The sequence below is a fragment of the Neopsephotus bourkii genome, unplaced genomic scaffold, assembly GCF_033783945.1.
Source record: "Neopsephotus bourkii isolate Nb327-2 ecotype Australia unplaced genomic scaffold, CSIRO-AGI_Nbou_v1 NB_745, whole genome shotgun sequence".
Taxonomy (NCBI): Eukaryota; Metazoa; Chordata; class Aves; order Psittaciformes; family Psittacidae; genus Neopsephotus; species Neopsephotus bourkii.
The window spans coordinates 2,562,835-2,684,730 of NW_026901243.1; the positions used below are offsets into that span (position 1 = coordinate 2,562,835).

Below are 121,896 nucleotides of genomic sequence, written 5' to 3' on the forward strand. Positions count from 1 at the left end.
GTCCTGCAGTACCTGCTGCTACACAGACATAAGAAAGGGAAACTCTGACTCCAACAAACTAGCAATTTTAAGACAGGCAAGAGCACAGCAATGCTCATGGATAGAGTAACAAGATACCTGCTGTGCCTTTTCCCCCGCCTTCACAACCTCCTCGCCCATCAACACACAGCAGCGAACACAAGGAACCACAGGCACAGCAAAGGACTCAAGCGCGCACCACAGCTCGGATAATTAGCATCAACAGCCTCTCTCTATCAGCCCCAGCCCTTGCTTGGATGTGAAAGCCACGCCAAAGAAGCCTTTAACATGCCCGGAGCTGCTGCAGACAATGGGGAGGCCAGATCCCCGGGAGGGCAGCAGGAGGAGAGGAGGAGTTGCTGCTCCTCGACTCGTCAGCCCTCCCGAGCATAAGGACGCCTTTGTTTGCTTCTCCTTCAGCCTTCCGTTACCCAGAGGGGGAGAGGCAGGAGATGGCAGAAACCTGGGATTTTCAAACGTTTTCTGAGTCAGAGGCAGTGGGAGAGGAGGAGGAAAGATTTCCTGCACCCAGCCAGGCTGAAATAAACAGGCTGGAGTGTGTGCAGGACTTGCCTTGGCCTAGAGCAGAAATCTCACCTGATAAACACGGGGTAAACTTGCCAGTGAAAACTTGAGGTTCCCCTTGGTGATCTCCCCCTGAATCCATCACAGGCAGGACCTTGCCTGGAGGCAGCATCAGCTAAAGCCTCATGTAAGCGAGAGTGTCACAACAGGAGCTGGAGGTTTTCCTGCTCACAGGCAGGGATGTGCAAGCCAAGTGGCTTCCCACTGGGCCCTGGAACAGCCTACCTTGAAGACACCCTGAGCTGGGGGTCCCCTCATCCTGCTGTCCTTTGTCCAGGTGCTGCTTGCATCAGGGCTGGATCAGATGGAAAAGTTGTCTGACCTCAGGATATGCTCTGAAATGGAGCCTCCCCATTTCAGAGGTTTGTCAATTTTGGGATTTATTTTTTTTTCTCCAGTCATTTTGGAAAGAAGTTTTATCAATTGCCTGCTCTGCCCCCTCCTTTTTCTCCTGTGCAACTGTTGTATGGGGCTGGAATTACCTGAATGTTGAGATTTCATCTGAACATCAGGAGGAAGAAGGCAAAAGTGCCATTAGTTGTCTCCAATTTCTTTTCTTATCAGGTATAAAAGAGCAACCGGAAGCTAAACACGTCAGAAAGTATGTTCAAAGGGGCTGCTATCATTTAATGGATGAAATGATACGGAGTTTCAGCATGACGTTGAACTGAGGATGATGCTGGCAGAGAGCTCCAGGACCCTTTTTCCAGGTCAGAAGGAAAATCTGAGGATAACTGTGCTGACTTTTGATCCTGTCAAATATTGCAGTGGCTGTTCCTCACTTGTAGTCAGCTAAAAGGCAGGAAAAGCAGCTCCAAACCTGAAGAAAAGTATCGCGTGCCTGAAATCTTGCCTGATTTTCCCCAACTGTTATCATGTAGTCTAATAAAAGACAATAACTCCTCCTCCCAACCTTGCCTTGCTCAGAGCCTGAAAACACCAGAGCTTCAACAATGCTACTATAACAAAGGGAATGAGTCATTCATCAAAGCAAGCGTTTCTGCTTGAGACCTTCAGAAAAAAAAATCTGCATATTCATGTATTCTTGTATTTAGCTGAAAAGATCTCTTACCAGCACTGAATGGGATTAAAAAACCAGAACCAAACCAAAACTGTGGCTTCTTGAAATTCAAAATCTGGGTGCAAAGGGCTGAAAGATCTTTCTGCACAACTAACGCAATTTTGCAGCCTTAAGCAGAGCAGTGGGAACAAAGGACTTGCTGAAGGATTATATGCAGAGCAAGCTTTGGGGAAACCACTTCAACAGATAGATGGATGTAAGGACACCCAAACATCAGGAAATGGCACCCCAAAACTGACAGAGCCCAGATTTCCTCAGCCCGCCGGGCAATGAGGAAGCTGCTGCAATTTCATACCACGGATACTGATTGTCTGCAGACAAAAGAAGAAAGCCACATAGCTTGAGGCATTTTCTCAAGTGACAGAGATGTGGTGACCACAAGGTGGGCATGTTGTCAGCTGCAGAAGTTTAACACCACTCCAAAACCCCTTTTTAAAATGGCCTCTGGTCTACAAGGCAAGCAGATGTTCTGGCTTAAAGGCATTTCCTTGGATCTTCATAAAGCTTTTCTTTTTAAAGTGGGATCCATGCATGCTATTTAGTATCACTAAACACTTGGGTATGTTCCCAGGGTCAGCATAGCCTGGAACTGCAGCTCTGCAGAAAGTCACTTCTCTGAGCAGATGCTGCCGCTGTCTGAACAAGGTGTCTTCATCCCAGCACCTCAACACGCAGTGGTTTTAGGTAGCTTCAGTGAATCTTAATTGCACCTGTCCAAAAGTAGTGACCTCAGCTCTGCTAACGATAAAACACTGCTCGCTTCTTGGGCTTAATGGTCTGTGGCCTGCCAAGGAATCTTTTTTTTTCTCCCTCTCAGAGACAATCTGTGGGAATTTATGGGCTTTTTAAAGCTGTCTGATCTTTCAGTGAAGGAAACTAATGGAATATCAATGACACCAGGTATTTGTCACAAGTATCGTTTGTGCAGGAAATATAGGTCCAGCTCAGGAAAGCTCTCCCGCACATGGTTAACTGATTCCACATGCAGGTCCAGGCGGCAGCTTGAATCAAACCCATGCTTCTCTGCATCTGCAGGCTTATCAGTCTCTACCAAACACAGAAAAGCAAAAAGCATTCCTAATTCAGTTAACTAATTCAATTTAAAACCCCGATGAGGACAAGGCAACTTGAATTTTCATGGGAGGTTGAATTTAGGACAACACCTTTGCAGCTGGAGAGAAGACTCTGGCTGATTTAAAGCACCTTTGCAAAATAGCAAGTAAAAAAAACCCAAACAAGCCCCAAAATAAATTAAAAAGATGAAAATATTTATTTTTTTATTGCATCTCCATATTTTTTTTTTCAGCTCTAAATTTTCACTTAACTACAGCCCATTTGGTGAAAGGTCTGCTCTTTCTTAATCCCTTTTTCTGACCAGTTAACAGTTATCTGAAATAAAATGCTACCTAAGTAGTGCCGTGATAGATGTGAGTTTTTAACAAAATACAGCTTTATATACACACTACGTGCTTATGGGGTCATCTACCCCATGTGGAGGGCTCGAGCCTACTTTTCTGAGGTCTCACTCCACAGGGCACCATCAGAGCTGTGATCAAGTCGCCAGCACTGAGATGTGCAAACATCCCACACTCAGACTCTGGGTTTTGGGACACAGATCTGCTTTCAGGTTTTCCCACAAGCATTAAATCCAGCCTGGGGTTTCAGGAGCCTGCTAAGGACCATGCCCAGCAGTGAGTCTTCCTGCAACATGGTGGAAAAAACTGCTCTTAAAAACACGAAATGTGCCAGAAAGAAATAAGCGACACAGCTCATTCCTCGGATTTTTTGGAGCAGTGTTTGGATAACAGGGGATGGAGGCAAAAAAAGGCCGCTTTTGTACTCAAAGACTGCAGAAATGTTCAAGTACCTGAAGCTTCGTGTTAAATTAGTGCAAAACATGGTGATCTGCTGCAGGGTTTTGAATTCAGCTACTGCAAACCTCGGGGGAGACGAGAAAGGGAAAGTGCAGGTTCTCATTTGGACCTATGCCTGAAAACAGGGAATAAATTAAGCCCAGGATCCTCTAACCCCAGGAGTGTGTCAGGAGAAGCCCCTATATGAAGGCAGCAGGAAATTCCTGCAGAGCTCTAACAGCACAATTAGCAGCAGGTCTTCATCAGGCAGGGAACAAGAGCAGGAGCAAAAGTAGCCAAGAGGGGATTATTTGTTGGCTCATGTGAGGCTGAGCTGCAAAAGCCTCTGGCACTCATATTCCCTTAGACCTCACTTAAACCATGACACACTGTCCCCTGAATTGAGCCCCCAGTTTGGTGCATTGATGCCGCTGCTTGCATTCATCCACCAGCCCACTGGGGAACTGCCCCTGTCTTGCTCAGTGAGCTCCTAGCACTTGCCTGCCTTCACAGGGAAAAAGGGCTGTGATGGGAGCAGGGCTGGCCCAACATCCCTTTATTCCTCCCTTCCTTCAAAGGTACAAAGACATAAGCCAAAGACCCAAATGATGGTGGAAAGAAGGTTCCAAATGTATTTTTTTTTCTTGTGTCAGATACTGTGACTGTGTGTTCTGTGGGTTTTATGGACTGATCCTTAAATCAGAGCACGGCAGTGCTGCAGGTTCACATCTGAGCTGTCTCTAGGTTTATCTACATTAACAGCTGGCAGTTCCTGAAACAGAGAGCAAGACAGAGAGGGAAGGCAAGAGCAAGCAGGAGGGAGACCTGCTACAGATACTTGCACCCTAGAACATCACATGAACATGTTTAGTATTTTTCCAGTATTATCAGGGGAAAATATCATCCAAGAGGCATAATTATATCTCAGGTTCCCTTTTTCTTATAGGGCTTTTTAAGCAGTTGGTTTGTTTCATTCTTCTCCTTTTTCTATTTTTGAATTACAGGGCTTGCAGAAAAAGGAGGAGGACGACAGTTAACACAAGAGAAAAGCCATGGTGCTCAAAAGGAGAGCGAAGGAAAGAGATGCTGCCATTCCTCACCATTTTGGCAGAAACCAGCATGGTTTCAGCCGTGCTGCTCAGGTTTACCTTTCACCAGGTGTCTTCACTGCTCTCCAGACCCTCCAGTCCAATTTAAAGGTCCAAGATTCAGTTACAGGCACCAGGTTGAGGCAACTGAGTTTCTCCTGTTGATGAAGGCTTAGACAGCTGGCTCACATTAAGACATTGACACAAAAGTAGCTAAATATAAGCCTTATTCTGCAAGCTGACTCCCACCCATGTTAACTTACAAAGGGATTCTTGCCTGATGATCTGTCAAAGGACAAGACCTTGGAAAGTGAGAAACTCTGTGGGTTCCCATTATCCCAGCGCGACTGGAGCTCCAGTTTCCCTGCGAACATCCACAAGAAGCTGGTTAAAGCAGCTTCGACAAGTCAGATATTTTGCAAACCTCCGTCCTCACCCACGATCACCATCGGCCCAGGGGACTGCTCTGCCTTTTCCCTATCACTGCTGTAATCATTTTGTGCTGCTTCACTGGTTCAGTGCCGCAGCTGGAAGGCAGCAACCTTTCCAGCTGATGCCAGGGGAGCTGGGAACACAGCACGTTTCCATGAATTAAAGTGCCCAAAGGCACCTAATATTGCACACTCTCTCCTTCTAGGCTGTCACCACAGTAGCAGGGGGCTGCCCAAAAATAATCAACAATACAATTAGGAGCTGCTCACTTGTCATCTTGTAATTAGCAACTACTCAACATTTTGGCTGGAAAATTATACCAGCAGGCATTGGTAATGGGTGTTGCAGAGGACAGTTTTACACGATACACCTTGTTCTTTGTCACCTGTGGGAATCTGTGGTGCATGGAGGACATATTCCTTCCCATTACCATGACTCTTTCTGTCCCAAAGCATGAGATACGATTACTGCAGAGAACCATGAAAGCTATTATAGGTCATAAAGTCACTGAGGTATGAAAAACTCTTATTTACTGTTTTGAGATCTCAGCTCTAGTCATTGCCTCCTGCGGCACAGACACCCTCCAACGAGGAATTTCTCACTGTTTATTCTCAGGACATGGAGCAAGTGATGTTTTCAGTGATGTTTTCATCCCTTGTTCCACTGACGGGCTCTGAGAGTGTTAACCTCTTCAGTGAGGATGTGCACTCACCTACCAATCTCAGAGGGACGTCACTGAAATTAGCTCTGTACTTTAGGATTTGTCAAATTGCAATTTTACTAAATGCTTCACTGCTTGCAAAGTGACAGTCCCGACAAAGCTAATGCCATGACCCCATTGGCTTCAAAGCAGCGTGAACAGACCCCTTAGTCCCTTTGTCTCCTCAGAATTCGCATCTACTGAGATACATGACACACAATTTTTGGTGCTGTTTTGTTAAAAGGATACTTTTTGTTTGTGTTTTCTGAGAATTTCAGAGCTGTGCCTGGATCATGTTTTCAAAATTTCTTCCATATTTACAAGGTTCAGAAGCCCTTTTTGATGTCTGCATGATTTACTTCACTAAGCATCAGAAGCAGCACTGAGTTTGGGGGTGGGGAACACATGGACCAGGTATTTCAGGACTCACAATAAAGCCAGGTGGGACAGCAGTGCAAATAAACTGCAGAGCTACAGTGAGGACACAGAGAAAGGACTTCTCATATCACTCTCTAGAAGGGAAAGAGCCCAATGAGTGCAGAGGTTTGAGGCCCAGACCTAGCTGGCCTGAGAGCTGAAAGGGTGAGATGCCAGCCAGTCCGGTAAAGATTTAGTAGTATCAGATGTTCTGGTCCTTCCTGTACAGACACCTTGTGCCATCACACAAGATGGTGCTCAGATCTTGGAGGAGCCAAGAGAAAATATCCAACTGATCTTAACTCATAAAGCTTTTATCCCAGTTCATAAATCCATGTGTCAGTGTTAGGCACTGTGAACTGCTAGAAAATACCAGCCCACATGCCCAGCAAAGAGGTGCTGTTTTCCTGTATGATGACAGCCATTCTCAAATTAGCACCACTGGGACATGGCACCACTGGAGCACACCTGGCTGATGAGCCTTCTTGATGAATTAAACACCCATTGTCCTCCTGTTTTCCCCACAAGGGTCCCCTTAGGATCTAAGCAACAGTCAGAGTTGAGAATGCAAAGACAATTATGCACTGGAATTTAAACAAACCATTAATTACAAAGATATTCTGGCAGATGATGGCTCCAACAATGCTTATTACAAGAGCCTTCATCAAGTTATCTGTTTTTTTCATGTAAGCAGAGATAACGATCTTAACTCAGATGAGAAAAATAATTAAAACCCATATAACAAGATGTTTTATTAATGACACTCACGTCTCCATAGCTCTAAGAAAACTGTGCAAGCTGCTCCTGCACCACAGCTCTCCATCAAGGGTTCATATTTACCATCACTTTAATAATGACTTGTTAAAAGTGCTATCTCATTCCCTTGGGTTGGCTTGAAGGAGGGAACAAAGGAAGTATTTGTTTATTAATGGAACCCACTGAGGAGCAGTTCTGTGGCACAAGGTGAGGTAGAAGAGGAAGACAAAAAAAGCAGTGCAGTGTGGATCCCCGCTTAGCTCATAGGTCTGTTATTACAGAATGGCCTCAGCAACACAAATTACTTGAAAAAACAGTTCTCCAGGAAAAATACTCCCTCCCCCCAAAAAACCCACCTTGGTTTCTCTTTACAAGTCTAGATCTGTTCTCAGCTGAGCAGTGCCAAAGGTCTCCAGTGGGAGCGGGAGCGGGAGCAGGAGCAGACAGTGAACCTGAGTTCAGCGATGGGACTGCAGAGCACAGCCCTGGGACATGAAACTTGCTTTCATTGCCCTTCAGAGAAAGCATGAGGTTGACGTGTCTGAAAATTAAGGTTCTCTCCTGATCTCTGACCAAACCCTTCACAAGACAAGCTTTTCTAGACTGCTCCGCCAGCTGGCCTCAGAGCTGCCTCCGAGGACTGTGCACGGGAGCATCTGCTCCTCCTGTGCTCCTCTCCTCAAATCCTCAGGCTGGTACTGACAGTGGAGCCACCAAGGAGATGACTCACCAAGGTGCTGAGCACCTTCACTGAACTCCAATTTACTTAATTACCACAGATTAAAGCATGTCTAACTAAGGATAAGTGTTAGATCTGATGGGGACCCAGTTCTTACTCTCTTCACACACTGTCTGGCTGGGCAAGTCCAATGTCCCTCACCTAGTTTCAGGCTTTCAAACTGAAATATTTTCTTCCTTTTTCCAACAGAAGTTCAAAGCATACATTTCACCTAAAAGATGAGGGTATAGGAAAACCCAGTTTTCAGACCCCCCAAAATATTTTAAAGGAAACTTTTTCTCTGTCCCAGGTATTTACATGAATGTGCTGTGTCCCAGCAGAGGTTCAATAGCTGTGCTTATGAGTCCACTGAAGAAGCAATAAAATACTGTTATGAGGAATACAGGAGGAAGCTCACTTGCCATGGGCTTACTGCCTGGCAGAACCATAGCTCTGCATGGAGACCAGGAGGGACCATGACCCTTCTCTGTAAGGACTGCTTTGCTCCACTAACCTCATCTCTACTGAATGCACAGCCTCAAGCAGTGTGCACCTAAAATCAGTCCCACATATTGCTGTGTAGCCTTGCCTGAGTCACTTAACCTCCCTCAGATGCACATTGTATGGCTAGCAAGGCAGGGATACTCCCTTTCTGCCATTGTTTGGCTGATGGGATTGTAAGGTGTCTAGTGGCATTCATCTGCTACTAGGAATGGACACATTTCTGACATTCAAATAAATAATAATAGCTTCTCTAAGGCACTTATCACGAGCAGATCTTGAAGTGCTTTCTAAAAGGTGTAAAGTTCCATTATTTTTGATTGGTAAATGGGGCCTTAACCCTGGCAGAAGTGTTTAGAGACTATTACAGTGCCTTTCATCCATACAGTAAGCAACTGAATTGCCTCATAGGATCATCCAGGCCTGAGGGCCACAAGTGGCTCATGACTCATTCATCAGAGCACTTTCACAGGCACGTCTCCCTGACCTCCAGGAGAGCCATGCTCCTGCTTAGTTTACAAACAAGCTTCAGAAGGCATCTGCTGGGCTGGCACGCTGGAGGAGCTCAAGTTTCGCTTCCTAAAGTGATGAAGCACTTGTTTAACGCTCATCTGGTTGGATGGTGCTGTGAAGTTGTTTAACCCCACCAAGGTTTTACTATCAGAAAAGACAAAATAGCTTATGGTACAATTTGGTTTGTTGGATTGTGGGTTTTGGTTTTTGGGGTGTTTTTTTTTTTTTTTTTTTTTTTGCATTTTTTGGTAATTCCAACAGCAGAAGCACTTGCTGAACGCTGAGATGAGATGGATCAGGGCATTTACAGCACTGCGCCGCACATTGAGCATCACGGGTTGAGTTGGTAGGATGCATAACAATCCACAGTGTTAGCTTTCTACTTAGAGGAAATAAGACTGCTGCAAGGTCAGGCTGGGAAAGCAGGGTGCTGAGAGCACCATCTGTGTTGCAAATGCAGCAACACCGAGGGAGCAAGAAGCAGTCTATCAGCCAGGAAGAATATGAGGCCAAGGCCAAAAGCGAGGATATCTGCCCAAGAAGCAAGAAATCTCTCCCTCAGCAGCCCCTGTGGGCTCAGAGCCTCTAACAGCTGGTGACTGGCACGATGCAGACATGCAGTGCCAGTAGTGCCCTGAGCCATAGTCAGGGAACCATGCAGAGGTGACCACCATGGGACATTCATACCTCCTCAAGGCCCACCAGCCTACACATGCTACAGTGAGACCCCAGCTCTGCGGGTGCCTCACTGGGATGCCAAGCAATGCCAAAACTGCATCTTTTCAAATCAGAGAGAGAAACAGCAGTAAGAGCACGTCTGTATGTGACCTGGGTGACACAAGCCTGCAGGCACAAATTACGTACTTTACAAGTGACATTTGCTGTCATGGGGGGAGATTTGAGTGAGGCTGTTTAAAATTCAACTAAACTCTGCCTGGAAAGAGGATGGCGTGTGGTCTTCTTTTTCAGTCCCCAGGGTAACACTGTGATGTTTCGAGCAAGGAAATCCCTCTCCTGATCCCAGATTTGGGTTTCACCCTAGGGGTGGGATTCACATGTTGCACATGAATCTCTGGCTGCTTTTGCAAGCTCCAGGCCAGAACTGCTGTCAGTAAGCACCATGGGAACTGATTTATGCCATTGGAGTTAGACAAGGTGGGTTACAAAGCTCAGGAGATATTCAGTAGATTTCCCCTCCCAGCTTCACTATGCAGATGGAGAAACCAAGGCAACAGTGATTCATGTGCCTTTCCAGTGCACGCAATAGTAACAAGAGGTCATGATACAGATCTGATTACCTGGTTCACATCGTCTGGAATGGTGTCCATATGCTACTTTACACTACCTGCAGTGAGAGTGACAAAAGAAATGGTAGCCATGCACAAAGGCTCCACCTGGGATCAGAGGCACTCAGAGACAGTGAGTAGTGGTGCCTTAGAGCTCTCTTCTGTGTTGTCATTAAAGTTTTTCTTTTGCTTGATGTGCAATAGCCAGCATCAAGGGACTTCTCTCTCTCTTAGCCTCTAATCCTACTGACTTCAGGTATCCTATATGCCTGTCCTCTTAGCATCTCTCCCAACGGATATGAGGCCAAGATCTTAACCAGTGAAGTTGATTATGGTGTCAGGACCCATTCTGAAGGAGATGAGACCATCTGCTAGCTGCACAATTACATTCAGCCTTCTCTCCTCTGAACTTTCCCCATTGCCTCTTCTAAGCTGTTGCAGTTTCAAAGGGGTAGACAGAAAAGATCCAACATCCTGTTCCAAAATCTGGGATAAAAGAAGGCATTCTGAAAAAACTAGTCAGAATGCTTCAAGAAAGGCATCTCTTCTGGGCTATGCTGAAGCAGTAGTCAAATTCGGAGTTGCTTCCACCAGGAGAAATTGTAGGATCAAGAGCTCCACAGTGAAATTGTGATCATTGAGAAAGTCCTTTTTTCCTCCAGAAATGGTGGAAAAGATCTGAAAGCTGTTTCTGAGTTCACAGCTTCATATCCATTTTCCAGGTAACTCAGGAAGTGAAAGTCAAATATATTATCACTCTCCTATTTTCTCAGCAAATGCTAACAGTGTTCCTGTGACTACATTCATTGAATATTCTCTCTATAGTTTTCTGGTCTTTCTGACTCTCTTTGGACATACATAGTGATATACAATTAAACTCTCCCTTCCATACATGGTTTGCACATAATTTTGATTTGTCATAGATGGCTGTATTGCAGTGACGTTACCAAGTCAGTTATCTCACAATACGGAATTACTTAATAATTTTCTCCATTTGACCTCATTGACAGAAACAATGTGTTCAACCATGTGTTATGTCAGCTCTTAAGAATTTTAAGCAATCTTGCAAGTCCTTGAGCAGCTCCATCTCTTTATTTTATGAATGGGATGATCAGAATATATGACTCACCACAGTGCTAAAGGATCCTTCAATCTACTGAAGAGAAGCAGGACATAAACTGAAGCCAGAAGTTCAAATCAGGCAAATTCAGATGAGACAATTACCAGTCACAGGGAAAATCTACCAAAGATATTGTGGGACTGCCTACGTCCTGAAGACAGAATTCTTCTCATTAAATAAATCATAAATAGAATCATAGAATAGTTAGGGTTGGAAAGGACCTTAAGATCATCAAGTTCCAACCCCCCTGCCATGGGCAGGGACACCTCGCTCTAAACCATATTACCCAAGGCCTTGTTCAACCTAGCCTTGAACACTGCCAGGGATGAAGCATTCACAACCTCCCTGGGCAACCTATTCCAGTGCCTCACTACCCTAACAGGAAAGAATTTCCTCCTTATATCCAATCTAAACTTCCCCTGTTTAAGTTTTAACCCTTGTCCTACCACTACAGTCCCTAATGAAGAGTCCATCCCCAGCATCCCTATAGGCCCCCTTCAGATACTGGAAGGCTGCTAGGAGGTCTTCACGCAGCCTTCTCTTCTCCAGGCTGAACAGTCCCAACTTTCTCAGCCGGTCTTCATATGGGAGGTGCTCCAGTCCCCTGATCATTCTCGTGACCCTCCTCTGGACTTGTTCCAACAGATCCATGTCCTTTTTATGTTGAGGACACCAGAACTGTGATGACAGACTTAATATATCTAATTTAATATATCTAATAATATATCAAGGGAAAAGCCAATGCTGACTCCTATCTTGCTATGCACATTTTAGTCCCTGTAAACATCTAGTCTATGTGGTCAGGAGAACATCAGGAGGACACGTCTAAAACTGGGCAGATGGATCATGCCCTTGGAGTGCACATTTCCTACTACCTATGGTAAAGGGAGCCACAAGCAGCCACATTAAATAGAACTAGCTATATTATGATTTTCTAGTTCAGAGAGAAAAACTCCAGTTTTTGTGCTCAGCTCCAAACAGACGTGTCTAGCGCTCTTTGGATATGTTTGGTATCTGCATGCATATCTGCTGGCAGATATGGTAAAAGACCTATGCAGACTTGCACTTCTCTGAAATTTCATGCCATCCAGACCTGGGTCTCCTTTAAGTCCTTTGTCTTAATTAAGTCCTAATGTCTGCCACTGCAGATGTCAGGTACCCTGGGTATCAGCTGTTTAGGAAATCTGGAGCATCTTGCATAGCAGTCAACAGAGTTCTTCATCTGACCAAATGAATCACTCTCTGGGGTTCACTGATGAATGAACAAGATAAGATCTCCGCTGATTGCAACTCAGACACTCAGTGCTCATGTGGGCACCATTCTGCAGATGCTTGCATCTAGCTGTCACCCTCTGTGAGCTGAACCCTACCTTTTGTATCATTCAGGGAGCTCCAGTCCTGACAACACTTAAATATCTCACACCTCTTGAGGGTCTTGGGGGTATCTTGCCCAACTTCTAGCAGCTGCTCCAAGAGGGGGGGAGTCTGTAGGCCTGCATCATTTCCTATCAGACCTGTGTGGATGCCCCAGATTCCCACAGCAGTTCAAAACAAAACCCCACACACCTCCATTTAAGCAACTGAACAGTGCCCCACATGTTTTCCAGGAACAGACATATTACTCACGAATGCATTTCTAGATACAACACAGAAGTACGTGGGTGAATATTTATGGCGTGTGTATACAAGTGTTCAGACTCAAAGATCAAATGGTGTTTCTGGCCATAAAGTTTCTGAATGATCCTTACCTATCTTACAGGATGTTTGCTTTGTTCAGTTCATTGGTGTATGGGAGACACTTTCACCGTGCTTTATCATGGCATCTCAAAGTGTAAATGATTTATATGAATACCGATGTTTATTCTATCAATGGGAACACTCAGTGAAGTTAAATAATAGTCAAACAAGATAGGAAACTACGAGCTGCATTTTATACATGTCCATAAACAAGCTCAGCTTATCAGAAAAACAGGTCCAAATGTGTAAGGGACAAAAGCAAGCTCTTGATTACACAGCTTTGAGTCCATAGCCAATGTGACTATTAGAGTATTTTCAGATAAGAAAGTTATAATCCCTGTTGGCATGTGTGAAATAAGGAATTGGTGACACTCATTAAGAAAGAAATGGAAAAACATGAAAAAGAAAGTAGCTTTATTAGTCCTGCAGTGTTGAATTATTGGCATTCAGGGCTGTGGCCAGGCTAGGGTGAGAAGGCATCTAATCTGGGTGCCCAACACTGAAAAATCCCACTAGGGAAAAATGTTAACCCTCTTTCCTTGGAAGCAAGGGGGAAGGGGAGTTAGAACTCAACTGCTGCAAGGAATTCCCTTTCTCCACCCTCCCTGAGAAAGCCATTCCCCTTTCAAGCTCCCCACCCCATGCTGGCCAGGTCGTAGCACTCTGCTCTCAACCCCACACGCTGTCTTCAGCCTTATCCATAAAGGCTGATCTTCTAAGATCTTCAACCCCTCCTTTTCCAGCAGGGAGGAATAATCCTGGCTGTTTGGAATCTGATGACAATATTCTCAGATACTCGGGGAAAGCAGAAGAGGGCTTCAGCATTTTCCCCATCTTCTTGTGTCCAAGCGCTTCAGGTGCAGACTGGGATCAAACTCTGGCTCCCCTTGCCAGCAGTAAAAATAGGAGTTTCCAGCAGAATGTATTTTCCCTAATTGTTCCTGGCAGGCATTTCACTGTCCATCTCTCTATAGGCAAACCGGCTACCAGTCCCTCCACTAAAATCACAGCAAATGAGGTCTGGAGAACAAAACTGGAGATGACAGGGAAAGCCTTAAATAAAAAGGAAGAAAATAAAACACAAAACCTGTGGCAAGCGCATAATCAAGTGATCCAAAATGCCTGTCTGCACTACCAACAGCAGGGTGACAAATCTGCCCAGCCATGGTGCGAGAGGCAGAGTAAGGGCCCAGCAAACGACCGGACATTCAGCACCCTATGATGAGTTGCTGGGGCCAGGACTCTCCTTTGGGGTGGCTGGATGTGTAAAGGACAACCTAGTGCTGCCTGCAACTCCTGCTTTCTTCCAGGAGATGCTGGTCTCCCGACTGATCCAGCACTAGAGGGTAACAGTGAGTCAGGCTGCTGGCGCTACATGACTGACACAAGTCTTGGTGATTGAGATGGAAGGGTTGGAAGTGAAGAGAGGTAAGAGAAAACGAAGGGGCAGGTTGCACCCCCTTGCTGCCCTTGCTATGGGGCACTTGTGGGCCTGGGCCACACCAAGATGAGAGAAGCAGGTGCGCTGGCAGGGTAGCCCTGTGTGCTGGTGGGAGAAGAAATGAGGCAGCACCAAGATCCGGTCACTGAGCTTCGTGGAAGCGCAGGGCCATGGGGTGGGAGCCCAGGGAAGGGGGTGAGGAGCCTGGTGGAAGGCGCTTTCTGCCCCACACTGGATAATTTTGTGCCAAGAGCCTACTTACTGCTCTGCTTCTGCACACAGAGCAGGAGGTGCTTTCACATGTTATTCTCAAAGCTTGGGTTGCTTGTATTTAGCAGCTAAATTACATGCTTTTGAACACCTAATGCAAGAGAAGCCCAGTGTAAGGTGTAAACCCACAGCTTGCTACTTCTTCAGTTCAGAAGCTCATCTTCTGAACGTGTAAAGCTCTGCCAGCCACCTGAGCTGCCCACAATGGCAGGAGCCAGACCTGCTGCCCATGTCAGTTGGCATTGAGCCTAAGACCTCATGCATATACAGAGCATGCAGCAGATCAGCTCTTCTGAAAGAGTGCTTGTATTCCCTGAGGGGCTGTGCCCGCTCATGCATCACTTGGTAAAGTTGTAGTGAATTATTTTTATCTTTAAAGCTCCAATTTTTTTTTTAATCTTTAATCAAAATTGTAAAGCCTAAGAGTAGTTTCTCTAGCAATTGATGTTAGGTATCTAGTGGTTAGAAAGAACCAGCACTCAGGACTCCTGGGTCCCATTTTCAAATCTCCCACTGACTCTTTGAGTGACCTTGAAGAAGTCAATTAATTTCTATGTCATTTTCCAGACAGGTAAAAATGAGGAGACAATTCTTCCCCAGCTCGCTGGGGGATTGTGAGACTTAATTGTTTGCAGGGCACTTTGCTGTCCTCACATGAGTGTAAAGGACTTTTACTACACCACAGCTGGAGGAAGGCTGAAGCTTAGCATGGAAAGCCATGAATCCTTCAGGTCTAGATCTGCAGTGCTCAAAGAGCGCGTCTGCTGCAAGGAGAGCCGCTCAACCCTGCATCCCATGCCCTGTACATATGGATAGCAACTTTCCAGCAGGGAAAACCAGCAGTGCTCTACACCAGGAGGTCCAGCTCTCTCTATCAGCTGCCCTAAGGCTTTCATCAGCTCTGGAGGCTGCTGTCTCATTGCAGTCGTGTTATGGGGTCAGAGGAGGAACCAGCTGCTTCCACCCAGAGCCATTCACACGCATCCATCTTGCATCCCCCGAGGCTCCCAGCTTTGGCACATTTGCCAATCCTCACCGGTAAAGTGCTGATACCTCACCAATGGGGATACATCAGCAGCTGGCAGCCTTTCAGCATCCAGCCACAGTTATCAGGTCCCATCTGGGCTATCAGCTGCTTTGTGAAGATTATCAAAAAATCCTTTAGGGCCTTCACTTTGCTGGAAAACTGAGTATTTTCACATACAGAATGAGGTGATCCTTTCGTTCTGCTGCAGCTCTGTCTGTTCCTCTGTTGAGGTCAGTGGAGCTGCGTCAAGCCAAGCCAGCCTGCCCTGGGGTGTAAATGACTCCTGAAAGAAACAATTTCTGAGTTTATATATGTGTATATATGTGTAAGTTTATTTTTGCCTTGAAGGAAAGCTTGTCACTGCCCTGTCTGCAGGGCTGATCACTGCACAGGTTTCCCTGGGCAGAAGAGAGGAAGAGGAGCTGCCACCAGGGAGCCCCATCCAAATTAACCTACTTACCAGGTGACTCTCCTGTCTGCACTAGGAGAGTGGCTGTTTGTTTGCTTTAGGCCATTTCTGTGTGAGGAGTAACTAGAGATGAGTAAAATTCATAGAATTTCTACTCCCAGGGGAAATTTCAGCCTTTGGTCGGTTTGCATCTCAAATCAGGCCACTTCAGCAAAATGAAATTCTGGTTGAACTCACTTGAAACAGTTGGACTACCCCTGGCAAAAATTGGAATCTTGGGAAGGAAGGGGTGGGAGGGGGGAGAAATGGGGGGAAATGTTCTTTTACTTACAGGAAACTTCCCTTTTAGAGAAATTGTATTTTTCAGTTGTTCCAACCCCAGACTCCTCCAGAACAAATGCCAGGAATTCTCTCATCTATTTATACTCAGTTTGCTGTCTGGGTCTTATTGTACCTGGCATTAGCTGTGCTACATGACCGTGTTGCAAGTAATACCAAGAACATTTACGTCGTGGAAGTATTGTGGAGGGAAGGTTTCCAAGAGCCCTTTGTTAATCTGTTGTCACCAACCTGCAGGGACTGTTCCACCCTGCCAGCAAGGCCCCAGAGCCCTGTGGCTTTTGAACACTGCATCTACAACAGCATGTGTATATTCTGGGGGGGCTAAATGCTCTTGCCAGTGGGAAAAAAAAAAAAAAAGAAGGCAGCAACACTGTGAATTTCTGTCAGTTTTGTCAAATGAATTCATTTAGAATTATAAAACATAAGTTGCTCGAGATAGATTGCACTATGAAATGTCTCTATGTTCAGAGCTTTCCTTTCACTTTGTTTTCCTTCTTAATGTGAGAAATGCTTAGAAGTGGACCCAAATGTTTTCTCTGGGATTGAGTGAAACTTCCTTAGTAGAACAGGAACAATATAGATGTGTATAATTATCTTTCACCATTGCCAGCAAACCATAACATCTCTTACTCACCTCGTAATTGAAAGCATCATGGGACACCCCGTTAAAATTGAAGCCGTTTGCAATTGGCTTGAATCCAAACAAATAACTCTTAACTGAAAGTCTTGTTTTTATACAAGGAGCCATGAAAACATTACCATAATGAATATCTATTGGAGCTTACTTTGGGGGACAACTGCCAAATGGTGATTCTGAATCTGATCTCATCAATCCTGCTGTAATCACAGGTAAAATCAGGTCCGTGGACTGCTGTTTTCTTGTCAGCTAATGTTAACATGAGACAGACTAGATCTGGGGTGAGATTCATCTGACTTCATGTAAATGTTTGCATTTGAGGTCCCTTTGCAGTCACAGAAATCTAGTTATGACAGTCTGTGGTGCCTACGGAACAACTCACCTCCTCCTGAAATAGGTGTCTAAAACAATTTGGCTAAACCACACCTTGAAAATACTTTCGTCTCTACGTAGACTGCAAAAACAGCCCCAGGTCACCAGCTCTGATGTAGACACTGAGGGTGTAAATGCGCAGAAGGGAATGCAGGCGCCTAAATACAGGTATCTCATGCCTTTTGAGGTGCCCTGGTGTATCTCACCTGGCTTCCAGTTGCCAGTTCAGAAGGGCACAGGTCTCACACAGGTTCCATCACCTATCTGCCAGCTTCATGCAGATGTCCTGATAACATGGGTCATCTAAAATGGCAGTTAATGGCTGATTCATTCTCCTGAAGTTGCAGGAGATGAAAATCATTCCCAGAGTCCTCAGGACGGCCAGACTTGGAAATGCACAATGTGGAAGCTCTCGTGATGGGACCATATTTCCAAAGATGGATCACGTAACAGCAGCCTGCAGCGTGACAGTCCTACCCAGATTTTTGGGAGGTTACCCAGCCGAGTAATTCAGTCTCTTGTTACCTTACATAAGACACATGGCGAGAGGAGGAATTGCTGTGGAGACTGTACGATGCTTTCTTGAAAGGTCTCTGAAGTAACTTCCAACCTTTTGCTGCCTTCTGTATAATCACTTCCATGATTTTCCTGCTGACAAGTCACACCTCTTGCTTTGGAGGGGCAGCGCCAGGCCAAACTGCCTTCCCACTCTGCAAGGGCAGAGCTTGCTTGCATCACACTAGGAAGCAGGAGATTTACACCAGTGGGATTGCACAGTTGCCCCAGATAAGATGAAAGTAACATGTCAGCAGTGTCTATGTCTTTATCTCTGTAGGTAGGACATACAAGAACATATAGATCTTTGTGGGGTTGATAGAAAAAATTTCCCCCCCCTGCAGTTTGCCTGGACATGAGTGGTGTACAGTGGATAGCACCATTTGACCCTGTGCTGCTTATCTGCTAATAGACCAGAGCTGGCACTGCTTTAAATTACGCATTTCCCTTTCACTGTCATTTATAGCTTCTTTTATCCTAAGGATCTCATGGTGGGTTATAAGGCATGATCCAGATGTGCTCTCCTGTTCTGCAAGTAGACTGCCTCATGAGGACATCATGATGGGCTTCATCCAGGAAAAGCCTGTCTGGGCATTCTGCCCTGGTGGCTTTTTTGCTCATGGATGCTCTGGTCAGTGGTTGTTTCACAAGCAGTAATGGAAAGAAGCACAACCATTACATTCAGATTCCCCTGTTACAAAATACTTCCTAGAGGATGGCTTGAGAGAGAGATAGGCCCCGGGGCAAGAAACTCATGAAAGCGTGATTTCTGCAAAGGGCCGTATGTGTAGGTGTTTTAGGGACCAAATTCAGATCACATCTTGGAAAGAGGACAAATCCATCTCCAGAGATGACTGACTGAAGTGAAAACAGACTGAACAGTGGTTTGAGTTTAAAACCCTGAGATCCAGTAAAAACTACACTGTAAATCTGCAGGTCACTAATAAAATCTGGAGACCTCAATTGTAGAAGTCTATCCCTGAACTCATTTGCTAGACTCCGCTAGAGTTCATGAAGAAAACCAGGGTCTTATAGGGCATAACCCAACATGGCACATCTTGAAAATGTCTGCTTTTGGATAAGGTAAATTCCTGAACTGAAAAGGGGTCCAGGATAACTAGTCAGAAGTAATTGTCCACACTGCAGATGTCTAAAGTGAAGAGATATGAATCTTACCAGTCTGTACCTTGTAGCAACACCTGTGAGCCCAAAACAAAGCAAGGAATCTAAACAGTAAACAAGAGTCCTTTGATCTTGACTATCACCTTTGTGTCCTATCAGAGCAATGAAGGAGATCTAGCAAACAGCACTGGGCTCTTTGTTGCTTTGCATCCATATGACAAGCCAGAGAAACAGGCCTTGCCAGACAATCCCTCTAACAGTAGTCAAAAGATTGCTTACTTACCCAGGCCAGAAAGTGGTATAGAAATCAGCAAGTGCAGAACCACTGATTCACACGTACCCAGAAATAACAATCTTGGTATTTAGACCACTGAAGTAAAAAGAGTGGGCTGGAGACAGGATGAGAAATAGTAATATTTAAAACATGACCTATTTTAATGTTTCTTATAATGACAATTGTGAAATTACAGGATGAGATGCAAGTTTTCTATTTAGCAAATTAAAGAGAGGTTTCTGGGCTTTCCAGGAGCTTCAGACAGCTTTAAAACCAGCACAGATCAAAACCAAACATCATCCAGACTAATCACAGTCCTGGTCAGAAGAACAGACCTAAGAATACTTTCTCCAAGCAATTGATTCACAATTGATGGGAGTCTTTCCACTGACTTCTCTGGGTTTCGGACCTATGTGGAGCTATTTCCCATTAAACGCAGATGATCCTAGCTTGGTGCCTACAGCTGCTAATAGAGGCAGTGTTTGCCTGTCTGCATTCCAGAGCTAATGCACATTCCAGCCCCTGCAGAGGACTTTGCTTCACCTCCGATGCACAAGGTCAACTCACCTTTGATCCTCTGCATTGGTGTAAGGCTATCCGAGGAGGGCTTCATAATGACTCAGCAGCTCGCCGCCTGCTATGTTTCTCTCTTTAACTGGATTTTTTGCTCCAGTGAGGCTGTTCTCAGGATGGCTGAAGCTCACATGCCCAGTCTTGAACCTAGCGAGAGCACAATTACTGAGCAGGTGTACAGCTGGCTAATGCCAGTACAACACAGCTCAGGCATGCGTCAGGCCGCATGATGTGTCGAATGATTGTTGTTGTTGCCACGGGAGTGACAACACAGGAGAACAGCATCACGTAACAGCAAGACAAACTGTCACATGTCAGCAGGGCATCAGCTTTCACCCCCTTCCCCTCAGCTGGACAAGGGGACCATGATTTGGAGACACCGTGCACATTTGGGAGAAGGTTTCATATCAACTCCATCAGGCCTGTTTGTCCTGCTGAACCCCAGCAGTGACTGATACTTCGGGGGTCATGCGACATATACCAGTCTTAAGACAGCCAAAAAATCACAAAACAAGTGACCAGTGGAAAGGCAAATTGAGGAGAGTGCCTAAGAAATAACACATAGACCAGGTATGCCAACTACTTTTTTAGTTCCCCACTGCCTCTTGTGGAAAGGAGTCTGGATATCTGTTTTATTCTCAGGATTGTCTTATGATGTCAGCCTAAGCAACCCTGTCACTTCCACTCTTCCCTCATTTGAAAGTCTAAATCACACAGCTGCCTCAACACCAGCCAAGCCTGAGAGGTCTCCACATAACCTAGACCAGAAGAGATGTACATGAGTCAACATGCAACCTAACAACTCTAGGTGAGCCCCACTGGAGACCCTAGTAAAAAACTTACCTAGAGTCTTGCAACAATCACTACTGCTAGTAAAGTCCCACTGAACACTGGCCAACATACCACTATGTCACATAGCTCTCTTCAAACACCTTTACAAGGACATAGCTCTAAAGACATCACAGGTACCCTCATCTCACTCGCTGCATTATTTCTCCCTCAATATGAACCATCGTTAAGTACACTAATTAGTGCTGTAGGGAACTCTTGAGAAAAGCATGGACAAATACTGAGCAAGTACTTAATGCCAATAAGCCTAAAATATCTTGGCTTTACTTAGTTTGTAGTGTATTGTAGTACCCAACTTCCAGCACAGGGCACAAAAATAGCTTCCTATGATATTATCACTTCATTATAATGGGCTAAATTCAGCCCTGGGGGGCTATAGAAATTAACGGACTTTAGACCAATATGTGGTTAATGAGAATGGTCTATTTCGAGCCCATAAGGTACCATACTTCTGCCACTACAGATTGTCTGGGAATAATTCACCTCTTTGGAGACACTGTATTCACTTCCAGCCCTGGCTATGTTTGCTCTAAACAGAGGCAGCAAAAATAGACATCAAAATGAAAAACATTTCTTTCAAACTCCAAATGCCTCTGGCTCTGATTTTGATCTCACGTGTGGTAGAAGCTCAAGTGAGTGGAGAGGTTTATTTCTTATTTGTGCCAGTAAAAATGAAATGGGTCCACTATGTTTAACATTGCTTTAGAATGCAGAACATTTAAGACAGCAGCTATGCACTTAGAAAATGTTAACCCTGGTTAAACATGGCTAACTTTTACTTCTTCTGATCTCTTCCTATGGATAATCTCTCTGCATCTTCTGATTTCTTAACCACCTAGTTTCTAACTTTCCTGCCCATAATGCTAAATCCACCTCCCTAGAAGTCCCTTCTCTAGAACTTCAGAATCAAATTCATCCAGCATCAGATTTCTACTCCTGCACAACCATGTCCTCATCTCTACAAAGCATGCAAGCTCATATTCACCTGTTTAAATGAATATGTGTTTACCTGTAAGAAGAGGTGCATAAGGATGCTTTCTTGGAAATCTTAGTCTTAGCCCCCGGTTTGAACTTAGCCTTTATGTCTTTGCTGCTGATGGTCATTTTGAAACAGGGCACAGCCACAGAGGCTCAAAATACACCCTCAACTCCTGTATCCAAATTCTCCATCATGCCCTCTATTTTCCACAAACATAGAAAACCTCCAAAAAAGCAGAATGCTCCAGAAAGTACTAAACTACAATTCAAGTGGTGTCAGAGCTTTCAAATAGTCTTGTCATTTTTCATATGGATGATATGCATAAAAGATCTCATATATTACCTCTTCCTCTTAAAACTTTTCTCATCTTATTCTTAGCTGAAGAGGTAACTGAGGAAGGATCTGCCCTGAATGTTTGAATGTAACCCAACGAGTTTTAGCTATGCATCTTCTAGTGGACTAAATTTTGCCAAGGAGAATTTTATGTTCCAGAGGCCAACTATCAAGTCTGTCTGTGCTCATACTATCAAAGTACTTCAGCCTCCAGAAAAGGGTGACCTCATCCAAGCTGCCTATGGGGAAAGCTCCCTCATCCATGTGAACTTCCAGACAGTGACTGCACACTGTTTGGGACAGAACTAAGTGGCCTGGGCCAGGGATCATTCTAACAACTAGAAAAAGTAGAATGCAAATTATAGGTGGTCAACACTTTATTTCACTATTGTAGATGCATTCTTTAAAACCTTCGATCATCACCAAAAAGCCCACTGGATCAACTATTTCTGGACTACTTGCTTTTAGCTTAGAGGTTCTCCTTTTCCTAGAAAGAAAGAAAAATGTTCACTGATGATAAAAGCTGTGCTAAGTGGAGCACTTCTACATCTTTCCTTTGGGATAAGCTTACAATTTCATTCCTACTACTTGTAACCTTAGCCTGTCAGACTTGTTGACTTTCAGCAAGATAGCCAAAGGCGGGACTTGGGACTGTAAGTGTGGACTCAGGTAGACTACACCTATGTATACTAGGACTTTCCAAGGAGGCTAAAGAACTAAGTGCCCAGCTTCCTTCAAACCCAAATACTCTACCTGGTCTTCACTGATACAAACAGTACCTCCCAGCAGACCACTCTATGTCCCAGCAGAGATGGAGGGGAGGACAGCTAAGGTATTATGTTTCATCTTTTACCACCTCCAAGCATACTTCATTAATTACTTGGATCACAATGAAATAAAGAGCTGATTTGAGATTCTCATCTACTTAGTCATTTGTTGACTTCTGATAAAACTGAGCTTTGTCTTCCTATCTCTCTTTGCCAAACAAAGAGGCCAAGGCCATCAAGTGAACCTCATCTTTCACACTACTCACCGGATTCAATCAGTCACGTATTGTAGTTGATCATTACATATTCTAGATAACTACTTGCCCTCTATTCTATGATACAAAAAATGTTTGGTGTGCTAACCAGCATTTAATGGGAAGGAGAAGAAAAGACAAAACTCCACTGATTATATATCTTTGTTATCAGTTTCATCAGTATAAAACTGGCAATAATTTCACAATGTGTTTTGACCATAATCAGCAGGAATAACTTGTCTCTCTAGATGAAAACACAACCTTTATCTTCAATATACAGACATTATACCCCACTCTGTATGGAACATTGTAACATAAGAATTGCCCAATGAACAGACTTCACCATCTTTTATCGTTATGATTTTTGAATCCTCAAAATATAAATCTAGTCTTCCTTCAGGAAGCTTTGAACCCACTTAGTCCATTATACAATTCGTGTTAAAGGCCTAGCCCTTCCTCATGGATACTCTATGTTTCTTGGGAACTACCTCTCAAATATAACCACTATCAGCTTCACTTTTCTGGCTAACATATCTGCTCATATCTGTCAGGCCTCTCTTTTGGAAGATATTGGACTTTCTTGGAAACAGGCTGACATCTTCAGCCTAGTTTTTAAAGTCACAATTCCTTATTAGTCACCAAATCTAAGGGAAAATGGAAACATTAAAGACTTTGAAAGTCTACTTTAGAAACCTCATCATCAGTTCTGAAAATCTTAGCTTTGGACTGAAGTCCTCATGATGGAAAGACACCTGTACACGTTCACTAGTAGTGACAAAATTTTGCTCTCATTTATAACAGCATAATTCTGGAAGCAGACTTAGTTAGTACCTACAACTATTTCCTTTGGCTAAGTGCAGATTTATACACATGTAACAGATTATGACCATTCTCCCACCCACTCCAAAGCTTTGGCACCACATGTATTTATAGTATTATGTATAGAAAGCCAATCTCATGAAGTTCAACAAAGGGAAGTATAAGGTCCTGCACCTGAGTTGGGGCAATCCCAAGCACAGATCAGGCTGGGCAAAGAGATTCAGAGCAGTCCTGCAAAGAAGAACTTCGGGGTGTTGCTTGATGAGAAAATGCACATGAGCCAGCTTCAGTGTGCACTTGAGGTTGACCAGAAAGCCAAACATATCCTGGGCTGTATCAAAAGGAGTGTGACCAGCAGGTCAAAGGAGGTGATCATAAGAAAGACATGGAGCTGTCAGAGCAAGTCCAGAGGAGGGCCACGAGGATGATCAGGGGACTGGAGCACCTCCCATATGAAGATCGGCTGAGAAAGTTGGGGCTGCTCAGCCTGGAGAAGAGAAGGCTGCGTGGAGACCTCATAGCAGCCTTCCAGTATCTGAAGGGGGCCTACAAGAATGCTGGGGAGGCACTCTTTGTCAGGGACTGTAGTGATAGGACAAGGGGTAATGGGTTTATACTTAAACAGGGGAATTCAAGTTGGATATAAGGAAGAAATTTTTCCCTGTGAGGGTGGTGAGGCACTGGCACAGGTTGCCCAGAGAAGCTGTGGCCCCATTCCTGGCAGTGTTCGAGGCTAGGCTGGGTGGGACTTCGGGCAACTTGGTCTAGCGGAAGGTGTTCCTGCCCGTGGCAGGGGGGTTGGAACTTGATGATCTTAAGGTCCTTTCCAACCCTAACTATTCTATGATTTTATGATACAGTAAGCAACCTTCCTGTAAAATAGGAAGGCAACTCCAGAGAATGAATTGTTGCCAATAGGAAAGAACTAGTTAGTTAAAAGGGTGGTTAATGGTCTGAACTGAGTGGTTAACAACATGTCAAGTGGCTTTTGAGAGAATGCTTGCATTTACTCAGTGGTCAATTGTTCACTCATAAATTCATTGATTTCATTTCCTTGTAGTCTGTTTCCTCTACTATATATTCATAATCATCTTCTTGTAAGTTCTCCTCCTACAGTTACTAATTATTCTCTATGTTCATCACATACCCTTTTGTGCCATATAGATGGTGAATATTAATTCCCATAGAGAAGAGGGTTTTTTTTAATTAAAACAATGTTATTTAGAAAAAAAATCATGCAATAGCCATCAGTTAAATTCAAATGACATCAATCATATTTCCACTGTTCCAAAAGGTTGATTTAATCAGTACAAAGTCCACACAGTTTCAGTACAGGAATCATTCACACACATTACTCTTTATTTCTCTGGAAGACGCACTTACAAGATCTGTATCTGGGGCAATCAAACAGTATCTCAGCTACTCTGGAAAAAGATGGGCAAAAAGGTATGCTCCACAGGATGTGCTTCTGAGTAATCAACAGGAAGACATCTCAGACTTTGCATGGTGTCTTCACTGCTCCACATGAACAGGATAAGGTACAATGAATGGAAGCATTTGAAAACATGTGAAAAATATGTGAAAATACACCACAAAAAATCGGGGCTTAGATTCTCTAGGGATTCAAATCTATTAAGCTCTACAGGAGACAAGCAGGTTTCACACCTTTTCAATGAGGATATTTTCCCTTCCTCCCCTCCCCACCCCCACCAAAAAAAAAAAAAGGTGCATGAACTTTTTAAGGTTTGCAAAGGGAGTTTTCCTGCACTTCTCTATTCTGTGTAGCTGAGAGGGAAAGACATGGTCACCGAGAAACTTGAACCGGATGAAGAAGAGTAGTCTGGTGAGTCTTACAGAATTCAGTATTTTAGATCTTGGCTTCAAGGGAACAGGTTAAGAAACTTGCAGCTCCAGAACTGGATATCATCAAATATTTTTTGCATACACCATTATGTTACACAAGACTGAGCAGCTACACGTGGTCATTCATACTGTAGCTGCACACTATTGTATGCTTTTTTGTTACGTGCATCTTGCTAATTGTGTTTTAAATACCTATTGGGCCCTGAGCAAGAAAGGAATAGTAAGTTCTGCGGTAGAGCAGTCTTTTGGTCCAGAAGTTGGATTGTCTCCTAGAGCTATCTCATAGATCTGCTTTTCAGAATTGCAGCCAGACACACACAACTCCCATTAAAGTAATTGATTGCTCTGTGAGCTTAATATTTCAATATCCCAGGATCTATAGATTACAATACAATATGCTATATCATAATATATAGCAAATAGCATTGAAGTCATTTGGCATCAGCTAAGCAAAGATCAAACAGAAGATGGATATCAGAGTCCAGAAAGAGGACACAAGGGATATGTTAGAAGCCAGTAGCCAGCTGTTCAGAGTTTAACCCATCTATATTTCTGTGAGGTCTGAAAGCAGAAAATCCCATCCCATTATCTCCAGAGAAGGAAGGAGGATCGTGAAGAGAGAAGAGTGAATTATTAAAGGATAGGCCAAGTATGACTGAGAGCTTATTAAAAAGGGAGGAGGATGGGTAAGTGGAGAAACAGCTTGCTAGTCTGGTTCTATTAAAACCAAAGGCCAGATCCTCTGTGTAAATTAGCATAGCTCCATTGACTCTGGTTGACTGGTTGACTTCTCTGGCTTTATGGCAGTTTACCGGCTGACATTTTAGCCCACTAACTTGAAGCACTGCATGTTTTCCTGTGAGCTTGGTGTTTGTTCTGTCCACATGCTTTTTTTTTCTGCCAGAACTGACAAAATTTTGCAGCTGAAACATCTGAGGAATGATATCTCATCAAAGATGGATGTTTCCATGGAAATATCTGTTTCAGATGAAGTTTTCTGAGTCTTTCACAGATAAAATATAAATAACTGGTTGGACAAGTTTTCAATAAATCAAAATAGAAACTTTCCTGGAGAAGCTGAAATGTTGTTTGGGTTGCATTTTTCCTCTCTTTTCTCTAACGAAGAACATGCAATGCCTGAAGAAATGACCAAAATGAAAAATTGCTGAAAACTTCCAAGAGGAGATAAAACCATGTATCAGGTTATTCCCCCACAGATGCCCAGATTTATAGCCCTGAGGGCAGAAAGACATGATGAGGAGCTGGTGGCAGTGAATGCAAGGCAGACAAGGGAGTGATAAGTGCTCCTAGCTTCTCTTTAAATGAAGGCCTATTCTTCTTTCTCCCTCTTTTCCCTGCTCCTCCCTTCCCACTCATTGCAGCTAGTGCCTCAGACTGTAATCTGCTGGAAAAAAAGCCCAGAGCAAGCTGCACCTCCCCTGCACCAGCCGTTGCTGATAGAGATCCTCTGACATGAATCTAGAGGGCTATTTCTTCCTCATTTTGAGCACTGATTTACCCATACAAATGGACCAACATTTAATCATATGGGAAACATACTCAAGGGGTGAAACTGCTGTGACTGTTTCCCAAAATATGATCCCAAGGAAGAAGAACTGGTTATGGAAAGTTATGTACCGAAAATGGTTTTATAAATGAATATGTTAAATAAAATGCAGAGTTCTGTTCAAACACATAGAAGTGTCTGACCACAATGGAAGTTGGCAACCATGTATCTGAGAGCCTCCACTGGGAGTCTCAGCCCAAGAATACTAGAGGGAAAAGGAATACATCCAGGACCCTGGACATAACCTACCATGCCCACATCTGTGAGTACTTCCATGCCCCAAAATAGTGCTGGGGAACCACTCTTTGGAGGTCTTACCCAATGCGTGTAATGACAGCCAAGGCTGTGCTTTACAATGCAAAGACAGTATTGAAGATAAAAGATTCAGTTGAGTATTTCCAGATCTTTACCTTACCACCACTACCCAGAAAGCTCTCTGTAAATTAAATGTTTCAACTTAATCCCTGCTTCTGGAAATGCAGTACCAGCTTCCTTGCCACAGTTTAGTATAGAGAAAAATTTAAGATGATTCCTACGACTGGGGAAGAGAGCTAGAGCTACCAGCTGCTTTGAACATTTGTAGAGGAATACTTGGGAACTGGGTTGCAAATACAGCAATATATTCCAGTTTCCGGGAGCCTGAAGTATGTTTGGCAATATACAGGAGAGAACTGCTGTTGGTGTGAAACCTCAGCTGGGAGGTTGGCTAGAACAGTGCGTAATCCTACACATGGATGAATATGGTCATGCTATTTTATTGCTGTGTGTAAGGTCCCATAAAGAATACATCACTTGACTTACTTTTCCCATATAAAAAATAAAAGGTATGTTTAAATCTTTGGCTAGCTTTAGGCAGTGCTTAGCTACTGACCAGTGTGGATATCCCATCTGATGGAGCTGAGGAAAAGACAGGCAGATTTGTCATCACTGACAAAGTGGTTTTGTACAGCAAGTGTTAAAATGCAAAAAGAACTACTTATATTAGTGGAGGCAAACTCCAGCTTTTCCTGTGAGCTAGTTAGGTGAGGTCAGCCAGATTAAAAAAAAATAGTTTGTTAAACCATAAATGCAATCAGAATCAAAGAGACTGCACCAGGGATAGGTGTTATTCAGTGAGTGTGAGGGGTTGCCAAAATCTGGCTCTGAATAGTTTTGATTAACGAACCTGAATCTGAATTGCTAGAGAACTGTTCATTTCGTTAAGCCATTATGCATGGCCTGTGACTGGTCATAAGTAATGTTCTGCATCCTGATGAGAGGATTGAAGCTTACATGGGAATGATGAATGCCTGACAGCAGATAATGAATAGTGTACTTCCCTCACAATTCACAAATGCTCTAGGGTTTCTGAATTGTAAACCACCAGGCCAACTCACTGAACGAGTACATTGAAATAACATTCCCAAAAGCAGCAGGATTTCAGCTCTTTCTCTATGGGGTAGAGTTTTATTTCCCTAATCATCAAAGCAGAATGGGTCAAGCAGGTGTCCTAGAGCTGCTTGTGGCTTTTGTCTGAGACCCAGGCAGTCTGCAAATACAACCCAATCCCTCAGCCACAAATTCCTCCCCTGTGAGGTCAAAACCCAATTCTCTCAATAAGTACTCACTCTATGACCTGGCCGTTGCCACTTGTAGTTGGAGATGCATTAAAACTTGCAAATAATAACCCACACTAGTACATAAATAGCAGCCAATGGAAGCCAAGTAATTCATTTATCAATATATCAGCCAACAGACTGTCTTAATTATTTAACTATTCTGGTAAAAGCTAATGCATAAAGAACTTAAATGGTGCATGGACCTCGAACAGGGCCTTCAGCCAAGGAGAAATTTCACACAAAACACCTGGTGGTTCAAAGTCTTCTCTGCATACAAATGGAACAGAGTATGCCTCTGCTACATGGACCTGCAGGAGGACTTGCCAGGGACAAACATTGCAAATGATGCTTGGACCAACACATTACAATACTGTTTTCCAGTTTTATCATAGTCTCTAAACACCAGTGTCATTGTTTAAACCCACCTGGTAACTCAGCACCACACAGCCACTTGTTCACATCACCCTTTATTCCCCCCACCCTGGATGGTGGGGAAAATCAAAAGAATGTAAAACCCATGGATTGAGATAAGAACAGTTTAATAACTAAAGTACAACATACTACTACTAAGGGAAATAACAAGCAGAGAGAATATAAAACCAAAGGGGAAAGAGAAACAAAAAAACCCTAAATAATAAAAAAGAGTGATGCAAAATACAATTGATCACCACCTGCTGACTGATACCCAGCCCAACCCGAGCAGCAATTAGTCTCCTCCAGGTAACTCCCCCCAGTTTATATACGGGACATGATGTGTTGTGGTATGGAATACCCCTTGGGCTGGTTTGGGTCAGGTGTTCTGTCTCTGCTTCCTCCTGGCTTCTTGTGTTACTCCTCACTGGCAGGGGATGAGAGACTGAAATGTCCTTGATCAGGGAAAGTGCTACTTAGCAACAACTAAAATATCAGTCTGTTATCAGCATTATTTTCAGACTAAAGCCAAAACACGGCACTGCACCAGCTGCTAGGAAGAAAATTAACTGTATCCCAGCCAAAATCAGGACAACCAGGATGACTTTTGCCCAGTCATATAGATCTCCCCAACTGAAGCTAATGCAAACATGTGAGGAAAATGTTTCATTCATTTATTTTATTAAGGGAAAGAGAAATGTAGAACTGCTATCAAGAGAAGCTTGGAGAAAAACACCTGAGAACATCAAGATACACGTGTTGCAGCTGAACATTTGATAGTCAATCACATGCAGAACACTTTATCCATGACAGACAAGGAAAAATTGTTTGGCTTGAAATATTTGTACTTCACAGGCTGATCTTTCAACCAAGCTGAAGTATCAATTAATTGAATTAACATGGCATATCAGTCTCCAGAGCACTCAACATTTTGCAACTATGTGAAGTCTGTTGCTGTGGCAGGCCTGCCTACACTTTTTCAGCTAATAGAGCTACAATCTATGTGCTTCCATTTACAGCTACGTCCTTGCTAACTGTAAATGACAGCAATGGCACTCATTAAATTGGTGGCTTGGGACAGGCTTCAAGCAGGGAATGGCTCACAGGAGAATCACGGTTCAGCAGTAGCTTGCTGGGATGGCAGCTCCAAAAGTAAACAAGCAGAGGCTTCCCACTGACCCAGCATCAGTGACAGCTTTACATTTTTCTAACGAACTACTGCAGTTTTATGAGGCAATAGTACACACTCTGCAAGTCCTTTGTGTCTGCTCATGGGGCTGAGTTCCTGCATCCCACTGGGCCAGTCCGTGCTTCTGTTTACAGCGGCTGGCTGAGACGACCCGGAATCATGGACTTTGCCTGTCTTACAGGAGTAGTACACAACTTATCACACTACATTCCTTCCTGTGTCTTTACTGGGTTGATTATCAAGATCTTAAAGGACAGCTTTAATCTCAGACTGGACAAGTAGCACACTGGGTAGTCCCAATGCTGCCACTGTAACTGCCTATGTAATCTCAGCTGAATTATTCTTATCCTAGATTGGTTTGGGTTGGAAGGGACCTTAAAGCTTGCCTAGCTCCAACCCCCCTGCTATGGACAGGGACACTTTCCACTAGACCAGGTTATTCAAAGCCTCACCCAATCTGGCATTTTCCTACTCTTTCAATCCTTTAGTTTTCCACATGAAATTATATTTCCTTTTACACTTCAACTGTAAATCTTTAGGCTGCGGGTCACTTCCTACTGATTTTTGCACAAAATCCAGCACAACGAGAGAAATTTTGAAAACAAAAATTATCTTTGTATCATCATCAAATTCTTTTATTAACCTTGATTTCATCCTGTTTGTACTATGTAAGTACATATATAAGTGCATCTTCCAGATGCTTGGACCATTCTGTTACTTGTAGATATTTATCAAACAACCTGTTATATGGCCCTTTTACTGGAATACAGAATCTACAGTGAAAAGTATAGGATATTACCCCTAACAATTTGTGGATGGCCAGTGTCTCCTGCTTTGGGAGTTGCTAGGAATCAAACAGCAGCACCTCCATTAGCTCTGCATATTCAGGAAAGCAAAGTTATATGGAGCTCTTGGTGTCCACTGGACTCCTTTTCATTACACAGATGAAAACAGACACAGGCGGCAGAAGGAACAGTTGGAGAAAAATACTATTCCCAAGCACAGTCATATAATTCGTTTAAATTATTTCTTCATTTACCTAACAAATGCCACCAAGTTTCTTTGTAGCTCTCCAGCAACCAGATGCTGAAGATCACCCCACATTTGAAATGCCCTGCTAGGAAGTTCTCCAAGGGAAAGCCACTAGGATTGCAAGGCTAAGAGGTTTTAGGAACTTTGCTTTAAGGATTTCTTATTCCCTGCCCTTTCTGTGGTTCATTTTCCTTCCCTCTGCCTTACCACTTCCTCCATCTACTCTTCCCCCTCATAGCTTGTGTATGGAATTCATACATGCCTAAGGCTCCCTTTCATTACATCTGCAGATACTCCCTCCTCACTTTTCCTCACTCACGCCTACCCACTTTGACTCTGATTTCTCTACTTCCAGCCACATGGACCACGCCACCACATGAGAAATGCTCTTTCACATTCTTGATGCTCTCATATTCCACTAACAGCCATGTGAAGAAAATTTCAGTCAAAGAAGTGGTCAGAGTGGCAAGTAGGCATAGCTCCGAAGACTTCAAAGAGAGTTTGTGGTTGTCATGCTAGCATTTTTTGTGGTAGTCATTCACTGCTAGTTAGGTCTAGTATCAGCCTCAACCAATCAAGGCACTTCACTTTCCAAAGCCAGCTCATAATTAAAAAGGAAGACCAGTAGACTTTCAATGATGATGCAATGATGTGTTTTCAGGTGCACTTCTAGGCATGAGGCCAAAAGCCAAGTTACCATTTATGCAATTTGAAATGAACAGCATAAAATTAGTCACTGACTAGAATTTCTCATTGCAATTCTTAATCATTTTGACTTTATTTTCCCAACAGTCAGCAGGTTTTTTTCTGAGAAGTCTTTTTTTTTTTTTTTTAAATAATTAGATGGCTACTTAGCATGACTATCAGTTGACTCAGATGTCAGGACATTGCACTTACAAGTGCAATTTCGTGTTCCTTACTCCTCCTTTTCTGTTTCTCAAGTAGGCTAAATTCTACTCCCTTTATTCATGCTATTTCTTTATTTCATAGCTCATCTTAATGATTTCGGTAGTTACTCCTTACCACTTCAGTGTGCCAAGATGACCTGAAGTCCTTGCTGAGGGCTGTTTCAGGCCTTTGTCATGCCTCTCTTATCCCATTTGATCATCCACAAAGCCAGGACTTTCTCACAGCTCATCAGCTGGCTCCCCCAGAATTGGTAAACAAATACCTTCTCATGGTTATTGTGCTTAATGGGAAAGCATAACTGCATCACTAACATGGCATGCATCTACTGTTGCTCTTACCAATTTTGCAATCTCATCTCGTATCTGTCAGTGAGAATGGTGTATTGTCTAAAAAAGACAAGTTTTGTATGTGACAACGGTTGTGTTGGTCAATGCCTCACTGAATCAGGTATTACGCTGGTATTTCCCACATCTGGGGGATAAACCACACACTTTTAAGAACGAGTACCAGCAATTGAAATGATACTTCAGAACAGTTAGAAGCATTAAAATGCATGAACCTATAAGAGTTATTGAAACATTATGTACCTATCCTATTACCCTCCCTCTAGTGGAAGCCCAGCCAATTAAGCAGAACACTTTTATAGCTATGAAGATACCCACATAGGCAGGTGCATGAGGTAAAGCTTAGTTATGGAACCTCTTGGAAATCTGTTGGGACATTTGCAGTATAAATCATGGGACAAAATCAATTGCTTACCAATTGTGTCTCAGAATACCAAGAGTGCAAAGTCAAAAGACAGTGAATTCCAGAGTTAAGATGATCATGACCTAGCCTGGAAAGGACAAGCTGCTACACTTGATGCTATGTAGCCTTAAGGGAATGTGCAGTAACTGGTTACCCCAGTGCCTTATAAAATCTACTCCCAGGCTTTCCACAGTTGCTATTAATAGGAGTTATAAACAGCCATGGAACCATAACACAAGATTAGCTGTTATTGTATCTATTTCACAGATAAACTATCTGACAACTAGTAAAACTTAAATGAAAACCAAGCCTCTACAGACATATTGGTAGGAATGCTACAGCAGGATACCGAAGAACAGAGTGCTCACAATGGGCAACTTGATAAGGGTAAGGCCAAGTTTTATCTTATTCTACTGTTATGCTCAAGTGAAACAGAAGTACAATCAAAAGTGAAGTCCTGCTACTGTTGTCATGTCTCCACTATGGTCCCTTGATGACACAGTATTCCCATCTCTCATTTCTGACCAACAGCAAGAAGTTCTAGCATTGGAAATGGTCTAAGGCTGCAGATAGCCTTGAAGTTGCTGTCGACTCCTAAATGGTTATTTCTGGCCCTGTGGCATTGCTTCCCTAGCTTGAAAGAATCAGAGTAAGGCATAAGCTGGTGTAGGCAAAATTATTGAGCCTAAAGAATTTAAACAGTTGCCTTCAGTCAGAGCTGGTTTTGACCAAGTAGGAGCTTTCTTGAAAACGTCTCTGCTAGCTCAATTCTGGTGCAGTTCACCGCCAGCTCTGAGATCTCGATGAGCACCTTAGGGCAGTAGATACTGTTTAAACTCAACTGCATGAAGCAGAAGACAAAACAAGCACACCCAGTGGGTGGGAGACTTGGACAGTCTTTGAGAAGGCTGCAACATAATTTGGTTGCTTGCAGGCTCTCTTGCAAAGGTGTATGATTTGCAGTTAGGGAGGACTTGTAGGTCACAAGCTGATGAGCTCTACAGAGCCTTCCACCTGTTGGTCACCAACTGAATGCAACTCAGCACCAAAATTACAGCCAGGTATTTTAATTATATGTTCACTTCAAACTGCGTTGAGCACTTTTCAGGCATTGTTTTTCATGTGGGTGTCTAGCATCCAGCACAATTCAAGCTCATCTTAGTTGGGTTCCTTAATTAAAGTTTCCAGATTAGGAGTCTATAGGAATTTGGGGTCAAACATAAACTGTTAATATGAGAAAAAAAATCCACACACCTTGTCTTTGACATTTATTTAACCCAAGCTAAGGACCCACATTTTCTGCCATCATATGCACAGTAAAAAGTCAAGAATTAAAAAACAACCAACCAGGAACAAACAACGAACCCAAGAACATAAAATTTGCAGAGTTACTTTTTCCCCCAAAATCCTTTTATTGGGGACCAAGAAGGGAGACAATTTATGTTACTGTTTTTGAACGAAGGGTTTCATGAATCTTTCTGGGCTTGACAGTAATACCAATTACTCGCAAACAACTCAGCCTGAAACAGACAACTCATAATGTTCAAGTTAGGTATAGTTACAGTTGACTGACAAAGGGGCTTAGAATGGAAATTTTTATGCAACTGTTACTTTATGAATTGCTGCCAGATCTGAAGATAATACTAAAAGCAGCCATTTTCTTCTGATTGATTTGGTACTCTTTTATCCTTCTGTGAAATAACAACAGTAACCTCTAAATAAGTTTTCTCATTTCTTTTTGCACAGACGAAAAGAAATAAATGCACCGTATTCAAAGGCATAACATCTTTCACAGCACTTGGTGAAACAGAAAGTTATCAAATAAGTACAAATAAATTTAATAAATTGTGATGTGCACATATACTGGAACTGCTATGTTTTACTTCGGTCAAACCAGAGTCCCAGCACACTTAATGCTCTGCAGTTTTCTCAGCAAAATCTCTTATGCCATATCAAATAGGTCACTGTGTTGGAATCACTGCTATATTTTAAGTAGACTGTGTTAACTTTATGAATGCATTGTAAATTGGGAACTCCATAACTTTGTATTGACACTGTTTTACTGTTGCAATTTACTATTGTAATGGCACCATTTAGGAAACAATGAATGAACTGCAATGAGATAATTAACAAATAATCTCCATTACTTCTAAGTATACAAAGCAATAAACAGCTGCCAAACCTGATTAACAGCTGAAGCAAAGACATTTAATCAATCTAATAAACCATTTATTGCAAGAATAAGTGGCTTATACTAACGATGAGACATCTTATTGATACAAACTGCAGTATTTTCCTTTAGGATGCAATATCATGAGACCTTGATGGTTTTTCCATTAAAGTCAAGGATAAAACTCACATCATGGGCCCAGGGTCAAGCCTTCACTGAGCTGATACCAATGAAAATAAATGTTTCTTTTTAATGTAGAACAGTTCTTCTAAAAAACATTCCCCCCCCCCATTACAAAACATCCTATGGCATTGAAAGGGGGACATGTAGGGCAAGGACAAATGTCACTAGTCATGATGAAAATCTGGGTCTTCTACTAGCTTGTACTGACATTTCCTGCAAAGTATTGTTTTGTCTGTGCCTCCACCTCCTATCTGTAACATCGAAATGAAACCATTCACTTGTTCCATGGGATTACTTAGGATTTAGTTTATGTATTATACAAAGAAACAGACAGAAGATACTACACACACTTCAGAGTGCCGCTGAAGTAAAAGCAGAAATGAAACAATATGGATTGCTCTCAATTCTGTTACAACTATGTCATAACTAGTGCAGGAATGTGAGTGAGGAAGGTGGAAGAGTCTGGACTGCACTCTCAGGAGGGAATTGTTCCCCATCTTACGGCGGTGCTGCCAGTACAAGTACAGCCAAGCTTCCTAAACTTCCGCTCCCTTTCCCACTGCCCTGCAGGAGCATGGACTTCTTATGTCTCCTAGTGCGCTATCAGTCTCTTGCTTTTCTTTTCTCCACTTTACACTGGAGGGGTGGGGAAGCCTGCATGGTAGTAGTAAAGGGAGAAGCACAGGGAGAGAGATTGTCTCCTGGCATGTCCTCTCACTCTACTTCCACTTTATGTACTGCCATAAATAGCAGCTCCCCCTCTAAACTGAAGTATTAAATTCATTAGCAACATGAATAAAAAGCTAGCTGTTGGACTGAAGTTTTACAACGCAAGTTGCAAACATATTACTAACATTTAAAACACACATAACACATTGGCTCAAGGTGAACACTGTATTTGTCAAGCCTTACAAAATGTGCTTTTCATGAAACATTTGTATCTCCTTAACCCTACATAGAAAAGTCACCAGAGCACATGTTCTCCTACCATGTTATAATTAATTGCCTTTTCCCTGCAAAGAAGTGGAAAACGCTTTTGGTGCTGGATGACTCCTGAACTTGCACTGAAGCAACCCTTTTGTCTTAATGCTAGTAGGAAGCTACTTTGGCTTTATCCAAATATAAATATTGATATAGAAACTCGTACCAAATAATAACAGAGGTATGAATTTATTGTTTCAGCAAGAGCTTCAATGCAAATCAACCCTCAGATAATTAAAAATGCCTGAAGTGCCTGGGCAGGTAAAAGATCAAACACTTGCTGGATTACAACATAACTAGCAGTGTGATAAAGCATCATAATATCTTAGAAGAAGAAGCTCACAACCTTTACAGGTAGCAGGACTAATTCCATCAGCCAACATGTACTAACTCCTATTCATCAGTGCCCGATCTAACCTGTAAGGGACTGTTTGCAACTGCAAGACTCCTGTCTTGAGAAGCAAAAACTAAACAGCAGGTTGAAACTTGCACAATTAGATGCAATGCAAGCAGTAGCATTGCACTCATTCCCCGTTCAAGTGTTTGTCATAAGTGCAGGACGGGCAAACCTAAAATACAAGTCCCAGAAACCTGCAATACTGGTATCTCTGCATGTACTGGTGCTTAAGGAGTGTTAGTTTTGGAGAGAAAACATAGATAGATTTAGAAAGGCTTTTTCTACATGGAACAAATGCAGTGATTTGGAGACTCACAGCAAAATGTTTAAGTGTGTTGACTGTAGGAATACACTGGGAATGAAAAAAGGCCCCAGAGCTTTAGTAACTTTCCCCAGAAACTAGATGTGGCACTAATGCAGGTGAGAAATTCCCTGAGGCTGGGCCCATAGGCTCATTTTATGGTGGAACAAGAAAAACAGCTGCTTGCTGCCGCTGGAATTAAACACAGTAGTCATTTCCACAACCTAGCCTGGCAGTTGAAATGCCATGGCTTTGCTACTGTTAAGTAAAACTGATCAGAACCACACACCTATATATATATATTTTAGAATCACACAGGCACTGGCTTTCTCTTTCAGGAAAAAAAAAAAAAAGAAGACATAATTGTAAAAAATTGAATTACTGCAATTCATGTCACACACCAGCTACAGGAGGATATTCCCATTAGTTAATGCAGTTTAAAATACTTGTCCTTTTGTAGCAAGGATGCAATAGAAACCTCCACATACATCAGATTCTCATTTTCCTAGGAGGGAAAGGAGGCTGTAATTCCTTATTCACATCAAACACATCACCATGCTTGCTTAAAGATTTCCTCTTGATTTTACACGCTGACAGCCCCATAGAAAAGCTGTTGTTCTGGGTTTGCTCCCCCACCTACCTTCCCCACCATCGTGCCCAACACCCAGGCTAGAGAGCAGCTACTTGAGGAGGGTGGGAGGAGCGGGGCATGCACACTGCAGCCTGTTTCCTCAGGCACCAGCGAACAGCAGCATCGGGAATTCCTGGAGAGTCAGACATGCTTTTTAAGATGCTCGAGGAAAAAAAAAAAACCAGAAAGCACAACAGTCTATTTGCTCCGAGAGAGGCTGCCAAGACTGCCCTCGGTACTGTCTAGCTACACACTTGCCACTTAAAAATACTTCATAGCCACCTGTAAAAACATCGTGCTCCTCAGCAGCCAGATCTCCTCCCCAGTTTATACCCGTTCCTGAGGTAAACCGCCTCACCCGACCCAGCACTGCTACGGGACAGCCCCCAACATAAGACATACCACCCCACCCCCTTCCCGCCTCCCGAGGCCCCACAGCCCCGAGGGCCCCTCAAGTGACCGATGGCCACGCCCCCTCCCCGTGGCCACGCCCCCTCTTCGCCCTGTGTACGCAATAACAATACTGCCCTCGTAACCCCGCCCTCCGCCGTGACCCCGCCCCCTTGTTTACCGCGCCGCGGGTCCCGGGCGCTGCCCGCTCCCCGCCTCCATGTTGGGGCGTCCCGCGGCGCGGGGGCGGGGAGGGGCGGGGCACGGGCCGCGCCGGGCGGGCTGACAGGCTCCGAGCGCGGCGGCGGCGAGGACGGCGGCGGCGGGTTGTGGCGCAGCGCGGGGAGCGCGGCCCGGCTCGGCCCCTTTCCCCTCCCTTCCTCCCCTCGCACCGCGCTTCCCTCCTCGCCGGCGCACGGCGGCGGCCCGTGACCCGGGAAAGGGAGGGGGGAGGAGGAAGAGGAGGAGGAGGAGAAGGAGGAGGAGGGGGGGGTAGCCCGGCGTCGCTCCGCCGAGCCCGCAGCGCTGCCCGCGGGAAGGGGGTGGGGGGGAGGTGGGAGGGGGGCCGGGGGACGCGGGGATGAGATAAGCGCGGAGGAGGGCGGTGGCGGAGGGGGGTATGTAGGGATCGGGGGCTGTACCAGGGGACGCGCTCGGGGGAGGCCCCGCGGGGCGACTCAGGTGGATGCGGGGGGCGGCCTGAGGTGGGGGCTCGCCGCGGGGGGAGGCGCGGCGCGGCGGGCCGGGGGCACTTCCCCGCCTCGCGTAGGCGGCGGCGGGGGCTTGGAGGGATTGCTGCCCGGAAGGGGGAATTGTATTAATCACTGTTCCCTTCTTAAGGGGGGGTTGATTTGCCGCCCCCCTCCTCCGTGAAGAATTGGCGCCTGGAGGAGCGGCGGGGGCTGCGCTACCGGAGGGGCCCCTGTGCGCGGTGCTCCCCCCCTTCAACCCTCCCCCTTCCCGCTTGGCTTCGCTCCTGGAGGAGTTGTTTTTTTTTGTTTTTCGTTTTTAAATACAAATCTGCGTGTTGATTTTTAAACAAACAAACAACCCCCCCTACACACACGATCCTGCCTCTGGGAGGGAAATAGCCAGGTGGAATCTCACTCTGTTTCCATGGACAACCCGTCCATTATCACCCAGGTGACTAACCCCAAAGAGGAGGAGATCCTGTCCTGCACTCAGGATAAAGGTGAGCCGCTTTCTCTCTTTCTCCATGTGTTTGCTGATTTCTGGTTTACTTATACTCTTGGTTGTTTTTTTTTTCTTTCCTTTTTTTTTTTTTTGTTTTGTTTTTTTGTTTTTTCTTTTTTGTTTTGTTTTCTGGAAATCGCAGCTTAAAAATCCACGTAGTAACAACTTGCATTCTTCAGTGACCATATAATCCTCTCTAGGCTGCTGGGAATAGAGGAGGGCTTGTTAGGTTTGGGTGGTGGTTTTTTTTTTTTCTTGTGGGATGAAGGTATTTGCATGGAGGTCTCTGAAGCTGTTTGCTTCGATACAGCTGGGAAGTTGTTACAGTGTTTAAACATGGAGTTTAATCAGCAGTTGTTATTTAAATGAAATGCTCCTGCTCCTTGAGGGTCAGCAAGGTAACTTTGTAAGGTGGTTGCTTTACAGCTAGTGCTCTGCTTCAGGGAAAGGATACCTGTGCTTGATGTGTTGGAAAGTCTTGAAATCTCAGCTGTAAAGATTTTGATTGCTCCTTGCTTCCCATTCTCTCTCTGCCTCCTCCCCTCCCCTCTTCCCCCCCCCCCCCCCCCGAATTTCTTGGAAAAAGGGTGTTTCCTGATTCCTGTCTCTGCTTTCCTGTATTTCTCCCTGCCTCACATTGAAGAATCTGTGTAGTTTTCAGGTTGGTTGTTGAAGGATATTTGTGAAAGGATCTTGGAAAGAAACAGCCTACTTCTAAAAGCTGGCTGTATTTATTCTGTAGATAAGTAGTCATTGCTTGCGTAAGGCATCACACTTGGGTTGTGTTTTACTCCAAAATAAGATGAATTGAGTCTGGCTAAAGGAGCTGCTTCTCCTCAGAGTCTAGAACTTGATTGCACTTACCCTTGTTTCCTCTTGGAAGCTTGGAGGGGTCCTTGGGCTGTGAGTGGTTGTGTCCTTGCAGTGGGCAATGAGGAAGGTACAGGTAAGCAGCAGGGTTCAAGTTCTGGGGAGTTGTGGGAGAGATTTTGGTAGTTATTTGGATGTCAGGTTTATGCTTCGTTACAGGCACTGCTGGTGAAGCAAGGAGAAAGGATGGAAATGAGAAGTAGTGTGGCATTGCAGGTCCCTAGTAGCTGTGGTAATAGACCTCGCAGTGGTCTTCTGAAAACGGTAGATTGCTATATCTCCCCACAAAACTGATACTTTAAGTATCCAGAAAGCTTCTGGTTTTGTATGGCTTGTCTTATAAACAGTGAGGGGGCCTCTAACATTGGAGAAGTTGCTCCCTGTGACTTTCGAATGAAAGGTTGTACGGGATGTTTCCATCATCTCATCTCACCAGTATTGACTGCAGAAGTAGTATGGAGGTAGATTTAAAAAATGACAGAAAACCTCATCAGGTTGGGATGTGTTTGAACCAAAAAAAAATAATTTTTTTTTCAGTATAGGAATGCTCTCATAACTCTTTAATTCATACCCCTTGTGAAGTGATAGTTCCATGGCGAGGCCTTGTTTGCCTCAAGATTTCTGATGTTTTCCTCTGTTTTAGCAGTATTGAGCACGGGGTGTCTACAGTAAATAGGGTGCTGTTGCTTTGCCTGCAGTGTCTCCTACGACCCAGTTTGGAGTAGACGTAGGTGACACTGTTCTTAGATGTTGTGGTCTTAATGGGCTATGTGGAATGGAAGAGCTTTATTAATACTGTTAGAAATTGGTTGAAATTTTACTGTAAAAAGGCCAGTTGAGACAAGTAGAGAAAAATCTCACAGCTCAAAATAAGAGTAAGCATCCACATCAAACAAGTGTCTTCAGAGTCCTCACCGTGGTGAGCTACGGTGCGTAGCGAAAATATGCATATAACTTGCATAACTATGCAGTAACTTGCATAATATGCATTATATTCTTGCTGTTGGTTTGTCTTTGGCAGAGAATCGTGATGATATTAATTGTGTAGCAGGGGCTGCCTGTTTGCAAGGGTGGACTGAGTCGAAGGAGGGTAACAAGTTTGAGATGAGAAAACTTCAGGACAATTGTAATACAGAAGGTGGATTAAATTTGTTTTCCTTTTTTTAAAAATGTGGTTAAAGTACATGCTTTGGATTGACTGTGTGCTCTGTGCTGAAACTCAAATCATGCCAGAGCAACTTTTGCAGAGAGAGGACTGCAGGTCTGTCTGTTCTGGGCGCTGGAAGGAGAGTGCTGTTTGCTCCTGCCTCTTCCACTACAGGTTTTCCCACTGCTCGAGGTATGGAGCTTGGGAAAACCCGTTGCGCTACCTGCCTTCCTTGCGTAGTTGCATATCGTGTCACCCAGTTTTCTGTTAGATTTCTTAACAATTTCAGCAAAGCCTTGAGGTCTGGTGAGCTCCGAGAGAGCCCAAAGCTGAGATGAGGAATACAGATAGGTTCCTAGTGGGAGAGTGATGTTTCAGGTGAGTCTTCACTGCTCATTCAGGTTGAACTGAATGTGTTGGTACAAATGGCTAACCAGTATGTTAAGGTATAATGAACTAACTCTTTATTTAACGAGTACAAGGATCACTTGAGCCTATCTTCAGAAATTTTGCAATACAGTGAATTGCAACAACACTGTACTGTGTAAGCAGACCGTCCAGTTTAATGAAAACCTCCTTTTTCCTCTGAGTTTAATGTTTGGCTGCCAGAATGTGTACCAGGGCACTAAGTGGCGTGTTGTAGCTTCAGGAGTCAGGGTTTTCTTAGGGGTTTTAGGACCTTCTTCTGTTGGTGTTTCTCATGGAAAAAAAAGTTTTCTTTTTTTTTCTTCTTAGCATGGAGAGAAGCAGTTTTACAGTAGCTAAACAGCTGCTAAATAATATGTGTGTATACCTTCAGGTGTTTGATTATCCCCCCCCCCCCCAAGATTTTTTGAAGCTTTTAATCAGCTGTGAGTCCAGCATTTAGCTTATTCCCCCCCCCCCCATGTATTTACTTTTAAAAGGAGCTCAGTGTGCAGTATATGCTTATGCCCAATTTCCCTTCTGTAAGGGAGGACTAATGGCAAAAAGCAGGGAAGTTCTCTGGTCATGGAGTGGTTGTAGGTTTGGGTTTGTTGTTGTTTTTTGGGTTTTTTTTTTTGTAAAGCAGATAAAAATGCCAAAATATCTTCTTGCTAATCCAAATGTATTAAAATTAGCTTTGAGGTAAGTGTAGCTGTGACAGCTTGTTGAAGAGGAGCTTATTGATGCTAAGATGGAATTGTTAACTTTTTTTAAACAGATGCTAAAAAATTTCGAAGGTGGAAAAAGCCAGACTTGGTACATGAACCATTCTCTAATACATTGCCACATGGTGGTGCACTGTATTTAGTTGTCAAAATGAAAGCTGAACATGGAAAGTTGCCTCAGTCATATTTTATTATTATTTTAACTTTTGTTCAGTAACGTTTGTTCTGAAATGCCTGTGGTGTTCATCTTCCTGAAGGATTTGGTCTCTGTGTCATTAAATTAGTTCTGGGAAATTGAAACCAATATTCTCCCAGTTGGAAGGGATACATGGGTGATTTCAGGTATTTTGAGCACTAAATAGAGAATGTAAGTCCATGTTATTTTTATAAGTAAGAAAAAGAGTAATTCTTTGCAGAAATATTTTATGTTGTGGTCATTTGGCACTTCTGGAAACTGGAAGCATTAACAAGACTTGTAACTTGAAATTAAAATGGAGACAAGTATGTCAAAAGGGGTTGGTTATATCTGCAATAAACATGAGCAGCGAAGAAGGAACATGAAAACTACAAATTAAAACTGAATGTCTGAGTCTCTGTATAATAAATTCTAGAAATAAAATCAACTGTTTATAAGGAACATATTACTACTTACTAGTTAATTGAACAGTGACCTCTAATGTAAAATTCATGCAGTTAAACCTATAGAAAACTGTGCAATGCTGGCAAGTCCTTGCACTGAGTGTAATGCAGAGGGTGTGACTGCGGATGGGCAATAGGCATTCAGTCCAAAAAAAGTGAGTTTCCCTTTTTTTACCTACATGATTTAATTTGATCCTAATCAAATAATGCAAATTCAGTCTGTTTCCATGAGCCAAGTTACGTAGTAGCGTAATAATAGTCCAGCCCTTCTTCACTTACTACCTTCAGGCTGTGGTGTTGTGTTTTTTATCTTCACATACATCTCTTCTGACTTCCATAACATTTGTGTGTCAGCTGAGCATCAATTTTCAATTATTTAGAGTAACTGAATGCTTTAGTGTCCCTACAGAAGTGTATTTTCTTCTGCAGTAAATTATTTGAAAAGGTTCACAGTGAAACATAAGCCGTTACAATTTTTTTTATGAGCAGTGTAATTCCCTGAGGATGCTTGCACAAACAAGCAAACCTTTTTGCCCTCCTTTCTTTCAAATAACTTTGGGGAAACAACAGCATAGAGACCACTATTCATTGTAATTTAAAATAACAATATCTTAAGTTTTCAAGTTAAAAGCCCAAATAAGTGTCTTTAATTGTGTCATAAATAAAAGGCATTTTGAAAATACATGGAAAAGTTTTTATTTTTTGCCATTACATTAGCAGGAGTCAGAATACTCAGACACTGTAACATACTTAAATGTTCCTGAGACATTGTTTCAACAGATTTTTGTAATATTTATGTCAGAATTTTAACTTTCAAGTAGCATTAAAAACACTCCAGCACTACTTTGGAATGAGAGTTGCTTGCAGAGGGTAAAATTTTAAATCATTAACTAATGACATAGTTGTTACATGAAACCAGAGTACCCATACAGTAGGTTTTATGTTCCAGGGAGACTGTAGTGGCCTGTAGTAACCCAAGATTTGATTCAGGTTAGCAGTTAAGAAGCTGAAGTATACTGGCAGTAATGTGAATGATAATTTACGTGAATATCTAATATTCAGTCCCTGTCTGTAAGCTGCAGCATTATCATTTCTTCATAGCACACATCATTTTAAATTCGTACTTGTTTCAGTGCAGTGATCTAACTAAAGTGTTCAGAAGTTTTAACATGCCTTTAAGTAACTGAAGTTGACCTACATTTTGTCAATTCAGTGTTCAGAAATGCAAATAGCATTTTTGACATAATCAGTAAAATGCAGTGTGATCGATGCTACGCTTCAGCTTTCAGAATTTAATCTGAACATTCCAAATAAACCTCCGGATAATGGCTCTATATTTGTTTCTTTAAAGTGATATGAAGTGAAATGCTGAGCAAGTGACAGCTAGGAGAAATGAAACTCACTGGTTTGGTCAGTGTTGGTAGAAGACATTGTTTGCCTAGTAGATTGGTATAACTGTGGGAAGCTTCATCATTTGAACATGAAAATAGTTGCAAATTAGTTATAGCCCAAAATTTTTATATATGTTGAATCTTAAATGGAGGCAAGAGTGCCTTTGTTTTCTGTTAAATTTTGAGCTGGGAGAGTTGTTTGCCACTGTGGTTGGTACTCAGTATTACATTTTCCATTAAAAATCCCGTTTCAGGCACTCCTGGACATAGAAATGTTAACTTGAGAAGTGAATTTGTCCATCACTCAACTCTACTGAATGGAGAATTTCATCTGCATTACTTAGATTTGAAGTGTTTCCCTCTGCAAGCTCTAACATTTGCCTTTTTTAAAAAATAGGAAAAGCAAAGATAGGCCTGACTCTCTACATTCTTACATTTCTTCCATGTGAGGCCCTGGCATGGGTTTCCCAAAGAAGCTGTGGCTGCCCCGTCCCTGTCAGCGTTCAAGGCCAGGCTGGATGGAGCTTGGAGCAACCTGGTCTAGTGGAAGGTTGTCCCTGCCTGTGACAGGGGACTTTGAACTAGGTGATTTTTAAGGTCCCTTCCAACCCAGACCGTTCTATGGTTCCTTAGGTTTTACCCACTGTATAGATCAGTTGGGTAAGATGTGAACAGTCCCTCCTTCTCCTCCCTGCTAGGGAGATTGACACTGATGGGAGAGAAGCAAGGCATATAGATGTGTGTAGGACCAGGAAGAAGAAGAATGCTGCCAAAGTGCTCCAGCCTATTTCCAGGACAGAGCTGGGGTAATGAAGTCCTGGCTTTCAAGAGCTGCTGAGCTCATCTGGGGGTTGATAGTGGGACAGGGAATAACTTCAGTGTTTACTGTGGGCTCCTGACCCTCTGACCCCATCCATCCTCATACCACTCCTGGGCACTGGGTTCTCTCATAGTGAAGTCCATGTGTCTATGCCCACCTGCTTGGTGGGTTATGTGTATTCCCTTATCCCAGTTCATAAGTATATCCAGAAAGGGGAGGAATCTCCCAGGTTGAAATTGAAGAATGACTGATAGAGCTAAGGATCAAGCCTGTTCATATGTTTAAAGACCACATCTGGATTGTGCCTAAGGGTTATGTACCATTTTGACTCCTTTTGACAGTGGAGACCAGCTGGAAAATCTCACAAAAGCACTCAGCAGCATCTCCTAATTTTTCATGTGTCTATTCTGTTGATACAAGCTGTATTATTAGTGCTCATCTTCCTAGACAGAAGGCTCAAATAGGATGATATGGTATTGGTTTAAATGCTGTACTGAACTTCCAGAGCTTCTTGTAGGGGCTATGGGCAGTCAGAGGGGAAGGATGGCTTTTGTGTTCTAATGTAGCCAGAGACTTCAAGAGCTTAATATTGGAAGTGTTCATCTTCTATAAATTCTACTTTTGCTGGAGTTTGACAGGAGCTCTCTTAATGTTTGCTTGGAGAGGTTAAGGCATAAAATGGACATAGATGCGACAAGTGTGAGAGGTGTAAGTAGCATCTAAATAGATCAGAGTAAAAATATATTCCATGTGGACTACTGTGATACAGTTTTGTCCTTTGTTGTACTTCTAGAATGTTTAAGACAAAAAAATTGAAGTGAGTCCTATACAGACCAGTCCTTTCCATGCCAGTTACTCCTGTATAAATTAGATGCTAGCTGCAAAATTCCAGCTTTAGACAAATGAGCAGGGAAAGTTCAGTGTGTGGTGTTGAGCTTACATGAAGCTTGTAGGCTTTATTCAGTATGTTATCAAAATGATCACTTGCACAACGGTGCCACATCTTGTTTTCTTTGTACACGATAATAAAGTATGAGTTGTAAAAAAAGAAAATCCCATTATTGGAAGTGATTTGCTGTACTAGATACTAGACTTCTGTTATCTAGAAAATTTATTGTGAGTTAGATCTGAAGAAATATATGATAGACTTGGATTCTAAGGATGTCAAGGGGTTTTAAATGAGATTTTTTTTCCTCATTTCTTTTTGCAAGGAAGAGCCATTACTCTCTTCTGAATACTTACCTTTAAAGTATGACAGACAAGAGCAAATAGGGTACTGGAGAATATATTTTGTACTGAAGTGCAACCCCAAATGAAGGATACCTGATCTGTCAAAATTTATATGTATGTAGCTTTTAAAACTATTTATGAAAATACAGGACAGTTTTGTAGGAAATATTTCATGAATGTCAGGCTGAAGTTAGAATTTGTATATTGATGGCTTTAATTAAAGTCAATCTCTGGTGAGTAACTGGGAAGCCAGTTCTGTCAGTTGTTTCCTGCCACTGTTGCAGGACCTCCTTATTTGGTTGGTAGAAAGCGATACATTGATTTTTACTCAGTGCTGTGCTCTTCTCCACCCCCTCAGAGCTCTTACTTCCTGAGTTGTCATCCAGGATTCCCAGCAGAATTAGCAGTGAAACTAATCTTGGCTGTTTCCTTTCCTGCTGTAATCAGCAGTAAAAGTTTAAACTTTCTGGTTTATTTGATGATTTGCAAGGCTTGGCCATCTCCTTGGTGTGTAGCACTCCTGTCCTTGCCTCTGTGAGTCAGAGGGAGAGGTGTGTCTTGAACACTTGGGGATGAACATGCCTAGCCTTGGAAAACATTTTGGGGTGGATGGATAAGTTTCCATCTTCATAGCTGTCAGAAGGAAATTTGCCTCAATGATGCTATTACAGTGGACACAGGTAGAAGAATTCAGACATGTTTCTTTGAAGTAATATGAGTAGGATAATATTTTAAAGGGTGTGATTTTGCGCAAAGTTGTTCTGAGCATACGTTTGGCAATTTGCATGCTGTGCTGCTTTGGTTTTGTCCATAGAAGCTGTTTTGTGTATACATGCCTGAATATTTACATACTTGCATTGGTTACCTGTGAAAGGACATACATGTTACTAGGGATCTAATGATCAGAAAGCTTTGGTGAAGTTCCAGATGGTAGGCATAGGTTCTGAAGTTGTTCTGCAGTCTAAGGTTTGCTTGAACTGTGGAGCTGGAAATTTTTCCTACTGATACTTCAGGTAGAAGTATTCTGCAAAGGTGTGGTTAATAGTAACACATTCATAAAAGATACTTAGTAATATATACTTGCTTCAGCTAAGCACATTGAAAGATGTAATGTTTGACATCTGGGGAAAGACAAACTTTTAAGATTATAAAGGATTTTGGTGAAACTTCACAAAAGCCTTACAAATTCAAAAATACAAGCTTGTAAACTAAAGTTGGTTAGAAATCTACATTAACAATTTGATGAAGCAAGGCATTTTGGGAAAGACAGTGTAAGCATGTATTTTACTGGAATTTTCGGACTAAAGCCTTGACTTCTTTATTCTCTCCCTTGCTATATTTTGCCTTTTTTCTGCCCACTATAAGTTTTTGGATTGCAACAGCTCCTTCTTTGTGCTGTGGTGATGCTGAAGTTTAAGGGGCTCAGAGGTGTTTGCCACCGGTGGCTGTGTCCTGGTATGCAAAACTATAGTAGATGTTTGGAGGGTGAGATGTTGCAGTGATGAGGAGCACTGGACCATACTGCATGGACAGATAAGCCCTTGACACTTTGGCTAAAATGGTGTAGGGAGCTATCCTACAAAGAGAGACATTTTCTGTTTCTTCAGTCCTTGTTAAAATCTAGGAAGAATAAAGGTCTTGCTTGTGTCTGGTGTAGGATCACTGCCACTGTGTAGCAGCTTTGAGTCTTAAAGCCAAGACATGTATTTCTTCTTCATAGCAATTGGTTGAAAACCTTGAATGTTGTATTTAAAGGGAGGAGGTGCGTGCATGAAAAATAACCAGTAAAATAGTTAAGTATGCCAAGGCTCTTTCTACAGTACGGCATGGGTTCGGAATTAAAAGCAGAAACGTAGAATCCTGGAACGGTTTGAGTTGGAAGGACCTTAAAGCTTATCTAGTCCCACCCCACTGCCATGGGCAGGGACACCTTCCACTAAACCAGGTTGCTCCAAGCCCTGTCCAGCTTGGCTTTGAACGCTACCAGGGGCAGGGCAGCCACTAATTCTCTGAGCAATATCCCATTTGTGAGTATCCCATTTGAGTAAAACAGGCATTTGCTCATGCATTTTATAGGTGCCCTGCATAATCGTGGAAGATATGGTTGCCAAAATAGGTTATCTCCTAAACAAGATTAACTGACAGCAGTTTGCATTTATTATATTAAAAGTAATTCTTTGACAGTACTGAAAAATAATGTTATAAAGGTCCTAACTGTATTTCAGCGTATGAACTGTGTGTCATTAGTCAGTAGAGGAAAAAAGAGGAAAATGCCTTTAATGACCAACTGAACATGGCAAGTATCTGTGTTTATATTGATTCAGAACTCTCAGAAGCAGTTCTCCTGGTGGGTTACATGTACTAGAAGATGGTTCCTGCCACAAAGTCATGTATTGGCCAGCTGCCAAATCTCATGACTTTCTGTGATATTAAGCTGATTTTATGGATAATCAGTAAACTGAAAATGGTTTGAGAGTTTTGGAATGGAGGGTTGGGGGGGGAGGCAGAGAATGTTAGTTTAAGAATTAAAGAAAGAAAAGGAACAGAATACTGGATGCAATCTACAGTGCAATTCATTTGCTAATTACACATTGACATAAATTGAAAAGTCCCAGAAGGAGGGGGTTTACAACATAACTGTAAAACAATTTGCATCTGTGTAGAGGTCTGTGCTTATCCACAAAGGAATGAGATTTTAAGTGGATTTGTTTAATCAGGTTTATTGGGAGTACATAGTTCTGGAACTCCTTCTTCCTCAGATTTCAAAATCTCGTGTCTTTCTAGAAGATTCCCTCTTTCGTTGATACTGATGATGTCAAGGAAGCAAGTAGGGTGAAGTTTAATGGAGAATGAAAGTGAAACCTAAAAAAAGTCCAGGAAATGTCCACCTTAGTTTTAGAGTGTATTGAATACTTGAATGTTTCTGGCTCCAGATTATTATGGACAGTTTAATGCACAGTTTGAAATTTTAAAGACTCCAGCAAATTCTATGTTGGAAAGGATGCTGATAACTTAGGCACACTAATCATTATCACTACAAAGAGCATTCACTGTTACTATTATGATAGCTAGGGTTGTTTTTTTCCCCTCTAAGTCTTTCAGACTTGTTGGTACCCACATTACCCTACAGTTGCTACCACATTTTCTTTTGTAAACATGTCATGATGAGAAAAGGAGTAAAAATTTGAGCAAAACTGGAAATCAAACTTAGCAGTTTGGAACAGCCATCTGTTCACGTCTCATTCTGGTATTTACCTGTACTATTGCTCTGCACTTTATTATAAATCACTGTTCAACATGGTTCTGGCAGGCAAATGAGCTCTGAGAGTGGAACGTTTTTAAAAATGTCACTGCCTCAGTTGTTTTGGCAGTGACGGTTTCTTAATACCTTTAAATCAAACAGTTGTTTGCCTTAGTAACAGTATGTAGTTATTATTATCTCATGTATAAACCTGTAATATTATTAGAATGAGAAGAATGAGCTTTCAGACAAAACCTGCCTCAGCTGCAAGAAGAAGGTTTGACAGATTGCCAAGGACCAAGTGCCCCTAGATCAGTCAGTGTGTCCATGAGATGTAGAGCAGTGCTTAGGAACTGTAATGCCCCATCTCAAAAAAATTGATGAGATCAGTAGGAGGTTTCGCTTTATAATTTCTGTTCAAGTGTCCTTTCAGGGGATGTCCTAAACAGAAATAATGAAGCTCTGCCATTTCATTTTGAATGGTGTAATGTGTTAGATTAAGCCCTGAAGTGCAAATCTTCATGTGGACCTTGTGCTGTTGTGGTTGTGTTCAAGTAGAATTTCCACAGTGGTGAATTCCTGTTGCATGAGGTGGTTCTGATTCTTCCATCCAGAATCAAGAAGTATTTCTTCTACCAAACTGTTCAAGTAACACTTGCAATCTTTGTAAGTTATGTATCTAAAAATATTTATTGGGGCTTTCCAACATAAAAACTAACTCTCCTGTGCTCCTAAATCCAGGGAAAGCAAAAACCAACACACTGAGAGAAATAAAAACGATCCCAAGCAATAGATTTCCAGTAATATTAGCAGGGATTTAAGCTGTGAAAAGGAAACTAATAATGAAAATGTCAGACAGCAGCTGTTTGATGATGACCAGAATGCCACAGCAGTACAATTTGTAGCAAGGTAGCCTGACACTGTACAAAGCACTCCAACACCTTGAGAAAGTGGGACGTTAGTGTACAAGCATATGCATTTGTCAGAGTGGTGTTTGTACTAAAACATAGAAACTACGTTGGTTTTGTTTTGGAAATGTCTTCAGTGGGTACTAAGGAAAGATAAGAGTGTAATATGGCTGGGCTGACTCATTGCAGAGTATGCCGAGATAGTCCTAAATCCAGCATGTGGAGGTTAGTATCTGTTTAGTTTAGGCTTCGTTTATCCTTAGTGATGTGGATAGGGGGATGTTAGAATTGACTTCAAATAGTTTGAAGTCCACAGGTAAAAAGTAGTAATTTTTTCAGCAGTTAGTAATGCACCTACTTATGGGAATGCTTGATGGTTTTCTTTTGCTAATGGTGGTCCAGGTTTGAAGTAAAATGTTTCTGTTGTCCGCTTTAAATTACCAGTTGGAGTCAAGGTGTTTTTAAATTATTTTCAAGTAATTGTCAGCCTCATACATGCTGCTCTTTTTAAGAACAAAACAAAACAAACCTCTGAATATTTTGTGAAGATGATTTCTGAAGTTCCATTGCAAGTGGACTTTGTATGATAGTCTTCAAGTAATAAATGGCTTTGTCTTCTCTTCTGCCAATAAAGTCAAGAACGATTTCTGTTTTGGATAATAATAGTTACACAGTTTTGAATTCCTCAGAATTCTGACTGGAAAGCAGGTTCACAGCTCTGAACTCCTTAATACCTGATTAGGTATAGTCAGCTAGCTAGCTGGCTGTTACAGGTACTAACAGGAGTAAACAAGCTTTCGTGCTTTAATTAAGAGCATATGTGCACACAACTGTGATTGTCTGGGACTCTGTATCCTGTATTTTCAGTTAAATAGCTGATAAAATGTTGCAGTTGTGGAAATGACTACCAAGTCCAGCAGGGAGGTGTCTGAAAGCAGTTTTGGTTTTGCTTTCTGTTTCATCATACAAAACAATCAAACATTTCTTACAGTTTGATGGTGTTATGTTTGAACAAAATAAACATTGAATATTTTCTTAATAAGGTTGCTGTTTGTACCCACTATTCAGAAACACTTTTTCTCAAGTTCACTAAGTGGCAAACCACCTGTAAATTCTTTTTTCTTCGCAAAGTCTGCATGGGTTAACTTCTCTGTAAACAGTTGTTCTGCTATTAAATAATAGTGAAAATGTATTCAGCAAGAGAGTTGAATATGAACGTGTTAAATTCTTCACGTGTTCTAATGAAAGGGAGCATCAAGTATTTACTAGGGAAGTTGCTTTTTAATTCTTCTAGTTAAAAAATAAAACCATGTCAACAGAATGGAAGACTTGGTTGCTCAACCTGAAGACACTTTTTTGGCCATGTTTTGGTAAAACTGACCACTAACACCCTTCCCTTTGGAAAACGTCACATCTATTCATATCACTTCCCAGAGGTTAAATGCAGCCCTTGGAACAGGTGCTGGAAATAATACCAATGTGCTTCCAAACCATGACTACCTGTTGGTCAAAGTTGCCAAATATGCCACTTTTCTAGATTACTGGGAGGACCACATGTAGTTATTCTTGTCCTGTGTGGAGCCAGGAGATGCTGGGAGGTGCCCACAGCCCCGGCCCTTATTGCCTGTCCTGTATTTCCTTCCCTGCTGGCTGTTTTTTCTGGCTGTGTTTATTCACAGATGCTACCGTGTGTGAATTTCAGCTCTTCTGTCTTTTCTGAGGCACAGCTGAGCCAGATGTTCTGTTGTCCCTCAGATGTGGATGCATGACTGAAAGAGATGATGTGCTTGCCCATCTTTGCTGTTAATTTGGTAATATTTTCTTAGAAACAACACTTTCTGCCATCACTAGTATATTAACTACAGTCATTTGCCTTGCTTGGAGGAAGTCTAAATAATGCAGTACTTAAATACGTAGTAGAGCTCTTTTGATCAAGTACTCAAGCTGTTGCTAGCAATGCTTTAAATGTTTTTGTGTCTGAAAAATGGGAATGCTGTTGTGCCATACTGGGTGGTCAGTAACCTTAGCTGATAAAGTTAGAGGTCAGGGCATCTTCTGTTTTTTCACCGTGTTTGAATGGTTTTTTATTTTTGGGGAGGGGGGCTTGATTAGAAAAAAATCTTTGCTCGATAAAAATTAATGTGGCTTTGTAATGTGTGCATGTAAATCGTGGTTTTGCTTTTATAATTGATGGAGGAAGCGCAGGCATTTGTAGGATGCAGTTGATTGTACTTCTGTAGTTACCTGCTTTAGGATGATGTGAATGCTGTCCTGGGGACTTGGTTAGCAGTGAAGGAAGTGTGCACAGTTTTCCAGTGACCTCCATGCTTGGCTTGCAGCAAAGATAGGTGGAATGGAGTTCAGAATCCTGATCTGACAATTTTGTCACCTGCTCCGCGTTCTCTGTGTGCCCCACTGAAGTGTAACCAGGGATACAGACTTGCAGAGTGCCACCATTTATCTGTAGGTTCTCTTCAGAGGAGGAGGAGAAGAAGAGGGAAAACTTGGCAAAATTTGAGTGGTTGTTGGTGGTGTTCTGCTTCTCTAAGTTTAGCAGTGTTGGGGGTGGTTGTTAAAATGGGCTCTCCAATTTTGAAACCCGCTGTTCTGAGCAGCATTAGGTAATGTGATTCTTCAGCCTGCTGGAAGTGCATCCTATGCTGCAGTTTCCAAACAAAAGACCTAACTGAATTTAATAAGTAACTTAGTAAAAACTGAAAAGATTCTGAAACTCTCCCTGTTGGAGCCAAGAACTGGATAGTTTGCTCACTGATAAGTCCAGGCAGTTTATTTAAATTGTGATTTGTGGAAGTTTACACCATACTGAAATCATACTGCTTCACTCCACAGAGGCAAACCTGATCTCAGCATTAGCAGGGGCTTGTTGTTTTGCAGCTGCAGAGAAACTTCTCCTTGTCTGTTACGCAGCCAGGAGAACAATATAGAGTGTTATGGAAAGGCTGCATTATTCCAGGGGCCTTTCTGACGGGTTTCACAGTTTCTATAGGATGTTAACAAATCTCCCATTGCAAAAAGCTGCAAATGAATATATAAAATATCACCTCATCTAATTCCTTCCCTGATGGATTTTGTCAGCTGGCTTCCTGAGTGAGTACCACTAATTTTTTATATGCTTACCATTTGGCAGTTCCACAAAATCCATTTGAATTTTCTGTTTCTGAATTAAATAAGTATACTTGCAATATTGTGATCCTTTGCTAATTATTTTTGAAAAGTCTTTGCAAGAAACTTTTTGCTCCCTGATGTTCTGAAGTGAACATCATCGAAGGGAAATCAGTACTCAGTTATGAAAGGGGAAGAGAATTCATTTGTCTGGAATGATAGCTAATGTTGGCTTATAGAGGGATGAAATGCTGTGGTGAGAGAAAGGGGGAAAGATCACACGTACATGAGTATTTTGAGTGGATTTTGACTGGATTTATTGCCTATACTTGTTAATAGTCCAGGGTACCGCTAAGGGGAAAAAAACAAAGACGACCAAAGTCTGTGTCCCATTGGAAGAATTGCTGTACTTTTCTGTCAGCATTCAGGAAGCATAAATTTGCTGCCCTCATCAAAATGAAATTTTCATAGCTCTTTAAGGCTGTTGATATCTTTTTATAGATTTCATTTGACTTGGTAATAGAGAAGCCTTCGCAGAGGTGCGTGGCCATGACAGGGATGTGGGGGGGGTCTGGCCAAGAGTCCGCTGGTAGGACTTCCATTTTCCTAGTACCCATCTTCCTTCTCTAGTGAACTTCAAGCTGCAGTATTATGGAATCTTGTCTCATCCCACAGGTATGCATGGCTTGGCATCTGTACAGGACTTTGTTTGTGTGAGCTTAAGCTCTAGTTCAAGTGGGGGCATTTTAATGCAGGTCCTTGCTATGTGTTTTGGGTTGGGAGGGTTGAACTTGCAGCCGACTTTAAACTTATGTTCTGAAATTCTGCTTTAGGACCAGATTAAATAATTTTGTAAGCTCAGCTTTATGCTCAGTGGTATGATTTTAATGGTGCTAGTCTTCGATACTAAGGATAGAATTTAGGTCGCTGCTGGAGCTTGACACAGTAAGATTCATGATGAAAGTTTGTGACTTAAGTGTTTACAAGGCACTTAGCAATTTGTGAGATGCTAACATTTTTCACCCTTTTTCTCTGAACCGTGATTAACAAAGTGGTATTTTATTTCTACTAGCAGGCTATGGCATTGCTTTTGCTCTATATGTCTGTTATTAACGTCCCAGGAAGTGATTTAAGGGAATGAGGATGCCTAAATAGTGAGGGTCTAGAAAGAAGACAGAATGATATTTTGGGGATAAACAGAAAACCGAGAAAAAGGAGAATAAGCTTTCTAACATAAAACTAGAGGAAAGGTGGATGAAAGCTTTTAAGGAATTCAGTGTGCTGTAAATGTCAGTTTTAAAAAAATCACCTTTCAGATGTCACACAAGCTCTTTGTAGGTTTTTTTATTTGGCAGTATAGTGTTTCAAGATAAAAATACTAAGCTTTAATTTTCTATTACATAAAAGAATTTAAAAGAAAAGGATTATTGTTCATATAAGACTGGCAGACTAAAGTTAGAAAGGATTTTTTTTTTTAACTAGTATTTTTATTAACCCTTTAGTGGTATTTCAGCTGTTGCAAATAGTCATGTATAAATCTTCAGATAACTGAGAGTTGTTACATGTGTACACAGGAGCATAAACTACACATAAATATGTTATTCATCTGTAGGTAACAGGATTTGTTACTGTGATGGGAGTTGGACAGTCTCATACCACCATACCATAATTTAGGTTGAAAGGGATATTTGCAGGGCTGAAGATGCTCTGAGAGTTGTCCAATCAAGTTTTTAGTATCTCCAAGGATGGAGATTTCAAAGCCTGTCTGGGGCCTTTGTCTGTTCTGTAATTCCTAATATTTAGGAGGAATTTCTCCTGCTGCAACTTGGACCTGTTGCCTTTTCTATTAATATTCCAGTGAGATGGAGTCTCACTCGATCTTCTCTGGGTAGCTGTGACTGCTTAAAATGTTAATCTAGATATGCAAAGCAGTCATAAAATGCTTATTTGTCCAGTGTTTCCCTCTTCCTTAAACAGTTCTTTATTCACTTAAATATGATTCTTCCACAAAAAGCTTTCCCTTCTGTTATGTTTGCAGTGGTTTCAGTTTAAGGGCATATACTCATCTAAACAATTTTTCAGTTTAACATAATGATGTCTTGAAGGTACTTACTGTACTGTGCATGCACACTTTTAAAAATTCTCTAAAATAAACAAAATCCCACTTTGAACTAAGTCATAGTATGTGTCAAAACCCTCTCAAATCATTATGTCACATGGGAAAATGGAAGTTGAGTACATTTGAAAGGGATACTCCTCTTTTCCACCACTCCCTTGTTAAGGATTTCACATGCTGGTTCTTGAGACACTGTACCCAAGTTACTGAGTGGTTTAGTAAATAACATTCTGTTAATCCATGAACTTTTCTTAATTGCCCTGTACCATATTCAGGAAAACTATTTGGATAAGTGTGAAGACAAAGGCAAAATCAGGCTGGCAAACACTAGTGTTTTTTATGCTCATGTGTTGTATGTCTCAGCCATACTTAATCTTCCCCTCCCCAACCCCCACCCTCTTATTGGGTTAATTTTGTCACAAGAGAAGATGGGAACATATGGCCAGTGGCAGAGAGTTTTGCCAGAAGGTTGTGTAACTGTGGTTTTACATGTTGAACATGTTAGATTGTTGTGCATTAGGCTCATAGCTGCGGCATAGAACCACAGAATGGTTTGGGTTGAAAGGGATCTCAGAGCTCATCCAGTTCCAACATCTCTGCCGTGGGCAAGGACACCTTCCACCAGACCAGGTTGCTCCAAGCCCTATCCAGCCTTGAACACTGCTAGGGATGGGGCAGCCACACCTTCTCTGGGCAGCCTGTGCCAGTGTCTCATCACCCTCACAGGGAAGAACTTCTTCCTTGGATCTCATCTAAATCTCCCATGTCAGTGTAGAGCCATTCCCCCTTGTCCTTTCATTACATGCTTGTGGAAAAAGGCCCTCTCCAGTTTTCTTAGAGGCTCCTGTAGGTATCGGAAGGCTGCTCTAAGCTCTCCCCAGAGCATTCTACTGGGGTGCTTTTTCAACCCTTCTTTCATTCTGCCTGTTCTTATTTTCTGTGCCAGTTACATCTTATGTTGCCAGGAAGTTCTGCAGGACACAAAAGATATGCAAATGTCAGGCTGGAGTCTGTATCCTTCAAAATACTCATCTTTAATAAACTATTACTAATATTTGCAGCTGATGTAAGTCAGTATTAAGCTTCCTTGATTTTTCCTCATATGTAAAAATGAGTTACTGATAGTCATGTCTGTGCAAAGGTGCAGCCAGAGCAGGGGTTAAAGATTGCAGCAAGGGACAACTTACCCCTTGCAAAATGCTCTTCCAAGGTTAAAGAAAACAACTGTAAAGACTAAATAGTGATTTTGTTTGGTGGTATTAGTGCCGGGGGTTCTTTGTTTTTCTTGGGGTGTTTTTTTTGTTTTTTGTTTTTTTTTTTTTTAACTGTTGTGGGTAAGATGATCTTTCTCTGCTGCTTGAATTTAGCTTTCCCAGGACATGTGGGATGACAGTATTTTTGTGTACTACATTTTGCCCTAACTTCTTTTAGCACAGAACCTGCAGAAGTAAAATAGTTTAATGTTTCACGCAACATAGCTTCCAGAAGAGAATATATACTTTAAAAAATTATTATCTTAGCATTTCATCAGAATACCATGAACATTAATTTTCAGTACAGAAGATTTGAAAAAAATATGGGGTAGGTATTCCTGTAGAAAATCTGTACCTTGTTTAAAAAAAATCCCTCAGTTCTGACTTCAGAGAAGAAGAATATAAAATTTGTTTTGTATCTCCCTGTAAAATCCGTTTTGTGTCTCCCTGTAAAATTCTAACATATCCTCTCTTTAGCTTCAGCTTTACGTTTTGCAGTGTCCTTTGTTTTACAGCTTTAATGCTAACTAGTCCATAAGAAGCCAACTCTTCCTCTTCTTTAAACTGCATCGTAGTAGCAAGTTGCTTATATTCTGTTAATTCTGTCAAATAAAACAATTTGTGCTAATTACTGCCTTGGTTTCTCACATTATTTGGGCATACAGCTCTATCACACTCAATAGCACATTTTCTGATTGTTTGTTTTGGTGACAGTGTTTCACTTCAGTGTTTTGCTTTAAGATTAACATATCATTAAGCTGCATAATAAGCTACAGTCTTTATTCTCATGCAGTGAAATGACAGGGGAAGGCAGGGCATAGCTTTGCAGTTTATTCAAGAGAAGTAAAAAAAAAAAAACAACAAACCAAACCCCAGTAATTTCTGAAAGTGGATTAGCCAATTACTTGGCACTCCATGGGATTGCAAGGCCAAAACTGAAGCCTTTACAGTAAAACTCATGCTCATGGAGGTGGATTTTTTTTCCATCTTTGCCAGATGTTGCAACACACCAAGCATTTGTACAAAAATAATCCACGTAAGTAGTTTTGCATAATTTGGGGACTGATTAACCGGCAGTATTTGGTATATTTTCATTAATACATTGTGCTGTATGTGTCTGGTATGATGACTAGAGGTCTCTTTAATAACTGCTGCTCGGTAGATCCGCAGTTAAAAGATTCTTTGCTTTTGGAGGTAAGAAGTTAATCTTTGACAATGTATTTTTGATGCGTTACTGAAAATCACTTTGTATGAGAGCTCTGCTACTATTTTCAGTGCTTGTTGTGGGGCTCTCTCTTCAGTAAAACTGCTGTCAATGATAGCTCTGTGGAAGCAAAAATAGCAGCTAATCAATGTGTGCGTTATCCACAGTGTTAAACACTTAAATGGAAAACAGGTTTATAAATAAAAAATAAAAAATCTCTCCAATGAGATGGGGCAAGCTGCTGCAGCTTCATCTTCTCTTTCTGTGTGTTTGCCTCTATTTCTGGACATGAGTTTAAACAGGAGTTGTGCTAGGTAGAAGAAACGTGTAGTTTGGGGTTTTTTTCTTAATGCCCCATAGGGCTTTGTGTTTTAAAGTGGGATTCCATGTGGAGTAGATCATGGTTGTTTCTCTTCTGACCTTTCATCAATGGTGTATTCTCTTCAGTTACTACTGTCTTGACCAATACCCCCAAAATCAGGGCACCAGGCTATCTACTAGCAGTGCTCCACATGCAATTTAGTGTAAAAGCATTTGGAAATCTGTACTTGGAAGTATTTCAGAAGAGTTGCTTCAAAAGTTCTTGAAACATAGAAGGTCTCTCTTGGTATGGAGGCTTGGGGTGCAGTCCTGGTAGTAGTGCCAGCTGGTCTGCCACTGGTAATCTATTGGATTCTTATTTCCTAGAACAAATAGTGTGTTTGGAGTGTGGTTAATTTTTACCTATTACATTGCTGTCCAAAAAACACTATGTTCTCAATGCACACCTAGTTTTTATTAAGACAAGGTTACAGCCCTGTTCCTTAAAAAAAGGGGTCATCAGGTCAGTTCCTGGAAGTATATCACATCTGACCTCTTACTGTCATCTTCATAAATGACACTGGTTTTCTTTACGATTCATGATTTTCTCACTACTCTCTTTTTGACTTCATGAGCTACCTGTAGAGCCAAATATGCCAAACAGATTGTTAATTGTTGCGGTTGCTGTTATTGGAGTGTATAATGAGACATCTCATGATGGAAAGGTGATTGTACGTGTCGAAAACCTGATAGATGAACATGTCGCCATTGACATGAAGCATTACAAATGTGCCTGTAGTAATTTCATTCATCACTACAAATGTGATTCTCTTCATCTGCTTGGCACACATATATATGCAGAGTGGCTGAACAGATTTAAGCATGCCTGTATTTCAAACAGTAGCCTCGTCTGAGCACGGTGGTAGAAACATTGATGTTATGAGAGACTGTACGTTTGGGGGCCTTTGTTAGCTGCGCTGAATGGTGACGATGGTTATTGCTTGAAACGTGATGGGAGCTTCTTAGCGTCAGTATAAGCTGCAAGCATCGTTGGTCTTAAACATTCTTGTTTCCTCTTTGATTTGGACTCCTTGAGCTCTGCAGTTCATTTTTTTTATATATATTTTTAGTGTTTAAGCTTCCTGTTACTCTGAACATTTGAACATATACAAGGCAGTTAAGAAGCAGTGTGTTTAAAAAATAAAAATAACCTGGGACAACCACAGTGTAATTTTTATCTGTTCTTGTAAGGATGCTTAATAATGGTTAAAATTGGTGGTCATTTTATATTCTACCTATAAGAAAAACCTTAAAGGATTGTATATGTGTTTCACTGACCGCTGAGCCTGTGGGCCTGTGTTTTTACCAATATGTGGCACCATCTTCAAGATGGATTAAGAAACAGTCAGTACAAAACTGCATGAAGTTTTTTGGTTGGTTGGTTGGACTTTTTTGTTCTCTCCAAGGCATTTGAGTTCAGAATTAATCTAGAAGAAAAGCTTAAAACAAATAAACAGAAAAACCTTCACAAAAAATAAATGCACCAAACAAAAATTCTTCTATTTCTGTGTGATTAGTCACAGAGTGAAAATGCTGGTCTTGGTGACAGCTTTCATAAAGGGAGCTGGGCAGCTGTGCAACTCAAGCAGAAAAGGCTGAAGTTGGGCCCTCATTTTCATCAGAAGGGGAAACATGTCCTGTTGAGAGGTGCTTATATGGGGATTTGAGCAGAATAACAGATCACTTAGGTGTGTTCCTGCATCTCCGGCACTTCCTGAACTCTGAAAAAACAGCCTGAAGTTGTCTTGGTAAGAAAGAAAGATTCATCCCTTAAGGATTAATATGCACCTCTCTTAAAATGACTTCCATGACCTAGACATGAAGGTTGGTTACAGGAATTATTTCTTAAAAAGATCCGAGTTGTGCAGTAGTGAAAAAGGATTGGTGCGATGCAGACAACGTAGAAGCTGTGGCTGTGAAAGGAAGGGATGCAGTTTGGGCAGAGTCCTTACCCGTTGACAGATAACTCCTTTAAGCCGCATGAGAACTTTGGAAATCTTGGAAGATGATGGGAAGCGGTAGTTTGTGGTTTGCGCGTTCGCGTTGTAGGGTGGATTAAGATGTACTTCATATGAACAGGAACAGTGAAGATTGTAAGTTTAAAATAAAGTTTGTGTTTGCTGTTTGAAGGCTGCTGCCCTCTGCTATGGTGCATCGTAAGAATGTACCATCAGTGTTGTCCTTGCTCAGTGTAGCAAGTCAGCTTCAGGAGTGCTCTCTGTTAAGTGGTAAAGCACCCAGAGGCTTTGTGATGAGTCTTTATGACACATTAAATAAATACTTCAACTTCATTTATGGAGTTACAGAGTTATGGAGTTACAGAGAAAGAGTGAGGTAAAATGTCAGTGATAATAAAACACTGTAAAATAGTAGCACTAGAAAGCTTCTGTAGTGGCCATGTTCTGTAAAAACATATCTCTTCTGGCTTTAAAGTAACAGAGGGGAGAGTCAAATTAGTTATAAGGACAAAATTCTTCACTGCAAGGGTGGTGAGACACTGGAGCAGGTTGCTGAGGGAAGCTGTGGCTGCTCTATCCCTGGCAGTGTTTGAGGCCAGGTTGGATGTGGTTTTGAGACAAGTGGAAGGTGTCCCTGGTCATGGCAGGAGGATTGGAACTAAATGATCTTTGAGGTCCCTTCCAACCCAAAACAATTCTGTGATTCTGTCACTCTTAGCATAAGAGTCTATAAAAGTGAGCACTGCTAGTGATGTCGGTACAGTTATATTGGGTTAGATAGCTTTTCTTGCACATTTTTACGTCCTTACTCTGCTTTCAATGAAGTACCTGAACACATCTTGCAATTAAGGAGTTCAGAGTGATTCAAATCATGGAAGATGGTGTGGAAATGATTTTTGTAGCTAGGCCCTTGGGGAAGGAGGGCAGCAGGGGACATTGCCCAGCACATCTTCTTAGCTTCCCAACAGGCTTGATGTAGGAAAGACAGCCAAGAAATTGTTAAAGATGTGACTTTGAAATCATAGGTAAGGAGGCAGCAAAAGTACAGAAGTGGAAGGTGGCTTAGAAAGGGTGACTCTGAAATGGTGACATTCATCAGAGTATTCAAGGGGAGAAGAGAGAGAAAGAGAGCAAAGCCATTAAAATCAGTGTGCTATGAGATGGCAAACCTCAATAAACTCTGAGAAGTAGGAGACATGACTCAGAGTTCTTTCAGATGCAAACCTGAAAGAGAAAGAGGATTTAAGATGAGATGGCAGTTAACAGAGTTTTTTATTATGGAGACAAGCACAGACTGTCCCAGTTCAAATGAAGGATAGGAATTATAGTAACTCACAAACTTGATAAGTTTTTCCAGCACAAGAAGAAAGGAAGGAAGGAAGCCTGCAGAGAGGCTGACCTAGTTTCCAATAGGGATGATTTGAGCAGGGATAAGTATGAAAGAATTTTTTTTGTTGCTTTTAACTTTTTTTTTAATTAATTTTTCATGTCCTGAGACTTGTGCCTGCCAGAACATGCACCTATCAATGGCGATGGGGAAGGCACAGATTTGGCGAGTATGGTAGTAACAAAAGGAAAACAAAGGATTTGGTTTTCCTTGCTCAGCAGGAAGAGGAAGTAACGGAGTTCTGACACTAAAATATTTTATTGAAATGGGGGAAGAGAAGCTTTTATCAGTCTTTGGCTAAGACTTTAATTGAGAGCAGATGGCAAATTAAATCATTGGGTGCTTAGTGGCTGGTGTGAAACTCTACAACTTCAGAGCTGTGAGCTGTTACCTTTGGCACCTTGGGAAGAGTAAATAAGCTTCTAAAAAAACCTCTAAAAGAATGGTGAACGTAATACTTAAGCTTCCTTATTCATTATTTCTAATTTTGGTTCTCAGAAAGGAACACAAAAACATAAGCAACACTGCAAGAAACCAAGGAAACCGATAATATCCAGCAGATTTTTCTTTTCAAAAATAAACCATGTCAAAGAAATTGAGCTTGTTTCTGTAACTTGGTAATAAGGGAAGGAAAAATCAGTAGATTACCACGAGTTGAAGTTTTTAAGACACCAAACTAAAAAAAATGTGGTCTGCATAAAACTGCTATAAAATGGCTGCAGAACTCTTTGCATAACGTATCAGTAGTTCAGGGCCATGAAAGGGATAGAGCCAGGTCTGTTCTAGGTCTGGCACTGGTCAGTCATTAGCGACCTGGATGATGCAATGGGGAATATACTGAATCTGCCGGTACTGAAATAAAAGACGTACTGGGTGTTTCCACTAAAAATAGAAAGGAGCTGGGTGAACTAAATGTATATCCTGTGTTTTTCACGTTACTTCATCAGACTATTTCAAGATTTTTTGTGGGATAAGCCACTGCAAAAACTGAGAAGAAAGGAGTTGTGTTGCTAGTCTGTAGAAAATCCTGAGATATTTGTAGTAGTTAGATTTGACACGCAGCAGTAAAAATAAGATATATGCCTGTTTACACATTCCAACATGACAGCTGATTTGTAAGCGTGGTGAAGTCGTCCTTCTGTACCCTGTTTTGGAAAGACTTCTTCTGAACTGCTGTGTAAAGTTTTGAGCAATGGATTTGGATTTGAGAGCTTTCCAAGGAGCTGGGAGAAAGAAATCAGAGTAGTAAAGCTGACCTGCAGTGAAAACCTAAGCAGAGAACTTTTTTCATCTGGTGTGTGTGTGTGTGTGTGTGTGTGTGTGTGTGTGTCCCCTGGTTTTTGTTTATTGATTTATGTATCTTTCCATAGTTTCCATGACTGCAAAATTTCAATAGTTAGTTTGGCAGCAGAGATCACACTTGTGCTGGTATTGGCATACATTTTTTAATACAGAAAAGGTGTGCTGGTGTGGTTAATTCTGCATGTAGTTAATCTGTGTAGAGTCACTTCTTTTTCTTTGTTCCCACTTCTCCTTGCTGTTCTATTATTAGACATTATGGAGATCCCATAGCCATCTGTATGTAGTGGAACATGGAAAAAGGATGAGTGTTCAAAAGCATCAGGTTCATTCATACCACTGGTAACACCTTGAGTCAGGCAGCCGAAGAACCTAAAAGAAATCAATTCAGCTGTCACTTAAAGCAGTATCCCTTCTTCCCTCCCTTTGAAGGAAGTACCTTTTCTCTTGGGCATATCAAATGCTTTTTGTGGAATACCTCAAGAGACTGAGGGGTCCCTAATATGTCTTCATTTTGTGGTGGTTCCCTTTGCACATCCTGTGGTACTTTTGGTGAGTAGCTGGTTTTATAGAGCAGACCACAGACATTTGGAGATGCCTCAGCTCCTTTTGATGAGGCTCTCAATACAACAGTTGGTGTTTAAGTCAACAGTAAGTTGCTGCTGTGCTGTCTCCATTTTAAATACTATAAAATTATTTAGAGTAAATCCAGTAAAAACTGTAGTGGTATTTTAGTCAGCAACTGAAGGAGCTGTGAGTCTGGAAACTGGATAGTTCTACCCTTCTTAAGTGGCATGTATACATTTAGTTGAGTTGCAGATGGCTTTATATATAGTATAGCAGTTTTACTTAGGGTCAGTAATTGAGGAAGCACCAAAATAATTGGAAAGGATGACAGGAAGGGTTTTTTGCTCTATTTTAGACCATGAAGTTCAGGGGGAAGGAATTGAGGAAGCTGCTGGGAGGGGGCCACACAGAGAAATAACTTTACTAAACACCACATTTTAAGATACAGAAATTTTGTGCTTGGTTGCTTGGGTATTCTCCTGGGGAACATACTGGGGGGGGGGGTGGTGGGGGGGTGGTCCTGGCAATGTTGTAATGGCCAAGAGAGTGGAAAAGGAGATTCATCCTCTTTGGTTGAGAAAGAGCCAAGCTGTTCAGAGGATGCAGAGGTCAGATGGTAGAGTCCAGGGACTGCTGTGTACTGAGCACGTGGAGCAGTAGGAGGGGATAGATGCCTTAGTGCAGAGAAACTCAGCTGCTTTCAGACTAAAAGAAGAGAAATTAGAATTGTAGACTCCTTTCTCCCTTTACCCCCTTGATCTGTTGCAGTGGGTTCCCAGGCTGCTGTAGCCAGGCTCTTCTGCTTGCAACCACATCTTGCTCATTTTACCAATCTCCCACAAGTCTGCTATTGCTGCAACTTCCTCAACCCTGCACAAAAGCCAGTGAAAGTGCTTGAGAGCAGCTGCATCTGGCTCACATCAAGTGACTGAAGTGTAATGTTGAAACATGTGAATAAAGATACTATGACATTCTTGGTTATCTGGTTGTAGTGGTGTTGCAAGGTTTGTTTGTACCTTTAGGTTCGGATTATCTGCTCTCTGTCGAGATGAATAATGTTTAGCTTGTTTGTTCAGCTGCAGGAATTTATTAATCTTTCTCTCCTTCAGAAAGAAAATTCAGGGAGAATATGTTTGTAGTGGTAGCTGGAAGAAAAGAGAACTGAATGTTGAGGATTAAGCTTGAGGCCCCAGCTTCCTGTATAAGGGGAGAGGAGCTCACAAACCTGAGACGCCAGCCAAAAGGAAAAAGGGTAATGGACAAACATAGCCTATGCTGTTTGCAGCACTGTGTGCCAGCAGCTGCTGGGTGGACTTCCTGCTGTGGGACGCAAGTGACATTTGGGGCAGGCTCTGCCTAGGCAGAGCTGCCCTTTCACTGGGCTGAGCCCGGGAGCTACATTGAGGGCAGCTCAGCAGGTTGGCACTTTCTTGTTGTTAGCAGTTCAGACAGCAGTAGGGTTTTATTTCTGAGAGGTTTAGGTAAAAGAGCTTCTCATATGAATTTTATTATTTAAGACTAAGGCAAATGTTGGGAAGTAGGAAAGTAGAAGTTTTTGGAAAAAATAACATGAAGGTTTCAGCACTGTTAATTGAAGAGCAGGAGGTTTGCAGGAGGCTGGCTCTTGAGCACACTGCAAAAGTAAGCAACTGGGGATGGTGATTCCAAACCTTGCTGGGACCTCGCTCCCCTTTGGAAGCTCAGTTAGAAATGTATTTTTTACAGGGTTTACAGCTCGCTCCCACAGTTTCTGATGTGGGAGCTCATCACCAAACAATGTTTGCTAGGTCTCTACAAACCAAGCATTATAGAGGCTTTGTTTCCTGTGTGTTGCACCTTAGGTTTGCCTTTTTGTAGGTAAAGAGCCATCTGAAAATCCAGCCCTGAGTGAAATCTTTAAATACAAGTAACTTAATGATGGTTTTAAAAGGATTTATAGGAAATTAAGTAAAGAATAAAGTTTTTCATTTCTTACTCTCTTGCTGTGGTAATGATCAGAGTATCCCAGTTGATGTGGAATGTGATACCTTAAAGATATCTTTAAAGGACAATTTGGCTGATACTGGCTTAAACCTGTGGTTGCAGCCATACAGTTGAGTCTGTAACATTGCTTCCAGTTACCTTAAGAAAAATTACTCTTTATCTCTTCCCCCATTTCTGTTCATTCTTCTGGCAGAGGCGATGCATAAAAATGAAGACAAAGTTTGTATTTGGTGCATTTGTACTTTATTCTGCAGATTTTAGTGTGCATGCTCCTTTCTCAAAGGACACTTTGTCCAGTTCTTTAAGTGTTGTTAACTTGTTGGTAGCTTCCTGGAAATGATACTTGAAGGCTCCAGGGAATTGAACTCTGCGATACTGTGTTCTAACGCAGCCTTGCCAGACACAAACACTTAAAAATACTTCCATGGTAGCGATTTAATTGGACTCTTGCTTTCTGATCTCTGAAACATCTGGGTTCATATTCCTCAGTTTGTTTATTTTTATAGAAGCCTAGGAAGGACAAGGAAGCCTGGGGCTGTATTGGAGCCATCAGCCTGCAGTCAAGCCTTAAACAAGCAGCACAAGATCGATGCGGCCACTGTTCTTAGGAGGACTCTTCCTAGAAGTTTCCATCTTTTTTAATAGGCAGTTATTTTGCTCCCCCTGCTCTCTTAACATTTTTTTATGCTGTAAATGGTTTTGCTTGTGGGATTTGGTTTTATTTACATATGTTATTAGTAATGTGGACTACAGATGCCTACTTGAAATCAGGATTCTCTTGTCTCCTTCATGTAAACAAACTGGTTTTCATGAGTGGCTGAAAAAATCTGTTCCACTTCAGATTATAATAGTGAGTTACGGATGAAAATGTATTATACTCCTTATTGTGGATATGGTAAGCGATTATCTTTTTTGATGGCAGTTACATCGCTATGCAGTATTGCTTTAGGATTGCTCTGATAAATGGTGAAGTATTTTATTAATATTGCTTAATTATGGAAAACAACAGTTGATAGCTTACCTTTATTTAAACGTGTGCATGAGCCTTTTCAGAGTAATAGAGCAAATATAGTGCTGCTTCTGGAGGCTTGAAAAGAAGATTTGTTCTCTGATATTAAATTTTTAATGTATTATTCATGAGGAAAGCAAAGCGAAAGCTTTTTTTCCCTCAGTAGAAATGAACTTGAAGAATACATTTTCTATATAGGGAAAAAGAAATTATGTAAAAGAATCTAACTCTTGCTAATACTGGAGTGGTGCATGCACGTACGATTGGAATTTCCTCAAGGAAAAGAAACCAGAATTTTGTTGAAAATAAGCTGATATGATCATTTAATAATTCGCACTGTATTACTGGAATTCAGTTCCTAAAAGAGTCAGGGTAATTCTAGCCAGAATATGCTTTTTAGGATGACAGAGTGACTATATGTTGAAGTTACTTTAAACTCCATGTCTAAGAATTACCTGTCTGGTTTGGATGCAGGGCTGGGCTGCATATTTTTGTTACCTCAACCACTTTCAAGCTGGCTTTTCCAGGTGTGTGCATATGCATGCCATGTATTCATGCATGTATGTGTATCCTGTTGGTTTATTAAGGCAGGCAGAATGTATGTGAGCTTTTCTATCTATGGGTTATAAATGGGATTTGAAGAGACATTTAAAGCATTTAGCATTATGTAATAAAATAAATTCTTTTAATGTGGAATACTTTAAGCATGGTACAAACTTAGGTTTATAATTACTTTTTCTGATGTGCTAGCACTATAAACAAGTATAAACCAAGTGACATAATATTTAGTGATCTTTTCCATTTTTACTTTTCAGTATACTTTCTCAGTCCTAGATCATGCTTGGTGTAGTTACCTGAAATGACTCAAGGATAAAAAATATCAAGTTGCATGTTTAGACAAGAGCTGTTGAGATACGTTTTTTTTTCCATTGCCATACTAGACTCTTCTGCAAGAATTACTTTATTAATAGGAAAAATATCTGTAACTAGTAATATCCAAACACCAAACACCACAATTATATTTTGTGGAAAGCATAACTTAAATTGTTACTTAAATGCTAAGGACCTCACCCAGCACTATTTCCTAGATATGGTTAATGTCATTTCTACACATTGGGCAAAACAGTGCATGATACCACTTCAGGAATGTAAGCTACCTGTGATAAGAGAATAAGTTAGGCTGTTACAAGCAAAGTACTCCTCTAGACCTTACTATTAAATTATATGAGTACCTCTAAATTTTTAATATATATTCAGCCCCAAGCTCCTAGTGGAAGGTTGTATGTGTGCTCTACCTGAGGATAAAAACAGCAGGAAACGTTTATAGGTGGGTTTTTTTACCCTGGGTTTAAGAAGTTTTTCTAAAGACAAGGAACCACAAAACATACAAAGCCACTTGTGCAACAACAACAAAAAAACAACATGGGAATTCCTAATGGAGCAGAAAAGTGAATTTAGTTCTCTTTAGGCTTCAACTTGTCTTACTTGGTGGGGTTGACCTTTTCTTCTTTGTTTTGCAGTATAGCTGTCCTATTAAAAAGTACAATGCAGTATTGTCTTCTGTCGCTTGATCCAGAGTTTTAAGGAAACCTCAATTCTGTGTCCCCAGTTGTCACTTGGAGCAGTTAGTACCTTCTGGTATTACTTTTTATTGTCTTTCTTTTTAATGGAAGTATCCAAAACTTGTGGTTGCAAGAGAAACTACGTATTTCTCTTTTTTTTTTTCTTTACGTATTCACTTCCAGCCACATTCCTTAATGTTTACTGTGATATTGCCAGTGACATAAACCACAAACTAATACAGATGGTTGTACCATAACCAGAAGAAAAAGAGGAGTGTCACAGATTTGTGGAATTGGCAATTTTTTTAATGTTATTGATGAAGATGCTCCTATCTTTGAGACTTGGTAGAAGACTTAAGATTGTGGTGGGAAACTTAAAAGCTGTGGCCAGAAAGCAGGCACAAGCATTACATGAGTGTTGTAATTACTTCACATTGTTACCGGAGAGTGGTGAAGCGTGTTTTAACATGTGGCTTGTTGAAGATATTTGGAAATTACCTTGTCCTTCATTAAAGGAAGGGATAAAACAGCCTCTTCGGTGCTTGGGCTCACCTATAAATGTCCTAGGTGGTTAAATAGATTTTTGAACAGTTGAATTTCTTCAAATCAGAAAAAAAACAAAACCCCACAAGTTTTGTGAATAATGTGTTTGCTGAAGTACTGTGTAAGTCAGTGTCCAATCCATCCTCTGTGTGAAAAAAACCTCTTCACCTTCACCTCTTCACAAAAAGAGGAAAAGGAGTGAAAAAACTGCTGTGCAAGCTTAGCAGCTTTGTGGTCTTAGAGCTGGTACACATAATATTTGTAGCAAATAATTTTCCATTAAATGTCATCAGACTTTTCTGTATGATGGCATTTTTATTGCAGCATATTAGGGAGAATTCATGGGAGTCTGAAGGAATCCTGAAAGCTGGGGTATACTTGATTTGGTGTCCAGTGTTCCTGATTCAGCCTCCTTGAGAAATCTCATGTTAAGTTCTAGTCACACAATCATAGAATGATTTGGGTTGGAAGGAACCGTAAAGCTCATCCAGTTCTAACCCCCTGCCATGGGACACTGACACCTGCCACTAGACCAGGTTGCTCCAAGTCTCATCCAACCTGGCCCTGAACACTTCAGGGGTGGGGCAGCCACAGCTTCTCTGGGCAACCTGTGCCAGCATCTTCTAACCCTCATGGGGAAGAATTTTTTCCTAATACCTAATCTAAATCTTGCCTCTTTCAGTTTAAAACCATCCCCCATGTTCTTATCATTACATGCCCAGAGATTCTCTTCTCCAAGCTGAACAACCCTGACTTGTCTCCATAGCAGAGGTGCTCCAGCCCTCAGACCATCTTCGTAATCTCCTCTGGACTCCAACAGCTTCAGAGGGGAGCCCCAGAGCTGGGGGCCTCAGAGCTGGCTGCAGGACTGCAGGGGGATCTCACCAGATCAGAGTAGAAGGGGAGAATCCCCTCCCTCGACCTGCTGGTCACACTGCTGGTGATGCAGCCCAGGATATGGCTGGTTTCTGGGCTGCAAGAGCACACTGCCGGGTCATGGTGAGCTTCTTGTCAATCAACACCTCCAAGTCCTTCTCCTCAGGGCTGCTGTCAGTCCATTCTCCACCCAGCCTGTAGTTGTGCTTGGGATTGTCCTGTGTTGTGTTTTGTTTTTATGAACATTTTCCATTTGTATTTTTGATATGCAGATTAGTAGTTTGGAGTTGTTAGGAAATAGTTGCATTGATACGGGTAGAGGAGCAGAAAGCTTAAATGAAGGGGTTATTTTGCTGCATTTTTAGGACAATGAGCTTGATAGATTGTTTCTGGTCTTGGCCCACTCCGCTGACTTACAGGAAAGACTAAAGTGGTGGTGTTGGGAGATGGTGATCTTTCCCTTAACTGTAAATGTCTGCTATATGAACAGCTGAGTATTCATTAGGGACTCTCAGTGGAGAGAAGCAAGGGGAAAATTTGGCAGTTTTAAGGTGGGTTCTAGTGTAGACAAATCAGATGAATTATACCATATGAGTGCTTATCAGCTTGGCATTGTGAATGCGGCCTGTGGTCAGGTGGACTGAGAACTGAGCTACCAGGAGGTTAAGGAGGATATCTACAGAAATTACTTTGGATCTATAATGTCACTAAAACAAAAGAAATAATAGTTCTGTTCAGTGTGGAGACCCATGACCACCCAGACACTTCCCACCACCAGTTGTCTGGATCTTGGCAAGGGATTTTTGGCAATGTGTGTCTTAAACACACCAGACCTTACATTGTTTATTTTGTAGAGCTGGAGTTCTTGGCTTGTGTTTGGGCCACGGGAGGGGACTTGTGCCCCCATGGGAGGGGACATGTTATTGGAATAGAGTTCTTCAGGAGAAAGGACATCTCTGTAGCATGGCATGGGTTAGCTCCAGATTTTTACTGTTTGTTAAATTTTGGTCTGGGAAAATCCTGTTTGGTCATGCATTTTTTTTGTCATGTTTTCCTATGTCCCCAAGAAAAATCAGATCCAAGAAAGGCGGTAATGAAGCTGATACACAGCTATTTGTCCTCCTTGTTTTGATTATGTAGGAGTGGAAGAGGTACAGGTATTTATCTTGTTTTGCAGCAGGCATGCAATCACATATAATGTTTTTCTGCTTTAGCTCCATATAGCTTCAGGAGAGTAATTCAAATGCAGAAGTCTGTTTAGGTTTTAGTAATTCATTGAATAGGCTGGGGCTGGGCAGGAGGAGCTAAATGGACAGGGGGAGACTCTGCCTGAACTGATAGCATTCTGCCAGCAGCCAGAAGAGAGCTTTTAAAATTGCTTATGCTATTTTATAGTACAGAACATAATAGTTATTATTTGGCCCAAAAGGGATTTTTAAAAACTATTAGGATAAACAATGCACAGAGATGTGGCAGGTGTCTGAGGCAACGCTTCCCACAGTGCAAACATTGCTGCATGCTGCTGGGTATCCTGGAGGTACCCGTGCAGCTTTCGGTGAGAAGCTGTTGTTGCTATCCCCCTCTTCCATCTCAGTTTGAGTTACGACCCACATCGCAGTGGGGTCTGTTATATGAACGCCTGTATGCAGAGTGGGTGCAGGCATCTTAACTGCAATCCATCAAAGTCCAAGTCAGAGCTGCAGAGAGAGTGTAAAATCACTGAAGAGGAGTGATGGCGGAGTGTTGGTGTTGGCTGGGGCTCTCTAAGGTTAGAGCGTGTTATTTTGGGGACAGGGGAAGGGACAGATCCAGAAGATGGCCTTCTAAGTGCTTCAGTAGGTATAGACTTCATATGATTAATATGAAGAGTTATTGACTTAATGTGATTTAACAGTTACGGGCCCATATGCGTGGGGTTTTCCATCTCAACTAAGTGCAGTAAATGTAGCAGATTGGTTGTCTGGTTTGGGTTCCTGCATGAGATCAGCAGCTGCTTCTCTTCCCTGAGCTGAACTGGGACCTCTGCTATTAGACGTGCTGGTAATAAGACAAGAATCCTACCTCTCTAGGAGATGAAGAGTAAGTGCTCTGCAAGACCTAGGTTTTTTAAGTGCCAAAACCAACAGGACAGTAAGATCTGTTTAATGTAATTGGTGAAAGTCTGGCTCTTCTACCCCAAGAAAGAATAAGATGAGAAGCAGTGGGAATAGTATTGTGTCATCATGTGCTGAATAAACTGCTCACCTTTGCTGCCACTGCAACAGTGATGAAAGAAAACAGCTTTATTTTTGCCAGATTGGGCAGAGACCAGCTGATCTGGAAGTGTTCTTTATAAACAACTTGGGCAAGAATGTAAGCTGAGAGAGGCTGGGACCTGGGTGAGCTGTAAAATTCAGAGCAATTTCTGTTGCATCATGCCTCCATTATCTCTTACTATCAGCACAAAGACACATCCCAAAGATGGAAGCAAGGAAGGAGGTTTAATTTTGCTAATGGGTGCAGGTGCTATTTTTACCTTCTACTTTTGCTAAGATCAGTATTTGGCATTTGTTTTGGGGAGAACAAGAATGGGTTTTGTAGAATATGTCCACATAACTACAAATGTCATCACTTTCGCTCAGTACACAACAAAAAGTTACTGTGCTCTTCTGGGTTTGGAGTTTCTGTGTTTGGGTTTTTGTTGGTTGTTTGGGTTTTGGGGGTTTTTGTTTCTTTTTGGTGGAATTAAGGAAACAGTTTATTTTTTGACTTCTCCAAACTTGTAGTCCTGAAGACACTGGTCATTTAACATCTTCAGCTGTTACACAGCAGTCATTCATGCTTTTTCATGAGTTATATGTAAAATAGTAAGTGGGTAGCTTTGTGTTTCATAGGATTGTTAGAACTTAAAGCATAGGTATTAAATTGTGTGCATTCCTTTGAGTACAAAGTTTAGGGTATTTCAAATAGGTCAAAAGTACTTTATGTTCTGGGTATTTGGAGAAGTAATTAAATGTGTTTGCAGCTGTTCCAACCTGCAGCTGAACTGTCAGCTTAAGGCACCAGAATGCTTTTTAAAAAATCCCCTCCTGTTAAACTTAATGGGATAAGAAAAAATAATTTATTTTCATATTATCTGAATTTCTGAATGGGCAATAAGCTGTGGCTTTGTTCTAGAAAGGGATTGCTGGAAGTTGGGCAAGTTGCACTGCTTTTTAAGTCAAAACTCTAGTAACTTTATCACACAAGGCTTAGAGTTTCCAGTATCTTTTGTTTTAGCTTTCTGAATATTGTATTTCCAGGTGGGAATGTGCTGCTTTTGATGTTCTGGGAATGCTGAATAGGTACAATAATCTTGAGTCCAAAGGAAAAGGTCAGAAGAGCTAGGAATGAATGTTTTTTGATTTATTTCTTGGAATCAGTTGAAAGTACGCTTACTATTAAGGAGTACCTGCCATCCACGCTCTTACAGGGGGTGCTGGCATTGGCTGAATTATCTTGTAGACTGTGATAGTTACCATTTTGGGCTTTTTAATTCTTAATGAGAAATACTAACTTAGTTATTTAATACATAAATTACAGACTTGCCGAATGAGGTAAGTTGAACGTGTTCTTAAAGGTGGTTTTGATATTTAGCCCAGCTTTGTGTTTTGGTACTTATCCAGCCAGTGGCGAAATAAAATTCTTTGTATCAGACACCTAAAAATATTAACGTAATGGCAGATGTATATTGGGTTTGGCTGTTCCTTCCCCTGTAATCAGGTTTTCTTTCTGTAGCTGATCAAGATTCAGGTAGACATCCGGATGTTTTAAACTAAATATGAGTACATTACGCTTGTCTTTCAAAAATGACAGCATGTATCCTACTGGCCTTTTTAAATTCACCCCAGGGAAAAGGAGTTTGAAAGCAAAGGAGAGCAGGCTCATGCTTCATCAGAGCAATGCCAGGTATTCTAGCAAATAATTAATGAGAATTTGCAGCGTGCTTCTGTGGGTTTTTTTTGACTTGCCTCTTAGGAGTGTAGCATTAAATGCTGTTACAGAAGAGATTCAGAGCAGCCCTGCAGATAAGGACTTGGGGGTGCTGGTCGATGAGAAAATGAACATGAGCCAGCAGTGTGCGCTTGCAGCCCAGAAAGCCAACCGTATCCTGGGCTGCATCAAAAGGAGTGTGACCAGCAGGTCGAAGGAGGTGATCCTACCACTCTACTCTGCTCTCATGAGACCTCACCTGGAGTATTGTGTGCAGTTCTGGTGTCCTCAACATAAAAAGGACATGGACCTGTTGGAACAAGGCCAGAGGAGGGCCACAAGGATGATCAAGGGACTGGAGCACCTCCCATATGACGATCGGCTGAGAAAGTTGGGGCTGTTCAGCCTGGAGAAGAGAAGGCTGCGTGGAGATCTCATAGCAGCCTTCCAGTATCTGAAGGGGGCCTATAGGGATGCTGGGGAGGGACTCTTCGTTAGGGACTGTAGTGATAGGACAAGGGGTAATGGGTTAAAACTTAAACAGGGGAAGTTTAGATTGGATATAAGGAGAACAAAAGAAAAAAAAAAGCAAATAAAATTGCAAACATTTTTTTCTCTGTGTATTAAATGTTCATAAATACTGTAAGTATTAAAAAAATACTTATTTATAAAGGTTGATCTAATTTTGGGTAAAATCTACTCCATGGAAGCTAAAGCTAGAGAAGAAGTTACTTTGGCAAAAATTCCTCTAAGTCAGATTCTGTCCCAGCAGATACACTGAAGTGTCTTCTTGATTCGTCCTTGAGAAAACCATGAAACTAAAAATGCAAGAATGAAGTTTATAATCAAAATCTGATGTTTTAATTTTGCTCCCAGAAGCACTGGATTCAGATAACCTGCTAAAGTAATACTGGCTGTAACAATTTCAGGAGCGGTTTTAGTTGTTAGAGCTGTTAGTTTTGGGTTATATTAATGACAGAAGCACAGATGATAGTGATTTAGGGAAAGTTCGCTCTTCAAATGCATGGGGATCCTCTTCCTTTTTATCTGGATTTCATAACAGAGAGATATTTGGAGAGGGACAAGGAGAAACAGGGAAAAATAGTAATTGGTCCAAATAACTACATCTCTATTAAAGTGAATGACTTTTTGGAGTTTTGCAACTTCTGTTTTTTCAAAGAAAGAAGGTAAGTATTTCATAAGTAGTAATGCATGTTCCTTACTCCATTAAGGCAGTCTTGTCCAGAAATTATATGATTTAAATGGCTTGGGTACTATAAAAAATGTTACCAGAAACACCATCATTTAAAATGTGTACTTTCACACAGAGTGGATGTTTTATGAGAACTGCACTCTATATTCTCAAAAGCAGTGGATTGGGAGAAATAAGTAGTAATTGGAAACAGGCATCAAAGGAGCTATTAAAAAAAAAAAAAAGCATCCCAGTTTTGGGTTTGATTTTTACTATTAGGGGTGTATCTTTTGGGGAGCAGGCTTTGGATGAACAGTTTCTCTGGCAGGAAGGAGAACTGTAGCTTGTCCCAAAATATCCCCAGGGAGTGAATGAGAAACTCATAAGGCGAAATGGAGAAACAAAACATTTTCTTGCAAGGGAGCACTCTTAACAGCATTTTTGTGAGATTGATCTGTTAGAGAAGAGCTGTTCCTAGGAAAGAGATGAGAAAGCTTGCAAAAAGGCTAATATAGATTTGGTGTCTTACTGAAGTATTTGCTGCAAAAAGTACAGTTGGGAATGCTGCTGTCTCTATGGGAACATCTTATGGCTATATTTAGGAAAAGTAAATTAAGCTTAGTCTCAGATGAGCGAGGGTTTGGTATGGCTTTGGCTGGAGGTGTGGTATTTTTGAGGGGAAAGAGGGTAGAATAACGTTTTGGTGAACCACTTGTTTCATACCTTTCATGTCAAAAAAAGAGTACTAGAAGTGTCATCTACGTTTGGGTCAGCCTTTTCGAGGCAGGAGGCTGAAAGAAACTAAGCTTAATTTCACAGCCTTAGGTGGTGAATTTGGTCATTGAGGGGGAAGAGAACCCAAACTTCTATTTATTAAACTGAACAAACTTGATAAGGAAATGAGCCAGTCATAGGTATGGTGCCCAGCCCTATTCCTTAGGTTTGGATCATGCTTCAACTTGAAAAATTAATGGAATGGAGACCAAGATGTGCAGGCAGTGGATGGCTTGGTGTTCTGCACACTGCGCTGTGCCTGTGGATCACATAGAAAGGGGCTTTAACAGCTCTTCAATAACTTCATCCTGATTTCATGGCATGGCTATCTAAGGAAAGTGAAGGCTGGGGTTGCAGAGGCCGTGCATGTGTCTGTGCCTGGTGCAAGTGTCTGTACAGTTGTAGAGTGTGTAATAAATAGGTTTAGAAAGTGTTTTCTTGTTTTTCACGTGGTTTTGTTTAATCAGCATTGGTTCAAAGACTGGGTATTTTATTATATCAGCTTTGAATTAAATTAATGTTTGGGGAAAACTGCAACTGCTAGAGTTGTGTGACGGCTTCAGATGCCAGACTGTTGCTTGCTTGTATCTGCTTTTCCTATGTGTTAGCTGCTCAGCATTCGAAGAGTTGTTCTTTTCTGCTGTTCCCACCATGTTACGTGTCAGCACAATCCAAGGCAGAGCAGATCTGATACTGTACATAGTTTTGCTCTATAAACACATGCTTGTTTACATTTGCTTCACTGCCGTTTTGACTCTGCTCCTCTTCCGATGCCAGAGGGTATCGGCTGTGACTAACAAGACTCTGAGATGCTGCCATTTTGACCCCATGTGCTGCTCATGTTTCCATTTGTTTGTTTCTTCTTTGCCTTCCCTCCAAGCATTTAACAAATTATTATTAAATTTCTTCCAGAATTTAAGAGGCCAACCTGGGAGCAATTCAGAACAGTTGAGAAACATGAACATGTGATTTGGTTACTAACCGTTACTTTATGGTTGAAGACAAACTTAAGTGCTGAGTCCTTGTTTGTTAGTGCTGCACATAAAATGGAAATGAAGCAATCCCCTTTTTTTGCAAATAGGGTGTTGTGGGTTTTTTGGTGTATAAAACCTAGTTCTGATTGACTGTTGCAGCTTGATTGTAAGCTGCTACTAATATTTGGCAAAACCATCTTGAAATGTACACCGACACACTGCAGTTACTGCTTATTTAAAGCACTCTGCAGAAGCTCAGCATTGCAGATTTTTATTCTTTAAACTGGGAGTCCTTTGCTGATCCAGCTTCACAAAACTGTGACGTGACATACACCAACATTGCAAATGCATCGAATTCTTTTTATCAGCAGAAAAGGCTGGTTTGGATTCATGGGGCACATCTGCTGGTGAACTTTGTGCAGTCTGCCTTGGCTTTTTTTTTTCCCCCGTCTTTTACTAGAAGAAAGGTTTGTTTGTTGGCTGCCTGCTCGGGGCGGGACAGGAATGTAATGCATGCACAGACTGCACAGTATTTCCTGTTTCAGCTGCCGCTCCAAACCTCAGCACTGGGAAAATCTCCAGATTGAGCAGCTCAGTCCTTGCGCAGATGATGAAGAAATGCTGCAGCTTCTGAAATACTTTGATTTTTTAACAGAAAATACATCTTTGTAAAGTAGTTCTTCATGGTGTGCTTTAAGTGTATCAGATTCTATGGATACTGCTTTTACACTATTTACAGATTACTGTGGCTGAGACAAAACATGAAGCTTCTGGAAGCACTATAGGTACAGAGAGATGGCTTCCTAATGTTACTGCAAAAACTTATGTTTATTTTGTAGCATATCTTCATAATGTTGCCTCTGTAGTTCAGTTAGCTTTGGTTTCCATCCAGCTAAAAACAGTAGTAATCTTTTGGCACTGTAGCTATATTTGCATTATTTGCTCTATTTTCTTTTGCCCTTAGACTGTTCTGAAGCAGTGCTTTTTCGATGCATGAATTTTACCTGAGAAGTGAATCACAGACCATCAGATGTTTTGGGTTGGAAGGGACCTTAAAGGTCATCTAGTTCAGGCTGAGAGAGCTGGGCTTGTTCAGCCTGGAGAAAAGAAGGTTTTAGGAAGACCACAGAGCAGCTTCCTAAAGGGGACCTACAGCTAGAGAGGGACAGTATTGACAGGACAAGAGGTAATGGCTTTGAAGTGAAAGAGGGTAGATTTCAGTAAGATATTAGGAAGAAATTCTTTCCTGTGAGGGTGATGAGGCCCTGGCACAGGTTGCCCAGAGAAGCTGTGCCTGCCCCATCTGGCAGTGTTCAAGGCCAGGTTGGATGTGGCTTTGAGCAACCTGGTATAATGTAAGGTGTCCCTGCCCATGGCAGGGAGTTGAAACTTGATGGCCTTTAAGGTGAAGTATTTTATTGTAGCAAAAGGAAAAAAAGTTTGATCACATCTGCCAACAAACATTTAGACTCCAGTGCTGCAACCTTGCCCTTGACTGTAGTGTGAAAATGAGACAGGGGGGTGGGGTGTATTTCTTCTTAATTTTTTTAACCTTTTTTTCCAGGTGGCTCTGGACCTTTGTGCCTGTGGCAGCTCTGTCACAGTTTCAGACTACCACCTGTGTAGTGTGGCTAGCTGTTCATTTTATTTACTAATTTTACTTACTTTTCTTAAGCAGATGCATATTTTGAAAACTTATGTGCATTGGCTCCCCTGGAATGTGTGAACTGCTGCGGCTCTCCTCAGAAAAAGCACATACTAGGAAAAGGCTCAGCTATGAGCTCCATGTACATGTGCATAATGCAGATATGCATTAAAAAATGTTGACATCCTTGTAGCACCTTTTTTTGTGTGCTCAGCAGTTGCTTCGTTCTACCTGAAAAGGGTGTGAATAGGTCAGTCTTGAAGACCAGGGTATGCAGTCCTTGGTGCACTCTTGCAGCATACTGGTGCTGATGGGGTGGGTGGGTGACAGCACAGGACAGGTACTAAGGCTCTTGTCTAGGATCGAGGAGAAGCCAGGCATGGATGGATGGGCACATTTGGTATCTGTTTAAACACTGTCCAGCTGTTTCTATAGAAGGTAAAGGTGCAGCAGCTCCCTGGCTCATCTTGCTGGAGTTGTTACTAGAGTGCTGCTGGAGGTAGGCATCTCCTGACTTCTTTGTATTCTCATACATCTTCTGTCCCTGGCTGTTCCAGTGACAAGCATTAAAATGAAAGTATTAAGTGTTAATTAGTTCCTTCCTGGATCACAAGGAGACTTACTTTTCAGTCCTCTGGAGATACTTTGGAGTAGCATGTGCTGCTGAGAGTTGGCAGTGGTCTCAGTGTAGCCCTGTCAGCTTGTCGAGCACTGAAGCAGGAAAGGAGACAGCCAGTGTCCACACTGTTTGATTTGAGCTTGATGGTGTTCCACCCACAACATAGTTCAGCAGGTTAATTACCTTGTTAAAAGAGTTTTCTAACTTTCCTAGTTCGTTACGAAGTGTGAATGCCCCTGAAGCAGTGGCTCTGCCTTCATTCTTTGAGCTGAATAAATGCAAAGACTTGGGCTGTCAGTTACATTTAACACAGTATTTTCTAGTAGCAACCCATCTAAGTTTTTAGATACTGCAGCAGTGTAAGACAGCACAGGTGTGTGAATCATAGAATAGTTAGGGTTGGAAAGGACCTTAAGATCACCTAACTCCAACCCCCCCTGCCATGGACAGGGACATCATGGCTTATATGAGAAGCTGACACATAAAATACAAAGGTTGTACGATGGTATGTAAGTATGTCCAACCAAATCTCAGTGTGCAGACTGAAGGGTATCAGGTCTTTTACGGTTTTGAAGTTTGCCTTGGGATCCATCAAGTTTTTCTCTTTTGTGTGCTATTTTCAGGGTTTTATCCTTCCTTGTCAGTTAAGAGGCTTCTGTGTACAGCTGGTGTTAACATTTTCTAGCTGTTTCTCATGATGCATCACAGCCTTGTACAGAGTGCAATGCTGGGTTCTCAGTTGTGTATTAGAAAAATTACTTCAGAATTTCACTGCTTTTGATCCTTAAACAATGAGTATCTGGTAACCAGCAGCAGGTATTTAATCCATCCAGATTTGAGGACTGCAATGAATAATTTATATAGGGCAAAAAAAAAGGAAAAAAACACTTTAAGCTGCTGCAACAGAAATGTTTCTGAGGCTTTGCTTGGTTAGGTAAAGGCCTTTTTTATTCCTACAGCATTAGATGTCATGAGTTGACATTTGCCCCAGTTATGTTTCTCCTTTTGTCCTAGGTACTATGTGAAAGTGTATTGTTACATGGCTTTTGCAGGTATGGAAAGCAAACTGTAACATTCTGATATCCACTAGATAACTTCTCTTTGAATGCGATAAGCTGTTCTTGCATAACCATTTGATCTTAGCGTACAGGTGTAACTTCTGAGCTTGTTTTCCAAAGCATCATGGAATGGGCTAATGAGAGTAATGTTCAGTTTCCCCTACAATTCCTAAAAGTTCATAAATCAGATTGACATTTTTTTCAGATCCAAATGCAGTGACCTACTTGAAATAGATAAAAGGTAAAGAAGAGATTATCTCAAAAGCAAAACCAAGTTACTTGTTTATCGTTTGCTCATGTCCCCACCTGTCTTGCATATTTCAGCTTTTATTTCTCGGAGCTTCTCCATGTGATCAGCTCCGTCCAGAGCAGACTATTAATGCAGTGCATGGGAGAGGGTTTGGCAGGGAGGAAGAGTTAAATTTCTTAGAAAGTTTTTTCTTTGGCTCAGCTAGTCTGGAATCCCTCCCTTCAAAGAAGTAATTTTGGTGGAAAAAACCCAAAATCTGAGGTTTCTTTAGTTACGTTTGGGGTGGGAAGAGAGGCTGCCATCTTCAGTTGAAATGATGATTCTGGGGTGTATCATGTTGAGTATAAACAGAGCAATTTCCTTGGGTTATACATGTATCAAGGTTAATCCAGGTATGGGTGGTTGCAGCAGGTATGTGCTGTTATTGCTATATTTTCTCCAAAGTTTACATGGAAGATTAAACCTTTCAATGGGAAACTGCAGATAACTTGGGTTTTAAAGGCCATGTGGGCATCACAAGCAGATTTGGCATCAAGTGTTGTAAAATAATTCCTATCCTGATCAATACATCACAAATATAGGAGCCCTATAAGAAAATTTAGTGGTTTTCTGCTACTTAACTGTTTCTAGCATGAGTCCTGTAGGATATAAAATTTTATTTTTTCTAATAAGATCAGATCAGCCTTTTAAGAAGGTTAAGAAATTATGCATCTCTAATGATGTTTAAATTTCAGAACTGCTTCCTTTTGAAGAAAGGCTTTGTTTAATACTGCTTTATTCTGACTTGGATCTTTCCATTTTGTATTATAAACAATTCATTAGCAGAGAGCTAACGCTACGCAGATGTTCATTTTATTGCATTTAGCAAGTTCATCTGTAAAGGCACGGAAAGTCTCTTCATTACCCAGTTTAGGGGAAACTGGCTATGGCATTCATTTAATTAGGAAAGATTCAGCTATAATTTAGCTCACTCGTGAACTGCAGAGGGATGGGCTGGATTAGAAACCCTCCAGTCAACCAGTGGTGTCTTCCTGCAGCAGCACAGGGTTCATTGAACGACAGCGGCACAACAAGCTGGGTTTGTAAATTCACACAGCTACAGCAAAATTTGATGGAAGAAACACTGAACTAAACTTCTTTAGCATATAGTGCATGAGGGAAGAGCTTTTTCTTTACTGTGTAACTTGTGCTGCTGTTGGAACCGTCCTGGTGGAAGAAGAGCAGCTCAACCCTTCTGCCTCCAAAGGATGGTCTGAATGAAAGGAGGTTTGAGAAAATGGTGTAGATGTCTTCTATTAGCATGCTCTTGTATTAATTTCTATTATAATGTTTGTAGTAGTTGGGGTTTGTTGTTTTGTTTCTTTTTTTCATTCTGTTCCCTTTGTATAACCAAAGTATGGCTGTGTATCTTCCATTGAAACTTACGTCATTGCAGCAATTCATTTTTAAATTTGCTTTTATCTTTCCTTGAGCCCCTCCCAACCTTAGTAATGCTATGGGTTCATTAGGACTTTCTAGAGGGCCTCGATAAACATAGCTCTGTGAACCATCTTTGGATTCCAGAAACTTGCAGGCAATTCAAGAAGTAACGTGGGCACAAGCAGTGGGTAGCACACAGGTTACGAGCAGTGCGGCTTGTCATTAGAAGTAACGGCTGGAAATTGTAGGTGAGACACTGCACTTTCAGATCAGGGGAAACCTGCAGCAGAGGGACTTTGCTCCTGGACAGGAAGAGCTGTGCTCCTGTTTCTGACCTTGTCTGCAAATAATCTATTACAAATTCAGCTAATTTGACAAAGCGCTTTGCTGAGGGCTATTGCAGACCTCCAGGAGATCCCTGGAAAAGAAGCTACGCAGGGATCTGTGCAGCCTGCTCTTCAGTGTAGCATTAAACCATATGGAAAAGGAAATAAGGAAATAAGGTGACAGAATTTGTAAGGGAAAGGCGTGCAGATTTGTTTGTGTATATGAATGTGTGTGTATATATGTGCATTTGTCAATAGATTTAAAACAACTGTGAAGAGTTGTAGGAAGGCGACATGATTTTGAATTACTAACCTCTGCAACAGCAGATGAAATTAAGTGTGGAATTTTCTGCATGGGAAGAGATAATTCTTGATTTATCTTTGCAGTGATGCCTGAAATACCTAATAATGAAGAGATCTTAGTGTTATAATAGGACTTCTGAAAAATCACATTATCTTGTTGTAAAACTCAAGATACGAGGAATGATCAGGAAAGTAAGAGAAGAAAGCATTTTGTGGGTGTGTAAATTCATAGTGCTCATCTTTCATCGTGTGGTTCTTTTAGTTCTCCTGCTCAAAAATATTAGAGATGGTACAAAGATCAGAAAACAAGTAGGGTCAGAGTTAAGGAACAGCTAAACTGCTGACTGACCTGTGGACCTTCTTGCCACAGGATACTTTTGACACTAGAAGTTGGTGTAGGTTTAAAACGTGATGGAACAATGTCATGAAAGAGGAATTTGTTGAGGACTGTTGCATACCCAGTTGATGTCTTCAGGTAAGAAGTTCTTAAACTGCAGTTACAGTGCACCTGGGGGAGTGCTAGGGGAAAGCATTGCCCCAGTCTTGTGTTGCTCCTTTCTTCACCTCTTCTGCAGATATCTGCTGGTTACAGTCTTCACAAATAACATGGTGTCATATGGTGAAGTTGTTTTGCCTGGGCTTTCTTGGTGCACAGAGTTTACGTGTTTGGTATGCAGTGTTCAAGATGTAAAAGGTCACTTAAAATTTGTCTTAAGCCTTCAGGGGTGATAGGGGTAATGATTATAGTACTTCTGTGGATGTCCTAGGAAATCAGTTCCAGAAATCAAGTTTGTAACTTTCAAAAGATGGAGATGAAAAAAAAGTGTCCTGTAAATTCCATATGCTGGCTGCTGCTCAGACTTGGAGTTCAGATAATGCAGCTTACCGTTCATTCCAGTATCATTGTTACCTGCTCTTAACTATGAAGCTTTTAAGGAGCAACAGGTTCTGTCCTCTGCAGGTTTTTCCTCTTTAAAATTTACTGGCATCCAGAGTAGCTGAGTTTGTGGTACTAATTCAGTATTAATGCTTCTTCGCACCTTCAGAGTTAGTTGTACTTGTGCCATCACTGCTTTAAGAAAGGCAAACAGCATGTGTATTAGGCCAGTGTAACTAAGGAAGGAGGAACTATTTTCTGTGATGCACATCGCTGTTGTAGTTGCTAAAAATGAGATATGCAGATCTTTTCAGCATACCTGTGTATGTTAATATAGCATGGCACATAAAGCCACTTGAGAACTTCCTTACTGCACCCTAAATTATAATTTATGAAGTTGTAGTAAAGGCTCTATAATATAGTATTAAAAAACCCCAAACCCTGATCTCTTTAAAATAACATCTGAATTAGTGGAGAGACCTATTGAAACACAGCTGTGTTATGAATGGCAAAACTGCAAGATGAAAAACAACACGGAGGATTCTTTTTCCTAGAACAAATACTTCACTTAATGAAGGCAAGTAGCCAGATTTAGAATGTACAGTTTGATCACAAAAGACAGGTATTCTTAAAAGAGTTGAACAAATCAATAGCTTTTATCTGAGTTTTTTTAATGTTTATGTAGACTATTTACTGTTTACTGCCTCTTTCTGTCATCTAAGTAGAAAAGATACAAATGTTGGTTCTTAAATGGTGGTGATGTTCCTGCTGGTCTGCTGTACTGTTGAGACTTTAAGTTACAAAATTAAAACCGCTGTTGTAATTTATACCTGATTGAAAGGCTTGCTGCAAACAGCAGCTCAGAGCAGCGAGGTGGAAACAGATCTGAGGAAACACTAGAGATTGGGGGGGGGGGGGGGTGCATTATAAACACCTCCTGACCATGTGCATCCTCCTCAAGCCATAACCATTGGAGCCCATGTGACATCCCAACCTTCTCTCTGTTAAATGCAGTAGTGTTTATTGGGCAGCATGCCTCTTGAAAATTTGGGACTTCATCCCGTAAGCTGTTAACATGGCTCTATGCATGTCCAGCCAATCCTGGATTTGATCTTCAGTGTTAACAAGGTTTGGGGCAAACATGACGTGGCTTAGGTAAATTTTTGCCTTGTATGCTCTTTGTATTAATTAACCTCCTGAAGACTAAGTTCAGGAGTACTCTGCAACATTTCTTATGCAAACATTTGGTAATCAGTTTTTCTTGCTTAACACTAACTTTTTACGAACTTGATAGAAATGTTGAAGACCTACCTCAGACCCAGCCTAGAATATAAACTGGACCTTATTACAAAATGCAGTTTTGGTTTTGGAGGACTATTTTATGCATAAAAATTGTTTGCAGAATGAAGTTTAATGTTAACAATTGTGTACCTTACTAAGTCCAGGAAAAACAAAAGCTGGTGATGAATGCTTTTTTCATTCAAAAAAAAAAAGGGGCATTTCTGTTTTAAGCATTCAAGTGTGATTATTTGCTGTCAGATTTTTAAGTAGAAGCTGAAAATACTAAATTATTAAAAGGTTTCTATGGCACTAACTATAGGGAGCAGGACACAGCATTATGCTTCCCATTATAATTTCAGCATATTTCAGTGTTAAAGGTCAGAAAGCAGTTCTCTCTGCCTGAATGATACTGCAACAAACTTGCTTGTGCTTTGTGATTCGGGTTCTCTTGAGAGCTGTTTTGCGAAAGTCCGTCACAGCTACACAGGTAGGGATTTCTAGACACATTTCTACAAATTTATTGCAAACAGAATGCGACATTTTGAGAATGAGTCTTTTACTGTAGCATGTAAGAGCAATGACCACAGTTTTCTGTTCAACTGGAGTGTTGAAAAGCAGTGTTTAGATAGGTTTTGGTTTACAAATGTCTTTGAAGAAACAGTTCCTTAAGCACACAAGACATGCACAAATCTGCACAATTCTGACTGTTCTGTTATCTGAGCACTTCTTTAATGGTGCAAGTTAAAAAACATTTCATTTTTGATACAAGTACACTTTCCTCTTATTAACAATTAATAACATAAGCACTATTCACTCCCTTAATATGTATTTTGACAACTATGGGAATATACAGGGAACAGAATGTTAGTGTTGGACCTGTTGGACACCTTGCAAGTGCTTTGAGAGGAGAAAGTATTGATGGGTAGTTTATGCCAACCCTACGTAATCAGAAGATTTATGTTTTCAGAGAGTGCTTAGCAGTTCATTCAAAATCTGCACCATGAGGCTTTCTTGTCAAAGCAGATACATGTACCTGAGAACCTTCAAGGCATGGTGGTATCCCTTAAGTCCCCATGGGGGGAAATCTGTTCCATCTCAGACACAGTTCTTCTTTCACTTAAGTTTTCTTTATAGATTAATAATTGTATTATTTGTATTTCTGTTGCCAATTGCCTTGATTGCATGAGTTATTTGTCATACGAGAAAAGGCAGATGTATGTGGCAGTTCCATAATCTGAGGAAAGAAGGAAAGATGGATAATTATATACAGACATGTGTAATGGGACTTACTAAGAATTTCACTTACACTCTAATAACTTTGGGATAGGGGAAGTGTTTTATTCCTTCTAATGCAGAATGTAAAGAAACTATGTAATGTGTATAGAACCAAGTAGATTAATCCACAACTTTGATAGCATCCCTTTTTTTTTTCTTTTCTCAGTGTAATCCACTTTTTAAAGTTTGCTACTTTTAAGATGGGCTGCTGCATAGCTGTGAAAAAGGACTTGAAAATAACTTGTTTGGGCGTGTATTTTAAATTAAATAATTTGTTGACTCGAAAAGGAAGCCATTAATCTCTGTAGGCTAAAATATTCCTCTGCTTAAGGATAAGAAGGGTAAGTGGGTCCTGGCTAAGGTACAGCAGGGGGGTGCCTGTGTCTGGCTGGTTGTGTGTGGTGGTTTTGCACAGTATTCATGGCAATGAGCAGTTACTTACACTATTACACATGACATGGTTGCACCTCATTGTGTTGGTGTGATAACAAGCTGAGTATTGATAGCATTCAGTACCATGTGTTGCAGTGGTTCAGATAAACATCAAAGGCAAAGGGCTGCGCAGAGTGCATGAGATGAAAAGGGTGCACCTGCCTGGCCCTGCCCTGGAAGAGTGCTGAGTCTGTCAGGTAGGGCACTTGGAAGTAGGAAATACACACTTCTAGCTAACAACAGATCATTAATCATAGTGATCAACTTGAGTATTACTTAAAGGATTCTAAACACTTTTGCCAAGTCATTTTATTTCTATGTGTGCTCAAGATCTATTTTTTAGGAGTTTGAATCTTGGGAAATCACTGAGTGTCTTATGTGCGTTTATTTTCTCCAAACTTAAATCTAGAGTTGTTAGTCTTTAAAAATGGTACACTTGCTTTTATTGAGCTGCATGCAATTTTTTACCAGTTTGTTATTTTGTTGTTTTTTTGGTTCGGTTTGGTTTGGGGTTTTTTTATCCTGGAATATCAGTAAGCAAGTTGAAAAGAACAGCCAGGACTCCTGACTTTGTTTAGTGACACCCTCTCCAGATTTGCTTCTGTAGCCAGTGTTACAGCCCACAGTGCTGCTGTCTGTGTTATGTCTTTTCTCCTCCACAGTGTTGTCAAACAGTAACAGAGGAAACTTTTTTTGACCCTTGCAGGAGTTCGTGTTACACACATGATCATGTATTAGGCTAGAAAATGTGCCCAGGCATCAGTAGGCATTTATTGCATACTCTTCTATTTCAGATCTGTTTGCTTCTTCAGAGACACATTTAGAAGCATTTTGTGTCATTTACAGTACCTAATCTGGACGTTTGTAGGAAAACTCAAGGTGTGTTACCTTAGTATGGCAAGACCTGTGATTGTAGAGAGATCCAGGTTGATTAGTAATAGACTAACATCACCATGTGAGTTTGACAAGAAAATAATGTGTTGAAACATGAGGAAGGGGGTCTCAATATGATGGAAAATCTCTGTGAGGCTATCTTAAGGCTTGAGAAGGACTTCTGAGGTAATAGCCTTAAATTCAGTCATAGTCTGAAAAGCTAGGTCTGTGCTACGTGAATTTATTTTTCTTCTGGTTTGTTTTGTGTCTTCTAGTGTCCCAATGTAATATCAGCTTGAAGAAGCAGAGGAGTCGAAGTATCTTTAGCACTTTATTCTGCTGCTTTCGTGACTACAATGTCGAACCACCATCTACCAACAGCACCAGTGCTCTGCCTCCTTTGGTGGAGGAGAATGGAGGACTTCAGAAAGTAAGGCCTTTATCTTACGTTTCTCCTATATGGGTCTTTTGTAAACAAGGTTTAACTCTGTGTTTCTGAAGGTTTGCCTTAATAGGTTTCCCTCATGGGGAGCATTTTATTTATTACAGGAAAAAAATACTATTTTGGTGGGGAATTGCTAATACTGTCTAGTCAGCTGCAATTTAAAATGGAACTTTTTTTTGAGAAGGGTATTGGCACTATTCATTTGATAGGCAAACATCATTTAAAACCTGAATGAGACACTAAAAATATTTAGACTTCTCATAAAACTTGAGATGCTGAGTTGTCTGTATCTTTGGTTCTCTTTCCCAGCTACAGGAATTTTAGAATGTGTCCACTGGAGTGTAGTGGAACCTTGTTGAATGTCAGTTGAAAGGGTTTTCAGTGACATAAAACCAGTTTAGAATGGGGAGAACATAATTGTTTGGACCCTTTTTCTAACCACTTAAGAGGTGTCAGCTTTTGGTCATTTTTCCAGGTTATTAAGTTTTGTTTACCTAATAAATTAAATGATAGAAATTTTCAGCAGTTCAAAGCACTACATGTGAGAGCAGCATGTTGCTTTCATTGAGTTTTAGCAATTATATTGCTTTAACATATTCATAAAATCAAAACACAAATGATTTTATGTTCTTTTTAAATCTGGTAACACTGAGCATTTGTGTTATGAACCAAAGAATCTCAGTTCAATATAGCAAGCACAGGAATACCATCTTTTCCATACCACACTGTTTTTCTGCACTCTCAAAACTCTGCTAGTCCCATACTCTCACTTGAAACATGATTCCGCTTGCACTTTTCTAGGACTTTAAAGATTGCAAATATAGGATTATCCATGATGGGGAATAATAGCCGAAATGGAAGTGTTTCTGTTTTCACCCTTGTGCTCTTCACAATAATTTTTTATGTTTGATGTGGCTGATCTTTTTCTTGCCTTGTCCAGTCCATTTTATTTTTGTTTTGAATTTTGCTGGTTATGTTTTAATTCTGAAAAGCTCAGGAGAGAGCAGAGGAGCTGTTTGGTGGGAGAGAGGAAAGGAAAGCAAACTGCAGTGATGGAGGCTGAGAATATATGTGGAGGTAGAGTCTGAACTGCAACAATTCATGCTGCTCATGTAGTGGTGAAGTGCACTGAAGTTCTTTTGCCAAGAGCAGTTGAATGTGTATTTTTAGACTTATTTTGCCAGCCAAAGTACATTTTTACTGAAATGAGGAAAATCTAGCCTGGTTACGCTGAAGGGAAAGCAGAGTAGTGTGTAGCCTGTGTGCACATTTTCACCTGAGAAACAAAGGAATGGGAAACTAGTAAGATTTCCCTTTCCGCTGTGCTACAGAATGGAAAGAAGGAAAGCTGCTAATGGCAAAATTAAAACTGAGAGAAAGTGGGAGTTCATGACAAAGGAAAACATAAAAGAAAACGAGTTTACTTTTTCTTTAGAAAATGTGAGTTAAAATATTCTAAAGTCGGTAGTTTTCAGGCTGCATTTTGCAAGGCACTTAATTACTTTCTAAATATATCTTATGCCTTGCGCTACTGATTGTATGTACGTTCACATAAGCTTCTGTCCTCACTCTTTGCTACCTTAGTAAACAGTTTAGAAGTTGTACAACAGTTGTACACAAGCCCAAGACAAAAATCACAGAATTCGTGCGATTATCAGACTACAGCTTAATAGAGTAAAAAAAAAAAAACCAAAAAACAAACAAACGAGGAATATGTTTGCATTTTCTTTAAACAGAATGAAAGGCACTCAGATGCTTACAAATCTTTGCAGAAGAAATCGAGCATAGCTAAACTTTTGGTAGAGTGAGTAGGAAATTCTTTTAAAGAAAGAAAAAGAGATCGAAGACTTGGGTATATTTGAGTATTGTTACACTGTCAGGCTAGTTGCTTTTTACCAGGAGAGCTGTGTTTTAAAACTGTGCAGGCTGGTTGAATCTGGTCAAGTTACACTAAGCATCTTGTTTAGATTCAGGAGTGATAAATAAGTTGGGGGAGAGTACGCAGCAGTGGGCCTCAGTTTCTAAATTGATAAAATTAAGTACCCAGGAATGGCAAAATTACTTGGTGTAGGAGAGAAGAAAGCCTGGGAACACATTGCTTAATCTCCTCTGCTGTTTAATGAAAGCTGATTTTGCATTATTCTGACTGCCAGGTTAGAATAGTTTAAATTCCGTCAAGCTGCTGTTCAAATGGGCACTGACTTGTATCTGTTACCTTTTTATTTTGGTATATTTTATTAATTATCACCTCACAGGTGAGCTCTGACCCTGGCCCAGTCAGTTCATGTGCTGTGACACTTTTCTTTAAAAATGGAAAAAGAAAACTGTACAATAATCTTAAATACTTACCATTAGAAACTAGTATAAATTGGTTGGATGTACTTTCCTCCTGTCTTTACTGTTCAGTAGAGTTACATGAAAATCGGTGATAAAAACTTCAGAGGAAGGGAAGGAATGGAGAAAGCTTCTGCTGGTTTCACAGGAATTCAGTGTTTGTTCTGTGTTGCTTCTGGCATGTTCTTGACGTTTGATGTGACAAGCTAACTTCCTTCTAATTAGGAGTCTGTTCTTTAAATGCTAACCTGTTGTAAAGGAGGGAGAGCAGGGAAGAGTATTTTAGAAATTGAGAACACAGTTCTGAAATATTATGCAGAGTAATTGTGTTGTGTGATTTAATTTTTATTATTATTATTTTGCTGTTTTAGAAAAAATAAATCGGTGCTTGAAATAAATCAGTGCTTCATTTAGTAACTTGCCAAATAATGTGACTTGATGATGCTTTTCAAGTCACTTCTTCATAGGATTGGAAGAAACACCAATCTTAGCACGTTTTTGAATAAACAGGGGTTTTTAAGTGCTGACTCCTGTTCTGTTAGGAAAAAAAAAAAATCCCCCAAACTTCTTTAAAATATTGAGTTAATTTTTAAACCTTCTACTCAGAGAGAGGCTGCTTGTCCAAGTGTGACTTTAATACTGGTAATGAATGGTCCATTCTGTCTCTAAAGTTTCAATACAACATTTTTTCAATAATAACTTGTATTTACTGAAACTGTTGTATATTTGTTTTTCTTAAAATGCAGCAGCTTTCTACTGCAGCAGAAAAATGTATTCTAAGATGCAATATCAATTACAGTGGGTATATCAGCCTGTCTGCAGCTTGGATCCTGAGCCAGATGTGTCATTGGGAGCACATAATGTTCAGAACTCATGAAATCCTTGCTAATTTTTTCCTGCCTCCTCAGCAGCAGGCAGCTTACCAACACTTCCCAGCCATGATTTTATTTTTAGGGGCCAGAGTGTTGGGAGAGGGAAGTGTTTTTTGTTTTCCTCTAAATAAATTCAAATCTCAATTTCTGTTCTTCAGTTAGCAACTTGACTCAATTTGTGCATTTTATGGACATGTTTCTTGATTTAGTTTTTTGGGTTTTTTTTCTGGGTAAGTTTATTAGTGGAGTTTTGGAGTGTTTGCAGACACAGATTTCATCTGCAGGTTTCAAGGAGGGATCTAGATAAAGGTGAGAAATGTTGGATGCAAACTAGCTCGCTCTTTTCCCTTTGCTTTCAGTCATGTGGTGGGTGAGGGAGCTCTGACAAGTCTATCAACACTTTGCCATTTCACTTACAACCCACTTCCACTAGAATCATCTTTGCTTTTGTTTCACAGTTAGATCCAAATTGGGCAGATGGCTGGTGTTCAAGATGAAGCATGAATGAGGAACAGGTTTTTTATGTTGGTTGGATTAGAGGAGAAGGTCCTGATCCACACCCAACAGGGAAGAAGACAGATTTAGAAGGTGGTTTATTCTTGGGGCAGCAGCTGCCCCTGTTGCTTTCCCTGTAAGAGGAATGAAGCCAGAAAGGTCAAGTCCTTGAATTTCTTCCTCACCCATCCTAACCATTACAAAAGTTAGGTCTCCTCCTTCACACTGCTTTTTTGCTGCACAGTGCTGTCACCTCCAAGGTGATGCAGGAAAGCTGTTTAGATGACCTGTTGTGTCTCCAACACTCTACTTCAGGGATCTCTATAATACAGTGCAGGAAAAAAAATCTTCTCTATTCCACAGAAATATGGGTCACCAGAGCAATAAAAATAGCTTGCAGGGAGCTTATTCTTGAGGCCAAAGGTAGTATCTCCTTCATCCAAGAGACACAGAGGAGCAACATGAGCATTGACTCTGATGGGGAGACTATTAATGGCATGCTTGCCTTTCCAAACAGGCATGGAAACCAGTCTTGCTCTCCAGTGTGGAGGAAGATAATTGAGATTAATGTAAATAATAGTACCCTTTCTCCTGCTTAACCTTCATTGGTCAGAGCAAGAAAATTCCTAGTGTCTTGTATGGTTGATTACCATCAGCATGTGGCATGGCAGGTCTTTTTAGAAAACAGAATCCCCCTTAGCGATGTTTCGTTCCCCTCTCTCTGCTTACTCATTCTGACCTTACTTGCCTCCCCAAAAGTTTTCTATATTGAGACAAAGCTCAGTATTCCAAAGCACTAAAAGAGTAAAATAGCAGCTGTATTATTTTTTTAAAAGAACCTGTCATGGTCTAATACAAGCTTTGTGTTAAAGAAATGAACATGATAAATCTGTTCTGATCAGCAGCTTCTTTAAAGGGGTTATTCTTTAAAATGAAATAGCTCCTTATCTTTGAATACAGGCTGTTCTAAAAAGACCAAACTGAATAGCATGGCCTGTCACTTGGTGCTCATTGATCCTATACTCAAGTGTAGACAGACAGCATTAATGAACAGATGCGGTACAGAAAACGTTGTGTGTCTCAAACTAAAATTATGTAGCTAAGGGAAAAGATAGGAGTTATCATTTCATCTGTATATGTTGTGCCATGAAAAAAATAAACCACCTTATTTCAATGGCTGAACAAATCAGTTCCTCGGTTATCTTAGTGATACAGTAGGGAAATTTTGGCATTCTAGGAACAGCTTTGTCCTGTTACCAGCATCAGGAGCTCATGTAAAGACTTCAACAAATGCAGTCATCTGTCATCTATTTCAAACGATACTGTTATGACCTATTTCCCTTCCTGTTCTAAGGCATCAGGAAATGAGGCAGGACACTTTTAAAAAGTTTCCCATAGAAGGCTTGTTTTTAAAAAGCATTTGCCCGCTCATCAGTGCGTACACTTTAGCAGCAGAATTTTGCCTCTATCTTTCTTTGTTCTTCCACTTGTTGTCATTACTATTTTGATTTTGGCATAGATACTTCAAGGGTTCCTCCTAGGAGGACACTTTTCATCCTTGGTATTTTTTATTTAAGAAATTCTGCATGAAAAATAAAGCGAGCAGTAATGCAAGTCCTTTAGCAAGTTAGATTCTGGATTCCCACAAAAGTAATGAAGTTTAACAGTAATACCATGGGGTACAGCTCTTGCTTCAAGAGACTGCCGAAATAGAAAGCCAATTACGCCACAGTGAGTGCCTCTTGAAGTTTGTGGGAAAACCTGACGTGATACACAGCTATATTTGTGTCCACAATTGAGATAATCTTGTAGCGTAGCTGCCAATATACTTCTACTCTCATATACTGTTTTCATCTGTTGACGGAAGAGAAGCTCCTGTTGTATTTTATTCTGTACCAGTGAATGCAAGAAATGTCTTTCAAAACAAAACACAGGTTTACAATCTGTGTTCTGCCTGTGTAACTATATCCTTGGTAACAGTTTGCTCACCAGCTAATCTGACTGGCACCTACTCAAGTCCTCCATTCTGAAATGGCCAATGAACTTCAGCTTATGTTCTACTAACAGGACATTAATGTGCCGAATTACATATTTATTTTTTTTCTTTTTGCCACTTCCTTGAGGAGAGTTTGGATCCTTACCATTGCTTCAGTTCACTTTTATAGAAATCAGATAGTTTTTACTAAAGCATACTTCTTGATAGGTGATGGTAGTGGCTGCTCTCTGCTTCATCAGCATCTCTGGATTTTGGTTAAATGTTACTAAGAGTTTCTGCTGTTCTAGCAATAAAAAAGAGGACTTCAAAAATAGCATTGAATTACCTTTTCTTTGTCAAGGACGTGTGAACACCATGTTAAACTCCAAAACAAGTGAGCACAAGACTTTTCCAGCTGGAAGAGGGTGTTCTAATGTTGAAACCAGCTCTTTCAGTAGTCAAGAGGCATGTGTTGTCCAACAACTTTCAGTAGTCAGAGGCCTGTGTTGTCCAAATAATTAAAGGATAAAATCTTTTACCTAAGCTATGTTTGGGCTAGAAGGGTCAGCTTCCTTTTGTGCCCACCAGAAAACAAGTACTTTTTTAAGAGATTAGAAAGTACAGTTCCTACTTCCCAAAACCTTGTATATTTGAGTTGGTGACCCCTACCATCTGTTCTCCATTTGGAAGCTGTCTTTGTGTCCATATGTCAGGTCTCAGGATGAGAAGAAAAGGTCAAGTTGACCAAGACTGTCTTGCCTTCTCCCAAGTACAATACAGAAGTGAGACCATGGGAAGAACACTTGATAGTGTTGCCTTTCTGAGTGAAGGGAGAGAGATTCCTTGGATTAGTTTGAGCATATTTTCTTTCATGGACCTTCTGCTGTTGCCTAACTGAAAATGTTTTTTCTGAGGGAGTTGTCTCCAGTGAAGTTAACTTCAAGGAGTGAGCTCCTGCCCTGCTACCAAGATTTATCTAAGCCTCTTGTTGCTGCAGTGAAAATAGACTAATATACCCATTAGTAGATTTTAAAGCTGAAAAAAGTTACAGTAAATACAGGTTCTTTCTTATTATCATCTCTTATTAACCATAGCATGGGTTTTACCATTCCAGTCTCCTAAAAATCATGAATACCAGTATACTAACATCATTTCAGCAACTAAAATGCAAGATCCTGATATTTTTTTTTATTTTTTTTTTCTTTTACCCTGGTTTCCTGAATACTTTGAACCTTTGGTTTAAAATGTTTGAGTGCTACATTTACTGCTTCAGACCTTTGTTCTACCCTTTAAAAGCCATTACCCTTACAGTGATTTTTTTGTTTGTTTGTTTTTTTTCCCCAGGGTGACCAGATGCAGGTCATGCCTATACCAAGTGTATGTATTTTTATCCCTTTTTCTTTTAATAATTTTCATAACTTTTGCTTTGATTCATCTTATGTTGCAGTCTTAACAGGTCTGTTTTGTGTTGCATGTTAATAATGATTTTATGTCTGTCTGTAATGTAGACTTGGAGATGAATTGAACTGCATGTGTTCTACAGGGACTAAAAGAAGAATTTGGGTTTTATATGGATTTTGTATTGGATCTCAGTTAAATTCATTTCTGGGTTTTTTGTAATTTTGAAAATGCCTGAAGCAGCATGAAAGTTGTTGCTTATTTTAACAGAGACAAAAGGTGACTTACCAGCCCTATGTGAGAGTTACAAAAACCTATCCCTCTAATTTTTCCCTGTATTCCAGCTGAAGAGTTAGAAACTGCATGATTTGTTTGAAACAAGACACTTTAGGAAAACAAAGGGTACACTGACCATAGCTGTATTACTGCACTCTTTAAAGATGATGCTCTCAGTATCTGGTGCTTTATGGGCTTTAATATTTCTGCTTATCTTCCTTGGATTAAACTTGGAATGCTGTTTGGCATCTGAATTATTTTTCAAAACTAAATAAAAGGAAAGAAAAAAAGTTCTTCAAGCTGAGGCTTTGAATTTAATTAAGTTTAACCTTTTTTGGGCAAAAAGCTGCTCTTTTTTTACTTGGGTTTTTTGTTTTGTTGTTTGTTTTTTTTTTGTTGGGTTTTATTTTTAATTCTTTTTTGATCTCCTTTGCTGTTCATAATACTTAATTATTGCAGAATTTTCCAGGAAATAGCAGTGATGTGTGGAGTTACTGACACAGCCCGCTTTCCTGAGATATTAGTTAGCTCTAAAGATGTGACTATTCCCCAAGACAACTTTTTCTTCTTTCCTCTTTCTTCTTCCTTCTCATGTAACATTACAAGGCCTCCCATTAAGAGCCCTGTCTGTGCTCAGTGCAGTAGTGTCAGGAGCTCACTAAAACTGTGTGGGTCACCTCCCTCATTCACTGATTTTCCTTGGATTTAGGGACTATTATTAATTAGTATTTATTGCTTACCTATTATTTTGAATATGAAATTACTTCTAGTACAGCTCATGCACATGTTTGCATATATATGTGTGTGTATGCACACCCATGTACATGCATATAATTGGCATTTATGCAAGTTTAGGAATAGGAGACTTTGGATGTATGAAAATACTGATTTCTAAATTACTTCTCCTTTCGTGTCAGATTCTGCTTGGTGACTGTAGTTGATCTACTAGTAGTTCTTTGAATATAAAACATGTTCTGGCTGTGTTCTGACCTGGAATAAAATTTTGGCTAAGAGTAAGTGTAGATATTAAAGAAGTAAGAATTGAAACAGAACAAAATTTTGAAATGAGAAATGAGCACAGCTTTGTCAGGTACAAACATGAAATGAGGCACTTTTCCAGAATGCTGTCTTTGCTCTGTTAAAGCGGTGCTCTGTTAGATTCTGTTAGGGGTAGGAAAATGAACAATACAAGAGGTTTCTTCTGTTTTTTTTTAGTGCAGCTGTTACTTTGCTGACCTGTATTCCCAGCACCCTAATAAGGCAGTCATGCCATAGAGCTCTCAGTGAGCAGGTGACTTTAAACGCACTCGTCCCCCTTCTCCAGTGCCAACTGATGCCTTCTTCCAGCAGGACATGAAAGTGTTGTCAAGCAACCATCACCTGCAGGCAGTTGTGTGACATTTACTGTCCAAGTATCAGAGTGCTTCTGGCTGTCAAACAAGCCAGCGAGCATTGGTGTGTAATAGTCTAAATAAAGACGGAAGTGAGCTGCATACAAAGGAAGTGCTAGGAACAAATATGTAACATTGTATTAGAAAAATGCCTAAAACGAAAGCAGTCCTCTTTGCCAGTCTCACAGGAGCTGTTTGTCCTGAGTGCTGCAGCCCAGAGGTTCACTCTGAGAAAACTCTTAGCCATGTGTTTAAGACCCGTTAAGGCATCAAATTCTTGATGCTCTGCCACACAGGGTCATGGATGAGAAACAGGCTATTTGAACTGTATGTATTGTGCATACTAGGAGAAATATTTTCTAAAAGCTTGGTCACAATTAAGTTAGATGTTTACTTTTCATAAAACTCATTGCAAGTATGATCTCTTCAGATGTTTAGAGAATTCCTCAGTGACTCTGAAAAGAGCATTGCCCACTCCACGCTCATTAAACTTTCAAGTTGAAGCTTCCAGTCAAAATACAAGGTTTCCATGCATGTGTAAAATCTGTCAGCCTGCTGGGGTCACATGTTTGAAAACTTCCATTGCTTTATGTACATATGTGTGAATTAGTGAAGTATATCTGCTGCTTAGTCAGATTTTTTTTCTGTATGAGTTACATTTAATTTAAAAACTTGAATTAATATGAATTTTCAGTTGGTTATTGATAGAGATAACTGCTAAACCAGAATCGTTCCAGCTTCTACTTAGGTTCTTGAGAAAACAAACTGTCTGACTCTTGGGTTTGGGGTTTTTTTCTAAAGATGAACTTTATCCCTTTTATATCTTGCATTCTGAAACTGTTTTCAGATAAGGCATAGATTAAACAGCAGCATAATTGATTTATTCCCTGATAATGCAAAATGATTACTTTTTAGGGTTAAAATAAGCACAGAATCTGAAAAAAAAACCAACCCAACCCAACAATACCAGCTGACACAGTATGATAGACTTGACTTAAAAATATATGAAGTGTAGTTCAGGATGCTTGTGCCTTCCTTGACTATGGTAGAGAAATAAAAGCAGACCCATAACAACTTCAACACTTGTTTTCATTCTTTTGAATGAAAAGGTAGATGGAAATACAAAGCCATACTCATGGACCTTCTTCAGTGAGTTGGAGTGTCCATTTCCCTTGTTCAGTTTCAAACTGGTATTGAGGAGTGTACTAGTATTGCTCCTCAAAGTTTACGCAGAAGTCTCAGCACTGGGATATTGGTTTTTTTGTTTGTCCTCACCTACACTTACACAATTTCTTGTTACAGCTTTTTCTAGAAGGAATTTTGTGAACTGCCTATTTTATAACAGGAACTAGCATCTTTTGGCAGCTGTTTAAGTGGGAATAATTTATCTTCTATTAGAGTATTTCTGTGCATAACTGTTGGGAGAAGCTGTCAGCTATGTAGAGTGCAACTGAAAGTGTGAATTGAAGGGAACATGAGCAGCAAAGGCTAGACAACATTTCCAGTATGCAAAGAAAAGGCTTATTAATTCTGACACTTGTCTCTGTGGGAAACACAGCCCTACAGGGAAGAAAGGTTATGATTGTTTTATACAGTAAATTTCTGAAAGGTTTGTGTTGACCAGCTGTTTATGCTTCAACCAAAATTCCTGTTTCTTGCCACCACCACCCCCTTTTTTTTTTTTTTCCTTAGGGAATATACTATTTCCACGAGACTGAAGCAGTGCAGCAGTCGTTTCACTACAAGGTCTGTTAAGCTGATCAGCCATGAGACCTGGCTGGAATGCATAAGTCCCAAACAGTGACTAGTTTTAAAAGCTTTAACTTGTATACAATTTATGTCTTGTTGGAATTGAAGAGCAAGCTAAGACTTAACAGTACTGAGATAGCACGTGTTATTTCTCTGCTGAGTTCTGTGGAAGTCTGCAGTATTTGGGAGAGTATTGCATATTAAATATGAGTTTCTGTTAGCCACAATTAAATACTTCTTTTAATCATCCTAGATTATCTTTAAAGCTACTGTGTTTAAAAAAGGAAGTTATCAAAGATCCATAACGATTCACTGCTAACTGTGATGGAAAGCTGGTAATTGGAACTCTTCTTGGATATGTCTCCATTAGTGATGAAATTAAAATACAAAATTGAGTAATGCTTGTTTCTCTCTGAAAGCTTTGATACTCTTAGCATGTGGAAATTGCTTTAGATCAGAAAGCTTGAACAGCAGAACAAATTAACTGATACCATAGGTACAAATTGTTTTAAGTTCCTAAAGCCTCAAAATTGTCATCCTTGCTCCGAAGTCCTGCACCTTATGTTTAGCAGCCTCTTATATTGCCTTCAGCATCAACATAGTTTCCTTATCCCTTTCAGATTATCAGGGTGGCAGATGTGTTTTCAGAGTTGGGGTTAACAGAGATACAGGTTTTTTAATGGAATATTTATTTTTCCTTATCTTCAAATGTGCCAACTGTTGACCATGTGTCTTTGAAAACAGGATCAGACTGAATTCAAGAAGCCAAAGCTTTAAAAAGAAGTGTGAGACTTTCTCCAAGAGGAACCTTGAGGTGTAGTCTTTAGATGAAGTTAGGTCAGTAGTTACACGTTTGCTTCAAAAGCAGTACAGGAAAGGGAGAGAAACTCCAGCAGTAACCACTGTCTCTGTAGATGCTGTGGGTAAGCTTGTTTCTGTCCCAGGTGCTGCTCTTGAGAAAACAGAGCTGTAGGTGGATGAACTTGGTGAGCATGGGCTATTTCTCACCATGCATTCATGGAATTCAGGTTCCCAGAGTTGAAGGTTCCCACATTTTGTAGTGTCCTTAGTGTATGTCCAACGTTTTACTGATAACAGGCATACTGGTTTCCAGATAAATAACAGGTATCTGTGATAAAACAGAGCTCATATTTTTCATATGTGTGTTTTTATATGGAGGAATATATTTTTCTATATATTTTCCATACCTACAGATATTTTCAGTTTGATAAAAGAATTCACATAGCAGAAGAAATTGCTGGCTTTGAACTGTTTGTGCATGTTAATTTAGTCAACAATTCAAACTAGATACTAACAGTTTTAAGAGTACAAAAATTAACTGAATTTTTTTCTTTCTTTAAAAGTACTCTTAAGGTTTCTTGGGATGTGCCTACTTTTTTGTCATCTTTATAGACAAGAAAGCAGTATCAGAACATGAGTTCTGAAGATTATTGTGTTTAAATGGGTTTGATACTTTCAATAAGCTTTTGATCTATTTAGGTTGCAAGTATGGATCCTTCTTACTATAAAAAATTGATGTGGGATACGAAATACTTTTAAAATAGGAGTGAGAAACCAAAATTCTTTAGATCTGGTCCTGGATTCAAAAAGCAGAGGTAGAGCTCAAGCAGTTACTGAAGTAACATGTACATGGAACTGCCTATAACTTAAAAAGGCTGTCCTGTAAATTTCAGCCTGGGGAAGTTACTGTGATGGATGGATACTTTATAGGCATTAAGCGAAGTTTTATTTTTTATTGAAGGTCACTGTCAGATGTGCGCTGAGAGAAAATCCATTGACACAAGCAGCTTTTAAGCAAGGCAGTTTCCATTTTTTTACTTGAAGAAACTGTTGTTGATGTTAATTGTAAAAAATCTAAATCAATTTCAGTGAGCATTCCTAAAAAATCTTCCAATAACTTACACTTTAGCTAAAGACACTTCTGTTTAAGTCCGGAGCCTCATTTGTTAGTTCATTCAAACAGGAGCTTACCAGCCATTATTGGCCAGTATCTATCAACTTAAGAAATCAATCAGTGGTTAATAATCTGTCTCTGGCACTCTTGGGTGTTCAGATGGTATCTAACCCATCTGTTTGTTGCCTGCTGTCTTTGGAGGGATGACCTCAGGTCTCTGCAGGCACCTCTGCAAAAGGCTGCTGGAAAGAGCAAAATTGTGATAGACTCTTCCTTAGCAGAGAAACATTGTCTGAACAGATTATAAGATAGAAAAAGAATGAAGTTAGAGTTCTGTATTCAGTTCTTAATTAATTTAATTTGCTCTGTCTTGAGCTTCTCCCTACTGATAACTTTTCTATGAAGCTAGTCATTTTCCTTTATCAAAACCCCCTTCTTTAAAGGAGTGACCAGCAGCGATTCCACTGCAAATGGAAGCATTCTCTCCCATTTCTGTTATTTTGGGAAATACCCAGTACCAAAGTCTAAAGTAATATGACTGTATTAGAAATGGAGATGTTAAAATGTGGAATGAGCAATCAGAGGAGTATGTGACTTTCTGCGTTGCTTTACAGAAATATTGTCAATTCATGTAATTGGTACCAATTTATAGTAAGGGCAGCAAACAGTAGAAGAGCCTTGTTTGAGTACTGCACTTTTAACGCCTTGATTGGAATGTAATCTATATAAAAGCTGTTGGTCAGCATCCGCACAAGTGGTAAAAGTGAAAGTGGAGACATGTCCTGGAAGATAAAATTAATAATGGCATCTTCGTTCAGGATTGGTTTCTCCACTTCAGCATCTTTCATGGCAGACAGAAACAACAATTTGTGTAAATGTCCATCAGTGTGGTATGGCTGGAAGTATCATTGACTGTGAATGGGTTGACAGCAGCAACCAAAAGTGAGGCAGTTAGGGAGAGGGACACTGGAAAAAGATATCATTGTACCAAATGTCTTGTTTTTCTTTGGGTTTTTTTAGCTGGTGGTGTGGTTTACCATGTTAATTTCCAGTGCTTTGGATATCATATTAAACAAGTTTCATTTAAAAAAGAAAGAAGAGTCTGAGTATTGCATGAGCCATTGATTTCCATACATGTACTTGCCATGAGCCAAGAAATACATTTAACTTAGAGTCATGTATTTCAGTTTCCAGTAAATACTGGAACAATAATGTTGGCAGAGTGCCCCTTCAGTAGATGTTTTACTGGTTTTTGTTGTCTTTCTTTTTTCTTTTTGTTTTTAGCCACCAGCTAAATACCTCCTGCCAGAACTGACAGCATCAGACTATGGGAAGAAGTGTGTGGTCATTGATTTAGATGAAACTTTAGTGCACAGTTCATTTAAGGTAAGAAAATTCAAAAGCGATCTCTTGCAACTTGAATCTGTCCGTGAATGTTGTAGGAACTGTTAAGCCTCTTAAAGCATTAACCGGTCTTACAGGCTCTCCTAGGGTGCCTGGTAGTTCTCATTGTTATTTCAATGAGTATTCATCCTAATTTAGCTGTAAGGGAGTAACACAGACACTACTATATACTTGATTCTGAGAAAGTCACACAGACTGCAGTAAGGCCTGGAATAGTTACACTCTTTATAGCTTTAAATGGTAACTGGTCCCCAAGAACCTGTATTGTAACAGGTACAAAACTTGCTGCTCTGAAAACACATTTTACTTTTGATGTTTAAATGTCATAGTCTAGGAGAACGAAAACTCAGCACAGTTTCATGCTAGGTAGATACACCTCAGCCTAGTAGATTTTGACAGCAGTGATTGCTGTGCACTGTTGCTGGAGAAGATTGCTTTCCCTTTCAGGCTGCTGTCCCTATGGCAGTAAGTGTTTTTTAAGTATTTAGCTTTCACAACAGGAAAGCAATTAGCATTTAGCTGTTGCTGATGAGTCAGTCATCTTCTAGAAGCAACTTATATAATCCTTCAGATTTCAGCATGTGGTGGAAGTAGTGGTATTTTTCTATTGTTTAATTAAGGCTAAAATTAGAATAGAAGAATTCATAAATACAAGTAACTTAAATTGTCTCAGAGTACTGGTGGCATTTCTGATTAGCAGATTTCAAACATGATAAAGCATCTGCTAGTGTCATACTTTGAATGGAGAATTTATAAGAATCAATAGTAGATTTCCGTACCAGTAGCAAGCTCGAGTTACCACCAACTTCATTGTCTTCTAGTTTTGGTTGCACTCCATTTTTCACCGCTAGCATAAGCTCAACATTTTAATCTTGCAGTATTTAGTTGCCAGCATTTAAATATGCAAACCATAATTCATGTTGTGGTTAGAATTTGGCTACAGCCTTTGTTGACTTAAAGGAGACCTTATATGGAGATACTAGAACGAATATTTCTGTGCCTCAAACTGAAAGTAAGATTCTTCTCTGTCTTTATTGTGACTGATTGTATAGAACAATTTGTGGTGGTGTACAGCAGCCTCTTAACCTCACTTCCAGATCCTTGTCTTCTATACCCAGACTTGGACTAAAGAGTTTTTAGGGATACTAGAAACACAGCTGGTTTGGGAAGGGGAGGGACTGTGCTTTCCTAATAAAATAAGAGTCAAAAAGTAGGGAAGGAAAGCTGTATTTAAAAGTCCCCATATACATGAAAGTAATGAAGTATTAGGCGTGGAGTTAGCTGAAGTATAAAAGTTGCTTTCTGAATTTTGTGGGTAACTTTGTACTGTAATTTTTCTGGGTTTTGAAACAAAATGAGATTCAATTTAGGTGGCTTTTAATTTCTCTTTTTTAACCATTTTAAAGAAGTACGTACATGTTTAATGGTTGACATAGTGTAAATCCTTTCTTGCAGGATTGAGGCTTGCCTTTATTGCAGAGTGCTTTTTGTAACGGGCTCATTTTAATCATCCGATTTATTCAAATGATATTTAATGAGTATTTAAATGATGTTAAATAGATTTAAAAAAAAAAAATCAAAAGATCGTTCTACGTAGTCTTGAACACTGAGTAATTTTTTGTGTTAGGAAAAAAAATGGTCCTTTTTTGTGCGAGTTAAACAGCATTAGGCAAATACTGGAGTTTGTGCAGTATTAGAGTCTTAATGGCTACAATGGCATTATCTTAATGCGTGAAGCCCAGTAATGGGAATATGTAAGAGAAAACCAGGTGTCAGAGGAAATAGCTTTAGTTGTTAGTGGCTGGCACTATTGGTAATGCTGTTTGGGTTTTGTTTCATAAAGGGAAATACTTCAGATGAAGTAAGTCCATTGTGATCATCAAAAAATGACAATGGATTTCTAGAAGAGGAGTGGTTTTAATACCTATATGCACACTGCTCTGCCTTGAATAATCAATTTATTTTTGCAGTTCCTTTCAGGTTTTTGTGGGTTGGGGTTTGGTTTGGGTTTTTTGCCCTCCACGAGAACAAGTCTGCTCTCCCAGGCAGGTCCCTACTTAAAACCTGTAAAAGCATACATATATTTGTGAATTTTAGTACAAAAGGCTTTATTTAAAACACCTAATATTTTAAAATTCATAATTCTGTTATGAAATAGGCTTCATATTTCAAATGCAGATTTTTAATTTTTTTTTTTACGCAACCAGAGACTCAGAATATTTAAAGTGCTCTTTTATGAAAGCAGTAACATCTGAAGGAGGGTAATTCTTGTCTTTTTATGCCCCTGCATATTTGTGAAGCTTTAAGGAGATACTGGTCTTTCATGTTAAGTGCATATTAAAGGAATAAAGTTTGGGGTGCTTTGGCAAGAGTAAAAACGGCATAGATAGACAGTATAGTTATCATTCCCATCATAAAACAATAATAGAGGCAAAATTCATAACTTATTGAATCAAGGAGATGTAAACATGGTTTTGTATAAAATGAATTAAACCACATGCAAGTCTGGAATGTAGTCATATTCAAAACTGGCTGTGAAACTGTTCGAGAACATTTAAAACTCTGAAGCTTTTTATTAAATAGAAACTGTTCCAACAGAAGTGAAAATTTTCATTGGGAAATACATTGTGTTCTTTCACGCTCTTATCTCTGTGGTTCCCACTGTAGGCATGTACGTGCTTCACGTGTGCAACCCCAGAAACCTTTATCCAGCAAATTGCTGCAGAGTTTTCTACTGTCTTCCCATCATTATGAAGTCCAGAACTCCAGTCCATGCTCTCTTCTGTATGGCTTGTGCCAACAAGAAAGCTGCGTAGTACCTAAAGTACAAGTGAGGAAAGCAAATAGGTAGTTGAGAGTAGTTTGGTTAGTGTTAGTCTAAGGGCAAGTTTTATTTGCTAGCACAAATGAAGTTGTCTAAACAGAATGTGGTTTTCTCCAACACCTGGTTGGTGTTGCTCCTGTTAACTTTCAACACTTAGAAAGTTCATTAATAGCTGTAGTTTTATCAGTGGGCTTCAAAACCTTAGCAACTTGCAGTGACCTTTCCTTTTTCTGTTGCTACAGAATGCGTATCTTGCTCGAGGGAGTCATGCATACATAAATTCTTCAAGTGTGTGCAAGTCTCTTCAAAGTATGCACAGCCCTGGCACCCACTTGAAAACTGGTGCCTGACTTTGACAGTTCATTTGGGTTTCTTTCAAGATTCAGAACATTTTTGTGTACCTGTTCTGTGACTATCAGAGATGATGCAGAGTATGTTCTGTCTGAGGGGCTTCATAGTAGGTAACAGATTGGAGCCTCCCCTCTGTCCTTTTTAGAAGCAGAAAGGAGGGTATGTCTTGGAAATAGCTTGATGTCAGCTAAATAAAAATAATCTAGATTATATCTGTGTGTGTTTGGGTAATTCTTTAGATCATACTAGTGCAGTGGTCATTGACAGAATGGTGCTTTCTAGCCTCAGGTGCTCTGGCAGTATGATTGCCAGTATTGGTTGGTCAGGACAAGTAGATTCAGTGTAGCTTCTCATTTGCCTTCTGACACAGCAATTGCAGATGTCAAATCAAAGCATCTTCCTTCTTACCTTGCTACTGAGAGAGGGTGTTGCCTTCCATAGGAATCCTTATGGTCATTTTGTTTCTCTGCATTCTAAAGTCATTTTACTTGACCAACAGTTTTTCGCAGTAAGTCTTAAGAAATAAGTTGTACTGAACAGACTAGAAAAGTGGATTCAAGGACTTTGACAGACTTGACCTGCTCTTCCGTTTTGAATTAAAAATGCAGTTTTATGTGATTATTTTGATTAATATAGCATGTTCTTGAGGGATAATTTCTTGAGAATCAGTTAACTATGCAACTTAAGGCTTCTTGCAGTTCCTGGTCAAATATAACCATGAGGTATTACTTTTATCACTGTCTTTACTTTGAATTAATTACTAATTGAAGTCCCAAAGTAAAATAAATGAAGCACGTAGCTGAATTGCTTTGCCATCATCCACACAGACCTGAGGAAAGAGTTAATGCAAATAGATATTCTTCCTGGTAAGCACACTTGCTGGTAGAGTGGGGGCTATTCAAGCAGTAAAGTATATTACACTGTATGATGCTTCAAAATATGAGAAGAGGGAAGTTCAGTACTTGGTGAATACAGCTGTGTAAGGCTTCTGACTTGTGTGTGCAAAGGGTACACACACGGAGTGTATCTGTGTAATTGCTAATGCTTATAAACTTGTTCCTGAGAAGTAAGTACTCTTCGCTTTTACCCTCTCAATGTTTTCCCTTTGATTATCTTGGTTTTAATGTTGATTTATTTCCTTGTCATTCTTTCTAGCCAATTAGCAATGCTGATTTCATTGTTCCTGTTGAAATTGATGGAACCATACATCAGGTAAGTGCCATTGTTCCTTTATCATTGTTCTAGTAGTGGAATTGTCCTCAGTGTCACCTAGGATTATCTTTCTCTGTTTGCTGCTTTACATTCAATAGCTTGCCCTTTTCCAAAATACAAAAGCTATGTACCTTGGAATGCCTGTCATCCAGACAGGCATCGGTGTTTGATCAGGTGTGTAGTTTCTAACTATTAAATTAATTTTAACTTTTTCAGATTTTCAGAAATCTCTTTCAAGACTTTAACACTTGACTCCTTGTCAGTTTTAAAACATTTTCAAACAGGAAATGATCAAAGGATGTGTTTTCAAACATTGCTGGGCCTAGAAAAAACTACAAATACTGCATTTCTCATTCCCCCTCCAGAGAAATGGGACATAAGTTGGCTTTGATGTCAGTCATATGATTCATGTAATTCATGTGGACAAAGCATTATAAAAGTATTAAGGAAGAACATACATTTCTTAGGATTTGTGTCAGTCTTTAAATTCCATCCCTTTTCTTCCTGTAAATAATTTTAAGTTCCTCTGATAGGACTTTTCATCCACTTCAGCATCTTTAAAAGCTCTGCACAGTATTGTGAAGAGAATAATTTTTGTCTTACTCTTTAAGAACTTCAGTTGAGACTTTGTGAAATGGTTTTCAGTAAATGCAAAACACCCATAATTTGAAAATCAGTCCCCTTTGTGTATCATGGCTTGGTGTCTTTAATCAGTAGTCATTTCTGAAAACTTTGAATGGACTAAATTACAATGCCATGCATTTTACTCTTCAGACAGACATTAAAGTTCTTGTTGGAGACTGGTTATACAGGTTAATGTGAAGCTGAGCCTTTCTGGTATATGAATCTTGCAAATTGTTTGAAACATCTTCTGTTGGTTGTTGCAGGTTACAGATAATGCAGTTACTAAGTTGCAAATCTGCATGTGATTTATGGAGATTTTAAATATTTTTTAAAATGCTGGTTTTTATATGAATTACTTGGACAAATAGGTTCATATTTTGATTTTGGAACAATTGATATATCATAAAGACAGTTCATAGTTTTGTTTGATTTCCTGTCATGAAAACTGCCCATGTAAGTGTCACTCTTAAAATAATTACTAATACCAGTCAGTGGACTGAAACGTGTTTTAAAATGATAGTTGCTTTGACAGTTTTTACCCTGTGCCTGGTTTATGTAGAAAAAAATCAGTGTCTTGTGTACTTAAAACTGTAATGCTCACCAGAGCTGAATGCTTAATACACGTAAGTGATGTTTTGGGAGGTTTGTATTGTGATACTGTCTGTCCTCATTTGATGTGGGCTTTAGTTGTGATTGCTGCTGTAGTGCAGACATTTTCTCTCTTAAAACTCTCTAGAATGCTTTTGAAAGGGAATTAAATAGTTTGCCTAACAGTTTTGAATGGTTTAGGTTTATGATCATTCAGCTTGTCAAGATTATGTATTTGCATCTTGAAACAAAACCCAATAAAAAGACTCTTTGGGCTATACAGTCAAGCGCTTTAAAAGCCTGTTGCTTTTCCCTTCCCTACTGCAAATTTTGAGATTCTTCACCAAACATAATGCAGTTAGGCTCTCAGGATGCCTGTATGGGGCGCGGGGGAGAATTAAAAATGGTCAAAAGGAGTGGATTTGTGCATACCCTAAATGTGAAGAGGAGGCAGGATGCTCTTGATGGAGAAGGTCAAGTGAAGTTAGTCTCTGCTGTGCTTTGCTGGAGACTTCCTATGTAATTTTCAAGGAAATTGCTGAATCACTTTGTCTTTCAAGTTCTAAATCGCCAAAATACGTGAATATCTTGGTTGCATCTGGGTGGTAAAAATTAAGTTAATTGTAAGGAATTTGTGATCCTTCAAATAAAGATAATTTATATGGTATGCAGAATAGGTGAAGTTTTGGATTCCTGTGTTTGTAATAACCCTGCAGGCTAAGCAACGTACTGTCATCCAGCAGCCTTTTGGGGCTTTTTTAACTGTTGCAATCCAAAGGGCAAAAGTGGATGTTCTGGCTTAGCCTGATGTGCGCTAACACAGGCCAGAGAGCTTTGACAGCTGGATCCCACTTGAAACCTGCAATTTTTGATTCATTTAGGGCATAAAACCCCCAATATTAACAGTCTTTATCCATCAGAATGTCATATGTATAATGCTTGTCTGTTTTCTTAAGCAGTTTATATACTCAGGAGGTTATTCACTGGCATTGGGAAATACTTCACCTGTTTACAGTATCACAGGGTATGTGAAGTGTTGTGGGAGCGTACTATTCATAGTGCGTATCCCTACCTGCTTTACCAGTAAGCCTGGTATCTTACCAAGCAGATTGCTTGACAGACTGTTGTGGTACTTGAACTCTGCCTCAGACAGAACCCCATGGAAAACAAATGCAGAACACCATTTCAGAAGTGCCCATTGAGAAAGAAATCTTAAATTACATGAGATTCTTCGGATCTTCTATACCAAAAATAGAAGTCATAGCAAAATCAGTTGCTGCATGCTTAAAAGAGTTCTGAAGACTGAGTTATATAAGGACTTTAGTTCATGGTAAATATTGTCATTTTTTGTTGTACAGCAGAGGCATTCAAAGGGCTGTCTTTAGTCTGGGGAGCTTATTTTCCCTTATATCATGTGTAATCCATGGGTCAGAGAGACTCTTGTTCTTCTATAAGGGGGACAACTGAAATCATTGTCTTAAAGGGTGCTTGGATAAACCAGCTTCCCTACATTAAAAAATACTTTTGAGAACACCCCTTGTGTCTCTCCCATCTTTCTTTCTCCAGCTTAATTTACCTTGCCTTTAGAAATTATTTGTCATTTTATTTTACAAGGAAATAACTTGTGTGGTGGCACCTCTCATCTGTTATGGGGCTTCAGATGCCTGCAGAGACTTTGCCTGTCTACCCGTCTGCAGAGCAGCTAAAGTTACAGGAGATGAATCCCACGCTTTGTGTTGGAAATGATGGCACAGATACAAAAGGGCATTTCTAATGCAAGCTGACACTCCTCTGGCCAGTTCTCTCATTTCTCTTTGGGTTCTCTGAATAAAAGGAAATCAGAGCTGGTCCCCTACTCAACCAAATTGTAAGTGAGAAACTGTGGGAAGTCCAGTGAAATATGTTGCAACTGAGAGTGCTCTTTAGAGGAAACGTATTAAGGGTGAAAGCAGTGGCTGGAGAAAGATATTTAACCTGTTTGGTACCCTTGACATAACTTCTGTGAGAACGCAGCCTCTCTTTTGCAGCATGCTTCCCATTTAACAAGTGCAGAGTAATCACAACCCCAGATTAGAAACCATGTGTTAAATATAGCATTAATCCCTGAGGAGTAGAGGTTCGTGAAGTGTGGTTGCCCTTTGTCTTCTGTCCAAATTCACTTGCAATGCCTTTGTCTCTTGCTGTTGGTGACAAAGAGTGAAGAGGGCAGCCTAGAGGAGTTTGATTTGGTGTTACGTGGAATTTCATTCTTGAATGTAGTTTGTTTACTGAGTAAAACTAAGTTTTAAGGTTTTGGTGCTTGCCTTTTTAATGGGTTTTTTGTTGTTTTTTTCTTTTTAATTAACAATTTCTTATTTTCAGTTGTTGAAAGTTAAATGTTTGACATGTATACTTTGACTATAATGTACAAAATGGTTTTTATTGGTGGGGGAAAACACTGTTCAAATAATGAACTTCCTCTCTATGAAGGACAGAATTTGTGGATTTTCTTACAGAAGGCTGTGGCCTGGTTCAAGTAATCCAGGATAGGCTGTATCCATTCTAGCTGGCCTATTCTTGGTTACTTGCACTGGGAGGCAACCAAAACTGTGGGAACCAGAAAGACAAGGCTCAAGGACGCGTTAATTTCAGCTCACTGTTAAGAAGATCACCCAGCCCACAAAACAGGAGAGTCCAGGAGCTCGAGTTGTCATTGGCAGATTTCTTTGTCATTATTGAAGATTTTGTTACTGTAAAGCTGGTTTCAAAAGGCAATTCCTAGTGTCCTAATTAATTGATTAAAATCAAGCTGGGTTTCTCTTTCTGTTTTACAAATACAGTCTTTTTAGGTTAAGACTGCTTTGAGGTATAGAAAATGTATGTGGAAATACCAAATGCTTGAAAACAATTAAAGGTAATTACTTGTGCTCTGCCATTAGCATCTCTAAGTACAGAATCCTGTGAAAACATGCCTAGTGCCTGATTCGTGCCTACATTTTAAGAGCAGGGCTTATTTTAAATCTATTTTTAAAAAAGATTGTATTGCTCTGAATTCTTAGTGTGATAAGGAAGAAATTAGTGAGTGTACAATACAGGAAAAACTGGAGTTGGGGTTTTCTTTAATACCCTGAAGACAGTATATAAATCTCAGAAAAATGCCAGGAGCCAGTTAGTCTAGAGACTTAACTGAAGGCATCAGGCAACGGAGGAAAAAGCCAAGCCACAAATAACCATGCGGCATTGAGATTCAAGTCCAGCCACTGACAAAGTAAAGGGAAAAAAATTCGAAGTGAGGAGGAAGAGGAGAAAAAAGCTGCACTGTCAGCTGAAGAAAGCTTTCTGTGTGAAGTAAGCCAAAGAGATTTTGTAGCCCAGGATACCAATACACTTGCAGTTGCTTCCAGGGTCTAAGTAGGACTTCTCAAAAAAAACTTCAAGGAAAATAAAGGAGAATAACCAGAGTATTAAGATCTGTTGTTCTGGAAAAAAAAAAAGAACCTGCAAATATTTGCATTTATAAGCCTATATAAGCCCACTCCTGTCTGCAAGCCCGTGGTTAAGGTGTTCTTGGTTTGTAGCTACTGGGTTGATATACTATATGCTCTCCTTATGGGGGAGGTGAGTTATGTTGCAAGCAGCAAAGTTCATATCCTTGGTTTGGAGTTTGTAATTACATTCCAAGTGGAAATACTTTACTGACAGAGGCATAGATAGGGATAGGGAGAAAAGAGGAGAATTCTTTTGCTGTGGCTGTAAACACTAAGGTTTTAGAAGGGAAATTAATATTAAACTGGCACTTACTGTCCAAGACTGACTTTTAAGGCTCTGTGTGTCCCTTTTGTTCCCTAAAAAATAAGGATATAATTTAAGGCTGAAGACTTAAGTACTTCATTAGGAGCTGTAGAGTTGTGGAGCAGCTTGCATCCTGCTGTCTTTGCTCTTACAACTGGCAGGTGGGATAGTCTCTTTCACAAATACCCAGATGCAGAGGGACTGCAATTGTCTTTCTACCTGTGTCTTTAAGTTCAAGATGTAATTTGGAAAGGAAATCTAGAGAATAACTTCGTGTAGTAAGTTTTAACTGAAAAATTAATTGCATTGTTATAGGAGAGGAAATTACTTGTTTTATGTCTAGTGAAATACAGGAAAGTGCTGTAATTATTTGGAAAGAGAGTAGTGTTGGAGTACATCTGTTAACTGCCTTTAATTAATAACATGTTACATTTATTTGATTTGTACTACAGTTTTTTAAAAAGTACAAAATAAATCTTGGGTTATAAATTATCTGTATCAAAGTTTGAATGTATTGTTTGAATTTGAGGGGCCAGAAATACTTCATAGAAATAAACTTGAAGCAGATAAAGTCTTCATGCTGTGAGCTGTATGCTACATAAAATGGAAAAGTAATTAACATTTCTGCTTCTGTCATGAAGGTACAGCTCTATCATACATGCCTTTAATAAAACTTTGCTTTCAGAATTAGGTTTTCAATTTCAGTTTTGCAACTTTCTTTCTTCTTCTGCTAAAGGCTTTTATTGTTGCATTTCAGTTCAAGCTGGCATTTCCATATTTTTCTCCTTCAGGGTTTTTCTCTGGGTCCCTGATGGTTTTTACCTCTTTATTAATATGAATCCAGTAAAACACATACGACTAATCTAATTCTACATATGAAAGAAAGAAATTCCTGGAATTGCATCAGTCTTCAATTCTTCCTGAAGTCAGTTCTATGCCAGGCTTCTCCACTTGAGATTTCTAGTATTAAGGATTACTTGCCAAACAGAGAAGTTAAAATGCGGCTGGTGTTCTGTCAAACTTTTAATCCAACTGCAACAACAGAGATAAATACTATTCAAGCAGACTCCCCTCTTTAGCTTCCCACTATATTGTGACCTATTTCTGAGCTTTCTGAGCAGCAGATATCTTATCTTGGTATTTTCTGTGAACACAAATGATCCTGCTTGCTCTAAGAAGAGAGGCAGGGAGGCTCTAAAATCTATTAATCATGTTGTTGAAAGTAGGCAGCCAAAAGCTGCTCGTATGGTTGTCAATGCAGAAAGGCAGTGTAGTGTTGCTGAAACCAAGCTGTTCCAGAGGGGAGAGATCCTGAGTATTTGCCATCTTTCTGGCAAGGTCACGGTAGAAGATGCTGTAGACCTTTGCCACCAGGTTTTGAAAGCATCATTTGCTAGAAGTTCTGCATGGTGCTGTGAAGGTTTTTGATGAAACCTCTCTGCAGAGCTGGTAACTGTGTAGTGAGATACGGTATTTGGCACCTGGCATGAGAAGAAAAAAAAAAAGGAAGAATTAGTCACAGGAAGAAAACTGTTCCCTATTGTGCAGTTCCTGTCTTTATAGAGGTTTCATCTGATTTATTCCTTCTGTAAAGCTCTACAGGACTGAAGACACCAGCACCAAATTCATTTTGGTTGAGAGATCTGAATCCTTGTTTTTTGAGAGGCCCTACTGTCACTCTTTGCCTTTAATGAGATTTTTCAAGAAGCATCACTCCAGATGATGCACAGTATTTGCAATTGCATAATCAGCATGGGTCTTGGCAGCCTGTGCATTCAAATTTCTCATTATTGGATGTCTACCTTTAAATACTTTTTTCTTTTCATCATTTCATTTGAACTGCTTCCATGTTGACTTTTGTTTCTTCAAGCGTTGGATTATAGGAGTGTATTGTTTTGATTATTTTCTCTTTTCTTTCCTTTTACCTTAAGGACCATTTGACCTAAATAGTCGTTATCATTCCAGGTTTATGTATTGAAACGACCACATGTGGATGAGTTTCTTCAGAGGATGGGAGAGCTCTTTGAATGTGTACTCTTCACAGCCAGCCTAGCCAAGGTTTGTTCTGCTCTTCATCTCATTAGCCCATTCGGTGCTGGTCAGCGGACTTCTGGTTGGGTTTTCTATGGATAATTATTTCCACAATTGGTACTATCTTAATTTTTCCCCTTCTTTTCTGCTTCTTTGTCTGGCAGTGTGTACTTTGTCTGCTAGTGTGTGGGTAAGTGTTTCCATGGTAACCTCATCACATATGGGCTTGTCTCATAATGTAGCCTCCATGCATTGCTCATAATGCCAATATGAAAGGCTTACACAAGTTACCATGGTTATAGTGAGAAATTAGAACAAATAGCGTGCGAGTAAAGCACCGTATTAAAGCTGGGCATGAAATAAAACACACTGTATTTAATGCTATCTACACGATCAACCAGTGATTCAGAAATTCACTGCATCTGAAAATTGAAATATGTTTTTGTTCTGTCAAGGTGCAGTTGCAATCTGGAGTTAGAAAATTAGACATTTTGCAAAGCTTGAATCATCAACAGGAATATTTTGTGCCCTCTGGTCTCCAGTAGCAGTAGTACCTCGTAGGTAGTTTTGTGGTAGACATGTCTGTAGTAGACATCTTAAATTCTTCACTTCTTTCAGTGTGTTCTATTTGTGGTGTCTTGTTTGTAAAATTATATTGCTTGTTTCTAAATAATACTGTAACATAGGAAGCTTTCACTTCACCTAGTGTAGAGGTGGTGGAAGGGGACAGGACCCTGTTTGATCTGCTTTAGTGCCCTCTTATCAGAGAACTCTTCCCTGCAATCTGTTTACCATGTTCTGTTCAGTCACATTGTGAAAATCCTAAAAAAGGGAGCAATTTCATACTGCAGTTACATGTCTGGCAGTTTTCATAGTCAAGAAAGATGATTGATTTTGACATCAATTTTGTTTCTCAGTTTAAAGTACAGGAAAGTGATAACTACTATCCTGCAAAAAATAAGTTATAACTACCATTTTCAAGTACATGGTTATTTCATGTTCTAGTTTATTTGGATATTTTTCTTTGGGCAGTTTATATCAATTGTTGAATTTGAAGCTGTGCCTCACTTAAAGTATCATCTTACGTATAAAATGAGAATTTGCAGCTATTGTGCATGACTATTTTTCCTAAGAATATCTTTGTCTGATCTTTTATGGCCCAATTATGCAGTTTGGTGATCTTAAGATTCTTACTGACCCAGTCGTTCCAAGGGTATTATTTGCTAAAGCAACATCAGGCTGAGATGCATTCATTGCAGTTTATCTTCAGAGGCACGTAGAAGTGAATTGATTCTGGAAATGAATTCGTATAATTTTTCTGTTAGCACTGGCTGATTTTATGGTAATGATAAGCAGGATCTCTGGATCCATCAACTTCTAGGTAACTCCTAGCATAACTGTAAGTTGGCTCTAAACAAAACCCAATTGATAAATCACAGAAAGCATTAGAGTGCAAGTTAGCCTTCCATAGAAAGATAACAATCCCACTTTTGCATTCTGTCTCTATTAATCACTTCAGATTTGCAGGCATGTAAGTTAATTAACGAGCAGGGAAGAAATTGAAGAAAGGACATTTTATCTGAAATTGTGTCCCTTCTTTTGCGTAGTTGTGTGCATTAGCCTTATCTCCACATTGCTAACTTCATGTTTCTAACTTCTATTTTTAAGTATGCAGACCCAGTAGCTGACTTACTGGATCGCTGGGGTGTGTTCAGGGCAAGGCTCTTTAGAGAATCCTGTGTTTTTCACCGAGGAAATTATGTGAAGGATCTGAGTCGACTGGGACGTGAGCTGAGTAAAGTTATTATAGTAGATAATTCCCCTGCATCTTACATCTTCCATCCTGAAAATGCAGTAAGTATTCTTACTATTCGAGGTACTCAAGCATTACTTTATCTTTCTCATCCTTGCCCAGACTTCCTGATTCAGAAAATAGCCTTTCAGAACGCTAACATGTATTCGTTTCTGTATTTTCTTAGACTGCAGGTAGGTTCTGTGTTCACTGCCAAGTGGTAAAGGACTAGGGCAAACTGATCTTGACAGTGTGTCATAATCGTGACTGTCTGCTTTCAGTTTTAGCTATTGGCCTGAAGTCAGTTTTTAGGAATACCAAGCAGTGTAGAACCTGAAAAACTAAAGTAGCTCTAAAAAGCAAAGCTGCCCTCCAGCATTCTTTTGTTCTTTGGAATGGTGATTTCAGAAATAATGGCTTTTGGTACTCCATCTTTTTTTCATTATGTGAAATAAACCTTTTTATTAGACAAGATAATTAATGCTTTACTGGTTACTATCTGAGTTCTGTATTCATAGCTAAGGGGAATTAAAAAATCAAGATCCTGTTGTGGTGGTGTGCTTCCCTTTTAAGTATTTTTGTGATAAGTCGCTTCATGATTAGAAATGTTAGTCAACAAGTTCATCAAGTTTTAGGAACAAGGATAAAAGGCAAGCAGCTGTACTTCAAGGGAGAATAATTTGGAGCCATGCACATTTTAACTGTGTTTCGTATCAGCTCCAGAAGCTGTGGTGAAATGGTCTGGCACTTGTTCCACCCATTGCTCCAGTCAGTACAGATGTTCACATCTGTTTTGTAGCTGCTAGCATAGCAAACTGGAACTCCCCTTAGATCTACTGACTTTTAAACAACCAGGCTGTGCAATGTTTTCTTTGATGTTTCTAGGCTGCCTTTTCTGTGAACTGTTTAATGTAGGAAATTCTTGTCAGGAACACCATTTTGCATGGTCCTGCCACTCTGGGATAGCTTTTTTATTTTTAACACGAGCTATTTATCTTGAAGCAGTCAGTTTTTAGGATCAGATCCTAATACTGTGGTGCCCTAAGTGATCAGGTGAAAACATCTTTTTTGTTGGTGCCACACATGGCTTTAAGTTGCTATTTATAATAACCAGGAGCTGTAGCCGTAATTTATGTTCATGCTTAAAATTAAAAACCTGATCCAGATCATCACTTGCCATCTCAGAATTCAGTGCCAGGAAAATAATGAGCTGTAGAAATTTGGGAGATGAAATTAAAGGCCTTTTCAGAGTGATTCAGTCATGTATAGAAAAGTGCTGCTAGCTAGCTGATGTTCAAGTCTCTGCAGAAACCAGAGCTTGTAACAAGATCCAAGATAGTCTTTAAAAGACCTCAGTATACTTCCATAGTAAAGATACACAGAACTCCTTCCCTAAATCCAGCCCACATATTTAAGAAGTGTTATTATGTACGTTATTTTCTGAACCAACTTGCAAGGTCTTATATTTTAATCGAGAACTGTTCCGTACTCACTGTTTTAAGTATTTCCTCTGCAATGTCATGCCAGAAGGGGTTGCTGCTGCATGCCTATGTTTAGTGACTCACACTGATAATACTTAGACAGGAAAAAAAACACTTGCCTGTAAATAGTGTCAGTACAGCTTTGTAGCCTGTATCTTCCTTCTAGTTTATTGTGAATAGAGTATCAAGGCTGCTGAGCAAATTCAGCTGTCCAGTGTTGGGTAATGCAGGTTATCTGGACATATAGAAGGTCAGCTGTATGTCAGTTGTTTTACAGTTTGATTTGGAAGGTCAGCTATTTTACAGTTTGATTTGGTGGACTTACTAATTAGATACCCCTGTGAGGGTGATGAGGCACTGGCACAGGTTACCCAGAGAAACTGCGGCTGCCCCATCCCTGGCAGTGTTCAAGGCCAGGTTGGATGGGGCTTGGAGCAGCCTGGTCCGGTAGAAGGTGTCCCTGGCCATGGCAAGCAGATTGGAACTAGATGATCTCTAAAGTCCCTTCCAACCCCAGACAGCCCTGTGGCTTGAACCTGGTGCATGGCTTGAATGCTAATGACCAGCACTTTGCCTTACTGTAATGGCAGTGAGTATTACAGGGCACCTACGTAGGCAAAACTAGTGTGTTCTTCACATCATGAAGTCATCTTAGTATTTGCTGGTTGCTTTGTTTCAGGTGCCTGTGCAGTCCTGGTTTGATGACATGACAGACACAGAGCTGCTAGATCTTATTCCTTTCTTTGAAGGACTAAGCAAAGAGGAAGAAGTTTACAGTATGCTTCATAAACTCTGCAACAGGTAGCCCTTAACTTTGACTGACTTCTGCTACTAGCAGATAGAGGCTGCCTCCATCTTTTTCAGCTCTTTCAAATGTAAGCTTTGGGGAGGTCACCCCTGTCAGAAGTGCTACTCTTGATCTTCCTGTTACATTGGACACGAAGGACAATCATGAGTGATGCTGTTAAGCCTTCAGAAGCCTGACTCCTATGGTCATGTGTTCAGACTACTTTTTTAAAGGAAAAAAAAAAAGAAAAAGAAAAAAAAGAAGCTATTTTAAATGGGACTCTTTTAATGAATTTCATAAATGGACATCTTTTACTGGATCAGCTTTTCTTAAAACATGCCAAAAAAGAAGCTTGTATTTCAGCAGTTGAATTTCTCTCCCTTTCTTCCCCTCCCACTATGCAGACAATTTTACCCCCCTGCTTAGAGCAGTTGACCTGACTCTGAATTTTTTCTTACAGAATGAAGTGCCTTTTTGAATGTTATTTTAAGATAAAAATTCATTTTTGTATAAGACGTATTTCCAGACATCTTTTAGTCTTGTATTGTCTAAATGCTTTAAAAGGAAAAAGGAAAAATTTTATAGAGCACTGTAATATATAACAAAGGAAAAAGTTGAAACAAAGATGCTGGGTTCCTGTCTCCACTATGACATTAAGTTGTATTACATTTTGTCATGCTCAGAAGGTTTCAGCGTTTGTGGGAGGGGTGATTTTGGTTAATTACATGGTGGTTTCACTGATAATTTTGGGCACAGTTTTGAACATATCTGCAGTTGTTTGAGTATTAGAGAATAATGGAATTGAGAAAATAAGGTGGCTAATAGATCTAAAGCACCTTTTATTCTAGACAGATGAAATTCTATTGTCTCTGCTTACGCACAACTGCCATGCCTCTCATTTTTTTGGAAAACCATTATCTTGGGAGAATGGGGAGGAGATCTATTTATTAGTTTTAAGATTCTTTTCTTAAAAAAAAACACAAAAAAAATCTGGGTAAGCTGGATCTGTATTGAGCTGTTTTGAGTACTATTTTCTTTTAATTGCTGCTACTGTATACTCACCAAATGGAGTTGACCATCGGCTGTTAAACTGTTTTTGCCACTGTGCCTGTGCTATGAAACATTTTATGTAAGCTGCAGACTTGGGCAATAAATAAAATACAGGCTTCATAACCCACCCCAATGTATTAATCCTATGGTATCTGATATACCAGAAAATTCAGTTAAAGGTGACCTGTAAAAGATTATCATTTTTTTAGGATTGGTTTTGTTTGTTTTTGTTTTTTTTTTTCAGTTGGGATGAAGCCCTCTCATTTCTTTGGTATATAAAATTGCAGAAAGCATTTTTCCCACATCTCTGATTCATATTCTTCTTCCCCAAGGTGTATGGTGCAGATCAGTAGCTTTATTGAGTCTTGCTAAAAGGGCAGAAGTTGCTAGCCTGGACTAAAATCTGTCCTCTGGCTTTGTGGTTGAGTAAGTCTCATCTCTGAATCTGAGAACCTGCTTAGCATCTTCTGTAGTGTCATAGATCCCTTTCAAAAGAGTAACCTTCAAATATTTTATGCCTCTGAAGAGCAAGGCGTGCCTTTTTTTAATCCCACTTACCAGTGTCACCTTTTAATTATTGTACGCACCAGAAATCTACAAACATAAAAATTGCAGCTATGTTGGCTGTTCTCTGAGAAAACTAAGTGGTGTAATTGGTGCTTCTGATTAGCCTTGTGCTAAATACTGAATAGTAGATCCCCCTTGGACTTTTCTGTTTTTCTCAAAAAGTCTTGACAACTTGGAAAAACATTTTTGCAGTGGACTTGGAATTACCATCCTTGTCTAAAACGGTGGTGAAGCAGCTTAACAAATTCCTTCATAGAAGGGCAGGCCAGCCTACACAGGCAGTGAGTAGGTTGTCTTAGGTGCAGTATAAAACCGAAAGATGACTTTGGCCCCTTGCAGGGCAGTTGTGCACCAGCTGCACGCTGTGTCTGGTAGCGAGGGATGTTAGAGGCAGTCCCATGACGCTCGTGAGTCTGTACGGCATCACCGTTCTGTTTTCTTACCAGTTGGCGTTACCTTAGTACTGTATAGTTCCGTGCCACAACAAAACTGTCACATTAAAAAAGTACATTGATAAAAAATGAAAAATTAAAAAAGAGAAAAAGGACGTATGGATTCTGGTTAGTCCATTAACGTTTACTTGCAGTTTAAGATTGTTTAATTTTGTATTTGACTTCAGAGTAGTGAAACTCTAAGCTGCCAAAAAGTTGTTCTCTGAGCAGTATTTTCAACTGTGTTTGTAGCTTCTAGGCTTCAGATACAGTTTGCAGGGAAGTATTCAGGTTGTAGTTAGTTGTGCAGGTATGATAGGAATGGCTGAAAAAATTCAAAGATCTCTCGCTAGCATTAGACCAAACAATCTTCCAATTAGACAGTAAATAACCCCACCGAGACACTACCATGTAACGGTTGTGACCTGTTGTATGTGAGACAAACCATGTCATTAGTTTGCATTTATGAAAGCAGCGATTTCATGAACCAGTTGCCTTAAGTCTGTGAATGAATGTTGATTATTAAAGTGTCTTGTATTGTTTTAAAATACACATATAATGGGCAACTGAACTTCTGCACCAGCTTCTGTAGGAATGGTTCTGATGGTGTTCTCTGCTTGTTCTGTAATGTTTGTTTGGGCTCTTGAAATTGAATTTCAAAAAAAATTTATTTTAACTTAAAATGACATTTGTTGGAAATGTAAAGGAAAAACTTAGCAACGGTTTTGATCTCTGCTGGTATTTTAAGAGTATTTTCTGTAACTTCTGATGAAAAATACTGGTGTTTTAACTCACTCCCATTGAAGTAAAACTTGGAGTGCTCTGCAGTCAGGTTTGAACTTCCCTGGGTTACCAGATTTGGCCAAAGGGATCAAACTGCCATAGTGGTTTATTTTGACACTATCATCGTACTTGAAATTTCAAGTGTTAAGTTTGCGTGACTATACATACGCTATATAGTTAAGAGTTTCTAGATTTTAACAAAGCAATATAGTTCTGTCCATAAAGTCAGAAAATGAGTGGAATGTTTGTAAAATTTGCAATACGGGTATTTGATTGTATTTTAAATAGGAAAAAAATACTTGTTTCCTAAAGCTCTTGCATATTTTTAAGTGCAGTTAATGCATGCAGGTCACCAGGGCTGTTATAAACCCTGGGTTTCAATTCTATTTCTGGATATTATAGAAGTATTAAGTTGTCTTTTCCAGTTGGTCATTCTCTTCAGCTAAAGAAACAACGCTGCCTGGCCTGAAGTTCTGTTGTCCTTTTTATGTTGGGTTAAAAAAGGTTTTTTGCCTGTATAGGTATTTTTAACTTAAACTGTAAGGCAGAATGCCTTAGATTCTTTAAATTCAACTGAAGTGTTATGATTAAATTGCCATTTGTAAACTAGGGCTGTGCACAGAATACTTGTTAACCACCAGGAAGCGTGGCAGGTTTTGAATGGAGGAGCGTAGCAAATGTACAATGTTGCTGTGTTCATTTAGGTAGCTTTGGAAGAATAATTTGTCTGTTTGTTTTGCCCTTCAATCTTTTCTTTGAACAGCAAAGCTATACATGGAAGAAACTCAACACCTGAAGACATTTGGTTATCAATGTATGCAATCACTTTATCACAGCATGATTTTGATTAGACTGGTTGGGGACAATAAAGTATCTAAATGATAGTGGTGTGTATGGATGTTGCAGCTTTTGAAATTTCAGTGTAAAAAAAATCTGTAGCTATATAATTTGCAAACACATAATCTTATGTTTTACAGATTCTTTTTAAACTAATAAAACACAGTACCGCACAGCCCTATTTGTAAAACGAAACCAAGTTTGTGCCTCTGATTTCCAAGGTGCTGTGATGTTGTTATGCCTTTGTGGGGTGAGGAGGGCAGGTGAGACTTGCGTGGAGCAATTGCTTAAAAATCTCTGGGCTAACTATGCAAAACCAGCTGTCAATTTTCTGTTTCACATTATATTGTAAAAACCCAGCTGATTTCTTTTTTTCTCTTCATTCTTGTTAATGCTTTATTTGGAACTTCTTAACAGAGGAGTAAGCAATGGAAGTGTTTCCTTTTTTTCTCTTTTTTTTTCTTTCTTCTCTTTTTTTTCTTTTTTTTTTTCCCCTAATAATGGAGCTGTTTACACTTTAATGCAATGAACAATCCAGCAATACTTGAGAAGCACTACAGATAGTGTTATGAGTGTTTTCAGGAAAGAGAAGTGTTGTCAATCAGGTATTGAATGGTTTCTTTACTGTCACAAATAAAAAAATTTAACAATATAGTTACTTGTTCATGTAATACTTCTCTGGGAAAAAGAGTTTCTGCACTTCTCCTTCCATAATAGGCACTGCCCTAATTTGAGAGGAACTGCATTCCTGCTAATGCACATCCACGTTAGATAGTAAAATCACCCATTTCTCTTCCTCTCTCCTCCCCCTCTCCTCTTTTTAAGTCATGTATATGACTCCTTATTGAATGTCCTGGCACCTGCTTGTGCAAACAGAGCTGGTGAACTGCTGATGAACTCAGCTAAATAAATTGGTGGTGGTGACTCTTGCACATGTTCCAGCTATTTAGATCTCTTGGATGAGATCATACAATAATTTGTTCAAGTCTCAAAGCTGTGTGACTTCTTTTGAAGGGCTTCTTCAGCTTCTTGAATAGCTGTTCTTAACATCAGTGCCATACCCAAGTGAATATCTGAATAAAACACTTTATCTGGTTGGAAAGTCTATTTTGGGATTTTTTTATCTGACACAGTAAGACTTAGGCAGAGCCTTCCTTTCTAGGAAAAGGCACGTATTATTAATGCTTTATGAGCAGTAAACCTCAGGCCTGTTAGAATAAGCAGCTGGATCAAGATAGCACATTACTTGCAATTAAA

The 121,896-nt window shown here is 40.4% G+C and overlaps 1 protein-coding gene across 5 annotated transcripts; it reads left to right on the forward strand.

Moving 5' to 3' along the window:
• The first annotated feature begins 38,980 nt into the window (after positions 1 to 38,980).
• On the forward strand, positions 38,981 to 120,974 carry CTDSPL (CTD small phosphatase like). 5 transcript variants are annotated; one of them, XM_061354790.1, is made up of 9 exons: positions 38,982 to 39,389; positions 87,532 to 87,686; positions 94,722 to 94,754; positions 98,135 to 98,188; positions 101,391 to 101,492; positions 105,841 to 105,897; positions 112,846 to 112,938; positions 114,580 to 114,765; positions 116,864 to 120,974. In XM_061354790.1, exons 1-9 carry the CDS (start codon positions 39,314 to 39,316, stop codon positions 116,987 to 116,989), a joined length of 882 nt encoding a protein of 293 aa, XP_061210774.1. In that variant the 5' UTR covers positions 38,982 to 39,313; the 3' UTR covers positions 116,990 to 120,974. The 5 variants fall into 5 exon arrangements, with proteins under 5 accessions (XP_061210775.1, XP_061210774.1, XP_061210777.1 ...); XM_061354792.1 differs by lacking the exon at positions 38,982 to 39,389 and adding an exon at positions 65,642 to 66,912; XM_061354791.1 differs by lacking the exon at positions 94,722 to 94,754 and having other exon boundaries at positions 38,981 to 39,389.
• Positions 120,975 to 121,896: the final 922 nt, after the last annotated feature.

Bases quoted from the DNA above. Each gene is read 5' to 3' on its own strand.
- CTDSPL (XM_061354790.1), top strand. From the start codon at position 39,314: ATGGACAACCCGTCCATTATCACCCAGGTGACTAACCCCAAAGAGGAG. The intron at 87,687-94,721 runs GTAAGGCCTTTA...TTTTTTCCCCAG, and splicing joins AGAATGGAGGACTTCAGAAA to GGTGACCAGATGCAGGTCAT. The intron at 94,755-98,134 runs GTATGTATTTTT...TTTTTTCCTTAG, and splicing joins AGGTCATGCCTATACCAAGT to GGAATATACTATTTCCACGA.